The 129,197-nt window shown below is 36.1% G+C and overlaps 1 protein-coding gene and 1 pseudogene across 2 annotated transcripts; one reads left to right on the forward strand and one right to left on the reverse strand.

Moving 5' to 3' along the window:
* Nucleotides 1-39,892: 39,892 nt before the first annotated feature.
* SEC23A (SEC23 homolog A, COPII coat complex component) lies at nt 39,893-121,672 on the forward strand. Of its 2 annotated transcripts, none has more exons than XM_007473180.3 (20): nt 39,893-40,160; nt 45,795-46,033; nt 51,434-51,491; nt 59,836-59,922; nt 61,109-61,345; nt 68,321-68,400; nt 75,393-75,537; nt 76,952-77,110; nt 88,044-88,159; nt 94,271-94,394; nt 97,116-97,196; nt 97,977-98,066; nt 100,813-100,919; nt 104,358-104,511; nt 108,336-108,413; nt 109,510-109,671; nt 110,053-110,139; nt 113,538-113,693; nt 116,829-116,894; nt 120,430-121,672. In XM_007473180.3, the coding sequence occupies exons 2-20, from the start codon at nt 45,813-45,815 to the stop codon at nt 120,517-120,519; spliced, it is 2,298 nt and encodes a 765-aa protein (XP_007473242.1). In that variant the 5' UTR covers nt 39,893-40,160; nt 45,795-45,812; the 3' UTR covers nt 120,520-121,672. The 2 variants fall into 2 exon arrangements, with proteins under 2 accessions (XP_007473242.1, XP_056666977.1); XM_056810999.1 differs by having other exon boundaries at nt 40,099-40,271.
* Nucleotides 58,662-59,529, reverse strand: LOC103096579 (purine nucleoside phosphorylase-like; annotated as a pseudogene).
* Nucleotides 121,673-129,197: the final 7,525 nt, after the last annotated feature.

The raw sequence follows: 129,197 nt of genomic DNA on the forward strand, positions 1-129,197 counted from the left end.
ATTCTTATCCTTGGACTTTTCATTTTCATTGAAGATTTCCCACTTTATTTCCTTCTCAAGAATATGTCACAAGCTAAGCTGCTTATGCTACAAACTAACCTGAAATATTTTGACAAAGTTCTAAAGGTCCTAACTGCTTTCAAAATGCAGAGTGGAGATTCTGCCCTTCTTCTATGAGGATATTGAGACCCCTGACAAACGAAATCTAAATGGATAATAAATACTGGGGGAGGAGAAGGAAATTTTAAAAGAGATCTGGAAGCTTATTGCTAACTATTTTGAGTTTATTCTCCTCCTATAATAGTGAACAAGTCTATTGGGATTGGTGAAAAGGATTTTGACTGCACGGCCTGTCTACACCTCCTCATTGGTTTATATTATTGTATTTATTGATTGCTTTAAGGTTTAAATTTGTTTAAGTTTATCTGTTTTAATTTAATCAATATATTTATGTTATACTGAATCATTTTAAGCTATGTTTTGCCTATATTGATCTGTTGCAGACTGGCCAGTGGTTACAACATAAAGATTTATGGGTAAGTGGGTTTAGGGTCTGAGAAGGAGAGAGAAGCCTGGAAGAAGGGTGATAAATGAAGACTCAAACACAAGTTAATTAATCTGAGGAGCAGCGCTTGCCCCTGTAATATCTTCCTTTGAAAATAAGATGAAGGAAGATATGAGCACAAGAAAACAAGTGGATTAGGGGAAAAGTGCTTAAGCTTGAGGATAGAGATCAGAGTTAGAGAGGAGTCTTAGAGCAGAGGTTCCACAAGAGCAGGCAGAGAGCAAGAGGTTACCAAAGAGGTTCCTATCTTTTATTATGGCAATGATTGGGAGGTATGTAATACATATGTAATACCCCATCGTGGATTCCCATTGGTTTGAGACGCTAATGATGACACATTCTAGGCCTCTAGCCAATGCAATTCAAAGGAGCTTGGGCTTCGAGCCAGAATATTAATGAGTTTGCTGAGAACAAAGGAAGCATGGTAAAGCCCAACTTTCACTGCCCACTAGAGGTCTGACCACCCTTTCAAAGGAATGCTGTTTGACCAGGTTAAAGCTAAGCCTTCTATGACTCTTGGCCTTTGAGCTGTCTCATTAACTGCTCTGACCAAGTATAATATAATATCAATACATCAACCACATTTTCCAGATGAATATGCCTGGAATCCTACATGATCTTTAATTTGTGCCTTTACCTCTACAGAAGAACAAAATATCACTGTATAAGCCCATGAACATTTTGCCCAAACCCTTGTCACTAGATCCATTGAATATCACACGTTGCCTTTGTTAATTGTCACATAGATGATGATGGATGGATTTCAACAAAACTGGTTAAATTACATACAACCTTTAGATAATTTAATAAGCTAAGAATTTAATTGTAATTTTAAGGGGTCTTCAGAAATAATTTTATATAACTAGTGGTTTCTGAATGGATGATATTTTATATTTACATATATTATAAAGAATGTTGAATTGAAGGTAGAGAAACAAATAAATGTTCCTACCAAAGTTTTTCTATGAATCAGGAAGCTGAAGAAAAAGAGCTACTGCTCTTCATTTTAATTTACTTCCAGCAGAACAATCTAGATTTCTTGATGTTCTAGACCCAAATAAGTTTTCCTTTGTTTTAAAATATGTTTGCCAAGGTTGAAAGATTTTCTACATCTGTAAAAATTGTAACAAATATTCATCAGTTCATAGGTTTTTTTTATGTCATACAGCAACTTATGTGTGACATGAGAGTGGGTTTGTTTGCTATTATAATTAACTGGGGTATTGTGAATTTGGGGGACTTTGGTACTTCTTTGAATGTGCATTATCTACTGTGTTACTATTTTATTCTGAAACTCATTTGTACTCACACATGGCTGACACAGTGTGTCACTGATTTTATGTTATATATTTTTGATTTTTAAAACTTTTTTTAACTTTTATTTTTCCTTGCATGTGCAATATAGTATCTGAGTTTTATTTTTTCTCTCCTTTTTGTATTTGAAGCACATATCAACAGTATTGAGAATATTTTTCTTAATTTTTTTAAATTTTGTAGTAATATATTTTAAAATACATTTATTCTAATATTAATGCACACCCCCAAAAGCTTTAGACTATAAAAATGATACCTTTGATTGTTTAAAAAAATTTATGGGACTTTGCTTAAGGATTGTAATTCCAGGACAAGAGAAAACAAAAAAGAGACCAATCAATCCTGGTGGGATTGATTTAATTTTGAGCCAAGACAAGAGGATTTGAACTTGTTTGGGGTGAGAGGTTGCAGCTGTTTAACATATGTTAAAGGCAGGTCTTCCTCTGAGCCACATTCTACCAAGTATCTCAAATTTGGCTCCTACCTAGCTCCTATAATCTAGTCCCTTTTCTGTCTTTCATAGTGTGGCAAACTTTCTATAGTCCTGACTACTGATCGGGTAAATGCATAATTGCTTAAATCATTTTAATTGGGCCCTGATTCAAGGCCCTGTTATAGATTTGTTTTTCCTTTACTCAGATTTTTTTAGACATAAGACTTTTATGTTTTGCATTTCATCCACAAGTTATTTTTTCTCTTTTATTTGGATTTTTTTCATGTTTTTGATTTTCTTTTTCAAATTGATTCATATACCTCATAACTCAGCCATGCATCCCTGAGTGATCCCTGTGTTTGTTATTATTTGCCTCAGGGGGGCCAAGTTATTGTTGTGAACTTTGATTTAAATTTGAACAATTTAAGGATAAGAAACTTGCTCCCTCCCAGAATCCAGAATGCCCCATGAAGATAGATGCCTGCAGAGACCACATGCTGTACCAGATGAGGGGTTGAAATGCCTTTGTTTTGAATATATATTCATATGCCAAAGGGGACTGCCCCCAAATTGGCTTTTTGTCAACCTAGTAATGATTTTGTTTTCTTTTCCTCTTATCCACAAATTATTGCAATTTTTAAGTTGATTATGTTTCCATGATCCTTTTGGGGAAACTGGTTGGTTTCCCAATAGGATCAAGGGGGGTTGATATGTATAAATGGAGATTTTGAGCCTTTGGACTTCATCTCCCAGAAGTCCCTTAGTATTTCCCAAAATTCCCTTTTCTTGTGTCCCCACGTTTTTTTGCTTGATTGTATTTAAGTGACTGTAACTCCTCCCTCGTCCTCTTTTGAACCTGTGACCAGGCTGAAGTCAGGCAGTTCTTTTGTTTTAATTATTATTAATAAAACTTTATAACATATAATACTTAGTTATTGATTATTAATTTTAGAACCCACATAGCTCAATCAGATCTCTCAGTTGACAGTTCTCCAAGAGATGCAATCAACTCCTCCACATCATTCTCATCCACTTCTAGCTCTACTTATTGGGCTAATTTTACAATCTTGTAACTCACTATTTCCAATGTTTCATCTTTGTCAAATCCATGAAAATCAGGAGGGAACTGTTGACACACTTTTCCCCTAAACTCTCTTTATATGTGTTTGTTACATCTTCCCATGCTTTAGCAATATTCCAGATTGCAAATTTTATAGGACTTCCAGAAATCTCTCAAGTCCTTATTGCATCCAAAGTTGCAAATGCCTGGGCAAATATAGTGTATAAATGCCTTAAAATTCACAATCATTCCCTGATTTATAGGTTATAATAATGAAGTAGTGTTAAACCACATTTACATTTTCATTAAAATCAGCCAAGCACCTTAGGAATGAAGCAGTGCATAAACCATTGTTCAAAGATGATTAATAAGGGTTATCCAGGCCTTAGAGTTAGCAAAATGATGCACAGGTAGTGTTACCTTCCAGATTCCTTTCAGTGTGCTGGTTTTTTTCTGAGTAGTGCACAAGAACAGATTTTAATTTGCAAGTCACAGTTGCATTCCCTCCAACCGAAGAGTACTTCAATTTTTTGAAGCTTTATACCCTAGCATAGTTTTCCCCTAAGGTAGCTAGGTGGCACAGTGGGTTAGCCCTGGATCTGGAGTCAGAAAGACTTATCTTTCCAAGTTCAAACTTGGCCTCAGAAGCTTACTAGCTGTGTGTCTCAGGGCAAGTCACTTAACCCTGTTCATCTCATCCTTATCTGCAAAATGAGTTGTAGAGGGAAATGGCAAGCCACTTCAATATATTTGCCAAGAAAACCCAGATGGAGTCATGAAGAGTCAGATACAACTGAAGACCACAGATCATTTTTTCTTCTACTTAGATATAGATTTCATCTGTATTAAAGGTTTATTCTGGCAGATAAATACCTTTATTTATTTATTTTTTCCAAAGGCACTCTGGGAGCTTCTTTGTTGCTTTAGTATATATATTAGCAGACTCTCTTGACACTTACATGTTATGAAATTTTGCCCAATTTTTAAATTGTTGAAATCAAACAGTTCTTGCTCTAAATACCTGTGTTCCTTCAGGATACTTTACCTTTTAAATCTTCAAAGAGAGGAGGCAGATAGGTGACTCAAGTGATAGAGAACCAGGCCTGGAAATGGGAGGTTCTGGGTTCAAATATGACCTCAGATACTTCCTATGTGTTTGTGACTCTGGGCAAGTCATTTAAGCTTCATTGCCTAGCTCTTACTACTCTTCTGCCTTGGAACCAATACATAGTAAGTATCAATTCTAAGATGGAAGATAAAGGTTTTTTTAAAAATCTTCAAAAAGATTTTGAGCCTTGGCTTGAATTGTCATCAAGTATGAAGAAATAGTCTTCTGAGTCTGGTCTTCTATCCAGTTAATAATTTTTCATCTTCAACGTAGTACCTTCTCTTTGTTTTGACAGATGTTTACTTCATTGCAAATATTGCTATTTTGTGAGCTCCTTTATCTGGATAGCACCTTTCACCATGATATGCTATTGATGACAGTTTTGGTTTCCTTCATATTTTCTAATTATTTTCATTTTCATTTCCAAGTACATTGGCTTATGGTTATGATATAATTTGCTCTTCTCTTCAAGAGCTTTTTCGGCCAGCCATTGTGAAAATATGTAGATCACTATTGAACACAGGGTAAGGCACAGTATCACTCACTGTCTGTAGACAAGTGGGAACTGAGATAATGGAGTTGCTTTTCAGCTTCCTAACTCCAGTTTATGCTCCCTGCATCAGCTGATTTGTGTAAGGAATTTTCCTAACTTTTTTGAAGTGTGGATTACTTTCAGAATTCTTTAAGTAATATAGAATTTGCAATGCAGATTTACATAAAGCAAAAACAATCTGTGTTTCCTATTGGTCCCACGGAAATGAAAAAGTAAGGAAAAAGGTAAAGGGCTAAAAGCCCTTTCAGCAGTTTACGCCTGAGGGCAAGTTATTAGTACTGCTCAATTATTTCCTGGCCTTTTCATAGGTAAATAATCACTCAAAACTTCACATCCTTTGGTTGATCCAAATTATCCTACAAAACTTTAAATTCTTTACAAAGTTCTAAACGACCCTCTCAAACCTAAGTGGAGCACACCCTTTCCTTGTTAAAATCTCCATAATTAAATGTTCAATACAGATAGAAAGACCTTAAAAAACCTGTAATTGTCTAAGGGATTGAATTCTTGAATATTTTGTAATTCAGTGCAATTATTAATGGAATTGGTCAGAGAGGGTACATTCTTTAAAGCATGCTTGGATTTATCCTTCCTTGTTATATTGTTCTGTTCGGTTCTGGTTCAGATTCCAAGGAGGAAACACACACGGTAATGCAATACACAAGAGGTACTTTTTTCAAGCTATAGCTTGGGCCTCCATAAGAAGCGGAAGACCCCAAGCATTACCTAAGTCTGGCTTATATAGAGGAGCTAGGGGTGGGGGTCGCCAAAAGTGAAGACACATCAATCTTAGTCCCAAATGCTTCCTTTTAACATATGGTCTGGCTGGTGACCTAGGTCAAGTCAGTGAACATATGGTCTGGCCAGTGACCTAGTTCAATGAAACCTGAAGCCTTGAGCTAACATATCCATATGGCAGTACATAAATGCAGATATGTCAGTTTTAGTTCTTGGAAAAAGGGGCCCATTAGGGTATCATCTGGAGGGCAAGTTCCCTTAATAACATTATGTTTATTCATTCCCCACTTCTTTTAGGACAATGAGGAATGGGGACAGTGTCCTCATAGGGGCATGGATGTCGTTTAGGGGCAGGTATTGCTGCCTTAGGACCATGAGCTGGACTGTGTTAATGCGCTCCTTTACAAAGTCACAAGTCTATTGATAATACAAGGGCCAAAGGTCAGCAAGATGACGAGGATGAAGAGGGGGCCCAATAAAGTGGAAATGAGGGTTGTCAGCCATGGGGACTTGTGAAAGAGCTGCTCATACCAGGATTTCTGGGCTTCACATTTTTCCTGATGGGCAGACCTCGTAGTTTTATCATGGGATCCCTAATTAGACCTGTGTGGTCTGCATAAACACAGCATTATTCTCCTAGAGCAGCACAGAGTCCCCCTTGCTGGAGGAATAGAAGATCTAGCCCTCTCCAATAAAGACCCTTGCTGTTATAGAGTAAGACCTTAGGAAAAACAGTCACCAGTAAGCAGAGATCTCGGTTGGAGTCTAAGGAGCCTTTAGCTACACAGGGGGTCAAACCTGAGGGCACACAAGCATTGGATGCCTTCTGGTGGGAGAAGGTATTTATTATCTCTAGGAGTCACGAGGATGTAAGGGAGCAGAAGAATTTCCCTAATACTAGTTTGCCAAAGTTTCTGGGGGTCCAATGCCCATGTCATCTCCCCCCTCTCTAAATATCTAGGGGAAAGAGGTGATGGTCTCAATATTCTATAGCTTCTTCAGAGCTGAGAACGGTTGTAGAGCTGTTCCTGCTTATTATTGGCTATAGGCAATGTCCAGGGCTTCAGGCTGGAATAGTTGCCGAGGTTACAGTGGCATCTGAGTGACTCCCAGGAGTGCTTCTACCCTAGAAGCAACTAGAGAAGTGACAAGGTTACAATGCAAGGTTCACATACCCCACAGGGGAGTAGCCAAAACTTGAATAGGGAGGGAAAAGCTGTGGACACAGGGTCTTTAGGGGCGTGTCCTCAGTGAATGTCTGGGTCCTAGGTAGGTGGGGACCTGCTTGGAGATCTGAAGGATGTCCAGTGACTGCTTACCCTGATAGGCAGTATAACAGTTAAAATTTAGGGGAGACTGAGGCAGGTAGAAATTAGTTTCTCTCTGCAAGGAGTATTATATTTTATGAGGTTTATTAAAATTAAGGATTAAAGAAAATACAGGATAAGAAAAAACACATGTCTAGGCCAGAGGCCTAGACAAGATAACCTCACATCATGGAAGAGACACCTCTGCTCCAAAACGGAAGTCCAAAAAGAGACTCCCACAAAAGCCTTTGCAATCAGCTTACATCCCTTCTCAATCTCGCCCACCTCAGAATTCCGTGAGATTACAAAGCTTTCTGGGGAAGTGGAGCAAAAGCTTGTGGGGATTGAAGTCCAGAGTTCGAGTCTATTTTTTTACATTCCCCCGTTTGAGCATTTGAAGAAAATTAATTTTTTTCCCAAAGGATCATGAAAACATAATCAATTTAAAGATTACAATAATTTGAGGATAAGAGAAAAAAAGAATAAAACCAATAATTGCTGAATGCATTGACAAAAAGCCAGTTAGGGGGCAGTCCCCTTTGGCATAAAAGTATAAATACAAATAAATGTTCGATCAACCACACCCAAAGTTCAATTTTTGTGCAGCTGGCTAGTCTGGAGGCTTCTTCATGGTATCTTCTCCAACAGTTCAGTCCTGTATTCAGAGAGGTAGCATCTTCTTTACCTAAAATTCTTCTCAGAAAGAATTTAAACTTTGCAATTTAAATAATGATATTTTTTACATTCCCCTGTTAAGAGGGTGATTAAAAAAACAGGATCACTTAGGGATGCATGGCTGAGGTATGAGGTATATGAATCAATTGGTAAGAGAAATTAACAAAAACATCAGAAAAATCAAAAAGAAAAGAAAAATTTCTGGATGAAAATGTAGACTATCAAAGTCTTATGTGTAAAAATTCCAAGTAAAAAGAAAAATAAATCTATAATAGGTCCTTGAATCAGGGCCCAATCAAAATGATCTAAGCAATGATGCATTTACCCAGTCAGTAGCCAGGACTACAGAAAGGTACCACACAATGAGAGGCAGAAAATTATTATTATAATTATTATAAATTATTATCAGAGCCAAGGTTTCAGGGATATTCGTGAGTATCTTCAGAGTGAGTGTGGACACAAGGAAAGCCTATGTCTAACAATGTTAAACACAGTAACCTCGAGTCTTCACACTAGGTTCAAGACCTTTGTATTGGCCTAGAAGTGCATCAGTCCATCCTGGATTGGCTTTACTTTGGCCCTGTGCAATGGCTCTGTTGTGTATATCTTGTCCTGGAATCAGACAGAATCATTAAGCAAAGTCCCATAATTTTTAAAATAATTAGTGGCATCATTTTTATAGTCACAAGCTTTTTGGGGTATGCATTGGCAAATGTATCTTAAACTTATAGTACTGAAAAGTCAAAACCTTAATGCTGGTGACATGTGCTTTAAATATAAAAAGGAGAGAAAAAATAAAAAAAAACCTGAAAAAAGTATATTGCACATGCAAGAAAAATATAATAATAAAAGAGCTTTAAAAAATTCAAAAATGTAGCTTATAATCATTGACTCTGTGTCAGCTAAGAAAATATAAAATACAAGGCTTTCTCACCAAAAATGATATCCATTTCCTCTTAATATCTGGCCACGCTCCACTGTAAGTATTAGGCAAATGAATTGAACAGAACAAATATGTAGATATCAATATCCCCAAAATTCTCAATAGCCCAATTAATTACAATAGCAAACAAACACACTTTCATATTTCACATAAGTTGCTGTATGGCATTTTTTAAAGCCTATGTAGACTAAAGCCTATGAATTGATGGATATTTATCACAAGTTTTTACAAACGTAGCAATCTTTCAACCTTGGTATTTAAACATGTTTTTAAACAAAGTAAAACTCATCTTGGGTTAAGAACATAATCAAGAAATCTATATATCATTCTGGTGCAAGTAAAATAGTGAGTTGAAGAGTATAAATAAAGGGGTGCTCCTTTTTTTGGAGGCTTTTTAGGGATATAAATGCCCTGAGATTAACTGCCCCAATTTCCATTCACATATTTAGAAATGCGGGAAGGTTGGGGGTTATAAAATGTATTTTACTTCAGCTAGAATTGGCCTTACCTCATGGTAGGGGCAGGCAAAAATGACCAGAGATTGTTAAAAAATTTCAAAAATCATATTTAAAAAACCCTTAAAATCATTTGAGATATTTAGCACATTAAATTTTCCAAAGGTAGTTATATAATTATAACCAGTTCTGAAGTCCATCTATCCTCTGTGACAATTTTACAAAGGCAAAATAGAAAAACTGTTTTTTTCCCCTTATATGGGCTTAATTATCACAATGATATATTTTTTTTCAATATATGGTTACAGGGGAAAAGCAACAGAATTTTAAAACTCAGTACATTCAAAATAAATTCAATCAACCTTTAGTGTAACAGAATAATATTGAATCCAATAATATATGAACTTAAAATCACAAAGTTAAACCTTAAACAAAAAATGCAATAGAATACAGAGATTTTTTTTATAAACCATTGGAGTCTGAAATGCCTTAAAATCATAACCTCCAGTCTTTAAAGTTTCTTAGGTGTGTGTGTGTGTGTGTTTTTTTTTGTTTTCTTTTAATTAATTATCCATTTAAATGTCTATTGTCCAAAGGCAGAGTAGTAAGGGCTAGGCAATGGGGGTTAAGGGCCCCACAGCTGGGAAGTGTCTGAGGCCAGATTTTAACCCAGGACCACATGTCTTCAGGTCTGGCTCCCAGTTCGTTGAGCCACCCATTTGCCCTTTCAAAGTTAAAGTTGAATCTTTGGGCTGAATCTTCTCCCTTACAGGCAGGTAAAGTCAATGAAATTACCAGAAGAGTCAAAAGGTATCCTTTTAAACAGCCCATTGCTGTTAAGTTTCTGTTTGAAAAGTCTGTTTCTTCTCTCTCCCTTTCTCTCTCCCCTGCTATGATCCCTCCTCCTTCCCCAGTCCACGTGGAGCCCGGACCACCCACGTGGAGCCAACCCCCCTCCCCATGTTTTGTTACCAGCCCAGGATCTGGGTTTGTTGGGCATGCAGGTCACCAGGTGATTGCAATCTTGGTTGACTTGGGCCAGGTGAGTGAGAGAAAGACCGCTGGGGTGGGCAGGGCTGAGTGGAGCGGGCAGCCGGGGTGGGCAGTCCAAAGCAGATGGTGGAGGCAGGCAGGCAGGCATGTCTGGGATCTAATGGCTGGAATGAGCCGCAGCTTTGCGAGGGTAAAAAAAAAACCTCGGCTAGAGAAATGTGGCTCAAAAAAAAATTTCTAGGCACTAGATATTAAAAGCTGAACTAAAGATCAGAAAAGAAATCAGAAGATTGAGATATTTCGTTTTCCTGAAGTGGTTACGCCAACTGTAAAGATTAAAATTTAGGGGAGACTGAGGCAGGTAGAAATTAGTTTCTCTCTGCAAGGAGTATTATATTTTATGAGGTTTATTAAAGTTAAGGATTAAAGAAAATACAGGATAAGAAAAAACACATGCCTAGGCCAGAGGCCTAAACAAGATAAACTCACATCATGGAAGAGACGCCTCTGCTCCAAAACGGAAGTCCAAAAAGAGACTCCCACAAAAGCCTTTGCAATCAGCTTACATCCCTTCTCGATCTCGCCCACCTCAGAATTCCGTGAGATTACAAAGCTTTCTGGGGAAGTGGAGCAAAGGCTTGTGGGGATTGAAGTCCAGAGTATGAGTCTATTTTTTACAGCAGACAGGTCACAAGGGGGAGAGTCAGACCCTAAGATAGAACTGTAGAAACCAGGACTGGGGCAAAAACTAGAACACCAGATAGAAACAGAGAAAATTAGTACAATAGTAATTGATATTACACATTTGCATTTGGGTATCTTAGTCAACAGACTTCTTCAGAAATCATCTCCTCATAGGAATACATCCCTTTAGGAAATTGGATTCCTGAGTTGTTTGCAGAGTTGATATGTGACATTTCTGTTAAAGAATATCCTTTTGCAAAGTACACATTAACTATAAACATCTATAAACACTTGAGTAACAATATTTTACAGATGTATTCCTTTACCCCAAATTCTGGGGAAATTCAAGAAAGCTTTGAGCTATATATTCAAGCTCATGATCCAAACTTCAACTGTGGTAAATTAAGGCTACAAATACAAGTCATCTAGTAATAAACTTCACTTACTTTTCAAAGTATGTTCCCTAACAATTTAAGAATTTTCAATTATTAAGGTTGTTTGAGGAAATGGAAACTTTAATTTTACAATTTGCATTATGTGCTGATTGTGGTAATTTGTCACAAAGGAAAAGGCTGACAGGGAAAATATTTCCTCATTTCCCAAGGGACACATAGTGAGGGCTTCATGTACAGGCCAAAGCTATCACTGGCTCATGCCATCATTGTATCACTCAAGGATTAAGAGCCTAGATCAGTGGTTCTCAACCTTTCTAATGCCATGACCCTGCAATACAGTTACTCATGTTGCAGTGACCCCAAACCAAAAAATTATTTTGGTGGCTACTTCAAAACTGCAATTTTGCTACAGTTATGATTCGGAATGTAAATACCTGATATGCATTATGTATTCTCATTGCTACAAATTGAGAGGTTGAGAACCACTGGCCTAGATGGCCATAAGAGGTCTATTCCCAGGTGAGCCCAGAATATGCCTTTGTAACCATCCCAGGACATTCTCTGTCCTTTGGGTACTTTGTCACCATTAGATTCAAGAAGCCTTCTTTTTCCTTAAAAGACAAATCTCACCCATTTCAGCTGAGAGAAGTTCTGCTTATCAGCAGTCCAGAAACAAATTTCCATACAAGCCTTTTATATCCCTACAAAGATGATTACTCAATTATTCTTATGTATTTTGGCAATAATTTACATATCACACTTGAGTCACAAAACCTGAAATAAAGAACATGAGTGATGAATTGAGTAGCTCCATAGTAATATAAATCAGAGCTGTATCATTTCTTGGACCTAGGCCATCTGAAAGAATAAGACAAGATCAGTCAGGAATCACTTCAGGGTAACTGTCCAGAGAAATTAAAGAATCATATGTGATTTTACCACAACACATACATTAATTTTAGAAATTAACCCTAGGTCAGGGATCCAATTATAAGAGTAGAACATCTCTATCTGTTCTCTTTCACCTCCCTGTGTCTTCTTCTTCTTCTCTCTCTCTCTGTCTCTGTCTCTGTCTCTCCCCCCCCCCTTCAAAACTGTCTGCTTAAAAAGAAGAGCAATATTTCCATTCTTCCTTCCATTGGTATCACTTCAATTGCTAATTGGTAACCCAAAAGAATTCTGATTTAAAGGATTACATCATTGAAACACTGCATCTTTAACATAGTGCTCATCAATTATAAATTTCAGTTCACAGTACAAATTGGTAAACTGAGGTAGTCACTGAGTATTGAACAAAATCCATGGTACAGTCAGTTTTACAATGAGCTTTTGTTTACATCCAAACAGTACTTAAAACACATGTTTTAGCAGCAACTCACATAACAATCGTAAAATTCTGAGCAAGCATTTTTCACATATATGCCATTTTTAACGTCCTACCCACTCCTTGGCTACTGTTTGCAACATATATCTTTATACAGGTCAAAATGTAATCAAAATATCAACCAACATATTCCCAAAATTCGTGTGAGGTAACTTATCAATTATATCACTCAACTCATTTTATCATTCTGGACATGGAATGTTTGAATTAAGGTTCCACATCTTCAAACAAGCTACTTGGTCAGACAGGGCTGGCAATGTTTGCTTGCTTGAGCATTTAAAAACCTCCAAAATATACAATTAAAATATGCTCATTGTTAAGTTCTATCACACAGTGGTTGTCAACTCTGGGAGGTCCTTATTTCAGTCCCTAAGTATCAGTGTGGAACAATTATAAGCACTTCTTTCTCCTTCCTGTTGCAAGGAAGGGGTTAATAGCTTGTGAGCAATTTATCCTAAGGCTGCTTGGCTCGATTTAGATTTTATTACTTAGCAACCTTAATCCATCCTTCTTTAACAAGTAAGCTCACTACAATTTAAAAGTTTGAATGTATCAAACTCCCTTCATAATAATTTGCTCTCAGTGGATTTTAGTTTGAACTCCACAACTCCCAAATAACTTTGATTAAGTCCTTTAGCAATCTTTCAGTGTGTAACCAAACTGAAGAGCAAAGCATTTACCTGTACTCCTCTCAAACTTCTGTCTAAAGTAGAATAGAACCTCCAGTTGTTTCCTTTTAGCTCAAAACATTGCTACCTACCTGATTAAATTCCATCAACATTATTCCAATTTATAATTTGTTGTATGTATTTCACACTAGAATTCATAGTATCAGCTAGTATCTCTATCCATTATTCTTATTTTGTCTGACTTCTCCTCTTTACCATTATTGTAAGTAGAGGGAAGGTACTGCACTGAATTGTATTTAATCCTCATGATAAGCCCTTCTTGATTTCAGGGCTGGTCAAATTTGTCTTGTTAAGAACATACAGTTTTCATATCAAATACCCTTAACCTATTTAGGTGGAAAACAATTCATATAATCTTAGTCAAAGACAACACCATTTAGAAATTCCCTCTTTTGCAAAATACCAAATTCTTAGTACCTGTATTATTAAATCCCATGCACAGATTAACCACTTTTAAAAACACTTCTGTGTCATATGATTTCTTATTGCTAGTTCTGACAGCACATACATTAAAATAACATCTGATCTGAAAAAATCCAAAGTTTAAATTCTAGAATAAGTTCTTCTCAAAAACATAACAACTTTTTCTGAATGACTTTTACATCTACAAAGTAGCCAGTACAGTTTCTGTCCTTATAGAATAAAACATTCCCTCTCTGTGTCAGGCTGGCTATCAGTCACATTTGGACAATTCTCAGATTCACTGATACAATTATGCATTGCAAGATCTAACAAAACAAACTTCTAACCATGAGTTTTTGTGCTCAATAAAATCTGGCTAACATTTCACATTTAACTGACAAACAGTCACCATAATACATGAAATTACATTTGTACCATATCAGAATCATTAGCTATCCTCCCAAGTTTACAAAGACAACAATAAACAGAAACATCCCAAAAGGGGGAGTGTCTCACCAGTTGTCTTTCTGTTCAGAATCAACCCTCTTCCTCCCTGCTGCAGAGGAGGAAGGCAGATCTGATCAACGAACTGATAGCTTCCTGGTAGAGATTTTGGGCTTGCACCTTAAAGATGGAGAAGTGAGCCAAAGCCAAATCTAAGGGTGTAGATGTTTGTTGGCCCATGAGGACTATTAAAGACCCAAATATAGAAAGACACAAAGACACAAGACAAACAGTAAAGGCCAGACAGCAAATAGACATAGAAGACGAACATCAGAGATACAGACTTTCACTAGGTTTCAGGGCAGGCAAGAGTACACTTCCTCGACCCCAGGGGCTTTTCTTAGAGATCCTATTCCTCAGCACATCTGCTAGCGTGGAAATTTTTCACACTCACCATCTAATGGTGCTCCTTAGGACTCATTTGGTCCTCAGAGGACTCGAACCTCTGTTGCAGGGACCTAGTCCCTGTCCCAAGTCCAACTTGGGAGGGGGCTTCTAACCACCCTGAAGTTCCTGTCCCAAGTCCAACTTGGGTGGGGGACCTCTAACCACCCCAAATTTCCTACTGAGCGCTCTTAACAAATCCTCTAGAAGGGAAATCTCTCAGTCTCTTGAAACGACTTCTGTTTTCTCAGCTGTTCCAGCCTGGCCCCTTGCAGGACTCAGGAACCGCATACCTGGCAGGTCCTCACTCAGAAACAGGTGAAAGGGGGTCTTAATAGATCCGTCTTGGCAATAGGCCATCTCCTTATAATCCACAGAGCATGGAATCTGCCAGCCACTTAGCCGTATGCTGTGATCCAGACTCTCCCTTCCCCATACACATTCACACAGACAGACGCACTCAGATTTTGCTTCAGGGATACAAATACCTTCACTACTGTGTGGTCCAAACCTTTGGAATCCTGGGACAAGCCCCCAAATGTTCTGTCCAATTCTGGTTCAGATTCCAAGGAGGAGACACACACAGTAATGCAATATACATGAGGCAATTTATTCAAGCTATAGCTTGGGCCTCCATAAGAAACAGAAGACCCCGAGCATTACCAAGGTCTGGCTTATATAGAGGAGCTAGGGGTGGGGGTCGCCAAAAGTGAAGACACATCAATCTTAGTCCCAAATGCTTCCTTTTAACATATGGTCTGGCTGGTGACCTAGGTCAGTCAGTGAACATATGGTCTGGCCAGTGACCTAGGTCAATGAAACCTGAAGCCTTGAGCTAACATATCTTTATGGCAGTATATAAATACAGATATGTCAGTTTTAGTTCTTGGGACAAGGGGCCCATTAGGGTATCATCTGGAGGGCAAGTTCCCATAATAACATTATGTTTCTTCAATATAGCACACACACAATATTCCCTGCCTATTTCCATTAAACACGTGAAGCCTAGTGACTAGGGAAATGGCTCAAAACTGCTGGGAGCCACTGGGTGGGGAGAGAGACAATAGCAGTGGATGCTGCCCAGTCTTTCCACCTGCTACCGCATATCCTTGAATATAAGCTTCCAGCGTTTTCTCCCCCAGTTTGTGTTTATTCTTACTTCATCTTAGGTGAACTAGTATTCTTAGAAGTGTGTTTCCTAGACAACTAAGAGTTCAGAGAACCATGAGAGAGGTCTTACCAGCAACCAGAGCCATATCACCTCATCAGCAATGGCAGCCAAGTCTGTTAATAAGCATAGCAGCTGAGCAACCTGCTTGACCCTATGCAGTCGTAGATTGACTTCTCAGCCAAAATACCTTGCTAGCAGGGAGCCAACAGAACTGAGTAAGGGACTGACTCATCCATCACTCATATAATGTTCAAAAGCAAATCTGATGGAGATTGCAAGAGGAAAAGAAGAGTCCAAAGACCATTAGTTGTGAGGTACCTCTGGACTCAACTTGTTCACTACCTGTGTACTTAACACCTTTATGCTCTAAACTTTCTCCAGGGACTGTGCAGAGGGGAGATTTCCCTCTGGATTTAGAGATGTTTTGTAACATCTTTCTTTTCTTTTCTATATCGTCCCATTAAATATGTTCTTAGAAATGCTAATGTCAATTGGATGATTAGTATAGCCTAGCACACTGGATGGGGGCTTATGAGTAAGAGTAATAGAAATCCTAGTCCCTTAAGGTTACTCTTAGAATCCTGAAAGTAGTAAATTAATTTCTTAGGAATATAATCTGCTAGTCTAGTGTGAATTGGGAGAATTAGCTAAGAAAGGGTGCTATAGTCTTTACTCTTTCTGAGCAAATATTGGCCTTTGTTTTAAAAGGCTTTTGTTTTACAGTGGATTTAGCTGGCAAAAACCAGTCTCCAGAACCAGGATGTAACATTATTGAGAGATGATGAAACAGTACTTAGTTAAAACTAGACAGTGGAGCTCAGTAGGGTCCTTACCTCACTTCAGTGAACCTAGATAGCCAGTTTAGGAGAATTTAATGAATTTCTGCCAGTTTAAATTTGAGAGAGAAGAAATAAAGGGGGGAAATTATAAACTTTTTGATAATCAAGATTAATCAAGAAGATTCAGTCATGATTTTTTTCTTGACATTTTTAAGTGCATTTTTTCCAGCATTGAATAATTTATTATCATATATTTTTTCCTTTTTTTCTTCTGCTGGAAATTAGAAAAAGGCAAAGAAGTTGATTTATCTACAAGAATAATTGCAATATATAATGGCTATGGAATCCATTCAATATGTAGGGAAACATATGGTTCACAGGAAAAAGAAAAAAGAGGTCAGAATGGAACACTTTGTTTTCTCAAGCAATAATAATGAATTTCAAAAGGAGATGTAAGTAACAATTTATATAAATCAATTATCAGTTCTTAAAATATGACCTGATTTTGATTCAAGGACTGAGAGAAGGAAAGTAAATGTGTATTATTATAGAGGGGTGGTAAAGTAAATTTACATTACAAAATTCAGAAAGACAACCGATGATGGTTTGCTCTTATGGACGATTGTAAATGACCTAAAGGCTAATCAAAGGATTTTATTATATGTGTTCGAGTACCCAGACCTTTGGTGAAATGGGTCTTATAAGTCAATGACTAGAAATGGCAACCAAGAGTAGGATTTTTGTTGTTGGCTTTTGTAAAGTGTTGCTGGTTGATGGAGCAAGAAATTGGAAATCATTGTTGTTCATCTCTCACTGATTTTAACACTATCCTTGGTTGAATATAGCTATTGTTTTTTTTTTTTTAACATAAAGTGAAAGCCTAGAGCTTTAACTAGCCCAGAACTATGCTAGCTGGAACTGCATCAGGTAAATGCAACTAAGAAACTGGTGTGCAGACTTTGTGGAGAGAATAGAGAATAATGAAGGCAAAGAAGACAGTGTTATCAACAAGTGTGATCTTTCCTTGAGTGGGGTTCTATAGGTCTGAAGAATAGCCTAGCTAAAAAGAGAAGGGCTCAACACCAAAAGATGACAAATTTCCTGGCTACAGCAACTTCTAAAACCATATGAAAAGTGTGGAGGAGTTGCAATGTGCACATTTGGAAGAGTTCTCAGATTGATGATATCAGATCATTTGCCAATGGAAATGGTGTTCTATGCTATCCCCTTTCTTTACCCTCTAGAAATTTGCTCTCAAGTTAGGGCCTCTGGGTGTGACTACCCCAGATTTACAGTATCATGAATCTGAACTCTTAAAACTCTTGATCTTGGGCCTTCCTGTTCATGGTTTTAATAGCCAATTGATACAATTAACTCAAAGCAAAGACATAGCATGAACAGTAGTCACAAAATATTCCTTCTGTGAGCCTGGGCTATCATACTCTCCCCCCAACTACAGGCAGCATTAGTAGAAAGACAAGGCAGCAAAGGGCTATAAAACTCTGTATACCCTTTGATCTTGTTATAACACTAATGGGTCTGTATACCAAATAGGTCATAAAAAAGAGGAAGGGACCTACTTGTACAAAAATATTTATAGTAATTCTTTTTGTGGTGTCAGAGAATTGGAAATTGAGAGGCTGTATATCAGTTGGGCAATGGCTGAACAAATTGTGGCATATATTGGTGATGGAATACTCTTGTACTATAAGAAATGATAAGCAGGATGATTTCAGAAAAAGCTGGAAAGAGCTACATGAACCAATGCAGAATAAAATAAGCAGAACTGGGAAAAGGTTGTACACAGTAAGAGCAATATTGTACAATGATCCACTGTGAAAGACTTAGCTACTACTCTCAACAATACAATGATCTGAGACAATTCTGAAGGACTAAGGACAAAAGAAGGCTCTCCACTTCCAGAGAAAGAACTGTTAGAATCAGATGCAGATCAAAGCATATGATCTTTTACATTAGTTTATTTATGGTTTTAGTTTCATGAATATTTTCTTACAATAATGATTGATAATACATGTTTTGCATGATAATACATGTATAAATCTGGATCAAATTGTTCACTATCTCCCGGAGGGGATAGAAGGAAGGGAGAGGGAGAGAGAGATAATTTCCATCTTATAATTTCACAAAATGTATGTTGAAAATTGTTATTACATGTAATTAGGAAAATAAAATCTTTGAATGAAAAAAAGAATGGGCAGGGTTCACTAATAGAGAGGCATACCACATAAGCAGCAAGATATGCTGCCAAGATAATTCACACTCCTCATTACCTTAGGGTCGTTATGCTTTTGATGTCTTTTCTCATCTCACATTGTCCACCTGATGGACAGGGCTTTCCATAGCTCACCTTGACTTCCCAGCTGGACTCCCTGAGTTTGCCTTCTCTTGGCCACAGAAGTTCCTGTTGGGCACATTGCTATGCTACATGATGCCATTTTCAGTGGATGAGGGGGAAAAGAAATTCTCTGGTCCCCCTCTAAGTAGTCTAGAAGAGGCGCAAGTGCAAAGTCAAAGCACAATATCTCAGCAGTTGAGTTCTTTCATCTCTCTATCTAGATCTCCTGAACTCTTGACTTTTTCCAAAGCTGCCTAGCTTTCTTTTTTATACTGATCTAAGAACTGTGTCTGATTCTCTTAGTCAATCACTAAATGTTTCCTGTGTCCTTTGGCTTTATTCAAGAGTCTAAGCCCTTTGAGGCTGCTTAGGTAATTTTTTAAAAGCTTCCTAAAGGCTTCTTTACAGCTGGCCAAAGTCTGAAAGGAACACACCCTTTACAATCTGTGAATAGGTCACTCAGGCGAACCTCTCGAGGTTGCATGTTCAGTACAGTCTCATAAGTATTATTATATTTGTCTAGTAGCTTAGTCTAATTAGCTTTGAAAGAGGAACATATGAGAAAAAATTCTAAAATGGTCTTGGAATGTACCATGTGGTAAAAAAAAGTGCCCTGTACTTTGAGTCAGAAGATGGTTGGATCATTGACAAGTGTAAAATTTAAATTAATATCCAATAACTCCAAGTATTATATTTTAAAAGATTTATTAGTAATCACTTGAAGTAAAAGAAATACAAGAACAAAAGTAAAAGCCTGAATACATCCATATGCGTAAAAAATCTCCTGCCTGGCACTCACCCAACTACCACAGCCGTGTTCCTGGGAGCAGAGAGCAGGGTTGGAGGCACACAAAACTTATATCTTCCCTACATAGTTATGTAATGTAGATACATAAATTGGATGGTAGGAGAAAGTAGTCCCTGGAGAGAAAATTCTAATGACACATAATTCACTATTTCAAGGCCTCAGTTTCCTTATCTGTAAATTGAGAGAATGGTACTAAATTATTATATTTTATTTTAAATGTTTAAAAATTCAAATTTTATTTTATTTTCAGTTCTAAAATTTCTCTTTACCACCTCTACCTCTTCCCTCATTCATTGAGAAAGCAAGAAAAAGTAGTTAAACAGAGTAAATTCCCATATTAAACATGTCCAAAAAAAATTCTTCAGTATGCACTCTTGAGACCATCATCTCTTTATTTATAAGTGGATACTATGTTTCATCATGAGTCCTTTGGAAGTGTGGTTGGTTTCATTGTGCTGACCTGAGTTACTAAATCTTTCAAAGTTGTTTGTCCTTTAGAGTAATATTGTTACTCTAAATTATTATCCTGGCTCTGCTAACTTCACTTTGCATCAATTCCTTCAAATTTAACCAGTTTTCCTGAAAAAATCTCTTTCATCATTTCTTATAGCACAATAATAGTCTGTCACATACATATACCATTCATTCCCTAGCTGATGGGCATTTCCTCATTTTCTAATTTGTAGCCTCTGTGAAAAGAGCTTAGGTTATTTTAAGATCTCTTCATCTTTGTGTGGATCATGGAATTTAGTCATTACTTTATAGTCACATCTATGACTATAAATCACATTGTTAATACAGAATTTCATCAGTATTGGACAGGCAGAACAGATGAACTGAACACAATACCTAAATAGCAGAAGTACTAGGAATAGGTAGCCACCATGAAAGTGCTATTTAAGGGGCACTTAGAAAATCCTTTTTGTCTTTCAATTGGTTTATTAATCAAAAAGCATTTAGGCATTGTATTAGATGTTGAAGATATAAAGACAAAAAAAAATAAACCTCCCCTCAAGGAACTGACATTCTTTTGGGGGAGACAACACACACACACACACACACACACACACACACACACACATATATATATATATATATATGCATATGTGATGTTGGTGGTCCTTCATTTTTGAAGAGGATCAATGATGTCATAGCATAGACAATATCTTGACTTGCCTCTGAATTGGATTTAAGTGAGGCAGAGTTGCACAAAGTCATCAGTTCCACTCTCTCTCTCTTTCAGAGCCATTGATGGCTTGTGGCAAGACAAAAGTCAAGAAAATTGGTGATGGCTAGGAATGCAGTGAATGACATTTTTACTGTTTGATCAAGCACTAGGTACTCCACAGTGCCTGCTTTAGCCACCTTTGTGGCCATTAGATCTTGTTCTCATCTGCCCATTGTGCCCAGGGAATTCTTCACATGCTTGGGGAAGATATTCCCCTAACTCTCTGATGTATTAGAGGCCTGTTGGTTACCCTCAATCTGGCTTAGTTCATGTGCCCAGATGATTTTACTGGGGTGTGGCTGCTATTCTTGCTGCAGCTTCTTAGAGCCACAGAAGAGAGTTGCGTGAAAGCTGAATACCAAAGGTGAATGAGCAATCCTGAAAAGGACTGGCAAGCTCTCATATTAGAGATGGTAGTTCTCCCTAAAAATCCATATAACCCATAATCATATGTAAAGATACATTTGTGTGTACATGTGTAAAAAAAGATATACCTATATATAGTATATATGTACACATAGTTGAGGAAAATTAATATTGGATTCTATTATTTATTACCAATATTTCCATATGAATCCATTCTTGTCCTTTAAATTCTGGCCTTTGAAGATCATAGGCACTATTTCTCATAGGCACAACTGAGAAAGGTAATTTCTCCTAGCCCCTTAAAGCAGGTCCACCACTCTTTGTTTATTCTACAAACAAAATGCCATTTCTTAAGTGCTAGAGAGAAGCGAATTAGTTATCAGTGGTTGAAACTATAGATGAAGTACGGGGGGAGGAGCTAATATCTAAACCTATTTCCTCATTAAAATATCCACCGAATGGGACTGCCAAGGGAGGTCCAAATGATGTATTGTCAGGACAGTCAGAAGTTAGTTATGCTTCACCACAAAAGACTGTCAGCTTCCTGTTCAAAGTTCTTTAGATTACATACACTTGTTAATAAATAATAAATACTGGGAGAAATAGCTTTATTTGATTAATTGGTTAAAATTCTGGGTACTACACAGTATGTGTGTATGTATATATGTATTGTAAAGGTTAAAATTATGGTTGAGACTGAATGTAATAATTATTTGGTTGCCAAGGATTTAATTTCTTAAATCCTAAATGAAACACTCAAGTCATAATGGAGTTTATGGTGATTTAATTACAACAGGAGGAAGAAATTAAGAAAGAGAGAAAGAGAGAGAAAGAAAGAATTAACTCAAACTGCTCCGGCTCAGGCTGAGCCAGGCAGGAGTTCAAGGCTTTGGCCAAGGGCGGCCTTCTCCTGTGAGCCAAGGGAAAGGGGAGTCAGTCCTTTCACTCATGTGATTGAAGGGAAGCTGTCTGCAGGAGCTCCTCTAAGCTCGAGTTCCAGGATCGAACTGGCGTCTAGCCCTCTCCACAGGAAGTGACGAGAACTCCAAAGGCAGTTCTCTATCTCACTTCCTGCATCTCACATATGCCAATGGTGGCTCAAGCTTGGCTTAGGACAGCCCAGGGATAGTCTCTTGTTTCTCATTTGTCATTTGCTAGCACATGCCTGTGTAGTATGGGCATGAACATTCCTGGGTGCTAGACCAAGCAAGATGGTGAAAATCTAAAAATCACACCCCCCCCCCATGATGATTGGGGGACTAGTCTCCTCAATTGATCACTAAACAAACTTCTTGCACCCCCTAAATTTCTAACTGCAGGTATATATAAAATTTTACCCTCCAAGAGGAAAACTACAATAGTCAGAGATAAGGGGTAAATAGAAGAGAGAAAGACAGCAAAACCAATGTTTTGCTGGGTGCATTGACAAAAGCCAATTAGGGGGTAGTCACTTTTGGAATAAGAGTGTACATTCAAAAAAATGTTCAATCAACCTTCAGTTCAATCAACCGCACCCCAAGGTTCATTCTGGATCTTCCTGTAGTGTAACGGTTTAGGTATCTTTCTGAAAACAGTTCATTCTCTGGATTTAGGAGTTAGCAAGCTTCTTTTCTGAAGATCTTTCTCAAACAAAAATTTAAATCTTGGATTTTATGAAAATACAACCCCTCCTGAAGAAGGTGTTGAAAAACACCCAGTTTAGCTCAGGATGCAAAGTTTAGTTATGGGGGTGTGTGAGTCAATTTTAAAAAACCAAAACCAAAAAAAAAAAAAGAAAAAATAATGAAAAAAATTTAACCCGTTTATTTTATATATACATATATATCTTAAAGAAGAATTCAAAATCAGTATCAAAATATTGAAAATATATATATACAAAATTTTGAGTAAGCAAGAATAAATTTCTATCAGGCCCTTTTATTTTATTTTTATTGGTGGGATGTTTTTCTTTCTTCAGTTTTTAAAACATTATTTTATTTAGTCATTTTCATACATTTCATTGGAAACAGATCATTTTCTTTTCGTCCTCCCCCCATCCCCTCCACCCCTCCCCTAGCCAATGCACGATTCGTCTGGGTATCACAAGTGTCCTTGCTCTGAACCCATTTCCTTGTTGTTGGTATTTGCATTAGGGTGCTCATTTAGAGTCTCTCCTCAATCATGTCCCCTCAACCTCTGTAGTCAAGCAGTTGCTTTTCCTTGGTGTTTTTACTCCCTCAGTTTGTCCTCTGCTTGAGGAGAGTTTTTTTTTTTCTCGTAGATCCCTGCAGATTGTTCAGGGACATTGTAAATCCATTAATGGAGAAGTCCATTATATTCTTTTGTACCACAGTGTGTCAGTCTCTGTGTACAATGTTTTCCTGGTTCTGCTCCTCTCACTCTGCATTACTTCTTGAAGGTTGTTCCAGTCTCCATGGAATTCCTCCACTTTATTATTCCTTTTACCACCAACATATACCACAATTTGTTCAGCCATTCTCCAATTGAAGGGCATCCCCTCATTTTCCAATTTTTGGCCACCACAAAGAGCGCAGCTATGAATATTGTTGTACATGTCTTTTTCCTTATTATCTCTTTGAGGTACAAGCCCAGCAGAGCTATGGCTGGATCAAAGGGCAGACAGTCTTTTATCGTCCTTTGGGCATAGTTCCAAATTGCCCTCCAGAATGGTTGGATCAATTCACAACTCCACCAGCAATGCATTAATGTCCCTACTTTGCCACATCCCCTCCAACATTCATTACGTTCTTTTGCTGTCATATTGACCAATCTGCTAGGTGTGAGGTGAAACCTCTGAGTTGTTTTAATTTGCATCTCTCTGATTATAAGACATTTAGAACACTTTTTCATGTACTTATTAATAGTCTTGATTTCTTTGGCTGAAAATTGCCTATTCATGTCCCTTGCCCATTTTTCAATTGGAGAATGGCTTGATTTTTTGTACAACTGGTTTAGCTCTTTGTAGATTTGAGTAATTAGACCTTTGTCAGAGGTTTTTGTCATGAAGATTGTTTCCCAATTTGTTGCTTTCCTTCTAATTTTAGTTACATTGGTTTTGTTTCTACAAAAACTTTTTAATTTGATGTAGTAAAAATTATTTATTTTGCATTTTGTGACTCTTTCTAAGTCTTGCTTGGTTTTAAAATCTTTCCCTTCCCAAAGGTCTGACATGTATACTATTCTGTGTTCACCTAATTTACTTATTGTATCCTTCTTTATATTCAAGTCATTCACCCATTCTGAGTTTATCTTGGTGTAGGGTGTGAGGTATTGTTCTAACCCCAATCTCTCCCACACTGTCTTCCAATTTTCCCAGCAGTTTTTATCAAATACTGGATTTTTGTCCCAAAAGCTGGGGTCTTTGGGTTTGTCATAGATTGTCTTGCTGAGGTCATTTACCTCAAGTGTATTCCACTGATCCTCCTTTCTGTCACCTAGCCAGTACCAAATTGTTTTGATGACCACTGCTTTGTAATATAGTTTGAGATCTGGGACTACAAGGCCACCTTACTTTGCATTTTTTTTTCATTATTTCCCTGGATATCCTTGATCCTTTATTCTTCCAAATGAACTTTGTTATGGTTTTCTCTAATTCAGTAAAATAGTTTTTTGGTAGTTCAATGGGTATGGCACTAAATAGATAGATAAGTTTGGGTAGGATGGTCATTTTTATTAGGTTAGCTCTTCCCACCCATGAGCAATCAATGTTTTTTCCATTGTTTAGATCTAGTTTTAATTGTGTGGAGAGTGTTTTGTAGTTGTGTTCATATAGTTCCTGTGTTTGTCTTGGCAGATAGATTCCTAAGTATTTTATATTGACTCGGGTGGCTTTAAATGGAATTTCTCTTTCTAATTCTTGCTGCTGATCTGGGTTGGAGATATATAGAAATGCTGATGACTTATGTGGGTTTATTTTGTATCCTGCAACTTTGCTAAAGTTGTTGATTATTTCGATTAGCTTTTTCGTTGATTCTCTAGGATTCTTTAAGTAAATCATCATATCATCTGCAAAGAGTGACAGCTTGGTCTCCTCATTGCCAATTTTAATACCTTCAATTTCTTTTTCTTCTCTAATTGCTACTGCTAGTGTTTCTAGTACAATATTAAATAATGAAGGTGATAATGGGCATCCTTGTTTGACTCCTGATCTTATTGGGAAGGCTTCGAGTTTTTCCCCATTGCAGATGATGTTTGCTGATGGTTTTAGGTATATACTGTTTATTATTTTTAGGAAAGGCCCTTCTATTCCTATACTTTCTAGTGTTTTCAATAGGAATGGGTGTTGTATTTTGTCAAAGGCTTTTTCTGCATCTATTGAGATAATCATGTGATTTTTGTCGGTTTGTTTGTTTATATGGTCAATTATGTGGATGGTTTTCCTAATATTGAACAATCCTTGCATTCCTGGTATGAAACCTACCTGATCGTAATGGATAACCCTTGTGATGACTTGCTGGAGTCTTTTTGCTAGTATCCTATTTAAGATTTTTGCATCTGTATTCATTAGGGAGATTGGCCTATAGTTTTCTTTCTCTGTTTTTCACCTGCCTGGCTTTGGGGTCAGTACCATGTTTGTGTCTTAAAAAGAATTTGGTAGAACCCCTTCTTGGCTTATTTTGTCAAATAGTTTGTATAGTATTGGGGTTAGCTGTTCTTTGAATGTTTGATAGAATTCATTTGTGAATCTGTCTGGACCTGGGGATTTTTTCTTAGGGAGTTCTTTGATGGCTTGTTCAATTTCTTTTTCTGATATGGGGTTGTTTAGGTAATTTATTTCTTCTTCTTTTAGTCTAGGCAATTTATATTTTTGTAAGTATTCATCTATATCACTTAGATTGCCATATTTTTTGCCATATAATTGGGCATAGTAGTTTTTAATGATTTCCTTGATTTCCTCTTCATTACAGGTAAGGTCTCCCTTTTCATCTTGGATACTGTCAATTTGGTTTTTTTCTTTCCTTTTTTTTTAATTAGAGTGACTAGTACTTTGTCTATTTTATTTGTTTTTTTCAAAGTACCAGCTTCTAGTCTTATTTATTAAATGAATAGTTCTTTGGCTTTCAATTTTATTAATTTCTCCTTTGATTTTTAGGATTTCTAATTTAGTCTTCATCTGAGGATTTTTAATTTGTTTGCTTTCTAGTTTTTTAATTTGCATGCCCAATTCATTGACCTCTGCCCTTCTTAATTTGTTTATATATGAGCTCAAGGATATAAATTTCCCCCTGAGTACTGCTTTGGCTGCATCCCATAGGTTTTGAAAGGATGTCTCACCATTGTCATTTTCATCAATGAAGTTATTAATTGTTTCTACGATTTGTTCTTTAACTAACTGGTTTTGGAGAATCATATTGTTTAGTTTCCAATTAACTTTTGATTTATCTCTCCACATACCCTTACTAATTATTATTTTTATTGCATTGTGGTCTGAGAAGATTGCATTTATTATTTCTGCCCTTTTGCACTTGTTTGCAATAATTTTCTGCCCTAATACATGGTCAATTTTTGTGAATGTATCATGTGCTGCTGAAAAGAAGGTGTATTCCTTTTTGTCCCTATTTATTTTTCTCCATATGTCTACTAACTCTATTTTTTCCAAGATTTCATTTGATTCTCTCAACTCTTTCTTATTTATTTTTTGATTTGATTTATCTAGTTCGGATAGGGGAAGGTTAAAATCTCCCACTAGTATAGTTTTTCTATCTATTTCATCCTTGAGCTCCACTAGTTTCTCCTTTAGAAATTTGGATGCTATGCCATTTGGTGCATACATATTGAGTACAGATATTTCCTCGTTGTCTATACTGCCTTTCATCAGGATGTAATTACCTTCCCTATCTCTTTTAACTAGATTTATTTTTACTTTGACTTTGTCTGATATCATGATTGCTACTCCTGCCTTCTTTTTATCATTTGATGCCCAATAGGTTTGGCTCCATCCTCTTACTTTCACCCTATGCGTATCTACCTTCTTCATGTGTATTTCTTGCAGACAGCATATGGTAGGGTTTGGGATTCTAATCCACTCTGGTATTCGCTTGCTTTTTATGTGTGAGTTCATTCCATTCACATTCAGAGTTATGATTACTAGCTGTGTATTTCCCAGCATTTTGATTTCTACTCCTGGTCCTGCCTTTTCTTCTTTCACTATTTCCTTCTATACCAATGTTTGCTTTTGAACAGTCCCCCTTGTTCCCCCCCCCCTTATTTTACTTCCCTTTCTACCCCCCTCCCTTCTTATTCCCTCCCTTATTTTCCCCTGTAGTCTTTTTTAAATTTCCCCCCCACCCTCTCCCTCCCTTGTACTGCTTCCCTCCCCACCAGTCTGTTTTTTACCCTTCTGCTCCCCTATAGGACGCAAATCTATTCTCTTCCCCAATGGATTGGATTGTTCTTCCCTCTTTGGGTCAGTTTCAAAGTAGGTAAGTGTTGAGTATTTCCTATCTTCAAACTCTTTACCCTTCCAGAGTATTGATGTTCTCCCCCCTCCCACCATGAGCTTCTTTGTGACATATAAATTTACCCCCATTTGTTTCTTTCCCCATTTCTTTTAATCATAACCTCTTTTTTTGAGCTCTAGTCATGTGTGTATATATATATATATACATGTATATGTATTCATGCATGCATATATCTATATACCTATTTATGTCTTGTCCTTTCATCCTATACAGTTTGTCACTGTTCCCTCTGAGTGTAATTCTTCTAACTGCCCAGGTGACAGCAACAGTTTTTAAGAGTTACCAATGACATCCTTTCTTATAGGGATACATATCATTTTAACTTATTGAGTCTCTTGCAAAATTTTGTTGTTGTTTTGTTTGTCCTCCCCCCTCCCCCCCCCCCCGGCTTTTTTAGTTACCTTTTGATGATTCTCTTGAGTTCTGTGGTCAGACATCAAATTTTCTGTTCAGGTCTGGTCTTTTATTTATGAATGCTTGGAACTCTTCTGTTGTGTTGAATGACCATACTTTCCCCTGTAAGAATATAGTCAGTTTTGATGGGTATTTTATTCTTGGTTGTAGACCTAGTTCCCTTGCTTTCCGGAATATATTCCATGCCTTTTGGTCCTTCAGTGTTGATGTAGCCAGATCCTGTGTTAAACTCACCATGTTTCCATAGTATCTGAATGACTTCTTCTTGGCAGCTTGTAATATCTTTTCTTTCATCTTATTGTTTGTTGAATTTGTTGAATTTGGCTATAACATTTCTTGGTGTCAGTTGGGGATTAAATACAGGGGGTGATCTGTGGATTCTTTCAATGTCCACTTTCCCCTCTTGTTCTAGGCCTCAGGACAGTTTTCCTGGATAATTTCCTCTAGTACTATGTCCAGGCTTTTTCTTTTGTCATGGTCTTCTGGTAGTCCAATTATTCTTAAATTGTCTCTTCTTGAACGATTTTCTAAATCGTCTGTTTTGTGAATGAGATGCTTCACATTTTCCTCAATTTTTTCATTCTTTTTGTTTTGTTTTATAGTGTCTTGCTGCCTTGTGAGGTCACTTGATTCTAGTTGTTTTACTCTGGTTCTTAAAGATTGGATTTCATCTCTGGCTTTTTGGTCATCCTTTTCCTTCTGGTCTGATTTTCTTTGAAGATCGTCTTTCATCCTCTTTACCTCATCTCTCATCTCCTTTGCCTCATCTTTCATCTCCTTTGCCTCATTTTCCAGCTGGTTGATTTTGGTTTTCAAGACACTATTTTCTGTTTCCAGATAACTTATCTTAGTTTTAAAGTTCTTTTCCCAATTGTCTTCAGCCTCTCTTAGTTGTGTTTTGAGTTCTTCCACAGCCTGTATTCAATTTGCTGGGATTTCTGGTTTATCTTTTGCTGATCTCTCCCCTTCTGTTCCATTTGCTGAGTAGAAGCTGTCTATTGTAGTTTCTTTCTTCTGTTTCTGTTGTTTGCTCAAATTCACCCCTTCTTTTCTCCCCATATTTGTCTGTGCTCTTGTTCCTCTCATTTTTTGTTTTTTTTGGGGGGCTTCTATCAGTCTCCCCTCTTGGAGCTTTAACAGAAGATCTCTTGGTGTAGTCTCTGGTGGAGGGTTGTTGGGGGTTTGAGCTTCCCTGTCCTCTGGAGGCTTTTGATTGGCTTAAAGTCCAGCAGTCAATGAGGATGGGTGGAGAGCCTGGGCTTCCCTGAGTTCTGGAGACTTTTGATGGGATTAAGTTCAGCTTAGTTGGGCTGGATTTGCTCTGAGTTCTAAATTTCCTGGACGGCTGGAGCAAATGTGGAGGATCTCCAAAGGGCTGGCCAGGCTGCCAGGTCTATGCTCCTTCTAGGCCGCCATCTTCATTCTGCCTCTAGGTTCCTGTTCTTTCAGAAAACCCTGCTCTCTAAGGGGGGGAGGAGTTGTGGCCTCCCTGGGCTCTGAGGGCTCCTGATGGGATTAAGTTCAGCTGGTGTGGGCTGAATGATCCCCAAACCAAAAAACCTCTTCCTCTACAGTCTGTGTTGTATTCCCTGAGACTAGCTCAGGTTATTTTCAAGGAATGCCCTTTGGAGCAACCCCTTTGCCGGCCCTGAGGTTTCTGTTTTTTCCAAAGACCCTGCTCTCTAAGGGGGAGGGATCCTGGCCTCCCTGGGTTCTGAGGGCTCCTGATGGGATTAAGTTCAGCTAGTGTGCGCCCAATGATCCCCGAACCAAAAATCCTCCTCCTCCTCAGTCTGTGTTGGATGCCCGGAGACTGGCCCAGGTTGCTTTCAAGGTAAGCCCTTCAGAGCAACTCCTTTGCAGGCCCTGAGGTTTCTGTCCTTTCAGAAGCTCTGAGGGCTCCTGATGGGATTGGGTTCAGCTGGTGCCCATAAGCTGTAACCTCCCTTGAGACTCAGATGGAAGGACCCAGCCAGGGGCCTACAGGCTTTCCCCTTCTCTCTATGTTTCCCTGCCATCTGTGTTGGGCACCCCGGAGACTGGCTCAGGTTGCTTTCAAGGTGAGTCCTCCAGAATAGCCAGCCCTGAGGCCCTTTTGCCGGCCCTGAGTTTCCCACTGCTGCCGCGGGCTCAGCACTCTGGGTTCGGGGGGATGGGTCCTGGGACCTTTCTTCTGCCTACCCCTTAGATCTGAGTGATCTAGGGTTCTGGCTTTTGGGGGGCCATACCTTTTGATCCAGGTCCAGGAGGAGGGTTCCCCGGGTCTGTCCTGTTGTTCCCTTTGAATGTCCTGGGAGCATTCAGTTTGTGATCAGTAAGGAAGGGTTTTCAGAGGTCTGAACTTTTGCTGCCTCTAAGCCGCCATCTTGACCGCAATAGGCCCTTTTATTAGGGTCCAATTAAAGTAATTTCTAATCCCACAAGTTTGTCGGACAGAATATCGTAATATTTCACTTAACCCAATGTAAATGCAGCCAAAGCTACAAGAAGTTGCCATAGTATAGGAGAGAAAAAAAGAACCAGATTTTAATTTTGATAGGGAAGTGTCATTCCCTGGTTGGATTTTACCTTCATTCTCAGGAATAGAGGGAGCCAAGGTGATAGCCAAACTCCTCTCCTCCTCCTCCTCCTCCTCCTCTACCTCCTCCTCCTCCTCCTCCTCCTCCTCTTTTTGACCTGTGTGTTCTTTTGGCACTATTCAGGTTAAGTCTGTGCTTCTTTTTTGATCCTATTTCCTAGAATCAGACACAAACATTAATCACAGTCCCATAACAATTATCAATAAATGACAGATTCCCACAGGCTAAAGCTGTTTGGGTATGTATTAATATTATAGCAAGTATATATATTTAACTTATATTATTGTAGAATAAAAATTGATAATGATTATATGTACCTTAAGTACAAGAACTGAGAAAAGGGGAAAATCAAATACTCTAATCAAAATAAAAGAAAGGCAATAATAAAAATGAGGAAAAAGAGAAAGGAGGAAAAAAATTCAGGCAATGTGTTAAAAAAACAGCATCCACTTGTCAATGGATTATTATCTCCAATGCATGTATAGGATACAATCAATCAATTTCAATAGAAGATGCTCTCTTTATATGTGAGCAATGAATCAAAAAGTCTGTCTCTCCAATCTTTATAGATGTTGGAGTAGTTAACAATATTTGGAATGGCCCTTCCCAGGAAGGTTGAGTTGCTCCAGTACACAGGAAGTTCTTTATATACACCTTTGTCTCCTGGATTCAGGTCATAAAGTGAAATGTCTAGTGGTCCAGCTTGTACTGCACCTCCGGATTCATGGAGTTTACGCAGTTTGTGCTGTAATTCCTGTATATAGGAAGCAATAGTAGTATCTCCCCCTAATAGTGATATATATGCAGGGGAGAAATGCTTAGCCTATATAGGCGGATGTCAAAAAAGCATCTTAAATGGTGAGATGTGTAGGTCTCCTCTAGGCCTGCTTCTAAGATAAAATAGGGCCAGAGGGAGAATTTCAGGACATTTAAAATGGGTCTCAGTGCATAATTTGCCAATGATACTTTTTAGTTCTCTGTTCATTCTTTCAACTTGACCTGAGCTCTGGAGATGATATGGAACATGTAATTTGGGAGTTATTCCCAAGCAAGAATATATCTAATTTAGAACAGAATCAGTAAAATGACTTCCTCTATCTGAATCAATACGTGCTGGCAGGCCAAAGAGAGGAATAATCTCTTTTAAAAGCACCTTAGCAACAAAAGCTGCTGTAGCTTGGGCTGTAGGAAATGCTTCTGGCCATCTGGTCAGTTGATCTACTATGACTAGACAAATTTTATATTGTCCAACCTTTGGCATTGTTATAAAATCTATCTGCAGGTGCTCAAAAGGTATGTAAGCCATGGGACGCCCACCAAAATTTTGCCACGAAAGGCATGTCGGTTATATGCCTGGCAGGTAGAGCAAACGGAACACACTTTAGAGGCTATGGTAGTTATACCAGGGGCTATCCCTACTCTCTTAACAGAGTCTACAATGCCCTGGGTACCAAAGTGACCATTTTTATGAACAGATTGGCAAATTTGGTGATAGAAACATCTAGGGAGCAGGGGTTTTCCTTCAGATGACACCCATCTCCATTAAGCTGTTTTGCTTTGAATTTTTGTTTCCATTTTTCCACTTCCTTTTCATTATAGGAAGGTGATAAATTTATGTAATCAGTGGTTGTTAATGTTAAAATTAATTCAGGCCCTTCTATGGCAGCTATCTTTGCAGTAGTATCTGCCTGGTCATTTCCCCTAGAGACAGGGTCAGTGCCACCTGTATGGGCAGAGTAATGAACTAAATGAAGCTAGGGCTTCAGGCAGCTGGAGAGCAGAAAGAACTTCTTTAATAATTTCTGCATTAGCTATGGATTTTCCAGCTGAGGTTAAAAATCCTCTCTGGAGCCATAGCATCCGACAAGTGACAAATGCCAAAAGCATGTCTAGAATCCATATAAATTGTTGCCCTTTTATCCTTGGCAATTATACAGGCATGTTTCAGAGCTATGAATTCTGCCCCTTGAGTGCTAATATTAGAGGGCAGTGAAGCTGACCACTCAGTGGAAAATTCTGTGACTACAGCAGCTCCAGTGTAGCATATGCCATCCCTCATAAAAGAGGAACCATCAGTAAATAAGACCAAATCTGGATTGTCTAAAGGAGTGTCCAAGAGATTATCTCGAGGCTTTGCTGCCATGGACAGCAGTGTTTCACAACTGTGTAATGGTTCTCCTGAAGTTGGTAAATCTGGAAGCAAGGTGGCAGGGTTAAGGGTTGTACAGCATTTTAGAGTAATATTTTCATTGTTTAACAAGGTTATTTCATACCTTGTAATTCACTGATCAGAAAATGCCTGTGTTCTATGTGTTAGCAACAATATTTCTACCTCATGTGGGCATATAATTGCTAATGGGCATCACAATAGTAGATCAACAGTTTAGGTTACTAGTAAGGCTGTAGCAGCTACTCCTGTAAGACATGGTGTTGCTCCTGAAGCTACTGGGTCCAGCTGGGCTGAATAATAAGCAACTGGGCACTGAGAAGGGCCCAACACCTGAGTTAAAATACTTGAAGCTACCCGTCTTTGCTCATGTACATACAAAATAAATAGCTTGTTGTAATCCGGGATGCCTACAGCAGGGGCAGACAGGATAGCCTGTTTTAGGTCTGATAGAGCTGATATAGGTGTTCTGGCTTTAGTTTAAGTTGTTCAGGGACTGAATCTCTTGTTAATACTATAAGGGGCTTGGTAATTTCCCCATAGTAAGGGATCCATTTTCTGCAAAACCCTGTTGCTCCCAGAATTGCTCTTAACTGGTTCCTATTGGTAGGAGCACTCAATTTTTGAATATTTTCAATTCGCTTGGGAGAAATAGAACTGGCACCAGCTGTCAGAATGAACCCCAAATATTCCACTTTGGGGAGTCACCACTGAAACTTATCCTTCAAGATCTTATGCCCTCTTTTGTGCAATTCCAAAAGAAGGTTTTACTATCTTCCTGACATGCTTCTGTGTCTGTTGAAGCCAAGAGTAGATCATCTACGTATTTGATTAATTTGCTGTTTTTAAATTTTATGTTATCTGTATCTTGGCTCAAAATTTGTGCAAATAAACTCGTGTTATTGATGAAATTTTGTGGCAAATGACTCCAGTAGTACTAGTAGTTCTTCCAAGTGAAAGCAAAGATATTCCTGTAGTTCTCATGTATGCATATGGAAAAGAAGGCTGAGTACAAGTCCACTACTGTAAAGTATGTAGCTGTGCTAGGAATAGAGGAAATAATAGTAGTTGTGTTGGAAACTATAGAGTGTCTCTTTATAACGTGATTGTTCACAGCCCTCAAATCCTGTCCAAATCTATAGAGGTGCTTGGTGTCGGGCCCCCTTTTTGGTTTTTTAATGGGCAGGATGGGCGTGTTGTATTCAGATTTACAAGGGATTATTATTTCCTATTCAATTAATGAGTCAATTTCTGGGGTAATGTCCTCTATTGCCTCTTTTGAGAGAGGATACTGAGGAATGGAAGAAGTTGGGCTGGATTTAGTTTTAATTTGCACAGGAACAGCTGATTTAAGTAAGCCTACATCAGAAGATGATGTGGCCCAAAGATACTCTGGTATATCTGTATGTATTTCAAAGGTGGGAGGCTCTTTTGCCTTTTGGCTCTCTGAGAGAAATACAGGTAGTAAATTTAAAGATTTCTCAGTTACTTCCAAGGACATAGAGCCATCTGGGGAGCACATTATTGTGGCTTGTAGTTGGCATAGTAAATCCCTTCCCAGAAAGTTTGTGGGGGATCCAGGCATTAAAAGAAAAGAATGTTCAACAGTTAGGGGTCCTACCAAGTGAGGAGAAAGTTCTGGGACCTTTAATGGTGTTCCTGATATAACTACTACATTTAGAGAGCCAATAGAGTCACATTTTGCATCTGGTTTGCTTACTAAAACTGACCTAGATGCCCCAGTTTCCAAAAGACAATCATAGTATGAATTTCCCTCCTTTAAGGTAACATGAGGTTCCTTACTATGTGGGAGGGAGTGCATAGGGAGTATTGGCATTTAAATATCAGGATCTGGAAAATCAAAAGTTTTCAGTCTTTGATTCCAAGGCCCTCACTCCCCACCCCCTTCACACCTTCATAAAGATGCCTGGGCAATTTTTTGGGATCCCCCATGCTGTTGGGGGTTTTCACCTGGAGTATAGCATGGATGAGCTCCATTTTTTACATATTGTTGTTGGCCATTGTTTTGGGTATTATCATTTTCCTCATTTGAAGCACTGTCATTATTTTGATTGGCATTGCAGTTCCTATAGTTATTATTTCTAAAGTTGTTATTATTTCTTTTTTCCCATAGCTAGCTCCTACAGACCATCATTGCATGGCCTCTCTTCCCACAGAAAAGGCATGTTAATAATTTATCTGTGGATTCCTGAAAAGGGGCTATGGTCTCTCCCTTATTTTTCCGTTGTCCCTTTAATATTTCAGTTACTTTCATTAAGTCTTCCACTGGCGTATTGTGTGCCTTAGGTCTTTTTGCACAACCCTTATAAACATAGGCTGCTACTCTCCTCAATTCTTTGAGGCCCATAGAGTCCCAATCAGGACAGCTAGTTTTAAAGTAGTCTTTTACCACTGGACAACAATTCTCAATGAATTGCCAGTGTATTTGTCTAATGTCCCTTTCTCTGTTCAAATCAAGGTCCATATATGTATTTCCTATGTTAATAAGTTTGTCCATAAACTGGGAGGGGGTTTCATCAATTTCTTGTCAGGACTTTTCAAATTTTGACCATGTTTCAGGTCTAGCAGAGCAAGTCATGGCTGTCAATAATGCTTCTCTGGCCTGGTTTAGTTTTGTGTGATCTTGTGCAACATTGGGGTTCCAGTGTGGATTTTCAGTTGGCCAATGGTGTGCTCCTTTACCTCACTTCTGATTAGCCAGAGAGATGACATTATTTTTCTCTCTCTTTGTCAAGAATTTTTCTAACAAATTTACAACATCCATCCAAGTGGGGTCAAAAGTTCTGAGTATGTTCTCCAATTTTTTTTATAATTAATATTGGTTCTTCCTCAAATGACAGATCTTCCTTGAATTTTTCTAACATTAGGCTCTCTTTACTGCCAAGGATCTTATTTTGCTGTAAATTTTCCTTTTCTTTTCTTTCTTTTCTTTTTTTTTTTTGGTTAGGCTTTTGGGTGGGAATCTATTCAGTTCTTCAGTGTGTAAAGGAAGACAAAAGGAAGCCTTTTGCCTGAGGCTGAGGCTCCTTTTAAAAGTAAGTTTTGGGAGAGGTCACAAGTGATCTTCGATCTTCCCTTAGTCCTCAGGCTAAAAGTGCTAGGACTCTTTTGAGCAAAGCCTGCTTAAATTTTTAAAACTAGAGAGGCTGAAAAGCAGGAAAATGGGCATTAAGCTGGCTTACTACCTTTACTCTGGTGATCTAGCCGTGTTTTTTTTTTTCCCGGAGAGATCAAAACAAGGGCTTCTTTTTCCAGAGTTTCCTCACTGTTAATAAGCAAGGGTCAACTAATTAGATTTTTTGTTACCTATTTATAAACAGGTTCCCCAGCTGCTGCTTAAGGTTAAAAAGAAAAACTACTGTTTTCAACTTAAGGAGAAAAGAGAAGAGAAAAAAATTGTTTCATACTCACCTGCTCTAGCAGCTGTTTTTTTTTTTTTTAAACCCTTACCTTCCATCTTGGAGTCAACACTGTGTATTGGCTCCAAGGCAGAAGAGTGGTAAAGGCTAGGCAATGGGGGTTAAGTGACTTGCCCAGGGTCACATAGCTGGAAAGTATTTGAGGCCAGATTTGAACCTAGGACCTCCGTCTCTAGGCCTGGCTCTCAATCCACTGAGCCACCCAGCTTCACCCTCTATCAGCTGTGTTTTGATGAAGTTAGCTGTTAAAAGACTGACTGAGTGAGGAGGAAGTAGAGTAAAAGGAAAGAAAATTCAGAAAATTTTTGAGGGGACTCTTCATAACCTTCGTGGATTAGCCAGACTGTAAAGGTTAAATTTATGGTTGAGACTGAATGTAATAATTATTTGGTTGCCAAGGATTTAATTTCTTAAATCCTTAAATCCTAAATGAAACCCTCAAGTCAGAATGGAATTTATGGTGATTTAATTATAACAGGAGGAAGAATTAAGAGAGAGAGAGAGAGAGAGAGAGAGAGAGAGAGAGTTAACTCAAACTGATTCAGCTCAGGCTGAGCCAGGCAGGAGTTCAAGGCTTTGGCCAAGGGAAAGGGGAGTCAGTCCTTTCACTCAAGTGGGTGATTGAAGGGAAGCTGTCTGCGAGAGTTCCTCCAAGCTCAAGTTCTAGGATTGAACTGGTTTCTAGCCCTCTCCACAGGAAGTGATGAGAACTCCAAAGGCAGTTCTCTACCTCACTTCCTGTGTCTCACATGTGCCAATGTTGGCTCAAGCTTGGCTTAGGACAGCCCAGGGGACAGTTCATTATTTCTGATTTGTCATTTGCTAGCACATACCCATGTAGTGTGGGTGTGCACATTCCTGGGTGCTAGACCAAGCAAGATGGGGAAAATCTAAAAAATCACAGTATATATATATACACACACATATATATATATATTTATACATTTTAAAACATGTATATGCATGAATGCATGCATGTATTTATAAATAAGTATAGTCCAGGCTACTACACAAGAAAGTAAATAGTAAGAATAATCATATTTACCTGTCTGAATGAAAGTGACAACATAATCCAAATATATCAAACACCCATAAACCTGGGTCACTCCTTTTCATTATCATTTGATGGGTACTTCCTCAGTTTCCTATTAAAAAAGAGCAGGTGTAAATATTTGTCTATGTATGGGAAATATGAAAAATCCCTCTATTTCTTTGATCTCTTTGGGATGTAGGCCTAATAGCTGAATCACCTGGTCAAAGGTTATAAACACTTTATTGACTTATTAGGGTGTAGTTCCAACTTGCTTTCCAGAATGACTAAACAAATTCACAGCTCTACCAAGGGTACATTAATGTGAACTCTTGTTTTCCCCTTCAGTTCCTTTGACACCTGTGGTTTTCCTTTTTGTCATTACTAATCTGATAATGAAGGTAGTATCTTAGAATTGTTTTAATATTTAATTTATAATTATTAGTAATCTGGAACATTTTCACATGTCTATAGATGGCTTGTATTTCTTGCTATGAAAACTATCTCTTCATGACCATTTATTAATTGGGCAATGGCTCTTAGTCTTATATAAATTTAAATCATTATATATATTTTTGGTTTCCTAACCATGGATATATTCATACTGATATATTCATAGCTTTCATATTGGGCCACTTTTCTCTTTTCTCTCTATATTTTCTTTCTCTTTGCAACTTTTTCTTTAATTAGTTCCCATAGGTTTACTTATCCTCTCTATACTTATGATTCTCATATCTATATGTCTATCCTTAATCTCATTTCTGAATTATAGTTTCTTATCACCAACTGCCTGTTTGCTATTTTATGTCTTGTTGGCTTTTCAATAGCAACATGTCTGGAACAGGGCTCATTATCTTTTCCCCAAAACCATATTTTTCTAATTTTCTATTTCTGTCAAGTGTACTTCCATTCATCTAGTCACCCTTTTCATTATACTTTATTTTACATATCTAGTCAGCTGTAAAAATCTTGCTTTTATCTTCCCCAAATCACATCTATCCCCTTCTTTCTACTCACATGTCTATCATATTATTCAGGCCTTTATTACTTTTCTGAATTGTTGCAATAACTCCTCTCAATTGGTCTCCAAGTTAGGAGAACATGAAATAATATTTATATGCTTGGCATGTGGTAGAAATGCTTATTCCCTTTTCTTCCCTTCCTTTCCCCAGTTTAAAGTTTCTTTCCATTCTCACTCAACTGCTAAAATGAGCTTCCTAAAGTATAGGTTTGGTAGTCATTCTACTATTGAATAAACTCCAGTAGTCCTCTATTATAAATACAATGCGTAATTAATTTCTGCACATTTATTTTATATAATTTTTATGCAGATTTGTAAATTATACAAATACAAATTATCAAGTACAAATACCTCTATTTGACATTTAAGGCCCTTGTCTTTCTCTCTCTATTGTTCTTTCTCACACAGAATACTCCATTTCCTATGTAAGACAGTACCATAGATACTGCTTCTTTCATATGTGAACAGTTTGTCTGCTGAAAGGGGTAGAGAATTAACATTTGTGTAAGGTACATTGATAAAATCCACTTGTGAACATATTCTCTGAAGCTGCGATAGAGAACTATTCTTCAGATGAATGTATTGAGAGGACCTGTTTAAAGGTGGTGATGATTTGAGATGTGTATGACAGCTCATTTGCATGTGACTTTTTTAGAGTTTTAAAGTTTATAGCTTTTTAGGCACTGTAGAAGGACTTTTGATTTTAATGCCTGACATAAAGATGGATTTCTTTAGTTTTGTCATTGACTACTAAGAAGCCCTAAAATAATTTCCCTTATATTTTAAGAAAGTTTGTTTATACATGAATTTTTATCCATTTTTCTTACACAAATATTCATTTTCTGTCCTTTTTAGGACCCAGACTTTTTACATGTGAAAGGGGGTAATACCTTATATCAGTCACCATGTTTTCTCACAGCAAAGAGCTTTCTATACATTAACTTGATCCTCAACAATCATTTGAGGTAGGGACTTTATCACTTCCATTTTGGTAGATAAGGTAACCAAGATTTAGAGAAGTCAACTCAACTGACTTGCCCAGGGTTACACAGCTATCTAAGGCAGGATTTTGAGAAAGAATTTGAAATCAGGTCTTCTGGACTCAAGGTCTAGTACACTATTCACAAGAGCCACCTAGCTCACCTCACTTCTATCTCATAGAATCTTTCTCTTTCCTGATCCTCCAAATACTAGTGCCTTTCATCCTTAACCCCTCTGTATTAATTTTGTACATTGTATATATATATATATATATATATATATATATATATATACACACACACACATATATATTACATATGCTTTTATATTTTGTATGTATTTACATATGCACTTTGTCTTCCCCCATAGAACGAAAACTTCTTAAAATCAGACTGCCTCATATTTGTCTTTGTATTCTAGCACCCAGCCTGGCACACATTAAATGTAATAAATGCCCTTCAACGGGGAGCCTATTGGTTGCCCATTGGTCGCCCGGGTCTGGCCTCGCCGGGATCTGGGTTTGCCCAGGGCCGCAAGCAGTGGGATGTGCTCTTCGCACTCCCCCTTCCCATCCTCCCCTCCACCCCCCGGCTAGTCTCCACCTCGCTCCTCCCTTCTACGTGGCAGAGGCGCACCAGCCATGTTGTCTGGGTCCTGAGGCTCGTCCAGGCAAGGGGGGCGGGGCGGGGCGGTCTCGCTGTCTCGGGGGCGGGGCAGTTGGGTTCGGGTTGCGGAGGAGGCTGCGGCAGACTCGGAGCAGACCCTGGATCCAGGTGGGCTTCCATTACCGGACCCCGTACCCACTTAATTTAGGGGCAGGCGTAAGACCCTACGCGGAGCCGAGCCGGCGGGCGTCGGGGACGCCTCTCGACTCGGGTTGATGGGTAATCGCGGCGGGCTCAGGCGGGCGCTGGGGGAACCGAGGAGGGCCCGAAGGCTATCGGGAGCCTTTCCTGCCTTAGCTCTCCCACCCCTTCGGGGTGGGTTCGCCGGGGCCTGAAGACCAGTTTTCGTGGAGGAGGTCCGGGGCAGGCGGCTCCGGGTGGCGGAGTCGAGCAGTCCCAGCCGCCGGCTCCCGTCCCTGTTCGTCCGGGGCCGCCTAGACTTTGTACCCAGGCGACCTGTCACTCGGAGCCGGGGGGGGGGGGGGGGGGGGGGGGTTAGGGAAGGAGGAATGATCCGTCTGCATCCGGACCATCAACTACCATTTATTAAGCATTTACTTAGTGCTAGGGACTTTCCTTTGAGCATATTCCCAATTTATCTTGTATATAACTTATTTGTATGTAGTGTTGCTAAGTTGTCTCACTTATTAGTGAGCTCCTTATGGGCAGGAGGTGCATTTGCTTTTTTATTTTTATTTTTTTGTATCCCCAGCACTTAGTAGGCCTAATAAGTGCCTTGACAGGCCTTGTGGTAAACTCTAAGGATACAAAAAAGGGCCCTTCAAAAAGCTTTCATTTTAATGGAGGAAGACACTTAAGAAATTAGGTTCATGAAAGATATATTGCTGGGTAAGTGAAAGACCTTTGGAACTGGGAAGGGTCTGCAAGGTGGCATTTGAAATGAGACTTAAGGAAACAGAAGTTAGCAGGTGGAGGTGAGGAGGGAGAGCCCAGAGGGCAGCTAATGAAAAGGCAGAGGAGATGGTAGTGTTGTGGGGAAGGAACAAACCTCAAGATCATTGTCAATTGATCTGGTGAGTAAGGTCTAAACAAACTCAAAAGGTAGGAAGAGACCAGGTTGTGAAGAGCTTTGAGAACCAAAATGGATCTTATATTTGATCCTGGAGGATACACAGGGAGGATTGGCATGGTCATACTTGCACTTTGGGAAGTTCCTTTTGTTATCTGAGTAGAAGGGAGGCTAGAGTGGCCAGAATATTGAAGTTGGAAGACAATTAGAAGGCTATTGCAGTGAAGTATGAAGTCCAGGTGTGAAGTGTTGAGGGCCTGCCCCAGGATGGGGACTGCATGAGTAGAGAGAAAAGGATGTATAAGAGAGATGTTGAAAAGGAACAAATGACAAGACAGTGACAGAGCAGTCATGGATGACACTACAGTTGTGAATTTGTGTGTCTGGGAGATACTCTATAGTAATAAGGGTTTGAAAGAAGTGAGGGTTGGTGGGAAAGATGTTTTGTTTTGGACATGTTAGTTTGAGAGACAATGGTGTTAATAATAGCACCTATCTCCTAAGATTTTTGGGAGGATCAAGTGAAATAATTTAAAATGCACAGTGCCCGGCACATAAAAGACACTTATAATAGTGTTATATGTAACGTTAGCTATGATGATGATGATGATTCTGAAAATAAGAGATGAGTATTTTTATTCAATGCACAGAGGTAGGAGATAGAGATAGAATATTAAATTTGGCCATAATGTAGAATAACTGAATGGATAATTTAAAGTAAGACTGGATGGACATAATAGTATTCTAATTACTTGGGATAGGCAATTTTGATTTTGTTTCAGCTATGATAGCAGGGGACCTATTCTGTGTATGTGAGGCAAGTTTACACTAGGCTGACTCATTATGTTCAATCTTGACCAGAAGAAAAGAATGAACTCTTTTCCCCGTTAGTTTTCTCTTAGTTGATTGTAGATTTCATATCATACATATATTTTCATTGCTTTTTTTTTTGTTGGGTACTAAATTCTGTAACTTTTAAGAATGGATGAATACTCTGAGAAAATGTGCAAAAGTTTTAACTCTTCAAAGATTACATTAGATGTTGGTAGGGGAAATCATTTCAAGGATCAATTTAGTCCACAGTGAAACAAAAGAGTTTTATAGTACAAAGCAGTGTTGTGCAGTACTAAAGATTGGGAAATAGTAATTTTTACTGAAGAAACTAATTTTTTTTTCATTCAAAAATGTTAGAATTAAGAATTAAGAGAAGTCTGCATGAGCCTGTAAGACCTGGCCATCTTCATAATAATGTAAAATACCTATATTCCAAAATGTTTTGAAGAATTTTTACTTCTTAAGGGCCAGCAGATCTTGTCCTCACTGAGGGAATGATGAACTACAGTAAATATTTTGATAGACTAAGAAGAAAAATTGTTCCAGAATCACAGAAATTCTCCAGTGGAAATGGAATGTTATATCACGACCTTATTTCATGCCATGTATCATAAAATATTAAGAAATTCATCCAAGAGATGGAGAGAAACTTGTTTTGGTGGTCTGGCTTTGCCTGATTGAAATCCTGTTGAAAACTGTATTGATCATAAAGGCTATATTTGAAAAAATGGACTGTTTGCCTCTTCTCTACTTAATATCCAGTTTGTGGTTTCACAGTGAACTTAAAATATATATGGTAGACTTATGAACTCAGTTCCACAATTAAAGAAATTACAAAGAAAACCAACCATTAAAATATTATATTAATATAAATATTAAAACATAATGTCTATACATATATATTATATACCCATATATCTATATATCTTTAAAAATTTCGTGGATTCCAAGTCTATTGAAGTTTTCGAGTAGAGGAGTGATATAATAAAACTTTGTTTTAGGAAAATCACTTTGGTTGCTCTATGTAGAATAGATTTGAGAAGGGAGTCAGGGAGACCAAACAAAAGGCAAGCTATAATTGAATTTTGATCTTTGATCCATCTCTTAACCTTTATACTAGCTATCTGCCATACTAGAATACACTTCCTCCTTGACCCTTAGAATCCCTTGTTTCCCTCTCTGGCAAAATTTTCTGCATGGAATCTTTCCTTATGCTCCTATTTATTGTTTTTTTCTCCTGCAAATTTGCCTTATTATCTGCTTTGCAGATTTTTTTCTATATACTTATACTCATATGGTTTTCTCCAAAAGGATGTAATATCCTTGAGGGCAGAGGACTTTCTAGTAAAAAAATGAATCTGTTTAGAGGGAAATGCTGTTTTAGATTGTAATATAGGTCTAAGAACAGTTTTATTAGTCATTTCACAAGTATGTAAATGTTGGAATATTAAAACTTATAAAGAGCAGCTAGGTGGCTCAGTGGATGGAGAAGGTTCAAGTGTGGCCTCAGACACTTCCTAGCTGTGTGACCCTGGGCAAGTCACTTAACCCCAATTGCCTAGCTCGTACCACTCTTTTGCCTTAAAACTGATAACTTAATATTGATTCTAAAGCAGAAGGTAAGGGCTTAAAAAACAAAAAAACCATACTATGGAAAAAGTAATCCATGATATACTTCAAGGTCTGTAGTTTCATTATTGTGAGGACTCTTTCCACTTATCTTTGAATTGCCACTGGTGGTGGGAGTCTCTGTACTTTGTTAGAGGGATCTTTGGACAGCAGATGTAAAATTATTTGCCTTTCTAGCTTGGTAGCATCTTTCATTAATCTTGTCATGGGAGAGCCCATTACTTAATTAAAGATCTCTTAATACAACTTTAGTTGGAAGTTGTGATAGAGATACAGATCATAGATTTATAGGTAAAAGACACCTTTGTAGTAATCCAGTCTACTTACTGCCCTCATTTTACAGAAGAAGAAAGCGAGAGGTTAAGTGATTTACACAGCTAGTAAAGTCTTAGAGGTGGGCTTTGAACTGGAGTCCCTTCTAGCCCAAGTTCAGCACTCTGTCCAACATATGATATTTCTTTCACATTATGTAATAATTATATATTAATTAATTAATGAGCTGTCAAAATGACATCTTTTACATATCTTTTAAATATATCATTAAATTTTTTTAAACAAACAATTTATTTTCTTTCACTTTCCCCTTCTGTCTATTAGAAAAAAATGAAAACAAAACCAAAAAAATTTTGACAGCTATACATTTTTAAGCAAAACATTGCCTTATTGGCCATTTTCAAAAATAAATGTAACATTCCGCACCTTAAGTTACCTCTCTGTCAAGAGTTGGATAACATATTTTATCATTGGTTCTCTGGAATTGTAGATGTTTATTGTGTTGATCAGAGTTCTTAAGGCCATATTTGTCTTTACGATGTTGCTGTTACAGTATAAATTGTTCTTATGGTTCTGCTACTTTTACTCAGCATCAATTCATATAAATCTTCCTATATTTCTCTTTAACTTCTGTTATTTCTTATAGCACAAATTCCATTAATATGCCCAATTGATAATTATATCTTTAGGTATCCAGTTCTTTACCTCTACAAAAAAGAATTGTTGTTAATATTTTTGTATATATGGATCCTTTTCCTTTTTCTTTGATATTATTTATGTATAGGACTAGTAGTGATATCAATGGCTTAAAGGGTATGCACAATTTAGTGACTTTTTGGAATAGTTCCAAATTTCTTTCTAGAGTGGCTAGACCAACATGTATACATACACACATATACACACCCACACATATATGTATATAGTGCATTGATACAGTGTTGTCAAACTCAAATAGAAATAGCATAGTAAACATCGAATAGGGTCACATATTGACTTAGAAAGCTGTAAATGAAAATTATACCATTTTAAAGTTTGTTAAACATTTACTAATTATATTTTAAACTGGTTTAGGCAACAAGTTTGACACCTCTGTATCAGTATGTCTGTTTTCCCCCTCCAGCATCCAAGACAGAAAAGTGGAAAGAGCAGGCAATTGCTGTTAAGTGATTTGCCCAGAGTCTTACAATTAGAGAAGAACTGAAAGAAAACTATCTGACTCTGATCTTTCAAAAACTTTATTTAAAGAAAAATCCCTGGAGTTTCCTTACCCTGAAATTTACTAACACTCCCCCACCACCTCCACCTTGAATTTTGTCAGATTCAAAGGACCCTCCTTGGGGTGGGATTGGTCCTTATGTAGACCAATCCTGCGCCCATAAGAAGGGGGTGTGTGGTCCCTCCCTGGTATGGGATTGGTCCAGTTCAAGACCAATCCCATGCCAGAGGGGAGGGACCCCTGGGCCTGCAGTTCCCCCAGCCACAATATTTTAAAACTCACACTAGACAGTGTCTGAGGCCAGATTTGAACCCAGGATTTCCTGTCTATGGGCCTGGCTCTCAATACACTGAGTCCTGTAGCTATCTTACCCCCCCTCCCCTTTCCCCCAGTAGCTTTCTTTAGAAGAAGGTAATTCATCCATTTATTCCATTGATTTCAAATTATAGGTTTATTTTAATAATATTGATTTTCATATTTAAATATTTGAAAAATTGTGAACTTAATGGATACTCAAAAATGTGCATTTTCATATGCAAAGAATAGAAAAAGCCTTGCACATAAAACTGAATATCCAAATCTATGCCACTTTAAAAAAAGCATATAATTCAGTTGAGAATTTGGAAGTATGAATTAGTTATTAGTTTTATAAGCTTATGGGCATATTTTTTACCCTTTTCACTTCATAATTATTTGTTGAATACTTTGTCTTTTAAATAATGTGTTAATTTTACATTATTTTATTTCTTTTTCGTTACAGAAATAAATAACATTTACAATGACGACCTTCCTGGAATTCATCCAGCAAAATGAAGATCGAGATGGAGTTCGATTTAGTTGGAATGTTTGGCCTTCAAGTCGTCTTGAAGCTACAAGAATGGTTGTTCCTGTGGCATCCCTATTTACTCCTCTAAAAGAGAGACCTGATTTACCTCCAATTCAATATGAACCTGTCCTCTGCAGCAGATCTACATGTCGGGCAGTTTTGAATCCTTTATGGTAAGTTCTTTTTTTTAAGCAAACTTTCAGAGATGATCAGAAATGATAATCTGCCTGTTTCATTTAACCATAACATTTATCAATCTATCTTATCAATTTATCAATCAATCAGTGTAACCTGACCATATAGAATATACATGAATGATTTTGAAAAATCAGGCACAATAGAACTTATACTTTCGAATAAATGTTCTGTTCTTCGGAGTAGTCATCTGTGTTTTTTATCCATCAATACCACATTGTTTAAAACCTTTAAAATTTTGCATTCACATTCTTCAGCTCAGTATTTTAAATCACTTCATTGGTTTGGACCAATCTTTGTCCTCCTGAGAGTAGATTTGATTTTTCAAAGTAGCCTTGAATCCTTCAGAAACTCATATGATGAATAAGATGCTTAAACAAGCTGGTAGTAATAAGTCTGACCTCAGTGTTCCAGAGGTCCCTTTTTTGGAATGTTCAACCTCTCCCTGGGGTAGGATCAAAAGCTTTTGCTTAGATCTTGAGATTAGCTATTTAGAGACCAATATTCATTTGGTTGAATTTTTTGCGTGTATTAGAAAAAAATGTTATTACTTAATAGTCATACTTCATGTTCAGACCTTGATTAGAATGTTATTTTATAACTCATTTTGAATTGTAATTAGGTTTCTGAAACCTCCAGGGTTTGAAATGTCTGTCCATATTTAATTACTGTGACTGCTTTTTCCAGACTATTCTCTTTCAGTATGAGATGATCCTGTAATGGTTTTTGGATTTTATAATGTTTAGCTACGTTTTTCTTAACTTTCTCTCTTTCTCCAGTCAGGTACTTTCTTTCACCTTTTGTTAAAAAGCATTTCTTTTGAGAAATCATTAACTTTAATTATCTTTCTTTTTTATTTTTTCTTTACTTCATTTTAAGCACTTAATATGTGTAACATATACCCTTTAGAGATAACTAATATAAATAAGATTAGCTTGTGAGCTTTTTGAAGGTGTGCAAGGACTGTCTTTTTGCTTCTTATTTGATTCCCAGAACTTAGCACAATGCCTTGCACATAGTGAGTGCTTAATAAATATTGATTGAAATAAGATGATCTTTCACTTTAAGAATGGTTGAATAGAGATACTTAGACATATAAGTAATTAGACAAACTTGAGAGTATGATAAATGCCTTATAGGAGTACAAAATAGTATGAAATCAGTTTGAAGGGGGAAGATTTTTTTCTGGCTGGGGGAAGAAAAGGGCCTCCTTCAGGAGGCTGGCTCTTGCAGGAGCTGCACTTTAAAGAATGTGAGGGTCTGTAGGAGCAAATAGAGATAGGGGCTGAGGAGGGGAAAGAAACAGAAAAGAATTAGATTGTTCCAAATGTATGAAACAGGGAGATACAAAAAACCCCAGTGCTTTTCCCCTGGAAATAGCTCTGTATTTCTACTTTTTTTTTCTCTTTTCAAGAAAATTTCTACAAGAAGAGTTAGAAATAATGCACTTAAAATAATCATAGATAGAATAAAATATCTAGGAGTATATCTGCCAAAACAAAACCAGAAACTATATAAATATAATTATAAAACCCTTTTTATACAAATAAAGTCAGATTTAGATAGTTGGAGAAATATTAATTGTTTGTAGGTGGGCAGAACTGATAAAATTAATGAAGACAAACCTACCTAAACTAATCTTAATAAATATCATCCCCCCCAAAAAAGAAAAAAATAAATATCACCCCAATTAAATTACTCAAAAATTGCTTTATTGAACTAGAAAAAATAACAATTCATTTAGAAGATCAAAATGACAAGAATATCAAAGGAATTAATTAAAAATATAAAGAAAGGAGATCAAGCAATACTAGATTTCTTTTTTAAATTATTTATTTAGTTTTTCAGTTACATGTAGAAACAATTTTTGACAATTGTTTTCTGTTATTTTAGGATTCAGATTTTTCTCTTTCCTCTCCTTCCCCCCAGGAAGTAGTAGATATTCTGATATAGATTATTTTAGTACTTTTGTGCAATACATATTTCCATATTGTTCATACTATTTTTTTTTTAATTTAAACATTATTTTATTTGGTCGTTTTCATACATTGTTCACTGGAAACAAAGATCGTTTTCTTTTCCTCCCCTCCCCCTGTTCATACTATTAACAGAAGACACTTATCACACATACATAAAAACTCATGAAGAAAATAACGTGGAAGTTGGCATGCTTTGATCCATAATAAGATCCCAATAGTTCCCTGGTGGTTATTTTAGAGACTTGCTTTGTTCATAATGTTTTAGTCCTTCATTGTATAATACTTCTGTTACTATATACATTATTCTCCTGGTTCTGCAGATTTCACTTTGCATTAGTTCATATAGGTTCAGTTTTTCTGAACTCATCCTATTCATCATTTCTTGCAATAATATTCCATTACATTCATACATCACAACTTGTTCATCTATTCCCCAAGTGATAGATAACTGGTCAGTTTCAAATTCTTTGCCTCTATAACAAGGGCTGTTAAAAATATTTTGGTATAAGGACTTTTCCCTTATTTCTGATCTCTTTGGGATACAGACCTAATAGTGATATTTTTTGGTAAAAGAGTATACATAATTTTGTGACTCTTTGAGCCTGGTTCCATATTGCTCTCCAGAATGGTTGTATCAGTTCACAGTTCCACCAGCATATGTATTAGTGCCCCAATGTTTTTATATCTCCTCCAACATTTATCATTTTCATTTTTGGTCATGTTAGCCAGACTGATAGGTGTGAGGTGATATCTTAGCATTGTTTTAACTTGCATTTCTTTAATCAGTAGTGATTTGGAACAGTTTTCATATAAGTTTAGATAGTTTTAATTCCTTCTGAGAACTGCCTGTTCATATCTTTTGACCATTTTTTAATGGGAGAATGCTTGGTATTCTTACAAATTTGACTCAGTTCTCTATATATTTGAGAAATGAGGCCTTTGTCAGAGATATTTGCTATAGAAATTTCCCTACAAATTTGTTGTTTCTCTTGTAATCTTGATTGCATTCTTTTTGTTTGGGCAATACCTTTTTAATTTATTATAATCAAAATTATCCCTTTAATTTTTCACAATGTTCTCCATATTTTCTTCTTTGGGTTATAAATTCTTCCATTATCCATAAGTCTAATAGATAACTTTTCTATGTTCCCTTAATTTATTTTTGGTGTCTCCCTTTATTTCTAGATCAGGTGTCCATTTTGACTTTATTCTGGTGAATGGTGTGAGATATTGGTTTATGCCTAGGTTTTGCCATACTGTTTTTCAGTTTTTTTCAGCAGTTTTTGTTAAATAGTTCTTTCCCCCAGAACCTTTGGGTTTATTGAATACTTAAGTTGCTATAAACTTAAACTACTGTGTATTGATGACCTCACCTATTCCATTAATCTACTGCTCTATTTCGTGGCTAGTATCAGAGTGTTTTGATGATTACTGTCCTAAGTCAAGCTAAGCTACCATTGGTACAAATGAATTGCAGGAAAGTGAAAAACTGTCCATATATTTTGCCCCACTTCCTCTCTTCGGCTTTTTCCCCTGGAGATGTGGCTCTGGCTGGCAGCATGCTAAGCATTGTGACATCTTGGCGTGGTGGCAGCTATTTGTCTGGGTTTTGGCAGTGAATTTGCCCTTGAGCTAATTCAGGTTCAGGCATCTTAGCTGAGCCCTCTTGGAGTTCAGGCTGATTCCTTCCTCCTTTACTCTCCAAACTTTATATTCCTAGAAGCCTCTCATCTTCCTCCTGGCACAGGCCAGGTGGGAGAAATCCTACACCTTTTCCCTCTCCCTTCTCCTTAATTTCTTTCCTCTATATTACTTAAAATCATCATAAATTTCCAGCTGTCTTGGGGATTTTATTTGGGATATCCCATGGCGACCAATAATTAATATAGTTTAGGTCACAACGCTAAAATTATTCTTTATAGCTGTCCCTCATCCTGAGGTCTTCCCTCAATATCTTAGAATCCCTAATTTCCTTCACGGTTTAGCTCATGCCCATGCTTCTACACGAGGTTTTTCCCAATTATCCCACTTCCCTCTAGTGTCTTCCCTCCAAAATCTGCCTGTATCTATTTTGTATAGATGCATTTGTTATCTCTCCTAGCTAGCATAAAAGTTTCTTCAGAGTAGGTACTGTTTTATATTTGTCTTTGTATCCACAGTGCCTGGTACAGAGTAAGTACTTAAATGTTTGTTGATTGATTGATTCTTGTGACCAAGAAAAAATTTTCAACTAGTGTAGCCACCATAGCAGAATTATCTCACAGTATATACTACATTCCACAGCCACATTGCTCATGCCATTAGTGAGAAAAGGAAGGTGTTGCCTTGCCAACAAATTTGAAAAAAATTTAAAAATTGGTTTTGGAGCACTGATTTAGTTGTCATGAAGTTATTGTTCAGTTATCTTTCTTTGTGACACTGTGGATCATATGACAGTACTGTCCATGGGTTTGTTTGTTTGTTTGCTTTTTTTGGCAAAGATATGGGAGTGTTTTGTTTTTTTTTTCAAACCCTTACCTTCTGTCTTGGAGTCAATACTGCTCCAAGGCAGAAGAGTGGTAAGGGCTAGGCAATGGGGGTCAAGTGACTTGCCCAGGGTCACACAGCTGGGAAGTATCTGAGGCCAGATTTGAACCTAGGACCTCCTGTCTCTAGGCCTGGCTCTCAATCTACTCAGCCACCCAACTGCTCCCAATATGGGAGTGTTTTGCCATTTTCTGATGCAGTACATTAAGGAAAACAGAGGTTAAGTGACTTGCCAAGGGTCACACAGCTAGTAGGTGTCTGAGGCTAGGTTTGAACTCATATATTTCTGACTCCAGGTAGTTGCCTCAGCCCAACCTGGGCTTGATCAGTTGTAACTCTTTATTTCTCTGAATCTAATCTGTAAAATTAAGAGATTGACTAGATGATTTCTAAGGGGCCTTCTGACTCTAAATCTATGTTCCATTTGCCCTTTTAAATTTCATTTGGCAATTGATGTGGAAGGAAAAATTACTGCATTACTTTTTCCATTTGAATGATTAATTATATTAGAGAAACTGTTGATTTTATGGTTTCTCTCCCTAAATTATGATTCTGTTAGTTTCAATTCAATGTGTTAAGTTTTGGGAAATGTGATCATTAAGAAAATGTTTAATTTGAGTTGAATTAATATATAGCATGGGATTTAGGTGCCTGGTGGAATGTGAAATTAAAGCCATTTAAAAAGAAATAACCTTGTAACCTATTTCTACTGCTTTTACTTTTTTGAATATAGAAATATTTTCATTCTGATGATTTGAGAAAAAGCTTCTGAAAATTATAAAAAATAATTTTACTAGAATAAAAATTTATGTAACAAAATTAATTACTACAAAGTGAATAATTATGCCCATTTTTTTCTTTTCAAAAAAATAGTCAAGTGGATTACCGAGCAAAACTGTGGGCTTGCAATTTTTGTTATCAAAGGAATCAGGTAAGAAAATCTATATTTTGCAAGATAAAACCATTACTATTTAGCTATTTAAGAATACTTTCTGGTAGAATTAGTACATGAATATTTATATTCAAAAGTAATGAACTAAATAATATTCTTATTAACATAGTTAAAAATAATTTATACATCCCTACCATAACTTATCCACTGTGCTATGCCTTGGGGATGCAAACATAAAGTCTGACCATTCTTTTAGTGATCTTAAAAACTTAGATGGCTGATAATGAGACTTGAATACATAAGATAACAGAAAGTTTCATGACATAGTCCTTGTATGAGGTAGTGAGGAATTGAACTAGTGAAGCTGAAAGGAAGGCACAGAAATAAGTAACTACAGAATAGGACTGGGCAGATGATTGGATATTGGGAGTTAGGTAAAAGGAAGAATCAAAGATGACTGAGGTTTAGGCCTGGGTGAGTGGTAGAAAAATGGTGTCTGACAAAAATGGAGGAATTGGGTGGAGAAGCAGGTTTGAGAGGGGAAGTAAGAGATTAATTTTATGCATTATGAATTTAAGGTGTTAGGATATCTAAAAAGAGATATCTTGCAGGTAGTTAGAAATGTAGGACTTGGAAGTCAGAGGAAAAAATAGAACATATATATATATAATATGTATATTATATATATATATTTGTGAATTGTATGTTTAGAAGTTATAATTGAAGCCGTGGGAGTAAATGAGATTGGTAAGAGACAAATATGAGAACCAATAAATATTTGTAAGATGGAGGAGAAGGAAGAGGAGCCAGAGGAAGAAGCTAAAAAAAGTTTTGATTTAAAAGAGGTATATGGAGCACTGGGAGAGAGCAGTGTCATTGAGGCCAGGGGAGAAGATTGTCTCAAGAAGAATATAGAAGGTTCACAAAGGATTAAGGACTGAGAAAAGGCTATTGGATTTGGTAAGTAAGAGAAATCTTTTCTGATCTTGGAAAAAGCAGTTTCAGTGTAGTGATGGAGATATAAGCTCTTTTACTAGTTTTGCACGATAATGATAGAGAGAGGATCATAGCATCATTCTGTTTTAAACAATAATCATTCATTAAATATCAATGAATATATCAGTAAATAGTTCTTAGGCACTAAGCACAATTCTGATACTGGGGAGACTGTCCCTCAAGGAACTTATAATCTGCTTGAGGAATACAACATATTCAGGATAAATACAGAATTGAGCGGGGGCAGCTGGGTAGCTCAGTGGATTGAGAGCCAGTCCTAGAGATGGGAGGTCCTAGGTTCAAATTTGGCCTCAGACACTTCCCAGCTGTGTGACCCTGGGCAAGTCACTTGACCCCCATTGCCTAGCCCTTACCACTCTTCTGCCTTGGAGCCAATACACAGTATTGACTCCAAGACAGAAGGTAAGGGTTTAAGAAAAAAATAAAAAAAATACAGAATTGAGAAAGGAGACGGAATATCATAGGAACTGCAAGTACATTATTTTATCTGGAGCAAGTTCAAGATAGGGAGCATCATATAATCATCCTGGAAATATAGGCTAGAAGTAGATTGTGAAGGACTATAAATGGCAAATAGAAGACTTTGCCAAATAATTGTTAAAGACAGTGGAGAGTCACTGAAACTTCTTGAGCAGAAGAATGACAGAGTCAGACCTTCACTTTGGGAATATCAATTTAGAAGTTGTGTAGCAAATAAAGATGAGAAACTGGAGATAGAGAAACCAATTAGGAAGCTATTGCTATAATTCAGGGACAAGATGGTCCAGGCTAAATTGATTGTTGTGTGTGAGAGATATTGTAGTTTAGAAGAATCGACAAGTAAGTAAGGGTTAAAGATAACTTCTAGGCTATAATTATAGCTTGGAAGAATAGGCAGATTGATGATGCCTTTAATAGAAATAGAAAAGGAGGAGCAATGGATATAGGAAGAAAGATAATGAGTTATGTCCATTTTGAGTTTTTTATACCTATAGGACATATAGGTGTTGATGTCAAACAGTTTGTTGGAGATGCAAGACTAGGACATGAGAGATGAACAAAAATTTTTTTAAACACATACAGTATTTATTGATTGGTGTGAGAAAATAAAGCACTATTAGAAATTTGAGTTACTAAGATTTTCCAGTGATTTAGTGACCATTTATTAGACTATAGGTTTAATAGGTGTTAGATAGGTGATAGGTGATAGATAAAATGCAATTAATGCAATTATTCTCATAGTATACAATCATTTAGGATATGAAATATACATAATACTTAAACAGAACTATAGTGCAAATAGAATATATAGAAACATTAAATCAAGTACAAAGGGCTATTCAAGAATCAAGCAGGGAAAGTTCATAAATTAGGTTTCCTGAAGGTGGCCCTTTTTTTGTAAAGAGGTTAAACAGGATAAAAAGGAGAGAGGAATTGTTTCCCAGGACTTTAAAGCAAAGGGCATGAAATTTAACTATAAATCTCTCACAAGGTTAATTTTTACTCTCCCTACCTTCACTTGTTGGCTATTGATATTGCTGGGACACCACAAAATCACTCAACTTCTTTCAAATCAAAGTAAAATTGAGTAGTCATCTTACTCCAGTGTTCAACATACTACCAAGTAGAGTATAAGTCCTATATAAGTTTTGTAAATAGGAAATCTATGAACCTCTATTTGACCTGTCTTCCCACCAAATATTGTAAATTATATTAGCTAATAATGCTATGTTTAGTCCTGATAAGTCACCAGACACTCTTGGGTCCTTAATTCTTGGGTTGTTTGGTTCCAACTTTTTAGTGCTACCAACAAGCTGAACCATGGTACTAAAAGATACAGAAGAAGCCTGTAAATTCCTGGACCAAATCCAGCTCTTGGTTTAATTTTATCCACCCTAATAGGGATCCTAAAATAGAGCTTTTGCTCCATTTAATATAAAGAAGTTACAGTTGGGTGCTTATCTTAAAAAGAGAAATGCAGAAGGTAGTCTCAGTCTAGAATTGCTATTTCTATCAAAAGTAAAAGCAGATGCTAATGGCAGATTATATGAAAAAGCTGTTTTTATGAGGTGGTACCATGAAGGTGACCAAATGGCATAGGCTACCTGGGTGCTGGGCATAGCTAAGTAAGAAAGTCAGACATCCTGATAGACTTGGTGAGGAGTCCAGCCCAGAATATTGCCTCCTATACAGACCTACCATTAATTTGTGAAATTGCCCATTAGAAATAAAACCATTTCCTCCTGTTATTAGCTAGCTGGAAAACGTATGATTTTTTCTAGATAAAGCGCTCAGAGCGTAGGGCACTGACTAGGAACCAGAGGCACACAGTGTAGAGGTTCTAACATACCATAAGGTAGAATGAAAGGGTTACTTGTCCTGGGGGAAAGGGTTGTCAGGGAAACACTATTTCCTTTGTTTCATCCTAGTAGTCACAATACTATACATATAGGAAAACCCTAGTTCATTGGTTAGAATTAATTCAGAAGGCCAAATACATTGTTTAGCTACTTCCTGACCACTTGCTTACCCAAACCCCTGTAATCTGATGGGTGCTATTCACACTCTTTCTGAAACTAAAGTTACCAGACTTCCTAATCGCCAAACTGAATGTGACTTTACTAAGTTAAGTCCTCATCCTTACCTTTATGTAAAATCTAACCCCTATGACCATCTCCCACCCCTTAACTATTAACTTGGTTCCATCCTTGCCCCACCTCCACCCCATGAACCTTTCATTCTTGGCCTCATCTATTCCCAGAACTATTGACCTATAAAAATGGATCACAAATCTATCTCCAGTTCTGACCATTCCCTGTATATAACTTATCTGCTTGCTATACAGCTACAACTAGACATCATAGCCAAGTTCAAAACAATTCATTTCTTTTCCCCATAAAATTCACCTTTCTTCCAAATTTCCATTTAATAGCACCATTATTTCCCAACTTTCTGAAGGCCAGAATCTTTGGGATCATTTTTAACTTTCTCCCAACCTCCGAAATCAGTTGTCAAGTCTTCTACCTTCACCATCTCTTGAATGCATTACTCTTTTCCATTAATACTGACACCAGCTTAGTTCAGGCCACCAGTTGGACTATTCTTCAAGTTTTTAAACTGATACTCTGTTTGAATTTGGGGGTGCTCCTAGTAGTCACCCTCCTAATGCACTATTATTCCCTACTACTCTGCTCATCTGTCTCCCTCTCTGAAAATATTTAACCCCCATTCCTTAACCAGGCATTTAAGACCCATTAGCCTTATCTACACTATCCTCCTCCTTGAGGAATAGATAGCAGCTGACTTTCAGGGCGAGTATGGGGAGTCCGTAGATACAAAACTGGGTATGACCAGGGGGCCTTGTTCACAATCAGCAAGAGGCCCGCCGCTGTCCTGGTAGCCATAGGACCCAACCCCATATTCAACCCAGACCTCTCCAGGCCTCCCAATATAGAAGAAGGACCCAATCCCATGCTTGACCCATACTCTGCCATGCCCGCCAATATAACCTCTGCTAGACCCTATTTCTCCATACTACAAGCCTCCTTCGCAGCTCTGAACTATTCCAACCCCAACCTTACCCAAAATTGCTTGCTCTGCCTGATCGCATCCCCACCCTATTATGAGGCTTATAGCTTGAATATTACTTATGATATCACACATAAACTCCCTCCACCCGGTTGCCACTGGCCCCCTCCTGGAACCAAGGACCCACGCTTTGGGATAACCTTGTCTAGGGTCATCGGGCGTGGGACCTGTGTGGCCGGAAAAACCAGTGAGCCCAACCCCCGAGTCTACTCATCCATAACCCAACCCATAACCGAGGAATACCTCATCCCGCCTGTAGGAGTACACTGGCTTTGTTCCCGCCGGGGCTTACAGCCCTGTGTCTCCCCAACCGCTCTGGGTGAGAACCAGGAGTACTGCATTGCAGTCCGAATAATGCCCCAGGTAGCCTACCACTCTGCCCAGGACCTCCTCTGAGCATGGGACCAAGTCCAATCCCACCACCAAAAGCGAGAACCATTCACTATCGCTGTTACTGTGGCCACCCTTCTGGGGGCTACAGGCGCAGGGATGAGCGTTGCCGCCCTGGCATCCCAAGCCAGGGGTCTAGCCCAGCTCCGGAGGTTAGTGGACGGAGACATTGCCAGATTACAACAGTCCCTGGCCCTCCTAGAGAAATCCCACGCTTCCCTTGCTGAAGTTGCCCTACAAAACCGATGAGGCCTAGACCTCTTATTCCTCAAAGAGGGGGGCCTCTGCGCCGCTCTAGGTGAGGAATGTTGTTTCTATGTTAACCATTCAGGGGTCATAAGGAACTCCCTAGCCAAACTGCAGGAAGATCTGGAAGCCCGTAAGAAAGGAAGAGAGGCTGCCAGCTCCTGGTTCGCCCAACTCTTTCACTCCTCCCCCTGGCTTACCACCTTGATCTTGTCCCTAATAGGCCCCCTTGTATTCCTAGTCCTAGTCCTAACCTTTGGGCCCTGTATCCTTAACCGCCTTGTCATGTTTGTAAAAAATCGCCTAAATGCCATCCAAGCATTACTCCTACGCCAGCAATACCACCCCCTAGCCACTGCAGAGCCACGACTTGAAATTTATGGGCCCACCTGAGTGTAAGCCAAAGAAAAAAGTGGGGAATGAAGGGAACTTGTCACTAGCTGTAAGCTACTAACCACAAGCTACTAGCAGCAGGCTCCATACCTGCCCCCCTCCCCCCTTACTAACCACAAGCCCCTTACCCTAACTTGCAAACACCTGCGAGGCCCAAAGTGGAACAAGCAAACAACTAAACGTTCCAGGAAGGGCTGCTGCTACTGACAGGGAGTGTATAAAAATCCTGTACTTGCAATACTCGGTGGAACTCTTGTATCGAGCTTCCCCTGGCGCGAGCACCAGTCAATAAACTCTCCCTGCTTTGTTACATTGTCTGGAGTTTTCCTTGGTGGACTACAACTCGGACCCTAACACTCCCAACCTCCCAAATCAGTTGTCAAGTCTTCCACCTTCACCATCTCTTGAATGTATTACTCTTTTCCATTAATACTGACACCAGCTTAGTTCAGGCCACCAGTTGGACTATTCTTCAAGTTTTTAAACTGATACTCTGTTCGAATTTGGGGGTGCTCTTAGTAGTCACCCTCCTAATGCACTATTATTCCCTACTACTCTGCTCATCTGTCTCCCTCTCTGAAAATATTTAACCCCCATTCCTTAATCAAGCATTTAAGACCCATTAGCCTTATCCACACTATCCTCCTCCTTGAGGAATCCTAAGAAAGAAGATAATTCCTCTGATCCCTCTTCTCAGTATGTGTTCTTGGTTCTTACACCTGGAATGGTAATTGCCTGTGGGACTTTGAAATCCATTTTTCTGTTGATAAATTGCCTGAGTAACCTTTCAATTTTTTTCCCCCCTGGCTCTTAAATGTTGCACTATATTCTATTGTATTGTGTATGTATCTCATATCCTTCTACCAACCAAATGCCTTTGGATGATAGAGCTATCTTTTATCTCTCTCCGAAAACACCTAACAGTGGCACTTAATGTGTCTACACATTAAAAAGCAGCCCTACATTACGTAGCTCCTTGTCTTGCCTATTAATGTCCTGAGCACAATTTACTAATATACAAGCACTGAAACACACTATTAACTGAGAAAGCAGGCTATCCCTCTGTTATCATCATGCCTCAATCCATATTTTGATACAAATTCTTGGAGCTTAAACTATATTTATCTCTACCCTGCACAGAAAAGCAGAAACCATTCTGTCTGGCTATCTTTTTATTCCTGCATAGGAAAATTTGTAAAACATACTGGTCTGGGACCAAAGTCTCAGACGTCATAGCATGGCAGAGAATATGCCCCAGGGAATATGAGTAGTAGTCCTTTCAAAATATTAGCAGCAGCTTTAGTGCAATGTGGGCTTAATCCTCACATCCATTAGAGAATGTTGAATGAAGAATGTTGGCTGTGGGTTAGGAGTTACAATGGAATGATCCAGGAAGGCACCAAAGGAATAAAAAAGAGAATTAGATAACATGGGGGTGGGGAGGGAGCAGAGGTCTAATAGGATAAGTAGATATTCCAAGGAGATGAAATACCCAGTTCTTCTACCAACACCTTAGAGGAGGGAGCTAAGTGGCTCAGCAAGGATTAGAAGCTGGCCACTATCTGGAATGAAAAGTAGGCAGCAGGGAAGGAGTGGTCAAAAAGTCTTTTCAGATTGTGGCTGAATGTTTTCCACAAGAATACAGACAAATTGTTCCAACTTCTTGACAGCCTCCTGCCCAGCCATCAGTACCTCTTCATGATTGGCAGTCTTATGGGTTTCGTAGTCCAAGATTGATTTGTTCTAACAAGGGAGAATCCAAAGACCCGAAGGCCACAATGAAGGATAGCCACTATCACTTCTGGCACCGTGCTCATGCCCACAGCATCAGCCCCTATTTTCTGCAGAAACCGACACTCTGCATATTTTCAAAGCTGGGGCCTCCCACCATAACATATGTTCCTTCATGAAGTGGTTGTTCTTGATTCATTTGTTTCCATATGCCATGGGCCTTCAAAATTCGATCATCAGCATCAGACATGGGAGGAAACCTTTCTTGAAATCTTTTATCATTGGGTCCTCTGAGTGGTTTTTGGCCACTGAGACCTGCCAAGTTGATATGATCTCGGATCAGCATAACACCCCCAACTTCATATTCAGGGTTCAGTCCACCAGCAGCATTGGTGGCAATTAACGTATGTACATTCATAAGTTGGAAAACCCTCACAGGGAATGCCACCTTCAAGAGTGCATAGACTCCATACATGTGGAATCGACCCTACATTATCACACAGCATTTGTCATTTAAGTATCCAAATACCAGTCACCCTGCATGACCTGGTACTGTGCTCTGACGGAAGTTGGGTATCTCACTGTAGTCAAAGGCATGCAATTGGGTCACTGTATTTGCCAAATCCCCCAACCCAGAACTGCAGATCACTGCTATTTGGGGACGATATTCAGTATGGGATAAAAGCCACTCAGCTGTTTTCTTATAATCCTCATACTTATACTCATTCTCCATGGCTCCCTTGTGGTGTCCTGCTCCACTCGGCTTCTGCCTACTCTCCTTGGCTCTGCTCCACCAAGTTCCAAATGCCCCAGTCAGCTAGGAGTTCATGAGCTGGAACTTTTTAGAAAGAGGAGATTTAAATAGATGGAAAGAGATAGAGCGAGTCTCTTCTATGTATAAGAAATATAGCTTAAATTCCTGGAGGTGTTCTTTTCTGAGTATTTAAAAAAATAAGGAAAAGAAGTAATTTATTTTTTCAGTTTCTTAATTCTTTTTTGGAAAACAATGTTCTAAATTTTACTTTTTCCCTTCTTGTAGTTTCCACCTACATATGCTGGCATATCTGAACTCAATCAACCGGCTGAACTTTTACCTCAGTTTTCGAGCATTGAATATGTAGTACTGGTAAGATCATCAGCACACTTTTAAAAAAATCCTTACCTTCCATCTTAGAATCAATACTGTATATTGGTTCCAAGGCAGAAGAGCAATAAAGGCTAGGCAACTGGGGATAAGTGACTTGCCCAGGGTCACACAGCTAGGAAGTATCTGAGTCCAGATTTGAACCTAGGACCTCCTGTCTCTAGGCTTGGCTCTCAATCTACTGAGCCACCTAGCTGCCCCCTTCAGCACACATCTTTACAGTTCATAAGATTTAGAGAGGGAAGAGAACTTAGGGGTCAAAAGGCCACAATCCCCTCATGTTTTCCATATCTCATTTTGAAAATTAGAACATTGCATCCCAGAGTGACTTTATAGAAATACAGAATCTGTAGGAAGGGATTCTAGGAGTTATCTAATCCAACCCTAACTAAACATTAATTCCTCTTAAATAACTGACAAAATAACTGGGAGAATGAATTGATTTTTCAGTTGGAGAAGACATACTCCTTTCCCCCTCACAAATTGAATTTGTTGCCATTTTTGTCATAACATTTTAAGACCAGTATGACGAGGCAATATCTCCTATTTCTTGCATTTCTGAACAAAGTACTAATAGTCTTGATGTGTTACTATGATGTCAGTACATTCATATTCATAAAAAGTTTTATAAATGCTGGTTGGCATCTTTAATTTGAGTTAATTCGTTAAAAATACCCTAATTAAACTATAAATTGGTCCTTTGTAAAACTTAGAAATTTTGTTATCTCTATGTGAATTTATTTAATTACTTAATGCATAGAAGAAGAATGTTCCTTCTAATTATTACAGAAAGTGCAAGTGGTTGAGTAGAGCCTGTTCTGTCCTGGCATGATTCCAATGCTTCTAAAATAAAGAAAGAGGGGGCAGCTGGGTGGCTGAGTGAATTGAGAGCCAGGCCTAGAGATAGGAGGTCCTAGGTTCAAATCTGGCCTCAGACACTTCCCAGCTGTGTGACCCTGGGCAAGTCACTTGACCCCCATTGCCTTGCCCTTACCGCTCTTCTGCCTTGGAGCCAATACACAGTATTGACTCCAAGATGGAAGGTAAGGGTTTATAAAAAATAAAATAAAGAAAGATGTGTAAATCTGTGCCAAGGAAAAAGTGTAGTAGTTAAAAAAACAAACATACTTTCCCCTTATCTCATTCTGATCGTTTTGTCTTTTTAAAGCGTGGCCCTCAGATGCCTTTGATATTTCTGTATGTGGTGGATACTTGTATGGAAGATGAAGATTTACAAGCCTTGAAAGAATCCATGCAGATGTCACTCAGTCTTTTACCATCTACAGCTTTGGTGGGACTTATTACTTTTGGGAGAATGGTACAGGTCCATGAACTTGGTTGTGAGGGCATTTCAAAAAGCTATGTCTTCAGAGGAACAAAAGATTTAACTGCCAAACAATTGCAGGTAAGTAGGCAAGAATAGTAATTCAAAGTGTGTCTGTAAACAAAGATTATCACTTATTGTAAAATGTAAATCCTTTCTTTAAATAATTTTTTCAGAAAAAGGTTTTACAGGAAATAGCTATTATTATTGTTACTCTGACACAATTAACATTTTTAATATGCATATTTCCATTCTGGTCTTTTTTCTCCATTTGCCCAATTTCAATAGTTTCCAAATATTGAAGTTTAGTAACATAAATTGCCCTATAGATCTGCCTATTTTAAATAAAAACATTTTAAGTTTAGAATAAAAATCAGATGTTAGAGTCTAATATTATAAACTCCAAAATTTTGATCCAGCAGTAGTAATTATTAAATATGTACTTCTTTGCTATTGGCATATTTTTACTAATGAGAATCAAAAACATTACACAATGGACAGAGTTTTAGAGGGCTTGGCTTTGGACCTAGGAAGACAAAAGACTCAAGTTCTACCTTTGATATATCTTGGCTAAGTGACCTTAGGTAAGCCACTTAATCTGGCAGAGCTCTAGGCAACCATGTAAGACTCTTAACTTGTAGTTCTACATTGGTAAAGACATTTTCCTTATCTGTATATCATAGAAATCACAGGTCCAGTTCCTTTTTGAGTCTATACTTTATTCATGGGCAACATGGTTCTGTGATCTGTATTCTAGCTGTAATGTTTGTGTTTTTGGTATTCTCTATAAATAAAGAAGCATATACTCTTCTTCACTAAAGAAAAAGGAACTTTTCTGGGTGATCCTCAAAGGGTAATTTTTAATGAATTTATTTTGATACAACAGACCTTTTCTAAGAAAATCCCGAACAAAACCTCCATGCAACACTTTCCTTGAAAGTAATTAAGCTAAATTTCCTACTAGTATTGATTCCAAGCACATGGCACTTTCTGTCTTTGTAATTTACAGATTATTAATGGGAAGGAAGGTTGTGAGCTTTAATTTTACTAGTGTGGTATATTATGTATTCTGTTGTATTTAACCTGAGTTTTGTTGCTTCTTGTAGTGTCTATATTATCATTGTGTGTATTGTTTGTTGGCCCTGTGTTCTATATTCTATGTAATTTTATACAAGTCTTCCCATGTGTCTCTAATGTTTTGTATTCATTTTTCCATTTGACAGAATAATATTTTATTACATGAATATGCCATATTTCTCAGTTATTGGACACACATTTTATTTACAATTTTTTGCTGTCACATAATAGAGATTTTTCTTGCTATCATAATTTTCATTGCTATCATATATTCCTTAGAGTATAATCACAATACTGAGATCTTTGGGTTAAAGTAGGAATAAGGCAACTTTACTGGCATAATTTCAAATTGCTTTCTAGAATGGTTGAATCAGCAGCATTGATTTTATTTGTACAAAAGACTTTTAAATTTTTATATAATTGAATTTATCTGCCTTTTTTTATCATCTCTTCCATCCCTATCCAAATTATAAATTCTTTCTTATCCAGAATTATGAAAGATATAAGCTAGATGATAATATTCCTTTTTAACCATTATTATCTTGCTGGTAAATTATTAGGCAGAATAAAAAGGATAAGTTTATCAGCATTTTGGCTCCATACAGTGTCTGATATCTACAGCTTTGTGAACTCTAGAACAAGAGAGCTAACCTAGGTGCTCATGGAATTATAGGAAGTAAAATATAAATTTAGGAATGAAGTGGAGATATATATATATATATATGTATATATATATATATATATATATATATATGATGTTTGGAGATGAGGAATGAGTGAAAAATCTTTTATTAATATATATACTATATGCTAGAGTTTTAGGATATACATACAAAAGAGCATCCCCATCATCAATGAGCTTATGCTCTATTGGGAAAACAACCAGGGAGGGTCATTTTATCCTGGAAAAGAGTTGAACTTGAGAACAGTTGTAGATAAGCCTCCAACCCATACTCCCTGCTCCTACATATCTCCTCCAGGAAAACCCTGAAATTTGTACCAGACCAAATAACAAGAAGTCCAATGAGAAATTATAATAAGTGACTTCTTGTACCTCAGAACTGCACAAAAAGCCAGAAGCAGAGTGGCATTAGGAAAGGGATGGGCCCTATTAATAAAACCTGCACAGGGAAACAAACCAGCAGCCTCCCAGAACCAAAGATACATGTAACTTGCAATATTCTCTGTTTAGAGGCAGCAAGAGTGGAGAGATTGCCTAGAAAGCTTTAGGGAGTTCAGAAAGCCCTAGAGGAGGAAACTTAGAAGCCATAGGAAGCATCATGTCAGCTCTTAGACCAGGAAAGCTCATACACAAAGGCTGTAAAATCACTAACACTACATCCCAAGATGCCATGGAAGGTCCTGAACACCCCAAACTGAACTTCAAAGGTTTAGGTGGATTTTACCATGGGAGGAGCAGGCCAGCACAAGAACTCAAAGTCCACAGTGAGACCAAATTGGGCTGACTATCCCACTCCAAAGTACAGCAGTGGGGGGATCTCACTTCTAGGGCAAAGCCCTATTTCAGGAACTAAAGCTGGAAAAATGAATAAATCAAGGAAAGCGCCAACCAGAATAAAATGTTACTATAGATTTAGAAATTCCCTCAAAGAAGAAAAAAGCAACTTTATAACAACTGCAAGCAGAGACTCTTAAGTAAAAGATAACTACAAGGATTACATGAAATTCCAGGAAGAAATAAAAAAGAAATAAAAGCTCTGGAAAAAATATTAGAAGGAGAATGAATTGCTTAAAAGATAAAAGTGGTAAATTTTATCCCAGTGGTTGATTTGCCAAAAATTAGAATACATCAAACAAATCTGTTACTCCACAAGACAGCAAGAATTATTAGAACAAAATGTAAATATTGAGAAAAAAGAAAAGATAAGATACATGACATAAAAACCCACAATTTATTTGGAAAATTCTTCAGGAGAATTTGAGAATCATTATACTCCCTGAAAACCATAATTAGAAAAAAAAAACACCTTGTCTGTCTCTCTCTTTTTCTCTCATTTAAATTAACAAGTGTATATAAAATTATGTGCTAAACCATAAACTCTACATTGTTTACAATTTGTTTAAATATATATAAATTGTATATATATCTAGCAATATAAATATCTTCTGTTTTTGAGTTCCCTTTGGATTTGTTTTACTTTGATTCTTTTTTTTTCTTAATTTTAAGGTTGTTATTTTTTATTGTATTCATAGTATATATTCTTATCTTTTCATCTCTTCATATATTGCCTTTATTTTCTTTATATTTTTATTATTGTCATTTCTAATAACAGTACCATCAATTACATTGAAATATTGCAGGTTATTTCTAGTTTTTAGGTCAATATAAATAAGGCTTCCATAAATATTTTCATACATAGCTTTTTACCCTCTCAATAATACCTTCAGGGCCTACTTCTAGTAATGGGGTCCCTAGCCCAATGAGCATGAAGGGCTTAACAGTTCTTAATATGTATTTCCTTCTTGTTTTCTATCTTTTGCTTTATTACTTCTTGTTATCTTGTGAGATCATTAGCTTCTACTTGCTCAATTCTAGTATTTAAAGACTGATTTTCAGCTATGATCTTTTGATTTTCCTTTTCAGTTTGGTCTATCCTGCTTTTCATAACTTCCAGCAGGTCAATTCTAGTCTCCAATTTGTTTATCATTTAATTTGATTTCTGGGCTTCTTTTTCCAAGTGGGAGATTCTGTCTTTTAAACTGTTATTTTCTTTTTGAACTATTTCTCACTTTTCTTGCCAGGTTTGTTCCATTTTTCTTATTTGGTTCTGTTCTGAAGGTTTTTTCAAAGGAAAAGAGAAGTTAGGATAAAAGCCATATAGATATTAAGGCACCTTAAAAAAATTCACAGAGGAGAACAGAAGGAAGTTAAGAAGAAAGCAGTGATAAGCATGGCAGTTTAAAAAAGTAATGTGAAACAACATACAAATAAGGAAATATGTATTTTGTGAGAGCACATGAATAACATATCATATTGCTTGCCTCTTTGGGGAGGGGATAGAGGAAAGGAGGGAGAAAATTTGAATTGTGAAATATCAGATAGTGAATGTTAAAAATTGTTTCTGTATGCAATTGGGGAAAGTGCAATGAAAATTTAAAAAATTTAAAAAGAAAAGAAAAAAGTAATATGAAATTAGATAGTTAGTTATCTCTCCCTTTAAGGGCTCTAGGGGTAACCTTCAGAGGTTGGAGGTAATTCTTTAAATCTATTGGCATTACAGCTCCCATTGCTGTGCTTCATCCTAATTTTATTGTTGGAGAGTCATTTAATCAGTCTTAAAGAGTTTTTTTAGAAATAGAAAATATTGAAGTGTAGTACAATAAGAATAGTTGATATCAAGGATTTCCCGAAAAACAAAAAAAAACAAAACAAAAAAAACTTATTCTTCTACAAGTACTTGGAGTCCAGAATAAAATGGCCATGTTTAGAGAACACATGTGGCAAAGGAATAACTCACATCTCTTAGTTGCTGGAAGTTCTTTTCTCTCATTTGTGTGGTACTGAAGTTCTTTTTTTTCATTGTAAGTTATTTTATTTAGTCAATTTAGTACATTATTCCTTGGTTACAAGAATCATATTCTTTCCCTCCCTTTCCTCCCCCCACCCTTCCTGTAGCTGATGCACAATTCCACTGGGTATTACATGTGCCCTTTTTTTTTTTTAAACCCTTACCTTCCATCTTGGAGTCAATACTGTGTATTGGCTCCAAGGCAGAAGAGTGGTAAGGGATAGGTAATGGGGGTTAAGTGACTTGCCCAGGGTCACACAGCTGGGAAGTGTCTGAGGTCAAATTTGAACCTAGGACCTCCTGTCTCTAGGCCTGACTCTCAATCCACTGAGCCACCCAGCTGCCCCCTACATGTGTCCTTGATCAAAACCTATTTCCATGTTGTTGGTGTTTGCATTAGGATGTTCATGTCTTCCATCTCCTCAATCATATCCCCTCTACCAATGTAATCAAGAAGTTGTTTTTCTTCTGTGTTTCTCTTCCCACAGTTTTTCCTCTGAATGTGGGCAGTGTTCTTTCTCGTAGATCTCTCTGGGTTGTTCAGAATCACTGCATTGCCACTAATGGAGAAATCCATTACATTCGATTGTACCACAGTGTATCAGTCTCTGTGTACAATGTTCTCCTGGTTCTGCTCCTTTCGCTCTGCATCACTTCCTGGAGGTCATTCCATGAAGAAGTTCTTCTTAATCATGGTGTAGTCTCTTTGCTGGGAACTGTAAAAAAGTCCTGCCTTGGCTCCCAGGAATGTAGACAGTGCTACCAGCTGATCTAGGAACATCTGTAGGACACTAGCAGAAAAATGCAAGCTGTCTTTAACTCTAATAGAATGATGCTAGGATACCAAAAGGAAGATGGGAAATCCAACATCCTCTAGACCTCTGTTGGTGAACCTATGGCCTGCTTGTTGGAGGGGGCTGCTCCCCTTTGCCTCTCTACAGGTATTTGAGTACTTCTCACATCACCTGTCCCTCTGCCCAGCAGCCCAAAGGGACTGCTTCCTCCCTCCTCTGTGAGGTGGAGGCTCACATGTGGTGTGAGAGTTGCAGTTTGGGCACTTAATATTGAAAAGGTTTACCATTTCTGCTCTAAACTCTTTGAAGCTGCAAAGTTCTGTGATCAAAGTGGGGAGGTAGGAAGGAGAACCTGACTGTAGCCAAAGACAAAGGTTTCTTTCACCCTCCCCAATTCAGCCCCTTTTCAGAAATGTTTTGGAAGGTCACATGCCCTAATTTCTGGTATTCTCCTTTCTCTACTTGCTTAATAAATTATAAACAATCACTGAAGACAGGACCAAGTTTTCTAGCCTTTTGGAACCAACTTTCTGTCATGCACCAGATGATTTAATCCACTGGATTTCAAAGATTATTTTACACCTGAGGTTTTTGTTCGATTAGTTTAGAAGTATATTCTCACTTAAAGTATTAGAGCTAAAATGGTTTTGACCCCACCTTGGACAGTAGCAAAAATAACACTGTATTCCCAGTGCACTGCTCTGCTGAAGAGAGGAAATGTGTTTCATCCTCAGTCTTCTGGAATCAAAATTAGTCATTACATTAATCTGAATACTCATGTCTTTTGGTGTTGCCCTTTATATTATTGTAATCATTTTTCTTTATATCTTTCTCTTGGTTCTCCTTTCTTCTCTGTCATTTTCTTTGCCTCAAGATTGAGTTGGTTTTGTCAGAGGTATTTTTTTTTTAGATAAGCTTCTAGTTTTGCCTGAGGATAGTCCCTGTAAATCTAGTTGTAGGTCTACCCTTCTTCATAGGACTTCATGTTTCTGAGCTATTCAGCAGTTTTTGTTGATAGATTTTAGCTGGATATGGGTGGGTTGGAGGGGAAGCTTGGGGATTTCTCCATTAGCCAAATTGAATGCTAGAATTTATAAATACAGCATTAGCATTTTCCATTTAAAAGTTTTTCACCTTATTCTTTATGTCTCTTTGAAATTCCTATCAGTAAACTTGTTTCCCATAACATATACATTAGAGGAAGCTTGATATAGTACACTCAGTACTGCACTTGATGTCAGTGAGGCCTGGATTCAGATCTTGATGCACATTTCCTAATTGTCATGCTGGCAAGTCACCTTTTTATTCCCTTTTGTGCAATTTCCTAGAACTTTATTCCTAGTAGAGAGATTTCCATACTTGGATTCCTCAGATTTGCTGCTTATTCCTTCATACTTCAGAGTGTTTTTCCTTTTACTTCAGTAGTAGGTATTTAAAAAAGGAATGTCCTAAGAAAACTTTGATAAAGAAGTTGACATGGTAAATGAAAAACAAAACTGAGAATTATATAAATTATATATAAAGAAAAGAATTCTTCAGTGTTCTTGGAAGAATGCACAAATTCTGCAATAACTTGTTTTAACTAGTTATGAGATAAAATTGTCTTTTCTGATTCATTACATGGATTTCATTAACTGATTTCACCTTTACAATAGGAAATGTTGGGGCTCTCCAAAGTACCTGTTACCCAGGCAGCTCGTGGTCCTCAGGTGCAGCAACCACCTCCGTCAAACAGGTAATAGTTGAAAATGGTTCAGATAATTTGATATAGATAACCCTTTTCTTTTTCTGTAAATTTAAAGTATTTGTGGATATAGTAAAGAGTAGTTCAAAAGAAAAGTTATTATAATGGTTTTAATTTCTAACTCCCAGATCTTTATTTATAGCTACTAGATTTCAAACCCAGATTTTTTTCCCCCATTTGAATTAGTTTATTTAGTCAATTTAGAACATTATTCCTTGGTTACAATAATCACATTATTTCCTTCCCTCCCCGCCACCCACCCTTCCCGCAGCCAACATGCAATTTCATTGGGTATTATTTGTGTCATTGATCAGAACCTATTTCCATGTTGTTGATGTTTGCATTAGGATGTTCATTTAGAGTCTGCATCCCCAACCATATCCCTTCAATCCATGTATTCAAGCAATTGTTTTTCTTTGGTGTTTTTACTCCCACAGTGTTTCCTCTGAATAGTGGTTTTTCTCATAGATTCCTCCAAGTTGTTCAGGGTCACTGCGTTGCCACTAATGGAGAAGTCCATTACATTCAATTGTACCACAGTGTATCAGTCTCTGTGTACAATGTTCTCCTGGTTCTGCTCCTCTCACTCTGCATCAATTCCTAGAGGTTGTTCCAGTTTCCATGGAATTCCTCTACTTTATTATTCCTTTGAGCACAATAGTATTCCATCACCAACATATACCATAATTTGTTCAGCCATTCCCCAATTGAAGGGCATCCCCTCATTTTCCAATTTTTTGCCACCACAAAGAGCGCAACTATGAATATTTTTGTACATGTCTTTTTCCTTATTATCTCTTTGGGGTACAAGCCCAGCAGAGCTATGGCTGGATCAAAGGGCAGACAGTCTTTTAACGCCCTTTGGGCATAGTTCCAAATTGCCCTCCAGAATGGTTGGATCAATTCACAAGTCCACCAGCAATGAATTAGTGTCCCTACTTTTCTGCATCCCCTCCAGCATTCATTACTTTCCATAGTTGTCATGTTAGCCAATCTGCTAGGTGTGAGGTGATACCTCAGTGTTGTTTTGACTTGCATCTCTCTGATTATAAAAGATTTAAAACACTTTTTCATGTGCTTATTAATAGTTTTGATTTCTTTAACCAAAAATTGCCTATTCATGTCACTGAGCTGGTCATTCCCTTTGATCTTTACAAAGTTAATCTTCTCCCTTCCTCTGTTCCTCTTTCCTTGAAGCCACTTGAACGCTTTGTCATCAATGAAAGAGGCATCTGGGGTAATGTCCTAGGAGGGAGCTAAGGCTGGATCAGATTCAGGGTAGTAGCCACTACTATAATAATCCTGATAGTAAACACCAGTGGCATTAGCGTCACCATATGTAGGGAACTGGTTATAGGGCTGACTACTGTAGTCCTCCCCCAGGCTTAGGCAACCAAGATCACTCCTGATCTTATTGGGAAGGCTTCTAGTTTATCCCCATGGCAGATGATATTTGCTGATGGTTTTAGATATATACTGTTCATTATTTTTAGGAAAGGCCCTTCTATTCCTATACTTTCTAGTGTTTTCAGTAGGAATGGGTGTTGTATTTTATCAAAGGCTTTTTCTGCATTTATTGAGATATTCATGTGATTTTTGTCAGTTTGCTTATTAATACGGTCAATTATGTGGATGGTTTTCCTAATATTGAACCATCCTTGCATTCCTGGTATGAATCCTACCTGGTCATAGTGAATAACCCTTGTTATGACTTGCTGGAGTCTTTTTGCTAGTATCCTATTTAATATTTTTGCATCTATATTCATTAAGGAGATTGGTCTGTAGTTTTCTTTCTCTGTTTTTGACCTGCCTGGCTTTGGGATCAGTACCATATTTGTGTTGTAAAATGAATTTGGTAGAACTCCTTCTTTTCTTATTCTGTCAAATAGTTTGTATAATATTTGGATTAGCTGTTCTTTGAATGTTTGATAGAATTCATTTGTGAATCCATCTAGCCCTGAGGATTTTTTCTTAGGGAGTTCTTTGATGTCTTGTTCAATTTCTTTTTCTGATATGGGGTTGTTTATGTAATTTATTTCTTCCACTGTTAGTCTAGGCAGTTTATATTTTTGTAAGTATTCATCCATGTCACCTATATTGCTGTATTTGTTGCCATGTAATTGGGCATATCAGTTTTTAATGATTGCCTTGATTTCCTCTTCATTAGAGGTGAGGTCTCCCTTTTCTTCTTTGGATATTGTCAATTTGATTTTCTTCTTTCCTTTTTTTAATTAGACTGACTAGTAGTTTGTGTATTTTATTTGTTTTTTTTTTCAAAGTACCAGCTTCTGGTCTTATTTATTAAATCAATAGTTCTTTGACTTTCAATTTTATTAATTTCTCCTTTGATTTTTAGGATCTCTAATTTAGTCTTCATCTGAGGATTTTTAATTTGTTCACTTTTTAGTTTTTTAATTTGCATGCCCAATTCATTGACCTCTGCCCTTCTTAATTTGTTAATATATGAGCTCAAAGATATAAATTTCCCCCTGAGTACTGCTTTGGTTGCATCCCATAGATTTTGAAAGGATGTCTCATCATTGTCATTTTCTTCTATGAAGTTATTAATTGTTTCTACGATTTGTTCTTTAACCGGTTTTGGAGAATCGTATTGTTTAATTCCCAATTAATTTTTGATTTGCCTCTCCATGTACCCTTACTAATTATTATTTTCATTGCATTGTGATCTGCGAAGGTTGCATTTATTATTTCTGCTCTTTTTCACTTGTTTGCTATGTTTTTATGCCCTAATACATGGTCAATTTTTGTGAATGTACCATGTGCTGCTGAAAAGAAGGTGTATTCCTTTTTGTCCCTATTTATTTTTCTCCACATGTCTACTAACTCTAATTTTTCTAAGATTTCATTTACTTCTCTTACATCTTTCTTATTTATTTTTTGGTTTGATTTATCTAGTTTGGATAGAGGAAGGTTCAGGTCTCCCACTAGTATAGTTTTTCTATCTATTTCATCCTTGAGCTCCACTAGTTTCTCCTTTAGAAATTTGGATGCTATGCCATTTGGTGCATACATGTTGAGTACTGATATTTCCTCATTATCTATACTGCCTTTTATCAGGATGTAATTACCTTCCCTATCTCTTTTAACTAGATTTATTTTTACTTCGGCTTTGTCAGATATCATAATTGCAACTCCTGCCTTCTTTTTATCAGTTGATGCCCAATAGATTTGGCTCCATCCTCTTACTTTCACCCTATGTGTATCTACCTTCCTCATGTGTGTTTCTTGCAGACAGCATATGGTAGGGTTTTGGATTCCAATCCACTCTGCTATTTGCTTGCATTTTATGGGTGAGTTCATTCCATTCACATTCAGAGTTATGATTACTAGCTGTGTATTTCCCAGCATTTTGATTTCTATTCCTGGTCCTGCCTTTTCTCCTTTCACTATTTCCTTCTACACAAATGTTTGTTTTTAATCAGTTCCCCTAATTCCCACCCTTATTTTACTTCCCTTTCTACCCCCCTCTCTTTTTGTTTCCCCCTTATTTTACCTGTAGTCTTTCTAAAACTACCCACCCTCACTGTCTCCCTCCCTTATACTGCTTCCTTCCCCACCAGTCCGTTTGTTACCCTTCTCCTCCCCTATAAGGCGCAAATGTATTCTCTGCCACAATGGATTGGATTGTTCTTCCCTCTTTGGGTCAATTTCAATGCACGTAAAGTTGAGTCTTTCTCATCTCCAACCTCTCTACCCTTCCAGTGTATTGATGTTCTTCCCCCTCCCGCCATGAGCTTCTTTGTGACATATAAATTTACCCCCATTCGTTTCTTTTTCCATTTCTTTTATTAACATCTTTTTTTAGCTCTAGTTGTGTGTATATATATATATATATATATGTGTTTATATACATATGTATATGTATTTATGCATGCATATATCTATATACCTGTTTATGTCTTATCCTTTCATCCTATACAGTTTGTCACTGTTCCCCCTAAGTGTAGTTCTTCTAGCTGTCCAGGTGATAACAATAGTTTTTAAGAGTTACCAACGACCTCTTTTCTTATCGGGATACATAACATTTTAACTTAATGAGTCTCTTAAAAAAGGGGGGGTTGTTTGTTTTGTTTTGTTTTCCTTTTCCCCCTCTTTTTTTAAATTACCTTTTGATGATTCTCTTGAGTTTTGTGCTTGGGTATCAAATTTTCTGTTCAGGTCTATTCTTTACAAATTTTTGGAATTCTTCTATTTTGTTGAATGACCATACTTTCCTCTGTAAGAATATATTCAGTTTTGCTCAGTAGTTGATTCTTGCCTGTAGACCTAGTTCCCTTTTCCTTTCCAGAATATCATATTCCATGCCTTTTGGTCCTTCAGTGTGGATGCAGCCAAATCCTGTGTTATCCTCACTATGGTTCCATGGTATCTGAATGACTTTTTCTTGGCAGCTTGTAATATCTTTTCTTTGGTCTGATAGTTCTTGAGTTTGGCTATGACATTTCTGGGTGTTGTCAGTTGGGGATTAAGAACAGGAGGTGATCTGTGGATTCTTTCAATCTCCACTTTTTCCCTCTTGTTCCATAATATCGGGGCAGTTTTCCTAAATAATTTCCTGTAGTATTATGCAGTATTATTTTCTTTTGTCATGGTCTTCTGGTAGACCAATAATTCTTAGATTGTCTCTCCTTGAATGATTTTCTAAATCCTCTGTTTTGTGAATGAGATGCTTCATATTTTCCTCAATTTTTTCATTTTTTTGGGTTTGTTTTATAGTGTCCTGCTGCCTTGTGAGGTCACTTGATTCTAGTTGTTGTATTCTTGTTCTTAAAGACTGGATTTCGTCCCTGGCTTTTTGGTCATCCTTCTCCTTCTGGTCTGATTTTCTTTGGAGATCATCTTTCATTCTCTTTACCTCATCTCTCATCTCCTTTGCCTTATCTTTCATCTTCTTTGTCTCATCTTTCATCTTCTTTTCCTCATCTTTCATCTCCTTTGCCTCATTTTCAAGCTAGTTGATTTTGGCTTTCAAGACAGTTATCTGTTTCCAGATAACTTATCTTTGTTTTTAAATTCTTGTCCCAATTGTTTTCAGCCTCTCTTAATTGTGTTTGAATTACAGTTTGAGTTCTTCCAATGCTTGTGTCCAGTTCACTGGGATTTGTATTTTATTACTTGCGTCCTCCTGTGTAGTGTTTGTTCTTGGTTTGTTGCCTGTGCAGAAGTTGTCAATTGTAATTTCTTTCTTCTTTTTCTGTTGTTTGCTTATATTTACCCCTTCTTTGCTCCCCATATTTGTCTTTGCTCTTGTTCCTCTCATTTTTTTGGTTTTGGTGCTTTCTGTCAGTCTCCCCCCTTGGAGCTTTGTCAGATCTCTTAGTGTAGTTTCTGGGGGAGGAGTGTTGGAGTTTGTCCTTCCCTGTCCTCTGGAGGCTTTTGATTGGATTTAAGTCCAGCAGTCAGTGAGGGAGTGGTGTTGCAGGCTAGGCTTTTCTAAGTTCTAAAGACTTTTGATGGGATTAAGTTTAGCTGAGTTGGGCTAGGTGTGCTCTGAGACCAAAAAGTCCTTGAAGGCAGGAGCAGTATGGAAGATCTCCATGGCTCTGACCAGGCTGCCAGCTCCCTCTCTAGCTCCTTTCCCGCCATCTGTGCTCAATGCTCTGAGCTTGGCACTGCCCTGCCCGCATGGTACACCCTCCAGACCAGCACCTTTGCCCGGCCAGAGGTTTTTGCTGCTCCTGGGGGCCCAGCACTCTAGGTGGGTGGGAGTGGGTCTTGGGACCTTCCTTCTGCCTTCCCCTTAAACCCGAGTGTTCTCTGATTCTGGCTTTTGGAGGGGGAATACCTTTTGAGTCAAGTCCAGGAGTAGGGTTCCTTGTCTTTTTGTTAGGTTTGATTTTCAGCCCCCTAGGAGCATTCAGTTTGTGATCTGTAAGAAAGGGTATTCAGAGGTCTGAACTTCTGCTCCTTCTATGTGGCCATCTTGACTCCACCTCTCCCAAACCCAGATTTTTAAATCACTGCTGACTAATTACAGTAGAAAGTCTAAACTGTCACTTCAGACCAGATAGGTAAAAAAGCTGAATTAAATATCCTATCTGTCTCCCCTTTCCTCCAATTTCTCCTTTTTGATTTCTGTGAATGATTCTACCATTCTACTAGTGACTATTGTTTGAAATCTTGATGTGATTTCCCCCCCAAATCAGATAGTTACCAAGTTTTACTAAATTTATCTCTGCAGTATATTTCTCTGTAAAGATTTCTCTCATTTACCTTCCTGCCCTCCTTCCCCTCTCAGAAGTAATTTTTTTCTTCCTTTGAACTCTTCTAAACTGTATGCATTTTCATATTTCTATTTTTTATTCTGCTTATATGTGAATGTATAACCTCCTGAGTAGGTCATTTTTAGTTCATTGAGTGTAAGATTACTCCCTTGTTCCTCTTTTAATCCTTTCTTTGCTTAGCAGGTACTCAATAAATGTTTGTGTAATTGAATTATTTGGTTTTAGATTCCTGATTTTGCATAAATGCATAGTATTTATTACCTTTTATTATGGAAAATTTTTTTGACATTTCATGTTATATATGCTATTAGGTTGTTGATTTGTCTTTCACAATATTCTCTTGATATATTAAAGAAAAATGATACTTTTACTTTTTATGCATAACCAGTTACTATTTATTTTTTAATATGGAAACTAACAATGCCATATCTCACTTAATAGGAACATGAGAGATTAAGCCATGAAGTTCAGTGCTTAAATAATCAATTTTGTGTCTAGTCTACTAAGATGTGTCTTAAAAAGTTTTTGGGGGGAGCAGCTGGGCAACTCAGTGGATTGAGAGCCAGGCCTAGAGATGGGAGATCCTAGGTTCAATCTTATCGATTTTCTGCCTTGGAACCAATACTCAGTATTGATTCCAAGTTGAAAGAAAGGTAAGGGTTTATTTGTATTTTAAAAAAAAGTTTTAGGATATGTTGGAAACAATTAAGAGTCCTTTTAATTTTTTTTTTGTTATAGATTTTTACAGCCCGTACAGAAAATAGACATGAATCTTACAGACCTTCTGGGAGAACTCCAGCGAGACCCTTGGCCTGTTCCCCAGGGCAAAAGACCTTTGCGTTCCTCAGGTGTGGCTCTTTCCATAGCTGTAGGACTTCTTGAGGTAATAATTATGCTTTTTAAAAAACTATTGATGTTTTTCCTTTTTTCACATCCCTGTCATGTTCTAATGATTCCCCTCTCTCATTGCAAATAGAATCACTTGTAACAAATAAATATTATTAAGCAATCCCTCCCCCACCAAATCTCCAAAACAAAACAAACCAAAACACATTGGCCATGATCTGAAGTATATTAGAGTTCTGACGTCTTTCAGCTTTGTTTTCCTTTATGTTATTGTAGTTGCCTTGTAAATTGTTCTCCTACTGCTTACTTTACTCCCTTAAATTTGTGTCTTAAAACTTATATAAAAATATGTAAAGTGACTTCCCTGTCATCTCTCACCTTTCTGTATCAGCATAAGAGTTAGTTGACAGGGAGGAAGAAGAATGTTTCTTTGTGGGGATTATATTTATATTTACAGATTTCCATCTACTTATTTATTTATTCATTCATCCATTCATTCATCTATTTATTTATTTATTTGTTCATTCATTTATTTATTTAAAAGCCCTTACGCAGCTGCTCCCTATATTTACAGATTTTTAAAGTGAAAAGACTTTTTCTTTTATAGTAAGATTTTTTTTTGAAAAGGGAATACTTTGTTCTTTTTTTTTTTATTTTATTTTTGGAACCCTGACTTTTGCAGTGTTTTATTAAAAAAATAGAAATTATTTCTTTTGGCCCCCAAAAGAATTTAAATATCTGTAAATGTTCTTATTTACCTATGTTTTCTTTTTTCCATTGAAGTATTGCTCCAGTAGCTTTATTGTAGGCTAAAGGTGAATCTTGAGGTCCTTCAAGGCCATGCTAGCTATGCCAGTTATGCACAAAGCTCTTGAAAAGTTCCACTGGCTTGGAAAATCTGAGTATTTACTGACCTAGCAAATGGCTTTCATGTCTGTTGTCTAACAGCCAACTGTGCTAAGGTCAAAGAAAGTTACCACCAGTAGTGATGACAATTTTTGGTTATAGCAGTTCATCAATACAAGTTTCTAAGATATAGAAGTATTTTGAGTTTTGACAGTAGAGAGAGCACCTATAATGATAAAATCATTGACTCTTGAATTACCTTTACTTGTATAATTTATTATTGTTGTTACCCATTAATCTCATCCCTCATCCATCCCTCCCCAGAAGCTCTTCTTGTAACAATTAAGTATAGTCAAATAAACCAATCAATGTATTGGCTGTGATTGAAAACATATGCTTCTTTGTGCTTGTCTCTCCCCTTTCTCCTGAGAGGCAATAGGCATAACTCACCATGAGTCTTCTGAAGTCTCTACTGGTCATTGCATTGGTCAGAGTTATGAATTCCTTTATTGTTGTTGTGATTGTTTTAATTATTGTAATCCTTGAAGTATTAAAGAAGATATTATTTATTAAACTATATTTGACATGTTGCTTTCTTTTAACAGTGTACTTTCCCAAACACTGGTGCTCGTATTATGATGTTTATTGGTGGTCCAGCTACACAGGGGCCTGGAATGGTAGTTGGAGATGAGCTAAAGACACCTATAAGATCCTGGCATGACATTGAAAAAGACAATGCCAAATATGTTAAAAAGGGAACTAAAGTAAGTTTCAGTTTTTATTAATTTTACTTTAATGGGCAAAGTAGAACACAAGCATTTTATGCCTTTCCCTCCTAAATATGACATATTATAACTTTATATTTGAATCTGGATAGATATGGGTTGATTTAGGAGACAGTATGTCAGGGAATAAAAGGTAAATTAAATGAGAAATTTAAATTAATTGGAAACACTTACACTTGACCACACCAGAAAAGTTTGTCTTTGCAACTGTCCTTAAAATAATCTTTAAGCGAATATATATTGTATTGAAAGAAGACTGAGCTTTAGATAGTTCTTTAAAGATATACTGCTGTCTGTCTCCCTGTAGAAATAGATTTCTCTTGAAAAGTTTAGCAAGAGGACAAGATAGGTGAACATTTCTTAGCTGTGTGACCCTGGGCAAGTCATAGCCCCTTACTTCTCTCTTTTTCCCTCAATATTTAGTATTGATTCTAAGATGAAAGGAAAGGGTTTAAAAAGAAAAGTTTAGCAAGTACACATGAAAAAGTGGCTCAAAGACTTGGATAGTAATAATAATAGCTAATGTTTATATAATATTTACTATGAGCCAGGTGCTGTGCTAACTGCTTAGAGCTGTTATCTCATTTGATCCTTACAGCATCCCTGGGAGGTAGATTCTTTTATTATTCTCATTTTTCAACTGAGGGATCTGAGGCAGACAGATTAAGTGACTTGTGCATAGTCTGACAGCTATTAAGTGTAATGCCAGATTTGAACTCAGAGGTTTTCCTGATGACAGACCCAGAATTCTATACAGTGTGCTGCCTAGCTTAAAAAGAATAAAATCTATAAGATTTTTAATCAGGATAGTAGTTCAGCTTAAAAATAAAGCCATAATTAGTATAGAATAATTGAATTTACTTTAGTTTAATTAATTTTTAAAATTTTAAAAATATTCTGTCTTAGAATTGATACTAAGTATTAGTTCTAAGGCAGAAGAGTGGTAAGGGCTAAGCAAATGAAGTTAAGGGACTTGCTCAGGGTCATAGAGCTAGGAAGTATATGAGACCAGATTTGGACCCAGTTCCTCTTGAGTTCAGACCTGACACTATCCACTGAGCCAACTAGCTGTCCCTAGTTTAGTTTAATTTTAATTTTTTATGAAACTTAACTAGGAAGGCAGGACCACTTGTTGATCATATTATACTGTGGTATCCTTGTTAAAATACAGATTGGACTACATGGCTACATGAAAAAAGTAAGTTTCTCTGGTTCTGTGTTTTTGTAACTTAGATATAATTTTTTGTTTCAGATTTTTGAGATTAGAAAATTTAACAAATTTCTTGCATTGTTATGGTATTCCAGTTGAAAAAAGAATTGTTATTTTGTTTTTCCCAACTTGAGAAACACCAACAAACATAACTTTTCCATGAATAGTGGATTAGGACTTTTCCATGAAAAATGATAGTATATCAAACCAAATTCAATATATTAGTTAGTTTCAAAGCTGTCTGATTTTAGTCTGTCTCTGAACTTCCTTCTTTTCTATGCATTTAAAAAACTTTCAGTAATATTACTTTTTTTCTCTCTCTTTTTTTGTATCACTTTTTCCTCTTCCCTCAATTTAAAAAACATACCAAAAATTTTTTTTTCTTATAACAAATGATTACACTCAAGCGAAATAGACCCAAACTGGTGTTTGACTATGAATTGTCTAATTCTGCACCTTGAGTCCATTATCGCTGTTTCAGAAAGTGGATTGCATGCTTCAGCATTGATCTTGTGTCTTTATTGGTCATTGTAATGAGAAGAGTTTTTAAGTCTTTAAAAGTTACTTTTCTTTACAGTGTTGTAAATTACTCTTTGCTTTGTAGAAGCACTCCAGTTCCTCCGAATTCATCCCTTTAGCCATTTCTTATGGTGTAACAATATTTAATTATATTCATGTACCATGATAAGTTTATCCGTTCTCTAATTGATGGGCATCCTCTTAAAGTTCTTTGCCATAACAAAAGTGCTATTAGTATTTTTGTACATATGGGTGCTTTACATTTATCTTTGGTCTTTTTGGAGTATGCTTAATACTAGTATAATTGAGTTAAAGAGTTATGTAAAGTTTATTTACTTTTTGAGATATAACACCAAATTGTTTTCCAAATTGGCCTGTGACCATTTTAATCTAATTAGGTATCAGACCTGTATCAGAGAAACTTGTAACAAATATTTTCCCCTAGTTTATTATTTCTTTTCTGATTTTAACTGCATTAATTTAATTTGTGCAAGTACTTTTCCTATTTTATGAATTTGAAATTAAGAAATTATCCCATTTTGATAACTCAGAAAGATATCTCCTCTGCTTCTTAGATGTGTTTGTAATGTGACTTTTTATGTCTAGGATCTGTATTAGTTTGGAGCTTATTGTGATATTCTGGTGTGAAATGCCGGTCTTACCCTAATTCCTGCCACATGACTTTCAAATTTTCCTAGTAGTTTTTATTAAATAGTGAATATTGAATAATGAGTCTTTTTTTTTTTAACCCTTACTTTCTGTTTTCGAAACAGTACTAAATGTTGACTCCAAGGCAGAAGAATGGTAAGGGCTAGGCAATTGGGTTTAAGTGACTTGCCAAGGGTTACATAGCTAGGAAGTATCTGAGGCTAGATTTGGACCGAGATCCTCCCAACTCTAGACCTGTCTCTCTATTGTTCCTGAATTGTGAGTTTACACCAGTTGTTGGGAGTCTTATGTTTTTTTTTAATCCTATGCTACTATGTTCATTGGCTTTTGTATTGTATATTTACTATTGTACTAACAGTTTGATGATTACTATCTTGTAGAATAGTTATAGATTGGTTCCTGTTAGGCTCTCTTCCTTCCCATTTTTTTCATTATTTAAGTTTCTTGATCTTTTTTTCTCACCTTTTTTTCCTAACTATAATCAATCCTTTTGTAGTTTCATTGTTATGGTACTGAATAGATAAATTAATTAAATAGTATTATTTATTGGCATATCCCAATCATGACAAATTAACATATTTCCAATTACTGAGGTCTGTCTTTAGTTCATGTAAAGAATGTTTTGTAGATGTACTCATATGTAGATATATTCCTGTGTATCTTGCTTGACTCCCAAATATTTTGTTTATATGTATTTTGAATGGAATTTCTTTTTCTATCTCTTCCTACTAAGTTTTGATGGCACAGAGATTTAGAGCTATAGATAAGGAAAGAAACAGGGATTTATTTATTAAGTGCCTACTATATGTCAGATACTGTGCTAAGTACTTTTAGACATATTTTCTCATTTGCTTATTAGAACAGCCCCGGGAGGATGGTGCTATTATTATCACCATTTTGTAGATGAGGAAACTAAAGGAGAAACACAGCTGAGACTAGATTTGAACTCAGCTCTAGCTAACTTCAAACCTTATACTCTAACCACTGTACCACCTAGTGCCCCTCCCCCCCCAAGTCTTGGCATGCTGCCTCTTTAGAGTCATTTTGTTGATAAAATTATTTATGCTTTCCTTGATTTGTTATATGGCCCACTAATTCTCTAAGATTAAATAGTTTTCATTGGAGTTAGAATATTTTCTGCAAAAGCTCTTTATTGATTATAAATTTTTTTGTGTCATGGGCAATAAAGATTGTTGGTAATTCTGAGGCTTCTTTTTTTTGCATTGGTTTATGAGGTTTTTATTCTGTAGCACATGGTCAATTTTGTAAAGGTGTCTTCCACAACTGAGAAGTATCTATTTTTCTTTCTGTTCCAGTGCAATAATTACCAGAGGTTTATCATATCCAGCTTATCTAAAGTTATACTCTAGTTCTTTGCTGTTAATCTTTTGTTCTTAAATTTGCATAGTTCCAAAAGGGGATATTTATTTCGAGGTCCTTAGGTATTATACAATTTTGCTACTCTGTATGGTTAACTTCCTCTTTAAGTACTTATATACTGTCATTTGCTGAATATATTAAGTATTGATTCAATCTTATCTATTGATTTCACTATCTGTTTATTAAGCATATATTTCTTTGCTTCTATTTTAACCATGTCTATTTTTACTATTGACTTATGTGAGATCATGATTGCTGCTACTGCTTCTTGGAATTCTCCTGAATCATAATACAGTTTACTGTAGCTCCTTATTCTATCTGAATCTTGGTGTCTCAAATAAACTTCTTGTAAACAATGTATTGTTGGATCTGTTTTCCAGACCATTCTGTTTTCCTCTTCTGCTTCATGTGAGTTCATCTTACTCAATTTCATAGTTATGTATGCTAATTGTCACTGATCATGGCTGGGAGTAAGAGTACACGAAAACATGATAAATGATCAATAAGACTGATGAGGGAGGAACATGCCAGGTTATGAGGGTCTTTGCTTGTGCATATGTTAATCAAGTTCATAGTAAAACAAAAAAGGAAAGCTAACTTCTGTAATCTCAGCAAGAAGAAGGGCTACATAAGGATTGTTGAGATGGTAGAGCAGGGGTCCTACTAAAGAACACTTCTCTGGGAGGAAGATATTCTGCAATGGGAGGTGGGAACCTCAACAGTGAGTCTTATTTGCCAGTATTTGATACAGAGGAAAGAATTTCAACACAGATTTTGATACAAATTCTGTATTTGATAACATTTCACTGCTTCCTTAGAGTTTTGTTTTTCTCTGGACAACATCTTGACTCTCAAGAAGAGAAATAAGAGTTCTAGGATTATCTTGCATCAAGAAGTTAGGGCATAAATACAGGCAGGAAAAGGCATGACTATTAGGGAAATGTTCATGGTGAGGGCAGGAGGTAAAACTGGAATCAGTTATGTAGAGGAATGTCTACCATTAGGCAGTGCTATCTTCATTTCTTCCCCTCCCCTCCTTCCCCCCCTCCCCCGGAATTGATATTTCTTTTTTAAACCCTTACCTTCCACCTTAGAATCAATACTATGCATTGGCTCCTAGGCAGAAGAATGGTAAGGGCTAGGCAATTGGACTTAAGCGACTTGCCCAGGATCACACAGCTAGGAAGTGTCTGAGGCCAGATTTCACCCCAGCTGCTCCCTGAATTGATATTTCTAAAGGAAATAGAACAGAGTTAAAGAGTGAAGGGAAGATCTATAAAGATAATAACAAATTGTAAGAAGGAGATCACACTTAGTATTTTAGGACCTTTAATTCCATGAGGAGCACAAAGAGGTGTAAATAAAAATATAGACGATGATTTAAAAAATAAAATAAAAGTTAAGAATCGGGAAGAAAAATCATTAAAGGGAACAAAGTAAAGAAATCCTTATTAGAAAGAGGTGTAGAAAAAGAAAAAACCCTACCAAATAAAAAGTTGAAAGGGAGATGAAGAGAAATTTTGAATTAATCACTTGAGAAGGTAAAAAGAAGGAAAAAAAAGAGAATTAGATAACTAAATAAAGAAAAGAAATAAGCAAGAAATCAACAAGTTAAGCAAAATTCTAAAACTAGGGAATAACTTTATAAATGTAGGGAGAGTAGGAAGATAGGAAAGTTAGGTTGAAGTTAGAGGGGAAGAGAGCCTGTGGGAATATATATACCTTAAAGTAGATTAAATAAAACTACTTGTGATTACAAGGTACTGCGAACCTTAAAAAATTCTCAGACCCTACTTCATAAGGTTAGGATTGTGAACCTTAAAAATTTCCCAGACCCTACTTCATAAGGTTGGATTAAGACCATTCCCCATTGTTACCATTCCCCATTTGGGCAGGGAAGGTACTTGGATCAGGAATGTGAGAACTCTACTTAGATCAGGAATGTAAGACCTCTACTCCACCCCTACTTAAGTCTGCCCTAGGGGAAGATAAAGTTGTAAACTCTTTGCTGAACAATGAAAAGTACTTAAACCCACACTTATAATAAGGCAAAAAGTTCTTAAGCTGTGCCTATTTTAGGACTAATACAAAGGGGTGCTAAGTACCTATAAAGGTCAGGCAACTTGTGAACTTACAAGGAGCAAAGAGGTGAAAACTTACTCAGAGATTTTAGTCTACTCAGGTGTGAATTACTCAAAAGATTAGTCTACTCAGGTGTGAACTAAGAATGGTCTGACTTTGAAAAACGTCTACTGTGATTGGTAGATGTGAGAATTTAGGGGAGGAGACATAGGAGAAAATTCCCTTTAAAAGGAGATGAAAAGCTCTCTCTTGAGACAGTCAGTTGGGAAAGGCTGAATTGAAGGAGACAGCTGGCCAAAGCTGCCTTGAAGGGTCTCTCTTGGGACTCTCTCAGGGGTCTGATTCATTCAGATTCAGGCATTGAGCTGGTGGAGTCAGCTGAGATGAAGCTGGCCTGGTGTCACTAGAATCCTTGCTTGGACAGATCTTGTGGTGAGTGATTAAGGACTGACTGATCTTTCTTTTAGGGCTTAGGCATGGGTTGGCCAGGGCTGCCCTGGGTCAGCCTATCCTTTTCTCATTATTCCCCTTTTCTCTCTTTCTCTCCTTTAATTCCACATTTGTATTAATTAAAATCTCTATAAAACCCAGCTATCTTGGGTATATTTTAATAATTGGGAATATTTCCCTGGCGACCACTTTATATATTTGATTTAAAAACAAGACACTGTAGTGAAAACATATTTTCTGCGGTCACAACTTACTCATCCACTCTTATATCTACTACAGTTTATATCTTCCACTATTTTAATCTCTACAGTTTATGGCCTCAACTATTTTAACTTATTACAGTTGACTTAGTCTGCCTGGCTTTGGAATCAGTATCATATTTGTGTCGTAAAAGGAATTTGGTAGAACTTCTTTGCTTATTCTGTCAATTAGTTTGTATAATATTGGGATTAGTTGTACTTTGAATGTTTGATAGAATTCATTTGTGAATCCATCTGGACCTGAGGATTTTTTTCTGAGGGAGTTCTTTGATGGCTCGTTCAATTTCTTTTTCTGATATGGTGTTGTTTAGGTAGTCTATTTCTTCCTCTGTTAGTCTAGGCAATTTATATTTTTGTAAATATTCATCCATATCCCCTAGATTGCCATATTTATTGCCATATAATTGGCCATAATAGTTTTTAATGATTGTCTTAATTTCCTCTTCATTAGAGGTGAGGTCTCCCTTTTCATCTTAGATACTGTCAATTTGGTTTTCTTCTTTCCTTTTTTTAATTAGATTTACCAGTACATTGTCTATTTTATTTGTTTTTTCAAAGTACCAGCTTCTAGTCTTATTTATTAAACAAATAGTTCTTTGACTTTCAATTTTATTAATTTCTCCTTTGATTTTTAGGATCTCTAATTTAGTCTTCATCTGAAGATTTTTAATTTGTTCACTTTCTAGTTTTTTAATTTGCATGCCCAATTCATTGACCTCTGCCCTCTCTAGTTTGTTAATATATGAACTCAAGGATATAAATTTCCCCCTGAGTACTGCATTGGCTGCATCCCATAGATTTTGAAAGGATGTCATTGTCATTTTCTCCAATGAAATTATTAATTGCTTCTATGATTTGTTCTTTAACTGATTCTGGAGAATCATATTGATTAATTTCCAATTAATTTTTGATTTGCCTTTCCATGTACCCTTACTAATTATTATTTTCATTGCATTGTGATCTGAGAAGGTTGCATTTATTATTTCTGCTCTTTTGTACTTGTTTGCAGTGTTTTTATGCCCTAGTGCATGATTGATCTTTGTGAATGTACCATGTGCTACTGAAAAGAAGGTGTATTCCTTTTTGTCCCTATTTATTTTTCTCCACATATCTATTAACTCTAATTTTTCTAAGATTTCATTCACTTCTCTTTCCTCTTATTTATTTTTTGTCTTGATTTATCTAGTTCTGATAGAGGAAGTTTCAGGTCTCCCACTAGTATAGTTTTTCTATCTATTTCATTCTTGAGCTCCACTAGTTTCTCTAGAAATTTGGATACTATGCCATTTGGTGCATACATGTTGAGTACTGATATTTCCTCATTGTCTCTACTGCCTTTTATCAGTATGTAATTACCTTCCCTCTCTCTCTCTTTTTTTCCATTTGAATTAGTTTATTTAGTCAATTTAGAACATTATTCCTTGGTTACAATAATCACATTATTTCCCTCCCTCCCCTTCACCCACCCTTCCCACAGCCAATGTGCAATTTCATTGGGTATTACTTGTGTCCTTGATCAGAACCTATTTCCATGTTGTTGATGTTTGCACTAGTATGTTCATTTAGAGTCTACATACCCAACCATATCCCTTCGATCCATGTATTCAAGCAGTTGTTTTTCTTTGGTGTTTTTACTCCCACAGTGTTTCCTCTGAATAGTGGTTTTTCTCATAGATTCCTCCAAGTTGTTCAGGGTCACTGCATTGCCACTAATGGAGAAGTCCATTACATTCAATTGTACCACAGTGTATCAGTCTCTGTGTACAGTGTTCTCCTGGTTCGGCTCCTCTCACTCTGCATCAATTCCTAGAGGTTGTTCCAGTTTCCATGGAATTCCTCCACTTTATTATTCCTTTGAGCACAATAGTATTCCATCACCAACATATACCACAGTTTGTTAAGCCATTCCCCAATTGAAGGGCATCCCCTCATTTTCCAATTTTTTGCCACCACAAAGAGCGCAACTGTGAATATTTTTGTACATGTCTTTTTCCCTTTCTCTTTTGACTAGATCTATTTTTACTTTGGCTTTGTCAGATATCATGATTGCGACTCCTGCCTTCTTTTTATCAGTTGATGCCCAATAGATTTGGCTCCATCCTCTTACTTTTACCCTTTGCCTGTCTACCTTTCTCATGTGTGTTTCTTTTAGACAGCATATGGTAGGGTTTTGGTTTCTAATCCACTCTGCTATTTGCTTGTGTTTTATGGGTGAGTTCATTCCATTCATGTTCAGAATTATGATTACTAGCTGCATATTTCCCCGCATTTTGATTTCTACTCCTAGTCCTGCCTTTTCTTCTTTCACTATTTCCTTCTACACCAATGTTTTGTTTTTAATCCTTCCCCTAATTCCCACCCTTATTTTATTTCCCTTTCTACCCCCTCCCTTCTTATTCCCCCTTATTTACTTTACAGTCTTTTTAAACTACCCCCCCCCTCAAGGTACTGACTTAAAAGAGAGAAACAATGACAAAATATTCCTAATTTAGAAAAAATAAACCTATTTAAGATAAATGGAAGCTTTCCAGTCCCTATGGGGTCTGTAGGTTAGATTTCTTTCTTTTACCTTGGTCAGGTTGTTCTGGGTTTCTTAGGCAACTGGGCCTACTCACTGGAGATTTTTGCTGGAGAGTAGGCCTTTTCTTTGACCTTTCATGTAGCCATTTTAACCACAAGACCTGATATCCAAATTTAATAACTTTCAGATTCTCAGGACATTCCATTAGATGTCTTGCTTTTAAATTTGATGATAATTTTAACTGGAAGGAGAAGGAATAGTTTTGGTAGTGTTGCAATAACAGAATGTAGAGAGAAAAATTAATATTTAATGTCATATTTTAAAATTATGTCTAATCAGAAGTTCAAAATCTTTATACCTTTTGCATTTGATATTGGTGTATATTCAAGTTACTAATCTAAGATTTTAAATTTATCAAATTCTTTTGAGTACTTAACTTTTGTATTTCTGTAACATAAAAAGGCTTTTCTTAATTTGTGTTAATAGCAATGTTCTTTGGTTACTCATAACATTCTTTAGCAATTTCTCCTAATGGAAACATATATAAATGAGTGGAAAATGCTATATTTTTAAACCAGAAAAACTGTTTTTAGCTCATCTTGTAATTTCATTTTGCCTTTTGAGTATATTCCATATGATTAAACCTATGAAAAATTATTTTCTCATTCCTCTATCTACAGAGACTGACTGGGAGATAAGCCCCTTTGGAGAGAGTGGATGGATAGGAGGATTTTAAAAGACTCTTGTACCTGTAGAACTTCATCACTTTCATTTGCCTCTGACTTTGCTTCATTCTGAGCCTGTTTAACCTCCTTGCTCCTCTCTAGAACCTGACCTGTACTACATTTTCCCCCTTTGTTTTTGATAACTTTTGGTAACTTTTATGTTTCTCATTGTTTCTTCTGATTTTTAGAACATGCAATTATTCTTATTTCTACTTTGCTGCAGGTAGATTGGACTACGTATGCAGACATGGTCTTGTTTGCTTTCCGCTCTGCCTTAAAATGCCAGCTCTTTTGCCTCACTTTGTTTTTCAGTCTTTTTTTTAGTTATGTTCAACTGTTCCTGATCCCATTTGGGATTTTCTTGGCAAAGACACCGAAGTAGTGTACCATTTCTTTTCCAGCTCATTTTACATATGAGGAAACTGAGACAAACAGGGTTAAGGGGCTTTCCTATTGTCATACAGCTAGTAAGTGTCTAAGCCTCGATTTGAACTCATGAAGATGAGTCTTTCTGATTCCAGCCCTGGCACTCTGTCCAATGTATGCTTCTCTTTAGACCTGTGTCAGTTCCCTCTCTCCAGTCAGGGCGTAGAATCTTTAAGCCAAACGGGATCTCATAGATCTAGTTCAGGCTCATTTTATGGATGAGGAAACAAATTTAGGTCATTTGTTCAGTGTTCTTTTTGCTTCAATATCTAGATCTCATCATACGAAATTAGCTGTGGAAAATAAATTGGAGTTAAAGAATTTACTATGCCATTTTATAAGACATTTGTGAAGGCGAAAACTTTATCATTTGCAAAACACAAAATCCTGACAATCTGCCAGAATTTTCATTGGATTATATATTTGAAGCTAGGGGTCTTGTAGGGCAACCTTCTCATTTTACATCTGGCAAAACTAGTACTCACATAAGTTAAACAATTCGTTTTAGGTCACAAGGGGCCCAAGTAACAGACATTTTTTGAACCCAGGTTTGTTGACTCCAAATCAAGTCACATTATCCACATTTTGATCTGGTTATGAATATAAACACATATATGGGTGTAAAATGTATATACTGTTTTGATTTAATTAAAAAATGTTTTTTCTTTAGCATTTTGAAGCATTGGCCAATCGAGCTGCTACAACTGGTCATGTTATTGATATTTATGCATGTGCATTGGATCAGACTGGTCTTTTGGAGATGAAATGCTGTCCTAACCTCACTGGGTATGTATCTAGAATTTGAGATCCCCTGTAAAGTTTTGAAATACAGAATCAAGCTATAAGAACAAATTAAATAACTCTTTTGGGGGGAAAACTCAATATGATCTTTCTGCCATTTATTAGGTTTGAGTTTTCAGATCTTTCTTAACTTGGATCTCAGTCCTTAGATTTTTTGGTTACCAGTCATAAGTGGGTTTTAGTTTTTGGATAGTAATAACTATAAGTAACTGCGAATATGTAACCTAGACATAGAAACAATTAGGCCCAATAAAATTATAACATTTCATATTATTAAAGACTACATATAATTATATTTTGTAATAAAAATATAAACATTTAACTTAAAAATAATAAAACAAACATTGACTAAACAAATTACCTCTATAAAAGTAATGACTGTTTGAGTTATTTACTTGTTTTACTCTGCATAATTATTTTCTTAATATCAGAGACATACTCTCTCAAAATTAGGCATACATTACCTGTGACTCCAAATCTAAGCTAGCCTTATACAGCTGTGAGTATTTGTTACAATTAACTGAAGTTGGACAGTTCACTTTCAGGCACTCTGGGCCATAATTTCCACATCATTCATGTTGATTTCTCAGGTTTCTCCCAGTTAAAATTTTATGCTTTTTGCGTAATTGCTTATTGTTGGCAGTTTATAATCAAATACTTATATGAATTTATGTTTTATTGACATGGATTTTCTCTCTAGTATTGTGGATTGAAACCCATTGTAACCTTCTATTTTGTGTGATTCATATCCATGTCTTGAATGAAGAGGGAGTCCATTAATATGCTTGGGGACTTCCTTATTTTTCTTGACAGTAATTATTGCTTGGTTTTTGCCATGTAACCAGCTCACATTTTTAAAAACTACATTTTTGGTGGCATCCTTTTCTTTGTTTTTCTCTATATTTCATTATTTGTTATGTTTTATGGACCAATTCACATCCATTGTGTGCCTCTCCATTATTCCTGTGGAATATTTTTTGTTATTTCTTGGGATATGATACAGTTCCATGATTTGTACCCATACAAATATTACATAAATATTACTATAGTTAGGGAATATTGTGGTCTCCTTATGGCAGAACAACTTGCTCACCTCTCCCAGGTTAATTCTGTGGTCTAGCCAAGAGTTAATATACACTGGTTGATAAGCTCTGTGCATTGTTTATCCAAATATATTTCACAGTGAATTTTCAAAAGATATTCTCTATTCATTTGGTTTTTTCTATGTGGTTGGTTAGGCCAAACTTTTTATAGTGATCATGTGTTTTGTCTAGGGGGCTTTACAGCATTCTGGGACTTAGCAAAGCCAGCATTGATTTATTCATAACATTTAGCTAAATAGTTTTTATCATAGGGATAGAGATAGTGACTTGGGCCTGTGATTTCATTTGTATAGGAAACTTACCAGAATAGGTTAGTACTTTATCTGCAACTTATAGTCTAAAGAGAGTTGTCTTAGTACTTAAAGTTAAGTGATTTGCTTAGGTGCACACAGCCAGTCTGTGTCAGGGACACTGGGCTTGAACCTCTTCATGGCATCCTGCTCTAAAGCCCATCCTAGAGGCATCCAGGTAGCAGAGTGATAGGCTGCTGCATCTATAGTGAGGGAGTCCTGTGTTAAAATCTTCTCAAACACTTGTAAGATTTAAATTAATGTCACAAACTCCAAGTATTATATTTTATAAAGTTTATTAATAATCACTTGAAGTAGAAAGAGAATAAATGAAAAGAAATAGAAGTTCAGACCTAATTATCTAACAAAAAGTAAAGTCATGTGAATAACTTCTGCCCATTTCTGCCACTGGGATCAAGGGAAAAAAGGCTGAGAGGCGGGACTACCCAAAACTTATATCCTCCCTATGTCAATACTTAATGTGAGAAGGAAAGGGGAATTCTGGGAATTGAAGTCCTGGGGAGCCGGTTCTAATTCTAATGCCCCTGTGATTCCCATGGAAAGCAAGCATGTAGAAATCTCCCAAACATACCTAGTTTCCCCATGGAATCAGTACACATAATCAATATATATCTCTAAAGGTTTTTAACTAGACATACATACGATATTGAACTTTCTAAGGGGAAAACACAATAATTTGGGGATAAGAGGGAGATTACAAAAGAAAACAGAACCAATGATTGCTAGGCTCATTGACAAAAAAAAAATCAGGGGGGTGTCCCCTTTGGCATAAGAGCGTATGTTCAAAATAAATGTGTTTAATCCCCCCACAGTTCAATTCGACTACATCCCAAAGTTCATTCTGAATCTTTTGGTGCTGTGTGAGGTTTCTGCAGGCATCTCCATGGCGCCTTCTCTAACAGTTCACTTTCTTGATTAGGAGAGGTTTCTTATCCTAAAATTACTCTCAAACAAGAAAAATTTTTATAAATCTAGAATTATATGACAATTATACACACTTAGTAGCTGTGTGACCTTGGTCAAATAATTTAATTTCTCTTATCTTTAGTTTCCTTATCTGTGAAAAGGTGATAGTAATAGTACCTTCTTTCATTGTTGTGAGAGTAAGGGAGATAACATATTTAAAGTACTTTGCAAACTTTAAAGCCCTACTATTAACTACTATTAACATCATCTTCTTCCCCAACCTGCCTTTGCATAATTTGCTGACTTTTATGTGGAACTTGAAAGTTTATTAAGTACTTCAAACACTTATCCCATTTGATTGTAATATATATTATTATCCCTGTTTTACAAGTGAGCATACTGAGCCTAGAGGTTTTGATTTATTTATGGATAGCTATAATTAGAATAAATAATAAAATTGAGATGTTCATATGGTTTAAAATTTAGCCATTCTTTATTTACCTTTACCATTATTTAAACATTTAATGTAAGTGTGATTGGCCCAGTTTGAAAAATTATTAGGAAATAGAAGTTATTTGTAGTAGACTCAAAGAATTTAGAACTGGAAGGTACCTTAAGGTCATCTAGTACAACCACCTCATTTTATAAATTAAGAAATTAATAGGCGCTTTGTTGTTATTCAGCCACTTCAGTTATTTATTCTGTATTGATTTTTACTTTTGATATTTAGCTGTATTTCCTTAGTCTGGTTTATTGATGTAAAATAAGACTTGTTATATTCCAACTATACTTACCTTTCATCAGGGGGTTGTCCATCCCTTAACTCATTATATGACTGGCTCACCTTTTTTGGGGGGTCAGATATCTCAAACCTAGGTTTCATTTATTGATGTCAATCAAGGCCAGCATTTTTTCGTAATCCAACTGTTTGGTCATGACAGCAGATGACTAAAAGATAAATAGAGGATACTTATATAATTGTCAAAACTTTTTCTGTGTTTACTTCTAGATTTTTGTTTTTAATCTGCATTAAAAAAATGAATCCTCGGTGAATATTTTTTACTTTTGTTTTTTGTTATTGCTAGCCCCTTTATCCTTGGCCCCACCAAAACAAAACAAAACAAAACAAAACAAAACAAAACAACAAAAACAAAACAAAAAACAAAACAAAATACCCTTTAACAAATACACATATACTCAAGTAAAATTAATTTCCTCTATGTATGCGTCCATCACCCTTTGTCTGGAAGTGGTGTAGTGTGTATGTCAAATTTCTTCAGGTTTTTTTTTTCAGGGTTATTTTTTTTTTCACAAAGTTGATGACATTTGTATAAATTGTTCTTGATTTTGCTAACTTCACTCTGCTTTAGTTCACAAAGGCTTTCTCAAAGGTTTTTTTGAAATGATTACTGTCATTATTTCTCATAATGCAATATTATTCCAATGAATTTCTCTACTACAGTTTATTCATTCTTTCATCAATTAATGCCTGCCTTACTCCCCTTAGTTTCCAGTTCTTTGCTTATAACAAAAGAGCTGATCTAAATATTTTTGTGCATGGGGATCCCTTTCTTCTTTCTTTGATCTCTTTGGAGTTAAAAGCCTAATAGTGATATCTTGGGATCAAAGAATATGCAGTTTAATGACTTTTGGGGTATAGTTCCAAATAGCTTTCTAGAATGCCTTTATCAATTCACACCTTTACCAAAAGGGCATCAGTGTGCCTATTTTTCTGCAGCCCTTCCAACAACTATCATTTTCCTTTTTGTTGTTTTTGTCAACTTAATGGGAGTGAATGGGAACTTCATTCAGTCAATTCAATTAAAAAAATAATTATTAAGCACCTTTTGTTCCAGATGCTGGGCTAAGTACTGGGAATACAGATAAAAACAGCAAATAGCAAATAATCCCTGATCTTGCCCATGCTAATGGGGGAAACAACATGTAAATAACTAGTTGCATAAAAATATATATGAAATAAATGAAAGATAATCTGAGAGACAAAGGCACGAATTTTTTAAATTTTGGAGAGACTGGGAGAAGCCTTCTGCATAAGGAGGGGTTTGAGCAGAATCTTGAAGAAAGCCAAGGAAACTAAAATGGGGCAGAACATTCCAGGCTTGGGGTACAGTCTATGCAAAGGCACAGAGGCAGGAGTTAGTAGAGTAAATCAAGATGTGTAAGAAGACTGGAAATATAGTTGTAAATGCCTAACAAAGGATTTGACATTTGTTCCTGGGAGCCGCTAGAGCTCACCAAGCAGGGTGATGACATGGTCAGACTTACACTTTAGAAAAATCACCTTGAGGTAGAGACTCTATAGTTAGAAGGCTATTACAATAGTCCAAGTGATGAGGACTTTAAATAGATTAATGGCTGTGCAAAGGGGAAAGAAAGAAAATTATATAAAGATATTGTGAAGGTAGAAATGACAAGATTTGGCAACAGAATGGATATATGGAGTGAATTTGAATGCTTTAATTTGCATTTATCTAATTATTAATAATTTAAAGCATTTTTTAATATGAGTGTTGCTAGCTTGTACTTCTTTTGAAAATTGTTATTTTGTAGCCTCTTACCATATATCTAGTGGGAAATGGTTCTTGTTCTCATGTGTATGAATTTCTTAAATATCTTGGCTATCAGATATTATCAGAAAAACTTTAAACATTTAAACATAAAATTGATATTGTTTGATAAGGCCTTTAAAATTTTATGTAATCATAATTGTTCATTTTATTTTCTGTGTTACTCTCTTAACTCTTGTTTGGTTATTATCTTGTCCTGTCTATAGTTTTGAAAGGTAATTCCTTCCCTGCTCTTCTAATTTCATTATGATGTTACCTTTTATAACCACATCATGAAGACTTACATGCTTATCTTGGTATTTCACAGACTGAAGAATAGAGGAAAGTTTTTTCCTCTAAGGTTTTTGTGACTTTGTTATATGATTTTTAAGAATTAACTGGAATGGTGAGTTATAGTGTTTCATTTTGAAAAGTATATTTTGCCTATTTAAGATTATAATACTATTCTCTAATATGAAATTAAAGAAATTTCATTACTGCATATGCTGTCATATAGTGGGATGCTGGATATGATGTTGGGAAGTCTGTGTTCAAATTATTATTCTCCATTACTTAATAGCTCTGAGACTTTGGACAAATCACCTAATCTTTCTGAGCCTCAATTTCCTTATCTTTATTATTGGGGTACAGATATTTATGTGCTCACAATGTGGTTCTGAGGAAAGAACTTTGCAAAGATCAAAAGCACTATATAAATTTGAGCTGCAATTATTTTTGTAAGCTACTTAGTGAAAATTATCTTTAAAGAGAAATTGTGTTTCCAGAACTAATTTTTAAAGAATTATTACCTTTGTTTTGATGAACTCTCCAGAAGCTTACTTAATGCATTATATAATTCTTATTTAAACTTAACACAGTGCCTGGCACATAGAAGGCACTCAACAAATGTTTATTGACTAACTTGTTTATTGTCTAGTGACCATTTCTTTAAAAATACCTATTTTAGAAAGGGATAAAGAGACTCTGGATCTCAGTTTCCTCATCTGTAAAGAGAGAACTTTTAGGTTAGATAATATCTAAGGTTCTCTATTTCTTTAATTGCATATAAGTCTGAATAGAAATTTAATCTTATTTTATTATCTTTTGTTTTTGAGTCAAATCCTAAATTTTTATAGTTTCATTCAATTATGACATTTGTTGTTCCAGTAAATGTTCCTCTAACAATGCTTTTTTGGTCTTTTCATTCAGAGGATACATGGTAATGGGAGATTCGTTCAATACATCCTTATTCAAGCAGACCTTTCAGAGAGTCTTTACCAAAGATATGCAAGGACAATTTAAAATGGGCTTTGGAGGCACATTAGAAATAAAGGTAAGAATGAAAATTGAAGAAAAATATATGTTTACAGAAAAGGAGTTTGTTTTATTTTAAAATATCATTAATAATCTAAAGCATGTAATTTGAAAAAAAAAAATTAAATGTTGAACAGACCTAAAGAATTTTTAGAAACTGTCAATAAAAATCTGTCATTATTTAAAACAGGACTGTTAGGAAGTTTTTCTTTTCATTGGACCAAATCTGCTTTTTGTAACTTCCACTCATTCTTATAGTTCTGCTTTCTGGGTCCATGATGAACACGTCTAATTTCTCTTCCACATGATAGTCTTGCTGATATTTGGAGATGGCTGTCATATAGCCTGGTCTCAATGCTCATCACCATCCTGATTTTATATCCTTTCTAGTTTCTCAAAGCCCTTCCTAAATTTTAGTGAACTACTCAAGATACAATATTTCTGTAGTCCTATACTATGTTGGTGTTTATAGCAATTTAAGATCATACTAGACACCACAGATATAAAGACAGTCCTTGCAGTCAAGCAGTCTAAAATTTTATAATAATAGGATACAGTAAAAAAATCTGAAATACAAGTTAGAATTTGATAAATAGTAATGGGATACGAAACTTAAAAAGTGAGGAATCATTTTTGTTTGAAAAAAGATCAAACAATGTTTTATTGAGAAGATAATTCCTGTGTATTCTTGAAAAGGGGGCAGCTGGGTAGCTCAGTGAATTGAGAGCCAGGCTTAGAGAAGAGAGGTCCTAGGTTCAAATCTGGCCTTAGACACTTCCCAGCTGTGTGACCCTGGACAAGTCACTTAACCCCAGTTGTCTAGCCCTTATTGCTCTTCTTCCCTGGAACCATTACACAGTATTACCTTCCAAGATGGAAGGTAAGGGTTTAAAAAAAAAAGAAAGGAAATATTTCAACAGATGGGACTCTAGTGTCCTTGTATTCAGTAATGGGAGAACAGTGTAAACAAGTCAATGAAAGTGGGAAAAAAGCAGGATGAAGACAAGGGAATGAATAATTTGGTTTATTTGGGATGGAGATGATGGGAAGACAAAACAGTTTGAAATAAGACTGAATAGAAAGGTTAGAGTTAGTTGATGGATGACTTTAAATAGCAGGTTGAGGAGTTTGTATTTTATTTATTTAGCAATAAGAAGTTGCCCCCTGATGGTTTTTGATTAGGGGAATAAAGTTATTAGGTCTATTCATTATGAATTTAATCCATATTCAATGCATGATGTTGTGGTAGATGCTCAGTATTCATAGACACAACCAAAAGTAGTACCTGTCCTCAAAGGGCTTATATTTTACTGGAGAAAAGAACATGTATATAGATAATTAAATACTATATGTATGGACATATATGTATTTATGCCAGATTTTGAAGGGATTTAAAGCCCAAGAGAGGAATTTGTATTTGATCCCAGAGGCCATAGTGTGCCACTGTAATTTCTCTCATGCAGAGGAATGATGTAGTAAGACATATTTAGAAATACTGATTTGAGCTAGTTATGTATAAGAGAGATTAGAGAAAGGGATACAGGTAGGAGGCTGTTGTAGTCGTTTAGGTGAAAGATGATCAGAGCCTGAACTAGAATGGTGAGGGCCCAGCATCTTTCCTGAGCTCCAGTGGATGTCTCCACCTTAAATGAACATGATTTAGACTAAAATTGAAACAAACTTGGGGCAGATGAAAGTGATATTGTGGGTGTAAAATTAATAAGGCATGACAACTTATTTGATGTAAGGGGTAGAGAAGAGCATGACTCAGAGGATACTGAGTTTATGAACCTGGGAGATTGGAACATGGTGGAACCCAACACAAAAATAGAGAAATTAGGAAGAAGGTGGGACTTTTGGAGGAAATTTTTATATTTTAGGCTTGCTAAATTTCAGCTGCTTATGGGACATTCATTTAGAGAGGTGCAAGTATATGATTGGTGATGTGAGACTGGAATGCATGAGAGAGATTGAGGTTGTAGGAATTACTGACAGAACTGAGTCCTTGATTGCTGGTGAGAGTGTAGAGAGAAAAGATAAGTTAGGCCCTGGACAGAACCTTAAGCTCCAAGTTAGAGAGGTTCACACATGCATAGGGATAGAGATGATAATTCTGGAAGGGAAACTGGGAAGGATCAGTTTGACTGGTAAGAAATTTGGGAGAGGAAGATTACTTTGGCAGTTATATGAAGGCTGAATTAGAGGAGAAAGGCTGTAGGAAGGAAGTCTCATTAGAAGACTATTACAGAAATCCCAATAGAAGATTATGAGGGCTTGAACTAGGGCAATGGCTTATGGTTGTAGAAGGCAGAGACCAAATGTAAGAGATATTTTAGAGATAGGATTTGATAGGCTTTGGCAGTTGATTGAGATAGGGTGATAAAGGGTCAAAGGAAAGAGAACACTCAGAAATATTTCTTAGGTTTCACAGGTCCCTGGGAGAATAGTGGCAACACCAATAGACAGGGAAAGTTAGGAGGGGCAAGTTGGAGGCATAATACTTTTGTATTTGGTTTGGGACATGTTCAAATCATGTCAGCAGTACATTCCAGTGGAAATGTCCAGCAGGCAGTTGTCAATATAGGACAGGAAATAATAGATTTAGTAATCATTTTCATAGAGTTGATAGTTGATAATTTTCTTGAATGTAAGCATATGTTATTTTTTCAGAGTAAAAGAAAGAACTTAAATATTAATTAATGTTAAAGCATACCTCATGATGTCATTTGTTTTTTTGCAGACCTCAAGGGAAATAAAGATTTCAGGAGCTATTGGACCCTGTGTCTCTCTTAATTCTAAAGGACCCTGTGTGTCAGAAAATGTAAGTTAAGCTTTGAAATAGAAAACACAACTAATGCATGGGTCCTAATTAACATAGCAAAGAGTGGATCTCTTAGAGCCTTATGAGGTGACTGTTGCACAGTTGCTACCAAGTGTAGTGGAACGGAACATACTTATCTAACATATAGCATGCCTTCTTCTGTTCATCTGCTTGGGTGGTAATTCCCTGGATTCTGATAATACAAGAAGTGGAAGAATTTTTTTTAGTCATAGTGGAAATAGAACTGATTTTGAAGTCAGGAGATTTGAGTTTAAATCTCAGCTCTGCCTTTTACATGCCTGTCCTTGGACAAGTTATTTAACTTTTCTGGGACCCAGCTTCCTTATCTGGTAAGATGAGCAGTTTGGACTAGATGGCTTATTTTTTTTAAAAACCTTTCCTTTTGTCTTAGAATCAATATTAAGTATTATTCCAAAGCAGAAATGGCAAGAGCTAAGCAATTGAAGTCAAGCCGACTTGCCCAGAATCATCCAGCCAGGACGTATCTGAGGCCAAGTTTGAATCTAGGACCTCTCTTCTCTAGGCCTGACTCTCTCTTCACTGAGGCACCTAGCTACTCCCAGATAACTTATTGAATCTTTTACCCTTCTCCATTTATTCTCTTCTGACCTTTGGGAATATATTTCCTGCTCTTTTCTAAGCATTTTTTAGAAGAAATTTCATGGTTTTTTTCTTTGGATTTTTGTACTTATAACTTAGTGTATACTTTATTAACATAAAATATTTGTTTATTCTTGTTTTCAAATTTTTATGTTATAGGAAATTGGAACAGGTGGCACCTGCCAATGGAAAATATGTGGACTCAGTCCTAATACAACTTTAGCTCTGTATTTTGAGGTTGTGAACCAGGTATGATTTTTCTATGTTTTAATAATGAAAAAAAAAACAACACTGTTGACATAGTAGCTGATATGGTTCTGAAAAATTCATATTTTCTTCCTTTTGCTGAATAATAGAATTATGTGACAAGCTTCCTGTCTTTTATGGACATTAATTTTCTCATTTTATTAACTAATATTAATAATTTTAATTTATATATCTCACTAATCTTTATGCAGGACTAGGTTACATACAAAAAATAGCTTTTCAGGGGAGTTAGATTAGTAAATTTTGAAGATCCTTTCCATTCTAAAAGGCAGATTTATGATTTTGTGACCATTAGACTTTCTATGTATTCCTATTTAAGGAATTTTTTAAGGTAATATATTTTTTAGTACAGTGAAATCACCAATTTAGCTAGTACCTCTACTTGATACAGATTGCAACCCATTCTTGCCTAAATAATTCTTGTCCCCAAATCTTCCATAGATGATATACCTAGCAAAAGTCTCTTTAATACTGGAAACATTTTGTGAGTACCACCAGTGTAGTATTTCTTGCTCACAAACTCTCATTGGTGATTTACTACATCCTATTTATGTTCATCATTTATGTCTCTATTGCCCTCTGGGCAATTCTTATTCTTTGGAGATTATGGGGCTCTGTGATTTATGGCTTTATAGCATCACCAGGAATGTTAAAAAGAGAGTTTTTTTTTAGTTTTAAAAAAATTAGTTTTTTTTAGTTTGTGTTAGGACGCAGATTAGGATTGTTCAGAATATAGCACAATTTCTCAAATCGAATTCTGCCTACTTTCTTCCTGTTAATGTACTTATTTTTATTTAGCTGTAAGTTTAGTTTTTCTTAGAAACTTAAATGTCAAAATATACATTAGTAATATGGCTACTTAGGATATTAATAATGATAACAATGCTAATCAATATAATGTAACCAAACACTATTTCACATACTTTTAAGAGCACTAAAACACCAGATATCTTATTTGATCCTTTTACAGCTGTCTTGTGAAGTTGGTAGGGCACCTGTGATTGTTTTTATTTTACAGATAGGAAATTAGTACTGAGAGAAAGGAAATGGTTTGGGACATGGTTACTCAGTGAAGTATGGGGCCAGCCCTAGGATTTAGATCTTTTTACTCTTAAGTCAGTGCTAAATATTCCCTTTCTCTTTGATGAAACTTCTTGAAAGACCAGCCTTTTTTTCTATGAAGAATTATTTTGGGCCAATATTCTTGAACTTATATCTGATGACATTCAAATTATCTTATGGTCACCAGATCAGGTGTCCCAATTATGCAAGATCATTTTGGGAGATGATTATATTTCTCATTTAAAATAGGCTTTGTACTATTTTCAAAATCCAGTGGATATTAAAATTTTTTTTGTCCTTAAACATTTTGTTTTAGAATGTTTAGCCTCTTTTTGAATGGGCTATCTTTTTGGTTTATTTTTATCATTTTGAGTAGGTAGACCTGAATAAGATGAACATGTTCTAATTTTTACATTTTTTAAAAATGCATATATAAATATTTTTCCATCTTTTACCTTATAGTTTGATTTTTATTATTTATAGTTAGTCTACACTGATGTCCTACTCTGATACCTTGGGGTAGTGTAGGGGAAGGGTTTGGATAGCTGTTCAGTAAACTCTGAAAGGTTGTATCTGAGTTGAGAAGACAGGCTTGGTTATGTACAGAATACTCAAAACTTCTTTTGTGACTTCCACATCCCTTATCCTCTCTAAGGTTGTTGTGGAGAAATAATATGTATAAAGTGCTTTGAAAACCTTAAAGTAGTATGTGAATGCCTGTTATTACTATTTATACAAAACAGATAAACCCTTTAAAAAAAATTCCTTACTTTCCACCTTAGAATCAATACTGTGTATTGGACGCAAGGTTGAAGAGCAGTAAGGACTAGGCAATGGGAGTTAAGTAACTTGCCCTGAGTCACATAGCTAGGAAGTGTCTGAGGCCAGATTTGAACCTTTAAACTGAGGACCTCCTGTCTTTAGGTCTGGGGATAGAATACCTGTAGAAAATGATGTTTTACTATCCCAATGCTATTTGACTTGACAAGCCACTTAATTTTATGTATTTATTTATAAGACAATTATTATTTTAGAAAATTTCTACTTTTAGTTGCTATTAATTGAATGTATATTTACTCAATGAGTCCTGGCCTTTAAGAACTTAAATTTTAATATTATGTCTCATATGTTGTATATATTGATACTGTTTTGATTAATTATAGAATATACATGGTAGTATTTCTGTCTTTTTGGTGGTTTTCATTTAGATCATATATTTATTTACAAAGCTTCTTTCTCCTTGTTACTGAGCATTGGCAGAATCTTCATGGTTGAGCCTCTCTCCAAGTCTCTCTCTTTTTCATTAAAACTTTATCAATCCCTGAACACTAGTCTATCATGATTGTATTTTCCCTCCCACTCATCACCCTTCCTTTTTCTTGTCTTCATCTCTGTCTTTTCTACCCTTCCTTTCCCCCTTAGCTATTTTATATTGTACATACTATTGAATTCACTTTGATAGTTTTTTCTTGATTTTATCATTTTATCTTCCCTTTTCCTCACTTTTTCATCCCTCATATCTGCTCAAATGCTCAAATGCATTTAGTTGGCCCTGCAAAATGACATACTAAAGTTTAATTTAAAATGAATTTTGGAAGTAGTGATATTTTGTGTTCGAGAGATGACAATTAAACTTTTGCTCAATTTTTACTCTTTTTAAATTTAGCATAATGCTCCAATTCCTCAAGGTGGACGTGGTGCTATTCAATTTGTGACACAGTATCAGCATTCGAGTGGGCAGAGACGAATCAGAGTAACCACAGTAGCTAGAAAGTAAGTTTTTTTTTTGCAGGGGAGGAGAGATTGAATTCATTTGCCTTAAACTACTAATATATTGATCCTGCATGTCTCCAGACCGACCTTTCCATTTTTTGATGACAAGCCTAGAATAAAGTCTGTGACCAACAGCATTGTTTTTGACTTGATAAGATTGTCTATTAGAAAGAATTCCACCAAGCACTTTATCAATTTAAATTGAAATGCAGACACCCTTTTCTTCCTTTCTTGAAGAAGAAACTGCAAAATGGACTTGAAATAGTAATGAGAATAACTGCTTTTTAATGTTTGTAATTTTTAGCTGATAAAAATGTAGTCCTTGTTTTGGGAAGCCTCTAATTCATTGGTAACAAAACCTAAACAGATTAGAGGAAAAGTTATAGGGAAGAATTTAAAGTGCCTGTTGTATCCTATAAATTTCAATGTTGAGAAAATCCTAAACTTTAAGTTAAGGACCTGGATTTGAATCCTGGTTCTCCTGTTTCATGGGTGACCTTTGAAGCCAGCATAATGTTGTGTTTGGATTTGGCTTCATATTGAGCTCAAAACTCACCCTTGTTTCTGAGTGACAAACAGGTGGCACAGTAGATAGAGACTTGGACCTGAAGTCAGAAAGTTCAGAGTTCAAATATAACCTCAGACACAGACTTTGTGACCCATTTTCTAGGATTGTCATGAGGATAAAATGGGATAATATTTTTAAAGCACTTTGGAAACCTTAAAGGTTTATTTATAAATACTATCAATAATAATCATGATAATTATTATTCCTGGGGTAGATTTGTATCATTTGAAGTCTCTGGGTCTCAGTTTGCTTTTCTGTAGAATGAGGAAGTTGGATTAACCAATGTTTCTAGTTTGCTTGAGGTCACAAATCAGTGTATTTCAGAGGCAAGATTTGAACCTAGCTAAATGAACTCTCTGCTATATCACATAATTTTTCATCATTTAAAATAAAAATTTGAATTATTTCTATGGAATGATCTTTAACCCAAGTCCCACTTAAGCCCATTTTAAAATTGCATTTGCTTTCTTGATGACAATTTTTGCTGCATTTTGATCTGTATGTTTAACATTTTTGTAGTGTTGTGTTGATGATAACTTTGTATCCTGGGACAAAATCAATATTTTTGTGCATGCTGACTTGAATTTGAAAAAAAAATGTATTCCCTACTTTTTCTGTTAATTTTTTCTTATCTATCAGATTTAATTTTTTGAGCATTCTCTTCTCTGTTTGATAATTTAATAATTAATTATACTAATACAATATTTAATATATCCAATTAATGGTGTCTTGAGATATAAATCAATCAGGCAACAAGTATTAAACACCTACTATGGGCCAGATATATTTCTAGGAGCTAGAAACACAAATACAATTAATTTATATATAAATTTGGATATTTATATTTATAAAAGGTTATAATCTTTTTTCAAGATTTTTTTAACTTTACTTTAAAAAATATTGTACTTTTCCCCAATTACATATAAAAATACTTTTCAACAATCATTTTTTAAAAATCTGAATTCCAAATTCTTTCCCTTCCTCCTTTTTTCTCTCCTTGAGACAGCAAGCAATTTGATATAGTTTATATATATATATATGCAGGCATGCAAAACATTTTTCCATATTAATCATATAAAACACAAACCAAAAAAATAAACAAGAAAAATTAAGTAAAATTTTAAAAGTAGGTTTGGATCTGTATTCAGATTCCTTCAGTTCTCTCTTTGAAGATGAATAGCATTTTTCATCCTAAATCCTTCAGAATTTTCTTGGATTACTGTATTTCTTTTTTTTTTTAGTAATTTTTTATTTGATCATTTCCAAGTATTATTCATTAGAAACAAATATCGTTTTCTTTTCCTCCCCCCCCCCAATAGCCGATGCATGATTCCACTGGGTTTCACATGTGTTCTTGATTCGAACCCATTTTCATGTTGTTGATATTTGCACTAGAGTGTTCATTTAGAGTCTCTCCTCAGTCATTTCCACTCAGCCCCTGTAATCAAGCAGTTGCTTTTCATCGGTGTTTTTACTCCCACAGTTTATCCTCTGCTTGTGGATAGTGTTTTTTAGATCCCTTCAAGTTGTTCTGGGACATTGCATTGACCCTAATGGAGAAGTCCATTGCCTTTGATTGTACCACAGTGTATTAGTCTCTGTGTACTGTTTTCCTGGTTCTGCTCCTTTCGCTCTGCATCACTTCCTGGAGGTTGTTCCAGTCTCCATGGAATTCCTCCACTTTATTATTCCTTTGAGCACAATAATATTCCATCACCAACATATACCACAATTTGTTCAGCCATTCCCCAATTGAAGGGCATCCCCTCATTTTCCAATTTTTTGCCACCACAAAGAGCGCAGCTATGAATATTCTTGTACAAGTCTTTTTCCTTATTATCTCTTTGGGGTACAAACCCAGCAGTGCTATGGCTGGATCAAAGGGCAGACATTCTTTTATCGCCCTTTGGGCATAGTTCCAGATTGCCTTCCAGAATGGTTGGATCAATTCACAACTCCACCAGCAATGAATTAGTGTCCCTACTTTTCTGCATTCCCTCCAGCATTCATTACTTTCCATAGCTGTCATGTTAGCCAATCTGCTAGGTGTGAGGTGATACCTCAGAGTAGTTTTGATTTGCATCTCTCTGATTATAAGAGATGTAGAGCACTTTTTCATGTGCTTATTAATAGTTTTGATTTCTTTGGCTGAGAACTGCCTGTTCATGTCCCTTGCCCATTTATCAATTGGAGAATGGCTTGATTTTTTGTACAATTGATTTAGTTCTTTGTAAATTTGAGGAATTAAACCTTTGTCAGAGGTTTTTATGAAGATTGCTTCCCAATTTGTTGCTTTCCTTCTGATGATTATTTATAATCTTATTTATAAAGCACTTACTTTCTAGTGGAGGAGATAAAAAGGATGTGTATAAGCATATATAAAATAAAAATAAAGATTAAATATAAATAAATATGAAATAATTAAATACATGATAGTCTCTATTTGTCATTCTTTCCTTCTTCCTCTGTGTGCTATTCTAGTGTCCTCCAATCTTTTGACACATTCACTTTTTCTGAACATTTTCCTTCTTGATTTTCAAAATATTTTTAGGATCATTCCACTATAAGGAGAATATACATGGTAGAAAGGTACCATTATACTACTGGAAATATTTTACCTAATAACTGTCATTAAGATATCTTGGCCATAATTTTTGGAAATACAGCAATGCTACTTTGAAGTTGCTTATATGTGCTTTAAAAAATTAATTATCTATAACTCAATCTTATAATTGTAAAATAGAGTTATTTATGGTAGTATTACTGAAATAACATTTGTTTTCATTTTAATTTATTTCTCTGAACTTAAGCTTGATCAAATTATGAATGTAATAATAGAGCAACATTACTGTGTTTCTTTTTTTCTTTAGCTGGGCAGATGCTCAAACCCAAATCCAAAACATTGCTGCTTCTTTTGATCAGGAGGCAGCTGCCATTCTTATGGCCAGACTGGCAGTGTATAGGGCAGAGACAGAGGAAGGTCCAGATGTGCTCAGATGGCTAGACAGACAGCTCATTCGCTTGGTAAGAACAAATATCATGTATTCTTAAATGTTAGCAAAAAAAAAATTTGTATAATTTTAATATTTTATGTGCAAGATTAAAATTAATATCCATTAACTTCAAATATTATATTTTATAAAGTTTATTAATAATCACTTGAAGTAGAAAAAATACAAGAATAAAAGTAAAAGCCTGAGTAAAGCCACGTGAGAAAAATTCTCCTGCCTGGATCTTAGCCCACCTCCACAAACTGTGATCAGGGGAAAAAAGAGAGAGAGGATGGAGCTACACAAAACTTATGTCCTCCCTATGTTAGCATGTAATGTGAGAAGGAACATGGGAAGCTGGGAAAGAGAGTTCTGGGGATCAAATTCTAATTATACCTGTGTTTATGTATTTCTAATGATGCTTACTGTGAAAAATCACCTTGAAAATGCTTCACAGACACTGACACATGTGGGATTGGGGATGAGTAATTTAGGAAAGAGATATTATGAATAATTCACAAATTGAATTTAGGCACTTACTATTATAAGTAGTATGGTAATTAATAACACAGTAAACTCAATCATTTAGAACCAAATTTCAAATATGTCGTTGTAAATATTATTATCAGGTTTGTGGAAAGCAGTAGCTCTCATTAAGAAATGTCTTTTTGACATATCACCTTATATATATGCTTTGAATTTAGTGTGTATGTATTTATACCTTGGATTTACTTAGTGATTTAAACACATATGTATATACATATACACACATCTGTATGTATGTATACTTGCATGTAAGCATGTATTATTTCCCTTGCCTGATTATAAAATTATTGTGGACAGGGACCTTTTTCATTTTTATCTATGTATTCCTAGCATCTATAACACTGCCTAGCATATAGATGTCCCAGAAGTCTTAGTGTAATTCTAAACTAATTAGACCTGTATATGTTCTTAATAATACATGTTTACTGATTGACTCAGGGACTCACAAGTGGCAGTTATGATCAAATATCCCAAATTAAAGCTTTGTAATATTGATACCCCATTTTCCCCCCCTTTTATTTCTTTCCCCTCTCATATCTTTTTTGCCTGCAGTTTCTTCCATATTTGTTGGCTGTTATGCCAGCAACTTGACTTTTATAGCCAACCCCAGCCAATGGACATACTTTTAAAATCAGGTTGGATACCAGCTAATTCTATTGAAGAGTGTATAATCATTAGATCTTTTTTTTGTTTTTCACAAATTTTTTGTTCACCCATTTAAGAATTCTTTATCAGAAATTTAAAAAACATCTTTGTTTTAAGTTATACTAAAGTTTATCTTCAACCAAGTGAAATGTTACTAAAAGGAAAGAGGGAGGGAGGGACGGGAGAGAGAGAGAGAGAGACAGAGAGACAGACAGAGAGACAGAGACAGACAGAGACAGACAGAGATAGAGAGATTCTCCTGTAAAACTTTATGATTTGCTTCTGTATTTCAGGGTTTTAAAATTTTGACCAGAATTTCCTCTGGGATGGTGTAATTAATGACTTTGTAGAAGTTTTTTTTTTTTATCCCCCCCAATTATAGGTAAAAAACTTTATAACATTTAAAAATACTTAAGTTCCAAATTCTCTCTCACTCTCCCTTTTTCCCCCTTCTCTGAGAGAATAAGCAATTTCATATAAGTTATACATTTGTAATCTTGCAAATTATGTTTCCAAATTAGTCATGTTATGGAAGAAGATACGTATTAAAAGAACCTCCACAAAGGAAATAAATTGAAAAATTGTATGCTTCCATCAGCATTCAGAATTCAGCAGTTCTCTGGAGATGGATAATATTTTTCATCATGACTTATTTGAAATTGTTTTGAATCACTTGTATAAATTTTTTTAAAAGTATTTTTGATTTTTTAAAATATCATGCCTACTTCTTTGCTACCAGGAAAATGCTGATATAAATAATTTTGTTTATATGGAAGTGAGACCTTTTTTGCCCTCAATTTTCTTAAGAGGGAAAGAGAGTATTCTAACAGATAAGTAAATAGAAGACATACAAAACAAATAAAAGCAAAAAAGCATAATGCTAATATAAATAAGTAAAAATATAAGATACTGTATAGTTTGGACCAATTCATAGTTTCACCAACAGTGTGTGTTATGTCTGTTTTCCACAATACCATCCAACTCTTTTTGTTTGTCTTTTGTCATCCATGTCAATTTAATGGGTGTGAGATAAAAACTCAGAGTTGTTTTAATTTGTATTTCTCTTATTTATTAGTAATTCAAAGCTTTCATCCAGTTGCATTTCTTATTTTGAAAACTTCATATCCTTTGACTATACATCTTTGGGGAAATGATTTTTGTTCTTATACATTTTTGCATTCAGCCTATAACTTGGATACATACCTTTATTAGAAGTATTTGCTGTGAAGAATTTTTTTTCCAGTTAACTGATTCTCTGGTGTGTGGAACAGTGGATAAAAAGATAAGTGGATAGGTAGAAGAAAGATGAAAAGAAAGAAAAAATGGAAATTAAGTGCTTACTGTATGCCAGATATTATTAGAGATACAGACACGAGTAAACAAGATATTCATTATCTGCCAACAAGGAGCTTGCATTCTAATGGTGAAAAAACACATAAAGGGGAGTTGGGTAGGGAGGGAGAACAAGCATGGAGATATTTGGCAAATCATTTCTAGGCAAGGTGAAGTGAGGACACCATACACTTAAATGCTTACTCTGTATCAGGCACTACACTAAATTCTGGGCTTGCAAAAAATGGTAGAAACATTTCCCACCTTCAGGAAACTCACATGCTAATGGGAGATACAACATTAAAACAATTATGTGCAAAGATATGTACAGAATAAATAAGGAAGCTTAGGAAACAGAACAGTTTTTGAGGATAATTAATTCAGTTTTACAGGGGTTGAGTTTAAGATCAGATCCTAGGATGGTACCATGGATTGGAAGGAAGTGAGAAACTAGCGAAAGAAGAGGATGCGTAAAGGTATGGTATATAGATCAAGCTGGAAAGTTTTAGAAAGAGTTGGATTTGGAATAAGAAGACTTGGTTCAAATTTAGCCTCTGCCAATTAATTTGTATTGCAAGTTATTTAAACTCTGTAAGGCAGCTATAAAATGGAGTTGAACTAGATGAACTATAAAATTTTATATGACCCTAAATCCATTATCAAGCATTCTAAATATTCTAGCTGCATTAATTTTGTTTGTACAAAACCTTTTTGGTTTTGTGTAACTAGGATCATCTACTTTATCTTTTATGATAATTTCTGTCCCATGCTTAATTAAGAATATTCCTTCTTTGTAGGGAAACCATTCATATGGCTTTATGATATATATATATATGTATATATATATAATTATATATAACATATCCTTATGCATGCAAAAATTTAAACAATTTAATTAAAATACTGACTGTATAAAGAATTTTCCTCCTATATAGTTGTTCAGAGTTCCAGATTCCATTGTCCTATTTTTTAATATGAGTTTTTATTTTTGTACATTTGTCCTTTTGGAGCTTATTGTTTATATAGTCTATAAAAGTTAATCCAAACCTAGTTTCTGACAAATTGCTTTCCCATTTTGTCAGGTGGGCAGTACTTATAACCATAGTAAGTATTTTCATGGTTGTTTCTTCTGACTTAATTGTAGTGGGACATAGTAAAATAATATTTTTGGAGAAAGTTTAAATGTCCTAAATTAAGTGGTAAATAATATTTAAATTTTACCTTGATGTGTTGAGTTGTGATTCTTTGTAAATGAGTCAGTACATATAGGGCCAGCAACAATATTTTTAGCAATGTCAGAAAGCACTTTATTAATTTAGATTTTATTTTATCTAGTGTCAGAAATTTGGAGAGTATCACAAAGATGATCCAAGTTCATTCAGATTTTCAGAAACCTTCTCTCTTTACCCACAGGTGAGACCATCACAGAACAACTTATATATTTCAGAATTTCAGGTCCATATTCCCATATGTTTGCTTCATTAATCTGGATCTGTGGTTCCTATTGGGGGTTTGAGATGATGGCCTAGGGGTTTGTGCTTAAAACTCTTTAATGGCATTTTAAACAGAATTTTTCTTAAACCCTTACCTTCTATCCTAGAGTCAATTCTTTGTATTGATTCCAAGGCAGAAGAGCAGTAAGGGCTAGGCAATTGGGTTTAAGTGACTTGCCTTGGGTCATACACCTAGGAAGTCTACAGGGACAAATTTGAATCCAGGACCTCCTATCTGGCCTGGCTCTCAAACCACTGAAACACCCAGCTGCTCCCCTTTAAGCAGTAATTGTTATAGATATGTATGTATATAATTCTTCTCCCCATGGGGGTTCACAAGACTTTATTTTTGATTGATTAATGAGTTTGAATTGGGGAAATCACTCATCTAGATGCTACCTATGAGGAAGGAATTTGTTAAATTTATACAATAGAAATTCTCTACATAATTCATTTGCATCAGATTGCTTAAATAAAATATTTACCTACCTCTCTTCAATAGTGGGACAGAGGTTTGGCTAGTCTATCTGAATTATTGTTTATTTTCATCATAGGAACTTTATCCTTTTTAATATTATAGTGTTAAAGTTGTTTTGATTACATTTTGTGGTCCCCCAGTGCACATTGCCTTCCGCCTGAAACATTGGACTGGTCTGAATTAGGCCTGGCCCAGAATATTTACCATATAGGTAATATAAGCACATTCCTTGGGAAGAACTATGCTTATGACCAGAAAAAAAAATAGATTAATTTTGTCATTGGGTAGTCAAAAGGCCCATAAGACAGAAAACAGGAGAGAAGAGAGAAAAACAAAGTGTGGATAATTCCCAGCCTAGGAAATCAGCCTTAAAATATCTTAGCATTGAGGATGAAATTTGATATATTTTTTGTTAATTCATATTAATTTATAGTGAATTTAATAATCTATTAATGTTAGAGTTTAATGTGCTTGTATTTATTATGATAAAAATGTGCAATATATTATTTAATAAATAACCGGACTTTTTATCTTGTAGTTTATGTTCCATTTACGAAGATCTCCTTTCTTGCAAGTTTTTAACAACAGTCCTGATGAGAGTTCATATTATCGTCATCATTTTATGCGTCAAGATCTGACCCAGTCATTAATCATGATTCAGCCTATTCTTTATGCTTATTCTTTTAGTGGACCTCCTGAGGTAAAAAATTAATGATGATGAAGTTCATATTAATAGTGTAGTAATAAGATTTGGAACTGGAAAGAATTCTAGAAATAATTCTGTCAGTACTTTATGTTTAGCTAATGTTATTTTTTATGCAATATTCTCAGATACATGGCATCATTTGAGCCTTCCAATAACTGAGTATATTTGAACACTTAAATTGATGCTGTATGATTTTGACAATATTGTACTGACTATATGTTCTCTTTGTAGTTTTAATAATTTTTCATCATTTCAGAACTTTCATATAAACCAAATTTAAAAGACTTTATACAAAAGAAATTTGTACATAGGCTTGGAAAGATGTCTTTGCATTTTGGTAAATTAAAAAAAAATTCCTTCTTTTTTCTCTCCCAGCCTGTTCTTCTTGATAGCAGCAGCATCCTTGCAGATCGCATTCTTCTAATGGACACATTCTTCCAGATTTTGATTTATCATGGGGAGGTAAGATTTCATTAGTCTAAAATTAGCATATCTGCTTACAGCAGAATATTTTATTTATAAAAGTTTCTGGTTTTCATTACATAAAATTCTAGATTTAGATCTCTTATGATAAACTGCCTTTCTTATAATAATTTTAAGTTTTGGTATAAGGATCACTTTTTACTTATCTGTCAAATGTGTATAGTATATATGCTACTTCTCTTCTAAATTTCCAGAAGATTTTGCTTTTACTTCACTTCACTGAAAACAGGACATCAAGAGGATATTTTGAGGGGATTAGTTTACATTTTTTGAAGGATAGTATTCATGTTTAATTTTTTCAAAAGGCTTTTTTACCATTGCAAGAAGGAAGTTAGATGGCTAATTTTCATTGCACTGGGAATTCTCACTGCTTATGAGAGGTGAATGTGTAGGAAGCAATTTGCTTCTTCACATATTTTCAGTGGCATAGATAACCCTTGATTCCACCTAATAATAAAAGTATTGCTAAAAGTATCTGAAGTGCAGTATAACAGGGTGAAGCCAAGATGGTGGATTAGTAACAAGAAAAGCTGAAACTGCTCTGACTATGCTTCCAAACAAATCTTAAAAAAGCACCTAGGGGGCAGCTGGGTAGCTCAGTGGATTGAGAACCAGGCCTAGAGATGGGAGGTCCTAGGTTCAAATTTGACCTCAGACACTTCCCAGTTGTGTAACCCTGGGCAAGTCACTTAACCCCCATTGCCTAGCCCTTACCACTCTTCTGCCTTGGAGCCAATACACAGTATTGATACCAAGACAGAAGGTAAGGGTTAAAAAATAAAAAAGCACCTCAGAATGTCAGAAGTCAAAAACCCACAGCAAAGATGAGTGAGGAGGCCCTCCCATTGAACACAACAGAAGGCAGTGAGAAACAATTTTCATGGGATAAGGAGGAACTGAAAGCAAAACTGCACACAAAGGAGTGCTGGCCAACCACCCCACCACCTAGTGTGCCAGGTTCTGAACTTGGGTATAGGCCAACTTTGGGATCCTGGGGCATGGGCTACACCAACAACAGAGTACTCCAGGCCTACTCCTTGAAGTCCCGGGCCCTGACACCAGCCTGCAATGAGACCCAGAAGTCCATAGCACTTAGCCCTTTTAAACCTGGCTGTAGGGAGACCTAGCCCCAGGGCAAAGTAGCTCACAGTGAAGTGTAGTTCAGGATTTGTTAACTTCTAACTGCCCTCTGTTTGATAAGTAAAACTTTGTAGTACTGACTGAGCCAAGAAGGGTTGTTTTGCGTTTTGGCTTCAGATTTTTCTTCTTTATGCAACTTGTCAGTATGCTTTTAAAAGCTATTAATATGCAGTTGATAGTACTTTGTGCTTATTTTTTTGACTATAGATATAAAACTATTGTGTGAACTTGGGCTTAGAGAGATTGATCTATAAAATTTAAAATATATAATGATAATGCTCTAAAATTCAAAGCTGTATTTAACTCTGGTTAATTCAATAAGCTGGCGATATACTTTGAGTACTTGGAGGGAGGCTATATTACAGTTATTTCTTTTTTTAAGTTAATTTATTTAGTCAATTTAGAACATTATTCCTTGGTTACAAAGATTATATTATTTCCCTCCCTCCCCTGCCCTCACCCTTCCCGCAGCCGACACACAATTTCATTGGGTATTACATGTGTAATCATGTATCAAAACCTGATCAAAACCTATTTCCATGCTGTTGGTATTTGCATTAGGATGTTCATTCAGAGTCTACATCCCCAACCATAACCCTTCAATTCCATGTATTCAAGCAGTTGTTTTTCTTTGGTGTTTTTACTCCCACAGTGTTTCCCCTGAATAGTGGTTTTTCTCGTAGATTCCTCCAAGTTGTTCAGGGCACTGCATTGCCACTAATGGAGAAGTCCATTACATTCGATTGTACCACAGTGTATTGGTCTCTGTGTATATACAGTTATTTCTTAAAGGGATTAATTAAAAAACAATTCTATTTTTGTTTTCCTATGTTAAATAATTTTTGCCCCAACAAATTCCTTCTAACCTTCCCCCAACTAAATTAGCATTAAAATATATATTGACTGGTAGCAGGGAGAGAAAGAGACATGGTATGTTCTAGGGAAAATAGATAACACAGAATTAACAGTTCAGTAGCTATTGGTACGGTTCTCAACAACAGGATCTCAGTAAAAAACTCTAGTTACTCAGCTCCATCTTTCTTAAAGTCCTGTAGATCAGAGTTGTCAAATATGTAGCAAGCAACATTCCTGTGTTCACCCTGAATCAGATTAAAATATAATTGCAGGGGCAGATAGTGGATAGAGTACCAGATCTGGAGTCAGTAGAATCTGGGTTCAAATTTGGCCTCAAGACACTTTCTAGCTGTGTGACCCTGGCCAAGTTCCTTTGTTCCACTTGCCTAGCCCTTTCTGCTCTTGTCTTAGAATTGATACTAAGACAGAAGGTAAAGATTTAAAAAACATAATTGGGAAATATTTAACAGAAAAATGAAAATTAAAACAATTAACATGTGATTTTCTAAGTCTGTATGCTTGCAAGGATCCTAATATATCATTTAGCAGCCCCTATTTCCATTTGAGTTTGACACCAATGCTGTAAATGATCATAACTTTACCAAGATCTGGTCTTTTGAACACCATTTTAAATCATGGTCATAGACAAAGTGAGCCTTCAAGCATTTGAGGAGTTAGCTTTTTGCTAAGATCACAATGAAAATGACATGCATCATGGAGAATACATGCCACTTGAGCATTTATTTTATTGGTTTTCCTAAATTTACCTGTTCTATAAAATGCTGTAATTCTTTTTGATAAAATCTTTCTAATAATGTATTGGTTTCAAGTACCAGGGGAAATCCTCATAAAAGGACCTCTCCAAGTAAGGAAATGTCTCTTTTACAAAAGACATTGAAGTTCTCTTATTTTAGTCTCACATATTACTTCAGTCAAAGGGTGAGTCACTTCAGTGAAAAGTCTAGTCTGATTAATTGCTTATTTTGTGGTTTTTTAGAGAAGAAACTTCAGAACTTTCTATTTTAATTTATTCTGTGAACTTTTTTTGGTGTTGTGGACTCTTCTGATAGTTTGGTGAGAGTTAGGGAGCATTTCTCAGAATAATGTTTTTAAAAGTTTAAAATAAAATGCATAGAACAATAAAATAAATCAATACTGAAATAGAATTGTCAAACTAAAAAAAAAGTTCACAGATCTCAGGTTAAAAACCCCAGTTTTGGCAACTTATGATTTTTCATACTAGAGAGATAAATACTCATAAGCAGTAGTTAAATTTTTCCTATTGTGTTTTCTAAAGTTTTTCTTTAACCTTCTCTTCACCTTGAAAATATTTGATGCACCAGAAATGAAAAATGAAAATTTAATTTATATTTTTAACTTAGACCATAGCACAATGGCGCAAATCAGGTTACCAAGACATGCCAGAATATGAAAATTTCCGCCACCTCCTGCAAGCCCCAGTAGATGATGCCCAAGAAATTCTTCATTCCAGATTTCCAATGCCACGGTATATTGATACAGAACATGGAGGCAGCCAGGTAAATAGTTTTATTTTATAGACATACTTCTTCATAGGATAGATTCTTTTTATCTTTGTTTGGGGAAAAAATAGAAAAAAAAACTCCTTGTAACACATGTATAGTCAAGAAAACAAATTTGCATGTTGGCCATGTCGAAAAACAATGTCTTTTTTTCCATCTGAAATACAATGATTGTCTCTCTGGAGACGATTCAACATTTATCCTTTAGAAATATGGTTGTTTACTGCATTGATCACAGTTCTTAAATATCCCAAAGTTGTTTTTTATAATGTTGCTTTTGTATAAATTGTTCTCCTGGTTCTTGTTACTTCCTTCTTCTTCAGTTCATACATGCTTTCTTAGATTTCTCTGAAGCTGTTCCTTTTGTAATTTCTTTCAGTACATTCTTATAACTTAATTTGTTCATTTTCTAGCTGATGAGCAGCCATATTGTTTCCCATTCTTTTTTTCTCCAAAAATAAAGAGCTGCTGTAAATATTAGGCATCTCATTGTTATAATTGGTAGTGTTGAATTTGGCACCAGAAAGACCCACATTCAAAGTCCAAGTTGGAAATTTACTATGTGTGTGACACTGGTCAAGTCACTTAACTTTTCTCACCCTCAGTTTCTTTATCTATAAAATAGGGATGATAATAGCACCTATGTCACAGGGGTATTTTCTGGATCAATAGAGATAACATATAAAGTGCTTTGTAAACCATAAAACACTATATAAATGCTAGCTGTCATCATTATCATCATTGATATCATCATCAGCATCATCTCTTAAAATTTTAGAACTGATCCTTAAATTGAGTCAACTTATTTTCTGTGATCCTTTTGATTCTTAGTTACCTAGACATTTAATTCCTATGTGAATTCAAGTCCAAATTATAAAACTTTTCCTAATTATTTGAACTTTTCCCATTTCAAAACTTATACCCACTTATTTGCCTGTGGTAAATCTAAATTAAGCGCTACAACCCTGGGTTCATCCTAAGGGCATTCCTCAGTCAGTATGCTACCACTAAGTTGTTTAAATCCCATCTGGATAGTCACCCTTATTATTGTCAATAACTGAAGACAAAAAGGAGTCCCTTTTCAGTAAACTTGGCTAACCACCACTTGAACTATTTGGACATTTAGTCATTCTGATTTGCTCCTAGAGACTTTAGTGAGTCATAGATCTGCTTAGGAAATCTACAACTATTCTAAAAGTTAATCTCAGTGTTGCTCTCTAATGTAATATAGGGTGTAGACTGAAACAGAGCAACTTTTCTTTTTTTTTTCTTCCCTCAAATTATCTTGAATTTATTTCTATTTATTTTGCACATACATCATGCTTATCTTTGTATATGTTGTACATGTTGCTTCTTGTAAACTTTTGAGGGTAGGGACTGTTTTGTTTTTGATCCCTAGCATTTGTCTGTGTCTGCCAAATGGTAAGCACTTAATAAATACTGATTGGTTGTTCAGTGGCAGAGGGAAGTTCAGGCAGAGAGGAGTGTGCCCATTCCTCCTGACTGGCATATATGTAGGCTTTAGAACAAGTGAGGAAAAAGGCCTTGATCAATTTAGATACCTTTGAAAATCATTGGATGAACTGAAATGATGTTGCCTAAGAAATGTGTATGAATTAGTTTTGAGGAGCTTGGTTGTGTTGTGTGGGGCTTGTATAAAATCAGGGTGCTAGTTTGGAAGTAGGGATTTGAGTATCTGGCAGCAAAGGAAAGAGAGGTGCTCCTGAGAAGGAACTGAGTGAAGAGGGGAAGGCTGGAGCCTCAGGCCCTACCCTCCAGATTGGAGGAGGATTTAGTGAACTTTGGAGGACCAATGAAAAGGGGACTTACTTGAGCTTGGAGAGCATGTGTGGTAAAAGAGGAGCCATGGAAGTTCTTGCTCTCCTTTGTAGGGCATGCATGATGTTTTCTTTTGGTATGGTGTAGCATTCTGTTAGACTGCTTGTAGAGCCTTGAACCTTTCTTTGCTCATCCTCTCTGGGCTGCCCTTATCTGCTAATGTAGACACTGTCCTAGGATGCTGCTGGGATGTTAAGGAAAAGTCCAAGTCCTCTGTAGTTCATTCACTAGGTCCTCTCCCTTGACTGCTAGAATGTAAATACCTGCAACCAAGAAGGTTACTATTAGTAATTATAATAATAATAGCCAACATTTATATGGTGATTTTAGATTTGCAAAGTTCTTTATAAACCTAGCTGACAAATTGTAACAGTATTTATAAGTTCACTTATAACACTGATGGGGCTGTGTGTGTGTGTGTGAGTGTGTGATTGTCCACTAAAGAAGAAGAAAAAAATCACATTTCATTTTCAAGTTGAATGGCAAATCTTTGAGTCATTGTATAGTGCTGGTCCTTTTTAAAGAAGTGGCAAATTCAAGACAGTTCAGCCTTGTTAACAATATTGGCAGGGATAGCTATGTGGTTCAGTGGATTGAGAGCTAGGCCTGGAGACAGAAAGTCCTGGGTTCAAATGTGGCCTCAGACACTTCTTAGCTATCTGATTAGGCAAGTCACTTGACCCCCATTGCCTAGCCCTTACCACTCTTCTGCCTTTGAAACAATACACAATAGATAAGATAGAAGGTAAAGGTTTAAAATAAAACACCCCCCCCCCCAATATTGACCATCTTATTCCAATCACATGACCATTACTGTTTCCTTTCTGAGACTTCTTGTTCTGATGAGGTAAGTGAGTGAAACACATGTAATTATGTCCCCCTCCAAGGAGATGAGATAATCAGATGTCAGGTGACAATTAAAAAAGATTAACATTATCAAGGATGGCTATAAATCATCATGCTCTTAACAACTTGACACTTCTGATAATGTTTTAGACTAGTACTGATTTTTTTCTAATTGGACAACACAGTTTTTGACACAAGAAATATTCTTTGTCACTATGTATATATATATATATATGTTTTAGTTTTTGGAAAGAAAATATTTGGGGGATAGAAAATACTGGTAATATTGAAGGAATTTATATCTTAAAGTATAACTGATTGTCATTAAAAAATTAAAAATAATTGTACAAGAAAACTTTTAAGGAGAAATTAAGGTAATTTACTAATGTCTTCTGTAACTTTTAAAAACTATTTTTTATGACATTTTTTTTCCTCTTTGTTTCAAAGGCCCGATTTCTGCTTTCAAAAGTCAATCCTTCTCAGACACATAACAATATGTATGCTTGGGGACAGGTAAGTGTAAATACTTTTAAAAAAATCTTCTATGGAGAAAAAATTTTTTAAAAATTAATTTGTATTTCTCCTCCTTCTTGTTCTTCTACCATCCACTGAGAAAGCAAGCAATTATACATATCAATTATATATGTGAAATCAATGTAAAATATTTCTGTGTTTCAAAGAAAATAAAACCAAAAAAGCAAGAATTTTAAAGGTAAAAAGTATGCTTCATTTCATATAGGTCTTCCTAGGTTTTTTTGAAACCATCCTGCTTGTCATTTTCTTATAGCACAATTCCATCACCATCATATTGTTTAGTCTTTCCCCAACTGATCGTCATCCTTCTAACTCCCAATTCTTTGCCAGCACAAAAAGAGCTGCTATAATTTTTTTTTTACATATGGGTCTTTGTCCCTTTTTTTTTTTTTGGCTTCTTTTGGATACAGATCTAATAGTGGTATTGCTGGGTCAAGGGTATGCATAGTTTTATAGCCTTTTGGGCTTAGTTCCAAATTGTTCCCTAGAATGGTTGGACCAGTTCACAATTCCACCAGGAGTTCATTAGTATACTTCATAAATAGCATATTTTAAAATGATTTTTGTATGTTTTTATAGTTTTTCTTTTATGGTAAGAGTGGATCCTTCTCCTCATCCCAAATTCTACCCTCATAGCTCTTCTATTTAAATACACTAATATGAATGAAATCTATATTGGAAAACCTATGAAAAAGAGTAGAAAACAGGATTCATTTTTTAGCCAGTCATAAAAAAATGTAGAAGTTAAGTATGCAGGATAAATAGAAGGAGCTTTAGTAAGGCAAGTATCAGGTAGCATACATTGTGAGAGAAATGAATTATCATAAATAAAACTTAAATAGTAATTGACTAGAGTAACTAGTCCTGGGTTTTGAGTAAGAACCAGACAGAAAACTAGAGGCAAAGGTATGTAATTAGCAGACATGGCTGGGCAGATACCCACTTTTTGGGTAGACAGAGGCCAAAAACATTGATTAGTGTCCTCTGTCTTACGTCCTATCTTTTCTTAGAGGCTCCTCAAGTCACTCTGCTTAAGTCTGTGGTCATTCTTGCTAGACTATCAAAATGCATTTTTTGACACTTGGCATATAGTAGATTTTAAAATGTGTATGTTTGTCTCTTATGTGGAGAATGCCATGTAGTAGCCAACCTAGTCTTAAAATTTTTGCCTTCCAATTACCTAGTTTGTGCTTTATGTATACTTAGTTCTGTTGTTATTCATTAAATATTTTTTTTATTGAAAAGGTAGACTATAATCTCTGTAGGTAAACTGAATCTAAGATTGAAATCCAGTTATAGAAAATACCAATGGGAATGCCTTTAGTAATCATCTTCCATAATTATTTTATGGGGAAGATTAACCAGGAAGCCATTTTTCTTAAGTACTAAATGAAAGAATGGGTTTTTTAACTGGAACAAAAGTTAATTTTGCTTCAAGGAAGAACTTTTTTTTGGTTGTTAAACATGATAATGATTTCTTAATAGAGAATGTTTCTCTGATGGTCTTTTAAAGTAGGATAGTTGATTACCTTTGACAGTTTATATATTATTTCTTGGAACCACAAGAAATATTTAGATGGCCTGTGAGGTCCTTTCTGGCATATGATACAGTGAGAATCGCATCATTGTTCTCAGCACTATTTTAGGCAGGAGAATGTTTTATACCGCCTTCTAAAAAATCCCATCTTATTTTGGTAGTCAAGTTCATTAAATATTACAGTGTTAGGAATCTGATAGTCAATGAATCATATGATTATTTTTAGCAGCAAGAGTAAAGAAAAATTTGTATAACAGTTTTGGAAATAGATTTATAATCTCATCTACAAAGCCCTCATCAGTGAAATAGGAATAATAATAGCATTTATATTTGTTTGAAAGGATATCATGAGTTTATAAATGTAAAGCACTTTGCAAACTGTCAAGCACTATTTAAATGAGAACTATTATCACTAGGGATTAAAATTTTTTTAAATTCTAATTATCTACAAGGGGCCAGTAGAGGGCACCTATGTGACAGTGTTTTTAAAACTATATGGCTTTAGTCTCTTTTTCTGTGGCAACACATGGTATTCTCTGCTTTACAAATGATCTTGCTAAATTATTTTAAAATATTAACTTTTGTTCTTAAGGCTATTTAACAAGAAGAGAAAAATATGTATCTCTTTTGAGTTGTAGAACCAACTCTTAAATATTTATGAAATAAGAGTCTCATATTGGCATAGGCATTCTTAGAGTTGGGTATTTACAATAAATTGGAAAAATCCATGTCTGCATTTACCTTGCACAGATGGCAGCAAAAATAGATCTAGGAGCATGGTGAGATTTGTGGGGAAGGGAAATAAAATTTATAATAGTAAAAGCGACAAGAAAGAGAAAAAAACGATATGAAGAATTACTGTTAAGTCATTTCCAAACCATTTAATGATTCTCAAATCATGGTTTTTGGATAATATTTTAACTATTTGGTCTAGTGTTATATTGTGTTAAGTTGACTTGGACAAAGTTTATAAATTTTATGTAGAATGAAGAAAATTGATATTATAAAATAGTTTTTCAAATTTCAGTGACATTATGAAATAATTCAAGTTTTTAGATAGAAGCATAGTTATGCTTATGTGTCAGACAGGAACCATAAGAGGAATAAATTTTAATTCTAAGGCCTAGGTATGAATTACTTTGAAAGGAGTAAAACAGATGGCCTCTAAGGTCCTTTCCAGCCCTAAATCTATAAATCTCTAATGTTTTAGAATGTCATTATGAGGAACTATAGCTCCTACTTTTCAACAGGACACAGCAAACTGACAAATGTAACTGTTGGAAGACTTTTTAAAGTAGCCTTCCTGCTCCCCTCTCCCATGAAGAGTTTTTTTTAGATACTATTGAAAAAAAAGATAGCTATTTTCCATTTTTGTTAGCTTGCATTTGGACTTGCTTTAAAAAGTTATTAAAACCCTTACCTTTCTTCTTAGAATCTAAGGCAGAAGATCAGTAAGGGCTAGGCAATTGGGGTTAAGTGACTTGCTCAGGGTCACACATCTGGGAAGCATCTAAGCCAGATTTGAACCCAGACCTCCTGTCTCTAGGCCTGGCTCTCAATTCACTGAGCCACCCAGCTGTAGAGTTCAACAAGGCATCTTAAAACTATTTGCTGCCCAACTATTATGCAAAGATACCACAAAAGGAAAAAAAAAACTTGATAAATATATTCTTAATGTATTGAATTCACAATTATATCCAACTTTTAAAAACAAACAGGAATTTTAAATAAGTCCACAAAAAGGACCATAGATTTAATGCTGAAAGGGAGAATTCAGGTTTCTCTTTTAAATAAATAAGATTATATGAGAAGGATATTTTTATATATTACAAATTAGGTTGTAATACTTCTTTAAAGATTGGGATGGGTATGGAAAAGATGGTGCTTAAAAAATACATCCCTGAATATGTTGATCATTTAATCTGGACTTTCTAGAGTACCACATTTTTCTTGAACCATATTTTTCTTTTTCGGTAGGAGTCCGGAGCACCTATTCTCACAGATGATGTTAGTTTACAAGTTTTTATGGATCATCTAAAGAAACTTGCTGTATCAAGTGCTGCTTGAAGTTGCTGAACATATTTGAAGATACAAAATATGAAGTGATGTTTCAACGTTATTCCTTCCCCTTTTCAGCTTATTTCTTTGAACCAACTCTTATGTCCTTAGATTGAGTTATTATGATTTATGAGACAGTTCATGGGGTGAAAGTTCATTTTTATATATTATGTTGGAGTTTAATTAGAGCAATAAGAACAAATTTTCTTTGCTTGCTACAGTATTATATCCAATATAGAGATTTAAAATCTTTGTAACTTGATTTTTTTAAGGTTGAAAATATAATTTTGCCTTGAATTATAGAGCTATGACCTATGGTACATGGCAGACAAATCCAAAGTGTAACTGAGTTACTGATGACCTCATGAAAACTTTTGTGTTTCTTAATTTTTCACAAAAAGCGAACAAAAACAAATGTAAGACCTCAAACTTTTCTGTCAATTCGTTGAATATATATTTGCAATAATGTGCATTTTGTGTCTTGTTTGCTTTCTGCTAAACCAACAGGTCTACTTTTAAAATAGCCTGTTTTGGAATTATTTAATTTTGTGTGTTATATAATTTTTTGATAATTGTTTTTTTTGTTCTTTACTTTAAAATATGAACAAAAATTGCTGGTAAAGAATAACTTTTGTAGCAACTACTCACAGAAAGCATATAGAACTCTCACAAAGCATCCTTCTTTGTGATTAAACACTACATAAACAGTCGAAAAAGTAGAAGGTTAAGAAATAAACCACTTTTAGACTGTACATGGGCAAAACAATCTGTGACTGTTATAGCTAGCATAACCAAATTTAGTTTTGACTCCCTAGTCCATGGTTTTCTATGTTTTTCAAAGATAAAATTTTATTTTTATTATAGTCTTTACTATTTTAATGCTATTGTGCAAGTTTACACATATCCTTTGTTTCCACTTCCTTTATGTGATAAATTCATTGAGGTTGTGGTTTTTGTTGAAACAGTATTGTATGGCCTTTTGCTTAATTATAATGTCTGGTTAAACTGGGATCTATCCCATTTTAGAACTTAATATTCATCTTATCAATTAAAGTTTACTTGTAGTAAATAAGTTTGAATTGCTAAATCCAGATGAATTTTGACAATGAATTTGAATTTGCTGTGTCAAATAAAAGATTGTGCATTGTCAGATGTTTAGAAATTCAATTTTTGATGGCTATATTTACACAAACCTAGTTGTATTGCTGGTATGATAGGGTTTTTTCTGTTTACATATTATGTGAATTCTGATGAAAACAGTTGCTCTCTTCCCATTTGTTTCAATGAAATTGAGCTCCTTTGAATCAAAAAATCAGCAAGTACACACTTCCATTTCCTTTTCTCTCTTTTCCCTCCTCCCTTTTATTTGGAGTCTGATAGTTTGACATCTAGAAAAGGCTAAAAGATACCTAGTCCAAAATAAGAAACAGTGTTATAGCATTCATTTTTATTTGAAAGAAATTAGTGCTTTTTAAATACCATTTAATAGTATAATACCATTTAATACCATTTAATTAAAACCATTTAATAGTCCCAGTGACTTTGTTGGCAACAACCCTCCCCTCACCCCCCACCCCGGTCTTCAGTAGCAAATGCTTTCTAGGATGGTAGCTATCAGAGCTAGGTTGGAATTCAAGGCTGATAGGTTAGGTGGTCCCACCACTCCCAGGGTTCTTGGACTTTCTTGCTTATGAAGGGCAGTTGGTGTTTGTAGTGTCATAAAAGGCTCTTCTCCACAGTTATTTTCCCTTCAGTGATGACTGAAATGATAGGTCTGGGGTTCGTAGCAGAACTAGTGGTCTAAAGGGCAATGCTTTTTCCAAGATTTGGGTTCAGGGTCCTAGGCTCTTTCCATTGTTATTTGAAGGGAGATGGTGGTCAAGGTGGTGGATGCTTGATTTGCCTGGCACAGACTCTTGTTTCTCCCTTAGGTATCTCACCACTTCAGCTAGGCTGGCTTGCCTGCTCTTTAGGTGGCAGGCAGAAGTTGGAGGTAGGAGGAATGGTTATCCCCTTTTCCATAGGAGTTGCATTCTTCACTGATGGCTTGGGAGACTAGACTAGAAGCAGAACTGTCATGAAATGCCTCCTTTCCTTCTATTGGGGCACATATTGATTAATGGTGTTTAAACTGGGCAACTGATGTTCTTGACTTCTGAACTCATTATTTACTGGAAAATATATTGCTATTCCATTGTATTTAAAGGATAAAAATGAAAAAATACATATTTACACTTGTGAATAGCTTGAATTTAAATATAAAATCACCATAGGTATTTTATAGTATGTAAAAAAAAATATTCCTTATATAACCATCCTATCAAAATGTCCCAAACTTACAAAATAAAAATAAATAAATAAAAGCATGATGGAGACCAATCAAGATGGTATAGGAGGAAGCTCCTCTATAGCAATTTTAACTAAGATTTCACATGAATGCTAGACTGAGTAGTGGTCAGAAAGCTAGGAAGAAACTACTTCCTCCTCCTTGTGCAAGATCACAAGTTTGACCCACATGCAGGTGGCCAGGGTAGGAGCTCTGGGTTCTCAGAACTAGACCCTAGGAGAGAGATTGTGATCTCTGACCCAGATGTGGGGCACTGGGGTCACAGCATTGTCATTGTGACCCAGGACTGGAGACTGCAGATCCAACCACCTGAAAAGAACAGAATCTTAGTACCATCAGATTCTTGAATGGGGTCCTTTCTGTGAGTGTAGGTGCTACAATCACTCCATCACCTAGTTGAAGAATTTGGCCTCAGTACTGTCTCTCGGGTTCCCAGAGGGAAGATCCAAGAAGCTAATATGTCTGTCACTGAAGCTAAATCTTTGGGGTTTTAGGAGGAGAATCTATGATAGCTCTTATGCCTGGAACTTAACTGCTATTGCTCTATCTGGTCCAAGATATCTCAGAATCAGATATCTGGAGTAGAAGAGGGCCACTTCAACCCCATCAGCAGGACAATAGATAAGATTACAATAGATTTACCAAAAGTATGCCATCTAGCCTTGAGACAAAGCCTTATTTTAGGAAATAAGACTTGGAGAATAACTAAACAACAATTAAAAAGAAATCTGTCATAATCCTAGGGATACCCAGAACAAACTCAAAAAAGGAGAACACCTCTAAAACACAAGCAGTTTCAAAGAAAAATAACTGCAGTATGAAGAGACTTTTTAAAAACTTCAAAATGATATAAATGAAATGAAGGTACTAGAGGAAAGAAGTGGAAAGTAAATGAGAGCTAAGAAGCTATGATTTGGAAAGAGAATTAACAGTATAGCACAATGTAACATACCAGGCATGAAAGTATGGTTGATGTATTAAATACTTGATCAGATCAGTTAATGATCAGTGTATAGAAGGGCAGGAGCCTAATCCACAAAGACATAGCCCTCACCTTGTCAGACCTCATTCCTCTGAAAAGCGCATGTCAGGTGAATCCCCACCTACTCTGATTGTGTCATTGTCTATTCAACCAATGTTAAGACCTATGTGCTATGTTACGTATTCATTGATAATCTCTCAATCCACAATAAATGCTGGGGTGAGGGGCGCTGCTCTTCCTCTTGATTTCCTGCAACCTTGGAGCTCTTTCCTGCTATCTCTCTTTATCTTTTCTAGTGCCACTCTTGGCCATGTGCTTTCTATCTCAGAATTTTTACTTCCACGTGTTCTCTTATTTCTCATATTTTCCTTTAACTAATTTACAAAGGAAAATATCATTAGGAGCAAGCACTGCTCCCCATATCAATTAACTTGTCTTGAGTCTTTATTTATCACCCATCTTCCTCAGGCTCCTTCCTCCTTCTCAAGTTATATCCCACAAAGAAAAATTATATAGCAATCACTGGACGGACTGCTATACACAAGTATTCAAGTAATATAATAGGCTCCCTGAAAATTACACTGCACAAACAGAAGTTAATGATTTCATGAGAAAATAAGATATATTGAAACAAAGACTGAAAAAATGGGAAATGTAAGGTTAATTCAAGTCAGCAAGTATTAAGTGCCTACTCTACTATATGACAGACTAAGTACTATATGACAGGCTAAGTACTGGGCAAACAAAGAAAAGTAATAACAGTTCCTGCTTTCATGGAGTTCCTAATAGGAGAGAGAAGATTTATGGATAGATAAGCTACTATATCAAAATAACTGATATAGAAACACCAGAGAAATAAATTAGGACCCAGATATGACTAAAAAAAAATCTAGATATCATTTAAAGAAATTATAAACAGACATATTTGAAGAAGAGAGTGTAAGAGTTAAAATTGATTTTGGCCAAATATAAGAATTTTGAAAAATTGTTGTGGTCACCATTTATAAAAATTAACTTTTAAGTCACAAGGCTATTAGAAGCTTTAGTAACTTTATTACAGCAAGTTGAGATGGTAAAGGGGCAAATGTAGGAAGGAGGTAGAAATTATTGCCTAGCTAAATACCCGAAGTCCAAGTCAGAGGTGTCTCCAGACTGAAGAGCGTATCCCACCGAAGACAGAAGAGCTGAAGAGCCTGTGTCTCTGGCCAGAGTCTCCTCAACCCAAGTGAGTAACTGAAACCAAACTTCTCAAGCCACCAACACTGAATCCAAGGCAGAAATGAATGCCTAATTAAGCTGAGCTGCACCAGACTGAGCCTTCAAAAGACTAAGCCACCAAAACAAACATGCCCCAAAGACTCCCAAGGGTCCCAGAGGCTCCCACTTATACATGGTTTTCTCCACCTATCAATTTTACCTGTCACATGTAAGGAATCAAAGTTCCTTGTGCCTGTGGGATCCATCTCCTGTCCTCTGAGGGTCTGAACTTCTATCAAAAGGATCCTTCGAGTTCCTGACTGATTAAGTTAAAAGGGTGGAGAACTAAAAGTACTTGACTGATTGTTAAGATAAAAAAATTCCCTTTCATAAGCGCAAAGTGAAGATAGAATCCACTAATCACCTCCTGGTAGAAACCACAAAAGGAAAACTCTCAAGAGGCAGCCAAAATCCAGAGCTTCAGGAAAAGGAAAAAATACTGCAAATAGTTGAAGCAGGGAATTCACGTACCAAGGACCAAGTCAGGCCACACAAAATTTGGCTGCTGTTGTTGTAAAAGAATGGAGAACCTGGAATATGTTCTGAAAGTAAAAAATATAGGCCTACAACCAAGAATAATTTACCCAGGAAAACTGAGTATTTCTACAAGGGGAAAAATGGTTCTGCAATGTAATATAGGACTTATAAACATTCCTAAAGGAAAAACAAGAGCTGAATACAAATTCAGCAATAACATGAGTTAAGAAACATCAAAAAGTAGACAAAAGGAATACTGTGAAGGAATGTTATAAACAATATTCTAATGGAAGAAGGGTGAGGGAATAAACCCTTCCGAACCTTAATGTCAGAGGTATAATATGTCAAATAAGAGTGCTTGGGAGTACTTTTGTTATGCTTTGATGATCTTGAAACAAGAAAAGAAAAAAAGGGTTGTGGTAGGTGTGGGTCAGTGATACACTGGAAAAAAACAGTAAACTTTCACATAATAGATATATACAGACATAAGTCTTTACAAATGTGGAAAGGGTTGTGAGAATCGGATTCACTCAATCATTTTCTTCTGAATTGTGAATACATGTGAAGAGTTTGGTGTAGAAAATGCATTTAACTCAATAGGGGAAAAGGAGGGAATAGGGAGAGGAGAAAGTAAGGAATAAGGGGATAAATTCAGGGAGGAGTCATAAGCAACACAAACTAAGTTCAGAAATGGAATTATAAAGGTTTAAAAGAAAGGGTAAGAACTTATATGTTATAAAGAGGGGTCAGAAAGCAAAAAGAAAAAAAGATAGGAGAGAAAAAAAATCAGCAATGATAACAAGTGAATGAGATGAACTTACCCATAAAATGGAAGAGGATAACAATGGTTTAAAAAGCAGAAACTATCAATATGATATTTACAGGGAACATTTCAAAAAAGAGGCACAAAGTTAAGGTATTGGAGCAAAACCCAATTTTTGTACTTGAATTCAGCCTCAACTGATGCAGATTATTGTTCAGGTAAGACAACAGCAAAAATAGACTTAAACAGGGAAATTGTAAAAATTGGATATGATAGGTCTTTGGTGACAATGTGGAAATAGAAAAGAATGTGTGTATTCACAATTTCTCTCAACTGTACTTAGCAACTCTGCAAAAACCTATCATGTCTCAAAGTAACTTGAAACTGAAAACTCAAGAGTACCCACCTATTAAGGAATAGCTAAATAAACTGTAGTATATGAATGTAAAGGAATATTACTGTGTCCTAAGAAATGATGAAATGGACCATTTCAGTAGAAATTAGGAAGATCTCTGTGATCTGAAGTGAGCAGAACTAGAACAATATACACAATGATAACATTGTAGAGTAAAACGATTTTAGAATTTGAATTAATGCAGAGATAAATCCTGAGCCTAAAGGACTGAAAATGAATCACACCACTCATCTTCTGTAAGAGAGAGGGTGGACTTAAAAGTACAGCATGAAATAGGAATGGACATGGCCAGTGTGGGAATTTGTTTTGATGGACTATTGTGAGGGTTTTAGTTTTTCAGATTTAAAAATGTTTTATGAATGGGGGAGAGAAATGGGAAGGGTAAGATAATAAGATAATAAAGATAATAAAAGATTGTAAAGATAAATAAATTTAACAATGGTAAAAAAAACAAAACAGAAAAATCAACTCTTCTAAAGAAGTATGAATGTTGAACTGCCAAAGAATATAAGCTTCCCCAAATAGTCCTTTTTATAATTTCTGTTTTTTTATAGTTTTTAGTTCAATGCCCAATTCACTAATTTGTAATTTTTTTTCTTTATTGATGAGAGCATTTTGAGATATAATTTCCTCCTAAGGATGATTTTAACTATCTCCCACAAGCTTTGGTATGTTTTCCATTACTTTTTGTTGTTGTTGAAATTTTTCTTTTGTTTCTATAATTTGTTCTTTGACTTATGTCATTTCTTTATAACTATTTTAGTATTGAATTATTTCTTAATTCTCCAAAGGCTCTTTATTAACTATGATTTTTATCACAACATGATAAGTGGATAATGTGTTTCTTCTTTTATATCTTGTTTGATGATGCCTTTATTCTCTAATACAGTCAACTTTTGTAAAGATGCCACATTTTATTTTGAAGTACATAAGTTCCTTTCTATTCCCATTCAGTACTTGTCAGAAGTCTAATTATTCTCATGTTCTATTCATTATCTTAACTTCTTTCTCATATATTTGATTAAATTAGTTTAGGCCTGACATTAATACATTGAATTCTACAATATAATAGTTTTACAATCTGTTTCTTCCAATTTTATTATTTTTTTCTAGAAATATTTTGAAGGTTATGCTATTTGGTGCATGTATTTTAAGTTTTGATATTGATTCATCCATGGTGTCTTTAAATATAGCATAATTTCCCTCCATATCTCTTTTTAGTGTGAAGATGGGATTAACCCTCCCCTGCCTGTTTTTTAGATTTAATCACCAGAAGCGTATACACTCCACTTATCCTTAAGTGGGGGAGGTTTGTGACCCATGTGTGTAAAAGTGGGTGATGAATCAGAACTCATTGACTGCCCCCTGGGCAGTCCTAAGCAAAGCTTTAGCTGTAATTAGCCCTCGTAAAATGGAAAGCAGGTACAGGAAGTGACGAAAAGGAATGGTCTTTAAAAATACCAAGAACTTCCTTCAACTTGACCTCGGAGGAGCTCTGACCTTGGACTGCTTCTATTAGGATTACCAACGGGTGAATGAGAAAGGCTGACTCCTTTCCCTGGTCTGCTCTGAGAGGTACTAGCCTCTGGAGGGGCCCCTCGTCTTAGAGAAGGCCTAAAAACCTTGTTTAATTGACCCGTAGGCCCTCTGACTGGGGCTTCTGGAGCCCTGCTGGAGTAAAGCCAGGGCTTGAGCAAATAACCTAACCCTTTAAGCTAGATTTCTTACTCTGCCCTCCTTCTCATTTCTCTACTTTCACTCTTTCTATATTTTATAAATAAATTGCTAAAAATAATTTGTAATTAATTTATTCCTGGCAACCACACTCTGATAAATTCAGTCCAACCCTTTAATTTTAACCCCTTACATTCTGGCCCTTACATTCACATATGTACATTTTGTTTAGCCTATCTGAAATTGCTTTTTAAAGATCACCTAACGCATAGTAAACTTTATTCCATCTTTTCATCTAAACTCTATGTTCATTTTTGTACTTCTAAACATATTTTATTTATTTTGTTTTCAAGTTTAATACCAAATTCTGTCCCTCTCTTCTCCCCCTCCCCACTCATTGAGAAGTCAAGAAAAATAAAACCTATTTAAAAAAAGAAAAGAAAAAAACTTTTATGTGCCAAATGTGCCAAGTCTATCATTTCTTTATTTGGAGGTGGATAGTATATTTTATCACAAAACCTTTAGAATCCTGGTTGGTCATTGTGTTGATCAGAATTTCTAAGACTTTCAGACAAAAAAAGGATTCTACTGGGAAGAAGGAAGAGGAGGAATAGGGACAAATAAAAAGGAAAAGAAAAGAGGGTCATTGAACATCTTTTTCTTTAAGCCCTTATTCTTTATCTTAGAATATATACTAATTATCAGTTCCAAGGCAGAAGAATGGTAAGGGCTAGACAAAGTCACACAGTTAAGAAATATGTGAGATCATATT

Source organism: Monodelphis domestica, chromosome 1 (assembly GCF_027887165.1).
Source record: "Monodelphis domestica isolate mMonDom1 chromosome 1, mMonDom1.pri, whole genome shotgun sequence".
NCBI lineage: Eukaryota > Metazoa > Chordata > Mammalia > Didelphimorphia > Didelphidae > Monodelphis > Monodelphis domestica.

What these genes read in the sequence shown, in the direction of transcription:
- SEC23A (XM_007473180.3), top strand. Translation starts at nt 45,813, where the DNA reads ATGACGACCTTCCTGGAATTCATCCAGCAAAATGAAGATCGAGATGGA. An exon ending in TAACTGCCAAACAATTGCAG is followed by an intron (nt 61,346 to 68,320) that starts GTAAGTAGGCAA and finishes CCTTTACAATAG; the next exon opens with GAAATGTTGGGGCTCTCCAA. An exon ending in CAACCACCTCCGTCAAACAG is followed by an intron (nt 68,401 to 75,392) that starts GTAATAGTTGAA and finishes TTTTTGTTATAG; the next exon opens with ATTTTTACAGCCCGTACAGA.